The 118,028-nt window shown below is 40.5% G+C and overlaps 5 protein-coding genes, 2 long non-coding RNA genes and 1 pseudogene across 7 annotated transcripts; 4 read left to right on the top strand and 4 right to left on the bottom strand.

Annotated features, from left to right (window-relative positions):
* The first annotated feature begins 3,792 nt into the window (after nucleotides 1–3,792).
* On the top strand, nucleotides 3,793–27,569 carry LOC129777491 (sodium/hydrogen exchanger 8). Its single transcript, XM_055783780.1, has 3 exons — nucleotides 3,793–5,108; nucleotides 25,898–26,598; nucleotides 26,658–27,569. The coding sequence occupies exons 1-3, from the start codon at nucleotides 4,013–4,015 to the stop codon at nucleotides 26,892–26,894; spliced, it is 2,034 nt and encodes a 677-aa protein (XP_055639755.1). The 5' UTR covers nucleotides 3,793–4,012; the 3' UTR covers nucleotides 26,895–27,569.
* LOC129777492 (uncharacterized) lies at nucleotides 14,208–15,235 on the bottom strand. Its single transcript, XR_008743248.1, has 3 exons — nucleotides 15,145–15,235; nucleotides 14,659–15,090; nucleotides 14,208–14,602 (listed from the first exon to the last, which is right to left on the bottom strand). It is a non-coding gene; the product is annotated as an uncharacterized LOC129777492 (long non-coding RNA).
* A 9,598-nt stretch (nucleotides 27,570–37,167) lies between the features above and the next one.
* LOC129776748 (transmembrane protein 115) lies at nucleotides 37,168–39,125 on the bottom strand. The gene is made up of 4 exons (XM_055782575.1): nucleotides 38,502–39,125; nucleotides 38,370–38,445; nucleotides 37,949–38,308; nucleotides 37,168–37,892 (listed from the first exon to the last, which is right to left on the bottom strand). The coding sequence occupies exons 1-4, from the start codon at nucleotides 38,944–38,946 to the stop codon at nucleotides 37,523–37,525; spliced, it is 1,251 nt and encodes a 416-aa protein (XP_055638550.1). The 5' UTR covers nucleotides 38,947–39,125; the 3' UTR covers nucleotides 37,168–37,522.
* Nucleotides 39,126–42,807: 3,682 nt separating this feature from the next.
* On the top strand, nucleotides 42,808–43,273 carry LOC129776045 (uncharacterized). Its single transcript, XR_008743051.1, has 2 exons — nucleotides 42,808–42,941; nucleotides 43,012–43,273. It is a non-coding gene; the product is annotated as an uncharacterized LOC129776045 (long non-coding RNA).
* Nucleotides 43,274–49,185: 5,912 nt separating this feature from the next.
* LOC129776684 (chromobox protein homolog 1-like) lies at nucleotides 49,186–50,664 on the top strand. The gene is made up of 3 exons (XM_055782478.1): nucleotides 49,186–49,372; nucleotides 49,439–49,516; nucleotides 49,574–50,664. Exon 3 carries the CDS (start codon nucleotides 49,581–49,583, stop codon nucleotides 50,232–50,234), a length of 654 nt encoding a protein of 217 aa, XP_055638453.1. The 5' UTR covers nucleotides 49,186–49,372; nucleotides 49,439–49,516; nucleotides 49,574–49,580; the 3' UTR covers nucleotides 50,235–50,664.
* A 3,890-nt stretch (nucleotides 50,665–54,554) lies between these two features.
* Nucleotides 54,555–57,300, top strand: LOC129775781 (lipoma-preferred partner homolog). The gene has a single exon (XM_055780871.1). The coding sequence runs from the start codon at nucleotides 54,778–54,780 to the stop codon at nucleotides 56,650–56,652; it is 1,875 nt and encodes a 624-aa protein (XP_055636846.1). The 5' UTR covers nucleotides 54,555–54,777; the 3' UTR covers nucleotides 56,653–57,300.
* Nucleotides 57,301–79,396: 22,096 nt separating this feature from the next.
* On the bottom strand, nucleotides 79,397–81,313 carry LOC129772895 (uncharacterized). Its single transcript, XM_055776424.1, has 2 exons — nucleotides 79,672–81,313; nucleotides 79,397–79,449 (listed from the first exon to the last, which is right to left on the bottom strand). The coding sequence occupies exons 1-2, from the start codon at nucleotides 81,311–81,313 to the stop codon at nucleotides 79,397–79,399; spliced, it is 1,695 nt and encodes a 564-aa protein (XP_055632399.1).
* A 31,938-nt stretch (nucleotides 81,314–113,251) lies between these two features.
* On the bottom strand, nucleotides 113,252–113,400 carry LOC129780772 (U4 spliceosomal RNA; annotated as a pseudogene).
* Nucleotides 113,401–118,028: the final 4,628 nt, after the last annotated feature.

Below are 118,028 nucleotides of genomic sequence, written 5' to 3'. Positions count from 1 at the left end.
CAGGCGAGCATCTGTTTTGACTCAGCCTGGGTCTGTATGAGATAAGCGCAACAGGCGCAAATAAAAATCAATACCAGCGAAAAGGGACTGTTTCTCTTCCGTCTTTAGCTTCCAACAAGATTACCGTGCCAGATGTTTTTACATCCGAGCCTTATGAGTTTAGATAAGACCCAAGCGAGAGCACCGGGCCACCCAAGGGGTGCTAGTTTGATCAAGTGCGGCCCAGACCGGGAGCCAGACAAAAATAAATATTTAATGACGGCAATTAGCAAAGTTAGGTTTGTGCCTTATCGCATGAAATGTGCGAAGGGCCGAAAAAGGAAAAGGCGTGTAAACCACAGCGTTTATTTAGATTCCCATGTGGGAGTCAAAACCTAATTGCTAACCGCATGGTCTCGCGCCTTATCGCTTGAGAGCGAAGGACCGAAGACCAAATAGGACGCTAAACGCATGCGTTTAAGCGATAAGCGGCGTAAATTTATGACGCACGCAATTTAGGGCATATGTTTGTTTGGGACTCTACGCGGTGGCGTAGTGGAGGAAGAGAAACAGAAATTCTCACGCTGGTAGATTAGATTAGGACCGCACAGAACAGGCGGGAAAAATAATCAGGCATATGTTTTACGATAGGCGTAAACATGCGCGAAGCGCACTAATTTGTTTAGGACCCGTCCTCTTCGGCGCACCAGAGATAAGCGCGAATGACGGGAGAAGCATAGGGCCACAAACAAGTGGAAAAGGTTCCATGTGGTAAATACAGATAACCGATGTGTTTCGGCTATCTGAGTAGGAAACAGCTGGGAAAAATCCCACGCTGAGAAATTCGAGGGCAGATAACCACGTGGTTGGTTATCTGTGAGAATAGGAAAGGGAGATTGTTCTCTCCCTTAAAAATTGTATATATAGTCTAAGTCAGGACGGAATGAAGTCAGTCCAATTGTTGAGTCCATTTCAAAATTCAAATCAAACAGTTCAAATCAAACAGTTCAAATCAGAAGTCTAATTCGTTAGTTCAAAATCAAAGTTCGTAGTTCAAAGTTCAATTCGTGATCCGAAAATCCACCAAGCGTTGACAACCAGGCGTCACGCATCAGAATCCGGATACACCCAAGCGTTGGCAACCAGGCGCCACGCTATAAAAGGTATAACCAAAAGGAACAAATCCCAATCCGAAAAGCAGACCATTTGCTTCGCTTCACCGGACCGCACTGGAGCCGGAAGAGGTTGAAGTTTTGTGGCTGCCCTAGCCGGGATTTGTTCACGCAAAGGGGCTTAGCCCATAAGAGACCAACCAAGTCCAGGGAAATAGATCCCTGGCTTTAATAAATTTAAACCGTGATTCTCAGGCCTCAATTGCCGACATCTAGGGAAATAAGTTCCCTAGATTAATCACGAAGCGCTCGAGAGAGGACGAGCGAAAAGTCTTGCCTTCATAGCAAGCATCTAGGGAACTCCAGTTCCTTAGATTATAGTAATTATTTGTGGATCAAACAGGAAATGCATTGACAAATGGTTAAGTGAGTGTTAGAACTACATGTGTTAGTGAATCAAACAATATGAAGTAAAAATTTTCATTCAAACTTTTATATTTTTACACTGCACTTGGTCCTTCTGATCTGATAGAGAATAATTTACCTCCCAAGCACGAATATCGTCACCAGATGTCGACACTGTACATTTGTTGTAGCAAATATAAACAAATCAAACTATTCGTGAAACTGAAAACGTTTTTTTATTACAGAGTAGAGATGGGCAAAACAGTTCACTTTGATGAACACTCACTAACCGTTCATATAAGTGAATCAGTTCTTTTGAACCGTTCTTTCGCTCTTTCGTCCAGTTATATTAAGAAAAACATAGAATGTTAGCTGAAACCCAACATCAATAGACAGCTATTAATTGATATCGTTGAATTCATATTTTTGAAATTTAGTGGGGAAAGATGAGCTGCTTCTTCTTCAAAAGTCGCAAACTGTATGTGAAAACATGGTTATCGGCCGACATTTGATGCGCACAAAATATGTGCAATTTTTCATATTTTCTGTTTGGACAACACATAGGTTCCATGTAAGAACATTTTTCATAATGTTCATTCAGAGAAAAAAAATCAGCAGCGATCTTCACTCACAATCAATCGTACAAACAATTACGATAACTCGTACACGCAATAGGCCATGCAATGGATTGAAAGCAACGAAAAACCTTTTTGCTCAATTTGCCCTCACTAGAAGATTGCATGTTTACCTAAATCATGCATCGCCCCAGCTTCCCCCAGATTTTTTTTCTGATGATCAGGAAGTATATGACTGTTTCGCGGAATTGAAAAAAATACATGAAATTGAAAATATATTGCTTTGGTTTTGAAACTACGAAAATCTAATTCAATGTTTAACCCAAAATTGAGTATACATCAACAAAATAAACCCTGCGTTACATGAAATTTGCTCGTAAATAACAATATCGTTTTATTTTTCTTACAAGCATAATCGTTCTATTGATTTCGTCCAGCGCAAATCAGTTCAGCTGCACTCGTTCGTTCACAAACAATTTGCCCGCAAATACTTCGTTCTCAAACAGTTCACTCTCAATCAGTTCTTTCCCATACAGTTCATTCGCAAACGGTTCACTCACAAACATTTCTTTCGGAATCAGTTCGTTCCAGCCTGAGGGCATCCGTATACTAGCACATAGGATTTGACAGCGTCAAACATGTCCGGGTCGCAAATGCAATTTGCGACCACTGTCACTCGCGAGAACTGCCAAACTCTCAAGCTGGTGTAAAACAAGGCACTTAACATACTACCAGGTGGGTCAAAACGTGAAGTGGTTTTCTGCAGCCATTTAAAAAATACAGAAAAGTAAATTAAGACGATTGAGCACAATTTGTGGAATATACTGATACTTTATGAAATACTCATTGCTATATTCATTATATTCATTACGTTTTTACGTTCAAACCCTTTTATTTCACTTAAATTCTTTCAATTTCTTAAGTTGGTTTACATTATAATATAATACTACATTTCAAGTGATCAACCTAGGGTTCTACGTTTTATATTATCATTCAGACCCTTGTGATCATCATGATCATTACATTTCACATAAATTTTTTTTTCAAAAAACAATTCTTTTTTTAGTTAGCGAATGGGCGCACCTTGTTCCATAGATTTGCCTTGAGTTCGCCGAGTAATTTGATAGGTTTGGCAATGACAGCTAAATTTGTAGCACATCTTGACTCGCGGATCATATCCCCTTGCCCGGGGCTTGGTTCGTTCACAAACCGTTCGCTCGCAATCAGTTCATGGGGAGAACTACCGTTCTTTGAAAAAGAACGACCGTTCGTTCACTCTTTTCGGCGAACTAGTTCTTTCGTACCGTTCGTGAACGGAAGGAAGGTATTGAATTAGAGAGACTTTAAACTCTGAGAGTTCATTCGTCTCTTTTCGTGAACGGTTTGCCCATCTCTATTACAGAGTCAGTTTGGCGCTGACTCAGTTTTAAAAACGAATTCGCTAGTAGAGTTTCGAGCAAAGTATGACATTACGTAACATTGTGTTCGGGCATTTTTCAACTGGAAACGAGAACAAATGTCTCGACAAGAAATGATTCATAGTCGTATGGGAAAATGCTAGTGAAACGTTGATTTTAATGCTAAACCTTACATCAAAGAAAAATATAGAATTTTTACAGTGAAAAATATCGAGGGGTCAGCGAAAAAGTTGATCGATTTGGTTTGCTCGAGGTTCATTAGCTGTCAAATACTATTTTTACCTTTTTATGCCTAAAATCTAATTTGTATGCTTTGACTCGCGCAGTTCTCTCGTGATCTAGTCAAAACAAAGTTGTTTCGGTGTAATCAGATGGAACGGGCTGTTAGTTTCACGGCATTTACATGGTAAAGTTATAAAACAGTCACCCGCAATACACGACGCAGTGCAGTTCGATTCTGGAAAATGCATTAAAGCGGCCGAAGCGAAATATTGCATCACCCGCTGTAACCCTTTCGCGAGTTATGACTCAAAGTTTCAAGGACACAATGAAATCGAGACTCGTCTATTTAGCATTAATTGGTGGATTTCTATTCACTACCTTCTACTGTGTTGCTTCGGATGTTCAGCTACCTACGAGCGATGTCACTAGTGCAAATGTCTCCACGGGTTCCTCGAAAGCGCCGCCCGATGTTAATCTGACGACAACAATCGCAGATGACCACCGCCAGCAAAAAATAGAAACCGCTAAAAGCGAGAAAGTGCTGCCCAACAATGCGACCACCACAATGTCCCCGGAGAAGAATGCCGTCGAACAGGAGCATTACAGTTCCATGTCGATCTTCTTCGTGCTCTGCGTTATTGCGCTTGGAATTTTGCTTATCCACATGATGCTTCAAACCGGGTTCCAGTATCTGCCCGAAAGCATTGTGGTGGTGTTCCTGGGTGCCTTAATAGGGCTGGTTCTGAACAATTCCTCTGTTAAACATGTTGCAAACTGGGAGCGAGAGGAGGTTTTCTCCCCAACGGCGTTCTTTCTGGTATTGCTCCCACCGATAATATTCGAATCCGGCTACAATTTGCACAAGGGTAATTTCTTCCAAAACATCGGATCTATCCTGGTGTTTGCCATTATTGGGACGACAATATCGGCGCTCGTCATCGGATCGGGAGTGTATCTGCTTGGGCTGGCTGAAGTAGCCTACCGACTGAACTTTGTAGAATCGTTCGCATTCGGATCGTTGATTTCGGCCGTTGATCCGGTGGCGACGGTGGCAATTTTTCATGCGCTGGATGTGGACCCGATTCTGAACATGTTGGTTTTCGGCGAAAGCATTCTCAACGATGCCATTTCGATTGTGCTGACGACAACGGTAATGCCAATGGTGTCCGGAACGGATCTGAGTGGCAACGCGGGAACCGGCGAATCGATCATTTCCGCCCTCAATACATTCTGTTTGATGTTTTTCGCTTCTGCCGGAATTGGGGTCGTATTCGCGCTGATGAGTGCATTGCTGCTGAAGCACGTGGATCTCCGGAAGCACCCCTCGCTGGAGTTTGGACTGATGCTGGTGTTCACCTATGCGCCGTATGTACTCGCCGAGGGAATTCACCTATCCGGTAAGCGATTTGATGGGATTTGAAGGGGTTGTGAGCAATGTTGCCACACGTACAGATTTATTATTATTATTATTGGGCCTGATCACGAACATCACTGCCACGAACGCCTTCACGTCACTCACACCTCACTTAATTAAATTTAAAAAAAAAAAGACTATAGATGCCGTATTGAAAGTCACCTTATGTTTGAAGAATTTAATGTTTTTGAGTCACCCTGTACTTCAGTAGAGCTGTCGCATGTCAAAATATAAATATAAATACAAATTACTCTCTCGATAGCTATTCGGCCGTAGTTCTGTGCGCATGGTATCTAAGGAATTTCTCGTGAAATTTAGTTTATTCGACCTGATATCTAGAACAAATCATCAGTTTGGACAACTGTTCACATAGGGACTGATATTCAAATATTTGCGTTATCAGGATATCAATACTCTCTCGGTTGACTTCTTAGGTAACCCAGAGATATTTCCGTTGATCAAAATATAATAGATTTCAGGGGAACCTGACGCAAATGGTCAAAAGTATATCGCCGGATAATTGAATTAAAACGTTACGATACAGGACATTGTAGGTCACCGTTTCAGAAGACACATATGTTTTTTCAGCTGTATCACAAACATATTATTAAAGCTACATCGCATGATGAGTCAAAGAACAGGTCGCCAGCGTAATTTGGGCATCGAGTTGTGTAGGAGTTCTTATATCCCCCATGTATAATCTCCGCCGTCACATATTAAAATATACGAAACATCAAGAGAGCGACATGCCAGACGAGTCACTTTTATTTTTATATTAGCATCATTTATACAAGTCGATGCAAAATATTGCAGATCTCTTAATTGCTTCTTTAGTTGCCCAAGGATATCCTTCGCCGTCACATTACGATCACATCACTAACCGCAGTGATTCCTGATTCTTAACCCTTCCCACTAACAACTGTTCCTTCCATGATCATCGCAAGGGAACCACGCTATAGAGGCGACCCTTCTGGCAACGAATATTATTACGGAGACGTTCACGATTCGGACTCTCAAAAGCAAACTCGTGTGTTTGTTTGTAGTAAGCTTCAAGCTGAAATTAGTATTATTCAGAAATTCATAATTGCATGACATAGTTTTAGGTTTCTTACATTTTTAGTCTTCACGTAAACTGTCCGTATTGATTATTGATATAAATTGTAGGTAAAAAAACAATAGTTTGCCAAAGAAAATCTATAATGAATTCAGCGCGAGTACTTTATAAAGTTTTTATTTTGATACAATGTAACTGTCTAGCAAAGCTGACAGTTGACATGACAGTTACGCTACTCAGTGTAACGTGCTTATTTCGAGGGGGTTTCGAAGGTAGATGGATTAACAATTTCGCTACCGTTACTTGCTGACCGGTTGTCGATCGTAACAAATATGATGCTAACATTCCTTCCCTTCACCTGGTGACTGTAAAGACGTTGAACTGCAGGAAGAAGGGACACAGGCAACTAGAATGTAGAGAGTTTCATAGAAAAAATAACATGAGTGCTGGCGAAACGGAAAAGAACAAGAAGAAGGTTCCAAAAGTGTACAAAGTGTGCGAAGACAACGACTTCGCACCACAAAGGCTCTCTGGCTTCTAGTAACAACGATCTTTTCGCGCGTTGATGTGACACCCGCAGAGGATGTCTGGATGATCTGTAGAAGTCTGGAAGATTCCAGATATATCTAGAAGGCTGGCAACGGTACGGTAGCAAAAATCGTATTTAAGAAACAGTGATTACATCATTTGGTCGGTGTTAAGTCAGACCGGACCATGTGACATTTTTATCATTTCGAGAAAAACGAGCTTGAAGTTTGGTGCTATAGGGGGTTTCCATTGAGCATTCGAAACAATTGCGATACGTTATTCCTGCTGCACGTGTGATTTTCCAAGTCTGATTAGTCCGGTATGTAGCATACGAGATGCTTAACTTAATGCAATCAATAACCCGAAATTTAATGCAATCAATAAAAATCAATTTTGCGACTTGGTTCACTCTGACTTAACACCGACCATTTCGAGGAATGATGACAACGGAGAACCGGTCACTTTAAAATTAACGGGAGTAGTGTATGTACCTACAGTAGAAGGTAACATGATTTCTACATGCAAACTCGCGTCAAAAGATGTCCGCGCTGAGTTTGACACTATCGGTTGTAAGCTCGTGTGCAATAAATCGGTCGTCGCCGTGGATGATATGTTTTGGTTGCGAAAAACACCAGACCGTCTTATAATCCGCGGGATTGCAGAATCATTCCAATAACTATCATCATACCTGAATGCAGCATAAAAGGGAAAAGGCAACCAGCTCTACTCCGTATTCCGACAGATTTTCATTTCGTTCGAGTTTTAATTTCGCATTTTCTATTCCAAACGTTTTGCCCATCCAAGGTTCTAAAAGAAACAGATCGAACGAAGTGCAAAAACAACTCGAACGGAATACAGAATTGAGTTTTATCAAGTCTTTCGAAATATTTCGAATCGATCGAAATCAGGGGTACGACTAAAACGTCAAATCCCTCATATTGCCAGTGTACCCAATATTGCTGCGGTTTACTGACATTTTGGTTCAATCAATTACTGTTGTTTACAACTCGGTCCGGTTATATAGTCGAATAGTGGCTAACTTTAAACTCCATGTTAAATGTGAACACCTCCATGTGAAACCGAAATATGAAAATCGCTCATGCAGTTAGAATAAAGCAGCGCATTTTTCGATTTCAATCCTCGTAAATGATATGTTGACAAACAAATGACGCCATATTGATTTTGAATTTGGGTAGCCTATATTCAATTGATGTCTAACCCCTGATCGAAATACAGAATAGAGGTGAACGTATTTCCTTCCTGAAGATAGCAATGAAGACTTCATCAGACGTGCAAGATGGCGTCCACATAGATGTGTGCGGACCGATAATTTTTTAACGATGATCAACGAGTATCAATTTGGACGTAAACCGCGTATAATACGCTCGGATCAAGAAGGAGAGTATTCTAGTAAATCTTTGCGGAAGTTTTTGCGGAACAAGGCGTTTAAGCAGAATATATGACAACATACACGCCATAACAAAAGGGATTTCAGAAAGGAAAAATCGAACTCTTGGTGAAATGGTAAGATGTATGCTTTTGGATAGCGGAATGCCGAAAATGTTTTCGACTGAGGCGATAAATACTGTGTGTTACTTGCAAAACGACGATACTTTCCATTCATTTGGTACAAAATATTTTTCATACATTTATTCTTTTGATGCATAAAAGTTACTCACACATTCAATTAGTCTTTCGCGCAGTAAAATTCCGCGAAAAAGTTTTTGGCTAATAATTTAACCCTGAAAGATGAAACAATCTCAGTTTGAGACATCGTAAAAATGAGTATACACCATAAATTTCTCCAAACAAACAAACCTTGTAAAAAAGATCATTGCAAATTATCTTACTTTTTTCGCCAATGTGTAATGTTAACACCCGACCACTGCTTAGGCAGTGTTGGTTTTTGTTTTTTATTGATGTTTGAAATAGTTTTATACCAAAATGGCAAATAAGAGGAAAGATATAGATACTGTTAAGGCCCATTTATACGTTGCTAGTAGCTGACTTGAGAATTAGTAGCTACTGACCCGGTGAACTCGCTTGACAATTGGTTGACTCGCCTTGTCCGTTCACACAGTGTGAGATGCTGACGCGAAACTAGATACTGCAGCATTGGCTTACCAGGGATGCCAGATGATTTTTGAAATGTCCATCAAATAGTCAGAAACAGCAATCAGGTCCGAATTTGACAGATGATTGATCTGAATTCGACTTCTCTATAGGCAGTATTCGTCTCAGGTTTTCAGATGAATATATTTTATTTAGTTGCACAATTTTATAATAAAAATACTTTGTGCTGAATTTCTTCGAACTGAAGGTACTATCCGAAAAAGCAGAAAGGCGAAATGATTTGGGCCAGGAATTGAATGCAAGGAAAAGGAGCAATAAAAAAAATATGGAAGGAACTCTTTGATGATGATCCTCTGAAGTACAGAGCAGTGTTGAGAAAAACACCTGAATTAGAGGAAACACTGTTGGATTCCATTGGTCCAAAAATACAACGCCAAGATACACTCATGAGGGATGCTATACCTGCAAGAGTGAAATTAAAAAACGACATTGATGTGCCTTGCTTCTGGAATATCGTTCAGATTGTTGTCGATATTTTTTAGAATCTCGAAAGCATTCATAGCTAAGATAATTCCGGAAGTATGTGATGCTATAAATGACAACCTAAAAGATTTTTTTTAAATTTTATTTAGTTTGCCTTGCCAGCAGCTTCGTGTACCAATTTTTGAAATAAAAATGATGGTAGATTTGCAGGTGGAATAAATACGCGTCAAAATTGAAATAATGAATGAAAATGTACTTTTTAAAATCGGATGTGTATTATGTTTTTAGAACAATACTTTCTTTGCAAGTTGTGAGTAAATTTTGAATTAAAATTATGCCTGATAATGATTCTATATTAGAGATTCTCAAGAAAGCTATCTCAAAAAGAAAGCGTGCCCAGCCAGCGTGCATATCAAAATAACAACGATTTCGTTTAGAAACTATGAGGGTTTTATTTGTTTTTCCAATAATTTTCAAGTCTATAAATATCTTCGCATATTTTCAAATACCTTAAAAATAGAGACATGTCTTTACATTTGGCATCCCTGATTCGGAGGCTAAATTCTGTTTTTGACGTTTTAAGAGTTGCGAGTGCGAGTGAATTCAAAAAACTTTGAAGTAGCTCGCACGCCGGATTACACATGACACTAACTGGCATGATGTGTTCACACGGTGTGAGTAGCTGCACTGCAGTAACTGACTAGACCTACTCGTATGCTTACTCGCACCGTCTGAACCCGGCTTTAAACGTACAATGATAATAAGTAAGACATGTCGAGGAACGATATTGCGATAAATAGCAGCTTTTGTCGGAAGAACCCACTCTACAGTAAAGAAAATCATATACAAGGGGGATACGAAGGAAGCATGGAAAAGCTCCCGGGTAGAGGACATTTTTAAAATTGAAATTGAAGAAGGGTGGCTCGGCATGCTGCAGACCAAACTTTGATAGAGATCATCCGAAGAAAAGTATGAAAATTCATCAAAACTGTATCGGAATATTTTTTTCTGAAAAAAACATTACATCATATAGATTTGGATACATAAACATTGTTTGTATCTTGAACCAACATCGCGAATACACTTCACGGTGGAAACGGAGTTAGTGAATTATCGAAGATTATAATGAGTTTTCAGGCAGAATGAGCACTTTTCAAATAAAAATCATTAATGAAAATTAACTTCTTCGTATCCAACTGGTATTCAATGTGAGTGGAAAACTTTGTTTTCTTCATGTGATTTAATAATCTCATACAAAAATTTCATCTGAAGATAATTTGATATTATAATGATAAGTTTAGTGGGAAACTAATTTCGTATCCAGATGTCGACACCGTAACGTTGTCATCGCGGATACGTTTCATTCCGTTTCCACCGTGAAGTGTATTCGAGAATCAGGCCCATAGTCTCGGAGTGGTGAACAGATATTTTGTTTAATTCAGCGATTAATTAGCATTGAAATTACTTTGGTGTTTGGGGGCAAAGTGGTCATAGGTAAATAACGACTTACAATGTTCTGTTTACTAAAGCTGATATATCTCATCACATTCTGCTCTTGAAGAGGTTCCTTTTGTGGCTTTGACCCTGGAAAAATATGCCACTCCAACTAAACCAAGCCTCATTATGTGGAACGTTATGTGTTTCTCACAACGTTTTCGTATGCATGAGAAAATTTGAATTGAGAACCTAGTTGAATAGACCATGCTTATTTCATACATGTACATACTATATCGAATATGATTTGAACAAATTTGGACAAAAAAAACGCATAAATCTATCCAATTTAGCTTGATATGTGCGAGTGACCACTTTGCCCCCAAGCAAAAACAGTGCGATTTTTCATTTTTTGTAACGATGAAAAATATACTATTCTGATTTTTTATAGTAAAATCCGTTTGCAATCTTGAACAACAATGAGTTGAACTATACTATTCTTCGAAAAATGGGAATTGAAGCGGTATGTGGACGCTGGAAATGGACATATTCCTTAGGTTGACCACTATACCCCCACTTCCCCTACGTGTAAAAATGAACTCCGTGAAGTGAAAGTGTTCATTCCCATTTGTAAGAGACATGTCAGTTGCATGATTACGGACGTTTGAACGTTGTGTCGGTGGCATAATTTCGAACGTTTAAACGTTATGTAGCTAAAATTAATATAGTGTATGAGATAATATTCCATGAATGACAAGTTTGCGATTATAATTCGATGATTCGGTATTTCAATGCCAACTCTTCGGGTACATCTCATGATTCATTTGTTTGGAGCGTTAGGGCGATTACACATTATCCGGTTTCAGCCGGACCGGCTTCAAAAAGCGCCGCTGGGTTTGGACGGATAACCGGATAACAATGTTAAAGAGACCTCGCGCTACACAAAACCGTACATCTTTCACATACACATACATGTATTTGTTTATACAGTGGTTTGACAGGTAAATATTTCTGCTACATACAACTGATTGCTGTTGGGTGGCTGGCCCAATTCGCCCAATTGTTCTTGTTGGCTGTGGTATAGCTGCACCGAGCAGCTGATTAGGGCATTCACCCTCTCATGATGTGCCTTTTGAGGGTGATTTTGGGGATGGGTCATGAACAAGATTGCATATGGAATATCGTGGAACCACAGCTGCTGCGGCAACTACGAGCCTGCTCAAATTTGCGACCCTTGGAGAGTACATACGACCCATTTCAGAATACGTTCGCAAACCTTTTCCGTAATTCGCAGAGCACAAATTTTCATCTTAGGCGCATATGGTTCTACAACGGTTCCACAACGACGGCAATGTAAATTTGCAATGAACATGAAAAACTTATTGGACAAAAAAATTGGCCGTCATCAACAGTATTACAAAAACTAACTTTTGTCCAGTTACTGTGTATGATTTATTCCACACGCTCTGTTGCCACATATTTTTTCAACAGTCTCGAGAACACGGTTAGATAAAAGTGTACAATCTTATGAACCAATGATAATAACATTCCGTAATAAGCTAGGGGAACTACTTATTTATATGTATTATGTGTTTTCTTCCTGTAATTATCTTGAAATTTGCAAAAAAATCATTCTAGAGTGTTTTTTTTTTATTTCACCATTGCAGTAATTATCTTTGCGATTCAAATAACATCATACTTTTCCTTCAAATACTATCTCATTGCTGCTTCCGCAGATCCTTGTTCAGAAACACACTCAGCCGCAATTCATCGAGCATCAATGCACGGCTATTAATACGCGGATCCTGGGCGAAGAATGACCGAATCAGATATGCCAACAGCTGGGTGATTTCGTTCTGACAGAGCCGATGTTTCAGCGTCGGGCAGGGGAACATCTTGATCACCGAGCACAGATCGGACAGTTCGGGTTTAAGTTTTTCGAGCCGAGTCGCGGCCACCTTATCGTCGATCGTGTTCCGGGTCAGGTCGAACTGTATGGTATACCAAATGGGAACACTAGATGAGAGAACTATTTTGGTGTGTTCAAATTAACAAAAACTCACCTTCACATTCAGCTGGATGAAGTCACTCAAAATCTATCCCTTGATGAACCAGTTGAACATTTGTTTCACATCCTCGAACTCGTTCGGTAGCGATTTCAAATGAGGAAAGTTGCTGTGAGCTAAACAAAAACAGAAGTTAATTTAAGAGCTCGATTAAATTGTCAGAAGACACGACCTCGTGCGCCTGTGATCATTGCTTCGCTTTGAGCAGAAACTTTTATCACTGAAATTTTCCACTGCAGCTAAATAAAGAAGCGAAATAAAAATTTCATAAATCCATACCAATTGCAAATAGGGACCGCATAAAAAAAGTTTCCCCCAAGAAAATAACTCAAATCCACGCCGTTCACCATTCAATTTCCTTTTGTTTCCCTGCTTTGCGATGGGAGAGTTCACCTTTCCGGTTGCGCGTGGCAGAGTTGTGCTTTTAGTTGCATGCCGAAACGTGTTGCTGTTAGAAATCATGTCATGTAAAAACTAAGAGAAAGCTTGTCATGTAAAAAAATAGATTAATTGATGGAAGGATGGAAATGATTTCAAAAGTGGATAATTTAGACTCAAATATGCTTTTTTCGCACTGAAATGCATATAAACCATCGAAAAAAACTAAACTTCGTCAAATATGCTTCTTTTCATATATCGCACAAAAAAAACACAAAAAAACCGCACAAAAACAGGTTTTGCTGTATAAAATAAACATTTCGCATATTATTTTTCTTAGCTCTCTCTTACTCGTTTGAATAGTGGGATGCATTTAATACAGGTCAAAGTTAGAATCATTTAATAAGAACCATTTCTACAATTTTGTTGAATAATAATACCTTCTTTAACTCATAGAAAACCTGAATTTATCCATCTCACGATCAGTATAATCTAAGCTACTCCAATGTGGGACTCTGAATTTCAATCCTTTTATAACATCCCGCTTCACTTGCGATAATTTCGTGCTTATGTTCACAAAATCAGTTCGAATGTCTTCCAGGCCTCTATATGATTCATCTCGTAGCTCAGTACCCAATTGGCTGATTTGGTCCTGCGTAGCTTTGTTTTGCGCAGCCATCAATTTAGATAACTCGTTGTTCGAAATGTCCTGGTGAAGTGAATAGGACGAGATATCGGTTTTGTTTCGCTTGTCTGCGTTGGCCGAACCTTGCTTCATCGACATATTGATTGCTTTGCTCCGCAGATTAATCGACGAACCAACAATAGACAGCCCACATTCCGTTTTGCCTGCCAAGATCGGGTCGATGAAATGTCAACAATCGACCTCAAATGCTGCCACCTTGCAATCGATTTATCGACCTTTCATATGCATTCATCGAACAACTTGACGCCACTTTTTTGCCAACATATGCAAGGCGTCGACCTGCATGTAACGCTGCTTCCAACACTGATCGTCTCTTGTTTGTATTGGTTTGTTATGAAACATGAAAAGGAAAAACATTGATCGATTTTAATCATTTTATTCAAAAAAACACAAAATGCATATAAAATATAAACAAGATATATAATGCAATCGGTGCATTCGGGTTGTCTGGATTGACGATTCGAATCCAGCTCCTTTTTCTCCTTGACACACATATGTGGCTGAGGAGGTTTCTTCAATGTGCGTGAAGCACGGGATCTCCGATGGGGAAAATTGCTCGAAATACTATCGATGGCCAGGTCCTGCTGCTGTTACTGATGATGCTGTTCCCCGGAATAGCACCCTGGACTTAAAGGATACTGCTGCGGGAAAGCTGATGCTGTTGGCTGGCGTGACAGAAGTGGAAATAAGCAATGTGGTGATGAGGGAAATCATCTTTCTCACTCGCCGATTGATTGAGTCGGATGTATTCATAGCTGAAACAAAATAAAATGATTAGTAAGTGAAAAGCAGAAATGAATTCCCTACTCACCAGTTGTATGATCCGGATAAAAATGCGAACTATTAAAATATCATGCGATTACGTTCGCTTACCTCGCCTATTTTCATTCTACTATACAACGGAATCAGTGCATTCGGGTTCCTCCGGGTGGTAATTCAGCTGAGCAAGTTGATAAATACCTCCTTGTCGTTGAGTTTTCGTGTCTGAAGAGGATTTTGAATGTGCGCGAAGCACGGAACCTCTAATGGGGAAAGTTCTTCGCAATACCATACCATGGTCAAATTCTGCTGCTGCTGCTGTTGATGCTGTCCCCCGGCATTGCCAACAGGGGTTATAGGTTACTGCTGCAGGAAAACGGATGTTGTTGGCTGCTGTGATAGAAGTGGAAATCCGCACTGATGGGAGAAATCATCTTTCTCACTTACCGATTGATGGAAGCAAACGAGTCGAATGTATTCATAGCTGATAAGATAAAATAATTAATAATTAAAAAGCCGAAATATATTTCATACTCACCAGTTGTATGATCCATTTGTTTTTGTTTGAGATGACAGTTTAGCGGAGTGGAAAAAAGAACCACCAGTGATGCCATTTGGTTTGTTTAATTATTCAGTATTTTCGACTAACGAACTATCCGTGTTGACGATATTGGGTAATAGGCATGACAGTATGGATTTGCAGAAGGAATCAATACACTTTTAAAATGAAAATTATGAATGAACATGATTTTTCCTTAATCAAATTAGTACTCTATGTAAGTGAAAATCACCATTGCCTGCAAGTGGTGAAAAAACGTCATAAAAAATATGTTTTGAGATAATTTTATATTATAATGACAAGTTTTTTTGAGAATATCTGAACGTCTATAGAAAATAATTCAAATTAGGGTCATGACAACGTACTTTAAGTAGAAAAAATTATGCCAAGAAAAAAATTTCATACAAATTTTAGCAAATATAAACTGATTCGGGCCGACTAATATGATAGAGAATAGTTTGCCTCATACAAACTAATGCCGTATCCAGATGTCGATACCTAATCGTCGTCATCGTGAATAGGTAACAGCGTTACGGTCGTTGTTAGGTCGATGTTTTTTTCGTCGATTTGATTGTGGGAGAGTATATGACGGATAACGTGGATCAAGACGGGTCTATGGTACTAGGTGAGGCCGTTTCGTCACTAAGTTGGTTAGGGGAGCGGTATATGAAAACAGTATGGAAGAAAGCAGAAGGGGAATTATTTCCTTGAAGCGTGAAAGAGACAGACTGATCAGGAGCGAACTTCGGCACTAGCGTATTGTGTTTTGTTTACAAACAAAACACAGTATCTCTCTTTCCACGATTTTAATATAATACGCTTGGACCGCGATGACAGATACGGAGGGGTACTATTGGGGATTAATAAGTGCCACCCATTTTTTAGAATTGACCTTCCACCTTGTTCAGTCCGTCAAACGCACTGAAGAGAGAAAGAGAGAAGGGAAAACTTAAATCGTAAGTCCCCACCCCTTTTTCTATTCGGGTGCAACACTACACACAAAGATAGCTTCCCGACCGAGGGGAGTCGTTATTCAACCGTCGAGCAAGTAGCAAGTGCAAAGTGCAAATCCAGAGCAAATAGCAAGACTAGCAACTTATTGCAAAGGTAGCCATAACATCAGCAGCAGATTTTCTACAGGAGTGCAATTGTACCAGCAAGAGAATAATGGCGCATTCGCATGCGCATTAATCGCATAAGTGTAAATATAGTGTATATATTATTATTCAGTGATTATGATTATAATGAATAAAGTGTAAATAGTACTCAAACACCATGTGTTCATTCTGCACTGCTCAAACCCTTTCCGAAGCACATCCCAAAAGGTTAGGCCTTTCACAGCACGGAGCGGAGCCACAAGGGATCCCACCCGTCGAATAAAGCACGAGAAACACGAGGGTTTCTTCCACGCACCCGTTGTCTCCATGAGTGGAACAACATAACAAAAATACAGGCCACCCCACAGTTCCCAGCAGACGGAACACACCTATTGGAGGGATCGAAGCTGTTGCTTGTCATGCAAACATCAGAGGCAAAGACCTCTGTATTGTCAGTTTGTATTGGCCTCCGAGAGCTGCGGTTAGCCGCAAGCAACTTGTTGACATGTGCTCACTCCTTCCTGAGCCACGATTGATCTTGGGAGACTTCAACTCTCACGGAACTGCCTGGGGGGAACAGTACGACGACAATCGTTCATCGTTGATATATGACCTTTGTAACAGCTTCAATATGACCGTTTTGAATACCGGGGAAACAACACGTGTACCTAAACCTCCTGCTAACCCAAGTGCTCTTGACCTCTCGCTTTGCTCGAATTCACTATCGTTAGATTGCAAGTGGAATGTAATCCAGGACCCCAACGGTAGTGATCACTTGCCAATCAAAATTTCCATCACCATTGGGTCGAATTCTTCTGAATCTATTAACATGGCATATATCACAAGACACATTGACTGGAAAAAATATGCGGACGCGATTGCTCTAGCCATCAATTCCAGCGATGGTTTTCCTCCATTGGAGGAGTATAACTTCATTTCTCGTTTGATCTATGACAGCGCGGTTCGCGCTCAAACGAAACCCATCCCAGGCTCCACTATTCATCGAAGGCCTCCCAATTCATGGTGGGATAGCCAATGTTCCAAGCTTTATCAGGATAAATCGAACGCATTTAAAGCTTTTGGAAAACGTGGAACCATTGAGAATTTTCAAACGTATTTGGACCTTGAAAATCAATTTAAAAACTTGATCAATGGGAAAAAACGTGCTTATTGGCGAACTTTCGTGGGAGGTTTGTCACGAGAAACGTCAATGAAAAAATTATGGAAAGTGGCTCGAAACATGAGAAATCGCTCTTCATCGAATGAAAGCGAAGAATATTCACATCGATGGATTTTTAAATTTGCACGGAAAGTTTGTCCCGATTCCGTTCCTGTGCAAAAAATTGTTCGAGATATACCACAAGATAGGTGCGATCTTGATTCCGAGTTTTCGATGGTAGAATTCTCTCTTGCTCTCCTTTCTTGTAACAATTCGGCTCCAGGAACAGATAGAATTAAGTTCAACTTGTTGAAACACCTCCCTGATGTGGCGAAACATCGCTTGTTGAATTTATTCAATCGGTTTCTGGAGCATAATGTTGTTCCAGATGATTGGAGACAAGTGCGAATTATAGCTATTCAAAAACCCGGAAAACCCGCGTCCGACTTCAATTCGTACCGCCCAATAGCAATGCTGTCTTGTATACGGAAATTGTTGGAGAAAATGATCTTGTTTCGCCTTGATCGATGGGTTGAAACGAATGGCCTACTCTCAGATACACAATATGGGTTCCGCAGGGGCAAGGGGACGAATTGCTTTCTTCAGAAATTCAAATGGCTTACGCCGAAAAAAAAACAAATGGCTTCAGTATTCTTGGACATAAAGGGGGCCTTTGATTATGTTTCAATAGAGGTTTTGTCAGACAAATTACACTCTCGGGGTCTACCGCCTCTATTGAATAATATGTTATATAACTTGCTTTGTGAGAAACATTTGAATTTTTCTCACGGAGATTCGGCAGTAAGTCGGGTCTCTTACATGGGCCTCCCTCAGGGCTCATGTTTAAGCCCCCTTTTGTACAACTTCTATGTAAGCGACATTGACAATTGCCTTACACAAAATTGCAGCTTAAGACAACTTGCAGATGATGGAGTAGTGTCTGTCGTAGGATCAAAAGAATCCGACCTGCAAGAACCCTTACAAGATACTTTGAACAATTTTTCAACCTGGGCCATTGGGCTAGGGATCGAATTCTCCACGGAGAAAACAGAGATGGTGGTTTTTTCTAGGAAGCATAGACCAGCAAAACCAAAGCTTCAACTTTTGGGTAAACCGATCACTCATGCTATGTCATTCAAGTATCTTGGGGTCTGGTTCGACTCCAAATGTACTTGGGGGACCCATATTAGGTATCTGAGTAAAAAATGCCAACAAAGAATAAACTTTCTCCGTACAATTATCGGCACCTGGTGGGGAAGAACCATCCCGAAGATCTTATAATGTTGTATCGAACAACTATTCTCTCAGTGATGGAGTATGGCAGTTTCTGTTTTCAATCAGCTGCCAAAACACACCTCATTAAACTCGAGCGAATTCAGTATCTTTGTCTCCGTATCGCGTTGGGATGTATGCCCTCAACGCATACCATGAGTCTCGAGGTTTTGGCAGGCCTACTCCCACTAAAAGATCGCTTCAATTTATTATCTCTTCGGTTCTTCATCCGGTGTAAGGTCATGAACCCATTGGTGATCGGAAATTTTGAGCAGCTGATCGGGCTAAATTTTCATTCTGGATTCATGACTTCATATCATGAATTCATCACCATGCAGGTTGATCCTTCTTCGTATATTCACAACCGTGTTTGTTTTCCTGACTACATCAATTCCTCTGTACATTTTGATCTGTTCATGAAGGAGAAAATCCATGGAATTCCAGATTATCATCGATCGGGGATCGTTCCTACGATCTTCAATGCAAAATATGGTCGTATCAATTGTGATAATATGTACTTTACTGATGGGTCCTCTATGAATGAGTCCACAGGATTTGGAGTGTTCAACGAATTTTTTAGCACCTCCCACAGTCTTCAGAATCCTTGCTCAGTGTATATTGCTGAATTGGCAGCAATACACTGGGCGCTGGACAGCGTCGCCTCACGACCTGTTGAACACTATTACATTGTAACGGATAGTCTTAGCTCTGTCGAAGCTATCCGTTCAGTGAGGCCGGAAAAGCACTCGCCGTACTTCCTTGAGAGAATACGAGAAATTTTGAGTGCTTTAACCAGACGCTGTTATGTCATTACCTTTGTCTGGGTCCCCTCACATTGCTCAATTCCGGATAATGAGAGGGCTGACTCATTGGCAAAGGTAGGTGCAATTGAAGGCGATATTTATCAGCTTCAAATCGCCTTCAATGAATTTTATTCTTTAGTCCGTAAAAATACCATCGTTAACTGGCAACGTAAGTGGAACGAAGATGAATTGGGTCGGTGGCTTCACTCGATTATCCCTAAGGTTAGCCTCAAACCATGGTTCAAAAGTCTGGACTTGAGTCGGGACTTTATTCGCACCTTCTCTCGACTCATGTCCAATCACTGTTCGTTAGACGCGCTACTCTTTCGTTTTAATCTTGCCGATGGCAATATCTGTGCTTGTGGCCAAGGTTACCACGACATCGAACACGTTGTTTGGTCGTGCGAGGAGTATCTTGTTGCCAGATCGAATTTAGAAAACTCTCTTCGGGCTAGAGGAAGGCAGCCCAATGTGCCGGTGAGAGATGTGTTGGCTCGGTTAGACCTTGATTACATGTCCCAAATATATGTCTTCCTAAAAGCTATCGATCTTCGTGTGTGATTGTCCTTATATCCTTATATTCTCCTTTTCCTTTTCTTTCGCGAGAAATCAAATCCCTTCTTACTAACAATAGAATAAGGTGAAATGTAAATACATGTTAGATATAAGAGCTTAAGCTTAAGAATTGAGTATGATGAATGGGAGTGCGAATGTGAGTGTGAACATTGTCAACATATCCTTATATCCCTTCCTTTTCCTGAAAAAAATGTCACCCTTCTAAAATCGAGCAAACCGCGAGTAATCGGTTCTCTACTTCATTAACACTAGAATTAATGAAAAATGATTATATATACTTGTAACAATACAGATAGGAGTTCGGCTCCTTTAAACTTATGTAACTGAGCCTGTAAAAATAAACGATTTAATAAAAAAAAAAACACAGTAGACTTCCAAGATGGCTGAAGAGTGGATTTAGCAAGTTGGCCCACCTTAGGATACACTTCTACTCGCCTTGACGTGGATATTAGCAACCAAGGCGCGTAGAAGTATATCCTAAGGTGGGCCAACTTGCTAAAACCACTCTTCAGCCATCTTAGAAGTCTACTGTGTTTTGTTTGTAAACAAAACACATACGCTAGTGCCGAAGCTCGTTCCTGATCAGTCTGTCTCTTTCACGCTTTAAGCAAATAATTCCCCTTCTGCTTTCTTCCGTACTGTTTTCATATACCGCTCCCCTAACCAACTTAGTGACGAAACGGCCTCACCTAGTACCATAGACCCGTCTTGTTAGCAACTTGATGACTAATTGACGAATTTTCGTTAGAATTACAACCAGATGGCGCAGCGAGTAAAATGATGATGTTTTGTTTTTCTGGTATGAGATTGGTTTGATTTGTTTTGGAAAATCAGAAATTTTCTGCAAATTTCCCCGATTCGAGTTTTCCTTCTACGCTGAAAGGGTTAGGAAATCATCATTTCACATTGTTTCATTCATAACATATGACGAATGATTCGGTACAAGTATTATAATTTACATTTTTTTACTAGGTAAATGATGGGTGGCATTTGTTGTGCTTCAAATATTGCAGATCCTTCTCGTATCGGTCGAAAGGAATCCCCTGCATAATCAATTGATCAACCAACTTGGTATGATATCGATTGCACCGTCATTATTCACAGTTTGAGTTTCTGAAAAATGTCCGGAAGTTAGTACTCATAACCTATATTCACTATCAAACATAAACATTTCGAAGATTATCTATGACTTTGGTCACATCGCGTGTTGAGACCATTGTAAATAGACAAAAATATAATTTTCCTGCCATTTATTGAAGACATTTAATGGCTAAAATGATTGTAAATAGAAATTAATAAAAATAATCACGACCAAATCGCGCTTTTCAGTGCGTAAAATAAACAAACACCCTCACTTTTGTAGTTCTGAGCTCTAATGTAGGTGTCGCATGAGCTGATTCAGCTTTGCGTAAATTCGTCAATGAGGAAATACGTATTCTGTCGAACACATCGTGTCTCAATCGGTGGAATAACGAAAATTTTGGTAGAGCAGTTGATGATCTCACGGTTCGAACAGGATAAGAACTTTTTCCGAGCGAAAAACTGTGCTAGTTTTAGTTTTCAATGCACTTGACTGACAAATAACGTCCACTTCATTTCTACCACAATAAACACAGTTCTAGATTTATCTGGAAAGGTACAGAATTTTTCGTTATTTTTGGTACAGATTCTGTAGGGTACAGAGTAAAGATTTTCGTCGAAAAGTACAGATTGGTACAGACTTTTTCCGTGTGTGAAATTTCTTACTTTTGAACAATGCAACATTAAGGTACAGGACGACTTTTACGCCGCAGTATCGCATTCTGTCATCATCAGATACACGAATGACTTGCAAATGTAAATGTAGTGTTTGTAGTAAAGAAATATATATTTTTTCTTGCTAATAAAAGAGATTTTTCTCTATAACGAATTTTTTCGATGGTACATATTTTTGGTACAGATTTTTGGAAGAAAAAGTACATATGAGAAAGATTTTTTACCCAGAGCTATGGCAATCCAATCCCAACCAATGCAAATAGAGCGTAGGCAGCATAAAGCAGGACTCGCTCTAAGCAGGGGTTAGACATGAATCGAATATAGGCTACCCGAAATCAAAATCAATATGGCGTCATTTGTTTACCAACATATCATTTGCGAGGATTGAAATCGTTGAAATCACGGAGATAGTAAAAATATAGTAAAATGCGCTGCTTTATTTTTAACTGCATGAGCGATTTTCATATTTCGGTTCCACATGGAGGTGTTCACATTTAACATGGAGTTTAAAGTTAGCCACTATTCGACTATATAACCTGACCGACAACAGTAATTGACAGAACCAAAATGTCAGTGAACCGCAGCAATATTGGGTACACTGGCAATATGAGGGATTTGACGTTTTAGTCATACCCTTGGCTCTAAGGGGACTCACGTATTGTTTACTGTTTGGCTAAGATAAGGTCAGACAACTGGCTTCTTACTCTTCTTCGTCGTTCAAGCGAAGCCATGACATGAAGATACCAGAGTTGCCAAATATTATAAAATTGTCTGGAGTCTCTTTTCTCGTTGATTCGTGCAAAGCAACGGCACTCAACTCCATTGCAATTCAGCAACAACTTGAAAATTGTGACTCTTTCGCAATACATGACCGTAGTACCGAATGCTTCGTATACAGCCAGTGTTTGTATTTTGATCAAAATCGAATGATACACAATGTGTCATGCAAGTAAACTCTCACGAACATATAACCAAATATGAGAGGATCATTCAGATACTTGTATGAATGCCAGTAATCACTTGTGTAATATTTAGTGATTAAACTGAGAGAGGAACGAAGACTGTTGATTGCGTATCAGATCTGTATCAAACATCGCATACCATTTTCGAAGCCTGCATACCAGTTTGAACCGCATATATCGTCCCATTTTACTATAGCGAAACCCACTGCACAGACAAGTGCAAAGCAATAAATGATACAAGAAAAATTACGTCATCATTACGTCACCATTTGCGGAGAGCAGCGAATGGGAAGAGATAAAACGCGAGAGTTTTTGCTTCTCACTGGAGCGGTGTTGCTAGTAAAACTATGCGGTCTATATGAATATTCACATTTCAAGGGATAGAGGCGTTAAAAATGGAAAATATAATCTGACTACCCTTCCCTTAGCCTCTATCGAGCTAAATAGTCATATAGTTTGCACTCTCTGAGACTTAAAAATCAGGATCTGCTACATTAGCTGAATATGAATCTTTCGCTTTGCGTTGTCCGTACGATCCTGCTGTTTCATGATGCATGGAGAGGTCGGTATGCATATGTTAGAGGCAAAAAAGAAAATAAGCTTTCTGCACCGAAAGCGTATATGATAGCTTTGCTTGCATGCTGGTGTACAATGAAGTGCGAGCCGATGCAGAGTTGTCTCGTTCTCTTTTGTGTCGTGATTTACAGCACATAACAACAATAGAATACCCCTGGGGGAAATGTTTCCTGAAAGATCATGTTTGAACGGACGAAAGCGATTTTTTTCAATGAGTGGATCATTTGGCAAACACTGTATACAGCCGATACACAAGAACATCTTGTTGGATTGATGGACTTGCAATCAGCGGCAAGAAGAATGTTCATCCCAGAAGTTGATGGACAGTGAAGCAGCATCGACATCATATCGAATTTCAGCTTCATCTAATTTTAGTGATAATGTGGATAACATGAATATTGAATTCGTCTATGAGTACACCGTCGTTTACATCATCAGAATAAGTCAGCGGGAAAGAAAATGGTAGCAGTGTAACAAGAGATTGGTAGCCAGCAAAACACAACCTAGTTTGCATCAACCATCTCTTTTTCATATAGCTAGAGCTAACATCTCTCCGATTTGTATAGTGAATGATGGGACTTTCCATTTCTTCTCAGCAATGGAAATTATTTTCCGAAATAGGAAATCGCACTCGGGTCCTAACTAATTTGCCAAAGAAAATGGCAGGACAAATAAGTGTTTTGCTGTTCACTTTATTCCATTGTGAAAAAAAAAACATATACATAAAGTCGTATATAATTCCTTCACATTTCCTTTAAACTAAATATCGCAATATTCATTAAATTCACTTTTTTCAATTCGATACAAATCCAACGCTATTTATTTTTATGGACAACACTCAAAAAATCGACTTTGTTTACAAAATTTATCGAAATCAGCCAATGAGCGACTGACAGAAATTTGGTCCGTAAAAGACCCCCTATTGTCTAATCTTATCTTTTACTTATGACAGACATAGAGCTGTACTACCGTTGTACTTCGAAAATTTTATGTCTGTCACCATGTACAGCGCTAAAACCATGCAAGCAACTCGGTACAATCGTTGGACCTGTACCGAGCTATTTTACCGCTGTACATGGCTACAGCTGTACTGTGCGCAGCGCCATAGACGGTTAGTGGTGGGTAGCATGAACAAACCGAATCAAAACACTTAGTAAACGTTCTTTTCATTGACTTTCTCTTGAGTTATTAACTCAGATTTTAAACTTGTTTGTTATGTTTGATAGTTAGAACGCTAAATAAAAACCTTTTTCATTGAAATATCTGGTGAAAATCGAAAAAAAATTCTGAGTGTCAGTTTGACATGCGGTACAATGTACAACCAAAGTATGTCTGTCATGGTACGATGGTACCTGTACAACGCTGTACACGTACAGCACTAGTAGAGCTGTATGTCTGCCCATGATATTAGCTGTTTGGAGTCATATATGTTAATATTTGGTTGCGTTGGATAGTTTCCTTTGGCAAGCAAATCACTGCTACAGGATCGCGCGGAGCACTTCTTTAATTTCAGGTTATGATTTCTATGCTTATGAGTTTCTATGCTAGCTTTTTTACCAAAGGATTGCTAAGATGGCCGCCTTTCTGTAGCCTGCAGGCCCCGGCCAAGAGGATATGATCCGCGAGTCAAGATGTATTGCAAATTTATCTGTCATTGCCAAATTATCAAACTACTCGGTCAGCTCAAGGCAGATCTATGAAACAATGTGCGCCCATTCGCTAATCATAATTATCTCGAAACAATCGTCAAATTCGCTAAAATTTGAAGAAGACAGTTTTGCAATCTTAAAATTTGAATGGAGATTCTTAAGTTATTGGATTACTTAAAACACGACGCTTTCTTACCATTTGGCTATATATTTCACAACACACAACATTTACAAAAACTCGCCATTATGATATAAAATCATCATCAGACACAATTCCAGTTCAATAATACGTAATACTGTATTTCATAGAACACATAAGAGTAGGTTTTCATTCACTATTTTTGATTTTGGAAGTGTGTTAATGTCATCCTGTAAATTCATGGCTGTAGAGTGGTTTTCACGTTTTGACCCACAAGGCGGTATTTTAAGCGCATTGATTTACACCAGCTTGAGAGTTTGGCAGTTCTCGCAAGTGACAGTGGTCGCAAATTGTATTTGCGTCCCGGACATGTTTGACGCTGTCAAGGGATTGCTAAGATGGCCGCCTTTTAGTAGAAATCATAACCTAAAATTAAAAATGAAGTGCTCCGCGCGATTCTTCATTTGTGATTTTAATTGCAAATCGTCAAGAAAGCTTCCGGATGGGTATCCATACATCGCTTGCCAAAGGAAACTATCCAACGTAATCAAATATTAACATTTATGACTCCAAACATTAAACAATACGTGAGCCCCATGAGCGCGAGCTCTGTTTTATGCTGCCTACGCTCAATTTGCATTGGTTTGGGATAGGGTTGCCAGAGCCAGGTTTTTTTCCCCTCTGATACAGATTAAAATGTGGCAACACTGGTTGTGAGAGCTTATAATTTTTTATTCTTTCCAGGAATTATGGCTATACTGTTCTGTGGCATTGTGATGTCCCACTACACCCATTTCAATCTGTCCACGGTCACGCAGATCACGATGCAGCAAACGATGCGTACGCTCGCTTTCGTTGCCGAAACGTGTGTCTTTGCGTATCTCGGTCTCGCAATATTTTCCTTCAAGCATCGCTGCGAGATGTCGTTTGTGATATGGGCAATCATTCTGTGCCTAATCGGACGAGCATGTAACATTTTCCCCCTGGCCTGGCTGGTTAACAGATTCCGCGAGCACAAAATTACCAACAAAATGGCTTTCATCATGTGGTTCTCCGGGTTACGTGGCGCAATTTCCTACGCACTCTCACTGCATCTGCAGTTCTCGACCGAGGAAACGAGACACGTGGTGATTACCACAACTCTGATAATTGTGCTCTTTACGACGCTGTTCTTTGGCGGATCGACTATGCCACTGATGAAGTACCTATCCGGGGGGAAGAAAACACGCCGAGCAAGCAGAAGCAGTCGGCTGGGAAAGAAGAGGAAAGAGAAAGCTCTATCCCTGAGTAAGACTCGGGAATGGGGTCAAGCAATCGATTCGGAGCATCTTTCGGAGTTGACCGAGGAGGAGGAAGTGAGCTTCACTCAGTCGAAGCTGGTTGGCTTCGCCCGGTTGGACAGGAAATACTTTACACCATTCTTCACCAGAAGATTCACGCATCAGGTTTGAGAGCGAATTCCATCCGATAACATATTTAAGAAAAACATTTAATACCATTCCAGGAACTCCATGACTGCAAGAGCCAGATGGCCGATCTAACCAACAAGTGGTACCAAGCGATCCGAATATCGCCGGACGATGTGGACGGGGAGGACGATGACGGAGAAGACGAGGATGTGGTTTCGATTGCGACCTCGGAGCGCTCGACCAACATCCTTGTGGATAGCAGTCACGGCCGGAGCAAACATGGTTCCACGACGACTGCATCCGCCGCGGACACGAGCAGGGCAAAATCTTGATTTAGGCAGCCCAGGCACAGACAGCTCCCCGTGGAAGACGATTCCTCGCTGTATAACACCTCGCTGGACGTGGGAACGGAAGTGTTTTTGTGAGTGTGAGAAGAGATGTGAGCAGTTTTGTATTTATTGAAAATGGTTTTTGATCGGAGCGAATTGAGTCGGATTGCGTAAAAGTTTGAAGTTTAAACTAAAACACAAAATAGTCATTATGTGTTGTATATTGATGTTGTTTTAAACTTATTGCCAATGATAAATATATGAACGGGCAGATAGCACTATTTTTTATCGAGACCGCTTCATATACTTGTCTCAAATAGATAATTAATCGTAACTGATTCGATACGTTACCAGTTTACCTTCATATTCTTGTGATCAATAGATAAACTACACTTATAAGTGATAAAGATTTAAACAAAATGGAACTAGTCGAAAGGAACAAATCAATATTATATTGTATAACATAGCAGTGTGCAGGTGTTTGGCTATAGCCGATTTCTGATTTTTAAATAACTCGTTTTTAAACAATTCTTCAGCATCCACTTTTCAAACTTCATCGCTCAGCTTTTGTTGGAAATAATTCAAAGATTTAATAATCTGAGCCAAGTTTATCATAAGTCACTAGCCTCTGCGGATACGGTTAAACCGTGCTGTAAAATAATATTCTGGTGTATTATATCCTATGATTCATACTTTTTTTATCCGAAAAATCCTGCTTATAAAAGTATTACTTCTCATCTTTCTGGGAATTTTAAGTTCCCTGCCAAAAGAACTCTTCGTCGTTTTAGCCCTGTTCTGCAATGCAATGTTCTGCGATGTTTGCTCCAATTAGAACACCTAGGTTTGGGCTGAGGAATATTTTTCATCCACTATTTTCGAAACAGTTATTAGCCGATATTATTTATTTATTTATAATGATACTACATCCCATTGAGAGATTAGATCTTCTTCACAATTTTTCGCCAATAGTCCCGATCCATGGCTGCAGTTCTCCAACTCCCGGCTGCACCGATTCTTGCCAATTCCTGCTCCACCTGGTCCAACCACCTTGCTCGCTGGGCTCCTCTCCTTCTTGTTCCTACCGGATTCGATGCGAACACCATCTTTGCAGGGCTGCTGTCCGGCAATCTTGCAACATGCCCTGCCCATCGCACTCGTCCAGCCTTGGCGACTTTCTGAATGCTGGGTTCGCCGTAGAGTTGCGCCAGTTCGTGGTTCATTCTCCTTCTCCATACTCCGCTTTCCTGTACACCACCGTATATTGTTCTGAGCACTCGGCGTTCGAAAACTCCAAGCGCTTGTGACTCCTCTTCAAGCATCGTCCATGCTTCGTGCCCATAGAGAACAACCGGTCGAATTAGGGATTTGTACATGGTACACTTCGTACGGGGTCGGAGTTTGTTGGACCTCAAGGATTTGCGGAGCCCATAGTAGGCACGACTTCCATTGACAATGCGTCTTCGAATTTCACGGCTGTTGTTGTTGTCAGTTGTTATCAACGAGCCAAGGTAGACAAACTCCTCTACCACCTCGAGCTCGTCGCCGTCGATCACAACACTACTACCAAGAAGAACTCTGTTGCGATCAGTCCCTCCAGCTAGCAGGTATTTAGACTTAGACGCATTGATCCCAAGCCCAATCAGCCCTGCTTCGTGTTTCAGTCGGGTATACAAGTCGGCTACCGTCGCATGTGTTCTTCCGATTATGTCCACGTCGTCGGCGAAGCAGATAAACTGACTAGACTTGTTAAAAATCGTGCCCCGCATGTTGAAGCCCGCTCTCCGCATAACACCTTCCAGCGCTACGTTGAAGAGCAGACAGGAGATTCCATCGCCTTGTCGAAGTCCCCTGTGAGTCTCAAATGATTCCGACAGCTCACCTGAGATCCGCACACTGCACCGCACACCGTTCATCGTTGCCTGAATCAGTCTTGTCAGCTTTCGGAGAAAGCCGTGTTCGTCCATGATCCTCCATAGCTGTCGTCGGTCGATTGTATCATATGCGGCCTTGAAGTCGACGAAGATGTGGTGTGTAGGGACCTGATACTCGCGGCACTTTTGGAGGATCTGCCGCAGTGTAAAAATCTGGTCCGTCGTCGAGCAACCGGGCATGAATCCGGCCTGATAACTTCCCACAAATCTACTTACTATTGGCGATAGACGGCGGAAGAGGATCTGAGACAAAATTTTGTAGGCACCATTCAGGATTGTGATGGCACGATAGTTCCCACAATCCAACTTGTCGCCTTTTTTATAGATGGGCAGATTACCCCGTCCTTCCACTCTTCCGGTAGCTGTTCTGTGTCCCAGATCCTGACTATCAACCGGTGCATACACTCTACAAGTTTTCTCGGACCTCCCTTGAAGAGCTCCGCTACGAGGCCATCCTTACCAGCTGCTTTGTGGCTCTTGAGCTGATTAATGGCCTCTTTAACTTCACCCATTGTCGGGGGTGGTACGTCGTCGTTGTTCATTGCACCGGTGTAGTCCTCCTCAACGCCGTCTAGGTCTCCTGTCTGCGCGCTGTTCAGGTGTTCATCGTAGTGCTGCCTCCACCTTTCGATCACCTCGCGTTCGTTCGTCAAGATGCCTCCTTCCTTGTTTCTGCACATTTCGGCCCGCGGCGCAAAGCCTTTGTGCGAGGCGTTTAGTTTCTTGAAGAACTTCCGCGATTCTCGAGAACGATAAAGCAGCTCCATCTCCTCACACTCTTTCTCTTCCAGGCGGCGCTTTTTTTCCCGAAAGAGATGTGTTTGCTGCCTTCGTTTCAGTCTGTATCGTTCCACGTTTTGTCGAGTCGCTCGTTGCAGCATGGCTGCGCGTGCTGCGTCCTTCTCGTTCAGGAGCGTTCGGCACTCGTCGTCAAACCATTCGTTCCGTTGTCTCTGCTGTGCTGCTAATTGCTGATTTTAAGGAGTTCCAGCATTCATCGAGGGGAACAGCATCCAGTTCGTCTACCCTCGGTAACGCAGCTTCAAGACGCTGCGAGAATGTTGCAGCAACGTTCGGCTCCTGTAGTCGTCGTTGGTGGTACCGTGGTGAGCGCTGGTGTCTTATGTTATTGACGACTGACAGTTTAGAACGCAGTTTGACCATCACCAGGTAGTGGTCTAAATCGATGTTAGCGCCACGATAGGTTCAGACGTCGATGATATCCGAGAAGTGCCGACCGTCGATCAAAACGTGATCAATTTGTGTTTCTGTTTGCTGTGGTGATCTCCAGGTGTAACGGTATTGGAGGCTGTGCTGGAAGAAGGTGCTACGTATGGCCATGTTCTTGGAGGCAGCGAAGTCGATAAGTCTTAGGCCGTTTTCGTTGGTTCGCTGATGGGCGCTGAACCTACCAATTACCGGTCTGAATTCCTCCTCCTGGCCGACCTGAGCGTTCAAATCACCGATGACGATTTTGATGTCGTGTTTTGGGCAGCGATCGTATTCACGCTCTAGCTGCGCGTAGAATTCTTCTTTATCGTCATCGGTGCTAGCTAGATGGGGGCTGTGGACGTTGATAATGCTGATATTGAAGAAGTGGCCTCTCATCCTCAATCTGCACATTCTTTCATTGATCGGCCACCAACCAATCACCCGTTTTTGCTTCTCCCCCATCACGATGAAAGCTGTACCCAGCTCGTGTATGTTGCCGCAGCTCTGATAGATGGTATATCCACCATGGAACGATCGCACCATCGAACCTTTCCAGCACACCTCCTGCAGCGCTACGATGTTGAAATTGCGGGCTCTCAATATTCCCGAAAGAATTCGGGTACTCGCAAGAAAATTGAGAGACTTGCAGTTCCATGTTCCGAGTTTCCAATCTCTAGTCCGTGTTCTTTGCGTAGGTCTAGTCCGATTGTCCTGTCTCGAATTTCTTTGTGAATTTTCCTGTGCGTTTTATTTTTACGGATGGCTTGCAGGGCCTGCACCTACCCCCTGTCTCGCCGGAGGACCGTCGTGCACAGCTCTTTTTAGAGTCCCCGCTGGCACGAAGACAGTGATCAGCCGCCCCTAACATGGGGATCAGACGCTATTTTGAGCCGCACTTCCATGGTGAACAGACGCTCGGATAGGCCCCCTTCCCTGTCAGCATACGACCAAGATCCCACCGGGGTTGGTTACCCGATCTTCACTATGGTTACTCGTACCCCAGCCGGTACCACGGGGAGGTAGGGATAGGAGTTACTGGACAGGAAGCTAAGGACCACGAATGGGGTCTATTTTATGCCTGCAGGTACGCGAAGTACCGATGGTACGCTTAGTCCAGTCATTTATCAACTTATTAGCCGATATGCATTGTTTGGATTTCGATCAAAATCGAATGATACACAATGTGTCATGCAAGATACTTGTATGAATGACAGTAATCACTTGTGTAACATTACATGATTAAACCAAGAGAGGAACGAAGACTGTTTGCATATTCGAGCTGTATCAAACATCGCAAACCATTTTCGAAGCCTGCATACAAGTTTGAACCGCACATATCGTCCCGCTCTACTATAGCGAAACCAGCCGGGTGCTATGATTGATGCTGCAACTGCAAAGCAATAAATGATACAAGAAAAATTACGTCATCATTCGGTCACCATTTGCGGAGAGCAACGAATGGCAAAAGAGAGCGGTGTTGCTAGTAAAACAATGCGTTTTATATGAATATTCATATTTCAAGGGATAGCGGCGTTAAACATGGAAAATATGATCTGTCTACCCTTCCCTTAGCCTCTATCGAGCTAAATAATCATGTAGTTTGCACTCTCTGAGACTTAAAAATCAGGATCTGCTATATTAGCTGAATATGAATCATTCGCTTTGCGTAGTCCGTACGATCCTGCAGTTTCATGATGCATGGAGAGGTCGATATGCATATGTTAGAGGCAAAAAAGAAACTTTCTGCACCGAAAGCGTATATGATGGTATGGGAAATAAGCTGTCATAAAATAATATACAGCTATATACGACAGCTTTAATAATTAATTCCTTCAGTTTGCAATTAACCCATTTCTTGTACACTCAAAATAACAGTGTCGGAAAACACAGTTTCTAAACGTAAGATCTACCGGAAGGAGAGATGTTCGAAGAGAACGATGATTGCCGAAGAGAAGAGAATGATTCTCTTTACTCCGATGTGAGAACAGGAAGTTCAGATTTTTGGCGGACTTTCCCCATAGATGTTAAAAATATTGAAAATGATGGTTTCAGAGAGCTCCATTTATGTTTAGAAAGGAATTTTATTGGGTACGAAGATAAACGCATCAAGAAATAAAATCCCGAGCAATAAAAGGAAAAAACAATAATATTGAAGATGGTCTTCAAGTACCAGCTTCTACGATATACGGTCACATTTCGAATATTTACGAGTTGCCGTAAATCTGGCATCACTTCAGGAAAACGAGAGCCCAGAGAGATAATTATACTTATGACAGACATACAGCTGTACTTGCGTTGTACTTCGAAAATTGTATGTCTGTCACCATGTACAGCGCTAGAACCATGCAAGCAACTCGGTACAATCGCTGTACCTGTACCGACCTGTTTTACCGCTGTACATGGCTACAGTTGTACTGTGCGCAGCGCCATAGACGGTTAGTGGTGGGGAGCATGAACAAGCAGAATCAAATCACTTGATAAACGTTCTTTTCTTAGCCTTTTCTTAAGTTAATAACTCAGATTGGAAACTTGTTTGTTGTGTTTGATAGTTTAGACACTAAATAAAAACCTTTTTCATTGAAATATGTGGTGGAAATTGGAAAAATATCTGATTGTCAGTTTGACATACGGTACAATGTACAACCAAAGTATGTCTGTCATGGTACGATGGTACCTGTACAACGCTGTACACGTACAACGCAAGTACAGCTGTATGTCTGTCCCTGGTATTAAGCGCGAGAGAATTCCATTCTCGAGGTTGGATGATGCATTGCATCGAGTTGAGAATTCATTTTGTGTACGATTTTTGGTGTGGAAAGTGCCTTTCAGGTCGGAGCAACTTAAATTTGAAGATGGCGTCCAAATTGCGGGACCCTGGTCACGACAGATGGTTCTGCTTGCGTGTCGGTGTATCATGAAGTGCGAACCGATGTAGAGTTGTCTCGTTCTCTTTTGTGTCGTGATTTGCAGTACGTAACAACAAAAGAATGCCGCTGGGGGAAATGATTTGTGTATGATCATATTTGAACGAACGAAAGCGATTTTTTCAGTGAATGGATCATTAGGCAAACACTGACGATATGGCAACATGAGAGCGTGCGTTGTCGGGATGAACTGCGATATACATCGGGTTGGACAATTCCAGTCATTGCTCGCTTCAAACGAATCAGTTGTTGTCCACATAACTTCCTTACCCGTTTGGTCGCGTTGCGTTGAGTGCGTTGAGACGGCTGAAGTTCCACTGGGAACGTTAACGTCATTCAAGTGAACGTGCCACCTAGAAGACCCAGGGATTCTCAAAGTGGTCGATATCGACCTCTTAGGGTCGACATAAACGAAAACTGATTTTTAATTAACACAAGTTTTTACTTAAAACCTTAAAACCTCACTCAAAGATATCATTCTTATAACAAATTGGTTCACGTAAGTAGAAAGTATTATTATTGTTATTTATATTAATAATTATTAATTACTCTTGATATTCATTGAATTGTATGCCTATTGATGAGCAAATGATGTCAAGTTTTATTGTTGTTTTCAAGGTTTTCACGGTTGGTAAGTATTTTGTATGAATAAGATAAAGAAAAAAACATTGAAAGAAAATTTGCTATAGGTATAACTTCACTCTGGAAAAGAGGTACTAAAATTGCCCAAAATAGTTTGAGAGTCCCTGTTCCAACCCACAGAAGGCAGACTGTTGTATACGCACCTACCGTCAAAGGTTGTTGATCGAAGTTCAACACAGACCTTACCTGACCTCTTCGCGCTCCAGTATCTCTTACACATTCCCCTCGTGTCCCCATGCTTGATGAAATATCTACTGGAATTGGTACAAGCATGGGGACCTGGTGTTAGCGACTCATTCAAGCTCGATCCCTAATAGTGTAAAATATGGTAGCACACATCTCTGACGAGACAGATTGTTAGAATTGTACCGCTATTGTGCGATTCCAAATGAAATCGAACTAAAAATGCAGATTTTCAAAACTTGGATTTTTGGTTCGAACGAAAGTTTGTATTCCGTTTGGGTTGGAGGAAATATGAGTTTTCCACAGCATTTGGGATTTTTTTGACTCAAGTGTAACTTTTGAAATAGGGGCGTATCGATTCTAGTAAGAGAAATTTATATCTCAAAAACCATGAGTCCTACCAAAAGAATTATAAAAAGTTATAGAGTACTGATGTTAAAATGTAAAAAAAATATACACTGAGAAAACAAATTAGTACCCTTTTTTATCTACAAAAAAAAAACTTAATTTGCAATATCAAAAATATACATTTTTTAATTTTTCTTTTAATTTGTTCATATACAACGAACTTTGACGAACTTTGTAGAACATCGAATTTTTATGAATTTTCGAAACATGGAATTGTTGTATGTTAACTATCATTTTTAGACACAAATTATGAATCCTGATGTGATTCAAAACAAAAAAGCTCTTTATCAATCTCCTTCTAAATGCAGCTATTCTCGAGATATTTAAAAACAATATTTCAAATTTATTGTCTTTTTTATAGTAAATAGGCTCTTTTAATAAGTTTGAACTTCGTGTTATACCGTCATGTTCATGATATTTTATAAATTTGTTTAGGAGTTTTAACCAACATGTCTTCAAATGTTTTTCAACGTAACTCTTAAACATATATGCCTTCGACGACTAAACGGCTTCCACCCGCAGCGTAATCGAACACATCCGCAAACTCCACAGCCACGTAGCAGGTTTCATTTTCTCCGACTGATGGCTCCTGATAATGCATGAAACAAGGTCACAGAAAAACACTTATAAGTTAAATTCAGCTTAAGCTACGGCAAAGTTTTTTGCACTGCATAAGGAAAACTCATTTTCCAACCGTTTGGAAGATAAATTTTGCACACAATTATTAATTTTTATTAAAATTTAGTATCCTGAAAGTTTGTTTACTTTTTCACAAGTAAAGACAGTGTCCTTTGGATGCGGTAAGAAAACGTTTTCCCCTGCAGTAAATTTATGTGATTTAACTAAATAAGCATCCTAGAGGATAGTTCTTTCGATACATACTCACCATTACGAAAATTTCTGCAAAAAACGTTAAAAACGGTGCGTTTAAAAATCACATTCTTTTTGCAATTCTTTGTTGACATTCGCTTCACGCACACAAGCTGTCAAATTTAGCTTCGTAGTCGCGAATTAACATAGTCCAGGCCGACCAAACGCGCGCGAGGCTCAAACTCTCGTAGACAACGCTTATTACTTTTTTTTACAATATACATAAACAAAACAAAAAAAAATCATCATCATCAGTACGAACATGGCAGTTTAACCTGTAAATAAATTTTATTAATTTTTATCAACTGAAAACATGAATGAATGATTTAGGAAAAAAAAAATTATAAAACCATTTTCTTGAACTCTGCCATTGTTGCCGCACGTTTAATTTCTCTGGGCATCGAATTGAAGAAACTTATACCTTTATATAATAACGAGTTCTGCGACCTACTAAACATAAAGTTGGGTGTTCTTGCATCATTCGCGTTTCTTGTATTGTATCTATGAACATCACTTCCTCTTTCAATTCGATCACACAAATATCGAGGCAGCATATTGATCAAAATTTTGAAGATGAACACCATTGTCATGTAATAAATTCTCTGCTTCACAGATAGCCACTGTAGCGCGTCCAACATCAAACTAGAGGAAGTGTATCTACTACATCTTAAAATCAAACGCATTACTTTATTTTGTAAACGCTGCAATCTCGTTAATTGTGTATTATTTGCAAGGAATAGGATCGACGAGCCAAAATCTATGTGCGGCGAAATCAATGATCCCTTCAAAGTCTCGAAAAAGATAGTCCAGTCCAGCGGCGGCTGGTGGAGCAGGGGCTAGGCGGTAAAAGTCTTCGGAAGGCCCCGATGCTGACGCCGAAGCATCTGGAGGTGCGGCTAAATTTCGCGAAAGAACACTTCGATTGCATCGGTCCGGAGAAGGAAAAGCAGTGGCGAAATATATACCCCTTTATTCCACGCGGCGAATGAGGTAAGATGGCTCAAGTCACTGCATTTGTCACTAGGTGAGATTTGAAGCAGTTTGTCACTAGGTGAGATTTGAAGTCGCGTCCTCATATGTTATCGTCTCGGGTATCAAAAAGAAGTTAAAGAGTAAGGTAGCTTCCACAATGAAGCGAGAAACTTTGCTATCTCACGTCACTCGCCGCGTGGAATAAGAGAGATACTATGGTCGGGTGAGACGAAGGTAAACCTCATCGGTTAGGACGAAAAAACTTGGGTCCATCGCCTAATAGACTGCGCTTACTTGCCACAGTATACCACGAAGGCATTCAAGCATGGAGGAGGGAAAATTATGATGTGATGTTGCATCTCCTGGTACGGGTTGGGCCCCCTGTATAGGGTGGATAAGATCTAGTATCAGTACATCTATGCCCAAATCCTAAGGGATGTTACGCTGCCACACACCGAGTGGGAGATGCCCTTGAAATGGCAGTTCATGCAGCACACCGCCAAGACAGCAAGAAATGGTTCCAGGGTAACAAAGGTCGATGTACACGAAGAAGTTGAAAAATAAGCTGCAACTGTGGGATAGGATCCAAGCTTGTTGGTACGGTTTTTTATGAATTATTATGTAAGTAATTGTAGTCTACTATCGTTTGACGAAATGAATAAATAAACATTTCATTCTTCCCCTTCAAATAGATTGAAACACTGGCTTGAATTATTTTTCTCAAAGTTTTGTCACTTCCTTTTTTTTGCCTGAGCAGTGGTCTTTATGTTTTGTTCGACGGTGTATAAAATTTCATCAGGGCTCCAAGATCCAGATCACTAACCAGCGAAGCAAAAGCATTGCATAACACATATCTTCATTCGAATTTGATTTCATCCCATTACTTCGATTCCTGGAACTTTCCATGGTTTTCGATGGCAGTTTTCTTCGAATGGTAGCAAAGAACTGATGCTGACAGCAGGTACAACGATAGACATGTGAAATACTCCCAAAAACTATGCTGTAGTGTGATCCTTGTTTTATTGCTAGTTGAGAACGTGGCGCCAATTTCAAGGTTTGATTGACGAATTCAATGTATGTCGACAGTCAGAACCATTTGTTGGCAAATGCTGATTTCACATTAAAAACACATCATTCCAATAGATAGTACAGTTTATTAGAACATTGCGATAGTGCATTCTAAGTAATGTTTCCTATCTTGCAGAATTAATACTTTCAATCCTGTCAGTTTAGAAGCCTATCATCTTGACTAAAATCTAAAAAATAAACAAAGAGGGAGCAGCGCGAACCCTAATAGCTATTTAAAGCATCCTTTACACTCAAAAATATTACATTTTATCGTCCCTAACTGTCTCCTTGTCCTGCCAATTTACCGCCATCGGAGGTAATTTGCCGCCGCGGACAGTTTTTCGATCGTTTCTGCGATTCCCAATATCACGTTTCACTAGCCAAAATTTTGGGACGGCTTCCAACAGCTGCTGACGCTGGCTTAAGAATCCATCGTCGTTGATCCCACTTGCCGGTCGCTACTGCTACTTCCGACTTCCGCTGGCTGCTCGAAGCCGATCAAATCGACGCCATTTGTGCCGGTGCCGCTGGGCTGTGTCGAGTCGGGTTTGAGCGCGGGCTTCGACGGAGGAGGTGGAAGTGGAATCGCTGGTCGGTCGATTGTCATTGGAAACGGCAGAAGTCCGCTGCCGCCGCCGCCGTGGTGTCCCTGGTGATGATGATGGTGTTGATGGTGATGATGATGCTTACCGGAAGCAGACTGCTGGGGGAATGATTTGGGTAAAGTATGCTGACGACTAGAGTCAGTAGTTTTGGATAATCGCTCGCTGAGCGCTTTCAGTGCGATTTGTCTGAGAAAAATTTAAACGATTAGTTGACAAGTGAAAGAGAACAGTGACTACAATACCTTCTTCGTTCCATATCGTGAGGATCACCTCCGACTAACGAATGTACACTGACCGACTGCAGTGAGGAAGAGTTGCTCTGCTGAGGGGTGAGTCTTCTGACCATTCCGATTCGCAGACAGCCCTGATAAACAGGATTCGCGACCAGATTGATAAACGGTTGCAGCACATTTGGAAAAAAGCTAGCGAATCGGAAATTTTCCGCGCTGTCTCCCCGGGTTCCGTTGGAGTGTCGTTGATAAAATCGTAAATATACCCAGGAGACATACATTCCTGATGCAAACATTGCTGGGTAAGTTCCGTCTAATACTCCGACTGCCCATAGAATTATCGCTGCTATGACCACTGTAAGGGGAACATTCCTGAAAGGAACCAGTCACATCCTGCATTCAGAATCAAAAATATGTGTGGATTTGAAAATACCTGTTTGTGAATTTTCCCAAAGGGGTGCGAGCGATTAAATGGTCTGGCATAATCTGAGTTACTGCGACGCTTACAGCTAAAGGTTGGAACAAATAATGATAGCCACATAGAATATAAATTTCGGCAGCTTACCCGCATTCATTCCCGCTAAGCCATGAATGTGAACATCAAACAGAAGCTCTGCATCTTTGGTGATCATTGAGTAGAACAGATAGTAGAAACTAGTCAGAATCGCTACACCGGTGTTCGTAATCGCGAAATACTGTAACATCTCCATCTGTCCCCAGGATGGTTCGATGAGTTTCCCGCACAGACCCACAGTGATTAAATCGACCGCAACTTCCCAGAAGTACATCTCGATAAAACAGAACGTGAATATCGTCCATATCCAGAAAAACGGGGGCATCAGATAACCCGGGGTTACGCTCAGGATGACCGCCGCCCGATCCGAGAACGACAATGCGTACCCGACCAGGGTCGTAATGCAGATAAACTTGATCGAGGGTGATGTGTTCCCCAGCAGAGCAAAAAATTGCTGGCGCAGATACACTGCGTTATTGCTGTTGCTGCTCGCCATTGCACGTTTTGGTTTTCTTGCCGACGTTTATCACATGGAGGAGGGTTATTAACGCAGGATTTCCGTAACGAATTGGTCCAATTTGGAATTGATTTGGATGACTATTAGCAGGGGACCAATATTTTGCTGTTTTGAAAATGCGAATGAAAATAAAGATTCTAGTTCACGTTTGACAATCACGGTCAAGCAACTGTAGTTGTGCGAGGGGCGATACAATTGCCAGTGAGAAACGGAATGTAATTCTGCTTATCTTTTAAAATTTTATTCAATGAATTTTCATTTTTTTTTCTCATGCAAGATTTTGCGAACAAACAACTCAAAAAATCGTGGTGAATAGAATATTTTTGTTCACGTTCACGTTCATATTAAAAATTTGCCAGTAAACGTGAAATGAATAAACATCGAGCTTCAATAAAGTAATTCGGATAAAATATACAGTTGTTCGCGAATCAACCCGAAGCAACGAAGTTTTTCAGCCCGTGCAGAGATACGATTAAATGAAATTGCATTCATATGAAAACTTTCACTGAAAACTCGAGAGTTGCTTAACATATCCCATTACAGTTCAATGTGATATAATTTTTCAGAATGCCTTGTGACATTCGAACGTGAACATGAACTTGGAAATGTTTTCACGTCTATATTCACAACTGTTTTCACGTTCACGTTCACCCAAGTCGGTGAACTATGGTGAATTCACCAACATTTCGATTCAGGTGGAAATTCAGGATAGTAGTGATATATTGAATTTATCTATTTTTATCAATATGAATTGTGTTTAAATTTGTTTTTCAACAATAAAAATTTTCTTCCTATCGTTTCAAGACATCTTCCTCGCGTTTTATATATGAACTGATGAATTATTAACAAAAACCTGCCTTTACAGCCATTGCAGAGACAGGATGTGTTTGCGAATCCCGGGGCAAAGAAGCATACCCCACGGCGTCCGGTTATTCACAGTTGCCCGTCCAACTCCCTGACTGTTGATTACTTTGTGAAAAGCATCGCAATACGGTGTATCAGCCTTGTCCCTTTTTTGGTGGGCAACCAATACGGTGTCTCCGATTTCTATTCCCGTAGGTCGAGCTCTTCGAGTATTGTCCACTCTTGAATAACGATTAAATTTTACCTTCCGATCCCGATCCCATAACTCGTCATCAAACCATTGTTGCTGATCAGTTCGAAGGTTTGGTATCACACTCTACACAGTCCTGCCATACATCAACTCCACCGGTGGGACCTTAGTCACGTGGTGGGGTCAAGAGTTGTATGTCGCTACGTAATCCGAAAGAGCTTCCTTCCAATTTGGTAATCGCCGTGATTTTGCTAATGACTTGCATGCTTCGCTTCACAATCCCGTTTTTTTAAAGTTATTAAAATTAATTTATTTTTAATGTTTACTTATTTTATCTATTTTATTACATTTTATCTATTATCTGCTTGCTTTTATAATAAAAAAAAATCGACCACACTGATTCACTGATGGCCTTGGGCTTAACCTGACTCAACTGAAAATCTTTTTATTTTTGCAGCCTTCTCGTTGCTTCTATCTATTTCTCCGCCTAGTTCAAAAAACAATAAGTTTTAATGTTCTCTCTTTTCCACTTACCGGTCCAAAAATCTGAATAAATTCAATCTGCCATCCAGCGAATTGTGTATGGCAGGATCGCCAATATGATCTTCTTCTGTAGTAGCATTGTACCACTGCGATCATTAGTTTGATCTATTGTAGTGAAATCGTCAATCGGTAAATAATTATGCACAACACCATTAAATGTACAAATAACGACATTCATCTTTATTCATGTAGAATACCAACGCACCAGAACTATCAACTTACTACACGCCAAAATCTGGATACCACACTTCCTATAACTAAATCCATCCATATCCATCTAGTTTGGATAACTAAAGCAAATGATTAGTGATAAGTCCGTTGATTTATTTGCAATCAAAAAGATTACGAAAATGTGTGATAGGCTCCTCGAATTGACCATCTTCCATATAACTAATGATCATATATGTTGCTTCAGTTTGATATTAATCAAACGTCCTATTCAGTACATACTGACGACATAAATGATGCGAACTCTTCAATTTTTGTGGCCGATTTGTAACTTGAGGCTCCCCATACATTTGTAGTTCTACCGATCCAACGTTGATGCTCTGTGAGAGAACATTCGTTTTTCTTGGCTTTTCGATTGTAGCATCAACAGACCCTTCAAGTCAGAGAAAGAGTTTATGTTCTCAACACAAACAATCTGCCCGACTGCGTTTTGAGCAAGCTAGCTAAATCTAGTCTTTCAAACTTTGCCTTATTTTGAGACATTCCTTTCCACCTTTTCTGCAAATGCTATTCATCATTCGAGTTGTATTCCAAATACTGTTACCTACATCGAGAAGATTCTCAACAGCAGCATACATGAAGCGAACGGAAAAACAGAAAACAAAAGCCCAAACAGCTTTCTCTGTTGTTAAAATCACTTCATGGTCTTATTAACAGTGAAGTAAATGATGGCGTTGAGTTATTTTCGAAAATCTGAAACAGTCTGAACGAATCATGAGAAGACTGGACTAGACTAAGGATAGTTTGGATGTCTGGATATAATGCTGACTTTCAGATTAGGGAATTGTATGTTTGACATCGTTTTTCACTGATAATTATTAACTCTCGGCGGTTGTCAAGGAGTGAGGCATAAAATATAGAGGCATTATACACGAGATGCCCTAAAAACGGATCGTGACTAATTTCCAGGCATCGTGTCCACCAATCCTGTATATGTCTGTTTTATAAAACAGTGAGTTCCTTTCGGAGCAATTTTACTTTTATGGCACGGAGCTCTTGTAAATACTCATCCTGAAACACGGCAAATATTATATGATGGTTGTAGAACTGGAAAATTTTAGTTCTGTTTTGATTCATGCCAAGGAGGGCTGATTTTTACACTTAAAAAATTGTACCTATTTGTATTTTTTTGACAAATATCTGTAATCTGTATCGTACAGAATTTGAATAAAATGAATGAATGAAAAAAGAATAAAATAATGAAAAAAAATTTAGTTTCCTGTATGTACAGGGTTTTCCAACTTTAAATTCCGAAAGTAAATTGAAATAAAACACACTTAGAATTCGAATTTCGATGAAACTTTTATTTCAAATTAAAGTTTGGTTTATGCCATTATGTGTGAAATACAACATCATTCAAATGTCCCCCTAGGGCTTCCTCGCACACCTTGATCCGGAACAGGTGATTTTCGATGACTTTTCGGCACATATGGGGCGGTATCTCGGTCATAACTTCACGAATGTTGTCTTTCAAATGTTCTAGAGTTTGCGGAGAGTTGGCATAGACACGATCTTTCGCATAACCCCACAAAAAAGTCTAGCGGGCTCAAATCGCATGATCTGGACGGCCAATTGGCATCACCAAAACGCGAAATTATGCGTCCCTCAAATTTCGTTCGCAATATGGCCATGTTCGGTCGTGTTGTGTGGCACGTGGCGCCGTCCTGCTGAAACCACATGTCATCCGTATCCATATCTTCAATTTGTGGCAAAAAAATCGGTTAACATGCGGCCATAGCGCTCACCATTCACAGTTACCGTCTCGCCGTCCTCATTTTCAAAGAAATGCGGCCCGATGACCCCACCAGACCATAATGCGCAGCAAACAGTGACTTTTGGCGGATGCAATGGCCTCTCAACAATCACGTGTGGATTTTCTGAGCCCCATATACGGAAATTTTGGGTGTTTACATAGCCACCGAGCTCGAAATGTGCCTCTTCGCTGAAGAAAATTTGATGCGAAAATTCAGCATTTTGCCTTGCCTAAGGGCGATTACACATTATCCGGTTTCAGCCGGACCGGTTTCAAAAAGCGCCGCTGGGTTTGGACGGATAACCGGATAACAATGTGAAAGAGACCTCGCGCTACACAAAACCGTACATCTTTCACATACACATACATGCATTTGTTTATACAGTGGTTTGACAGGTAAATATTGCTGCAAATATTTCTGCTACATACAACTGATTGCTGTTGGGTGGCTGGCTCAATTCGACAGCCCACAATTTCCAGCTCCCAACATTGTATGGGGAAATCCTTTTCCGCACCACAAATTGCTGTCGGCGAACAAAAGTTCGAACTGCTATCCACGCAATGCCGACAGTAAATACAAAACGGAGAAACACCCGGCATCACATCAACAAACAAAATACAGTTCTGGTAGAACTACTTATATTCATATGAAAACACTAGTTATATAAAACATATATTCACAATGTACAGTTTCACAAAATTACAATCTGTATTTATTTAGCAAAACATCCGATATAATATTTAATTTATTGTTGATTCTATGGTGGACGATGTCGGACGTATCTGCTCCGCAGAATTTCCGCTTACGCTTTGTTGATCGCATCTCTGTGCGATGTTCCCGATCGCTATCGGCAGCGGTGAATTCCCCAATTCCCTTGCGCATCTTTTCCGATCGCATATGAGTGAGCGAAGATCAAGCATCTGTACCTTGTTCTTGGTATAGCTGCACCTAGCTGATCGAGCCCGTGTTTTTTGAATTTCCACTATTGTTTTTGAGCAGCTTAGGGCATTCACCCTCTCATGATATGCCTTTTGGGGTTGCAACGACGAACCTGCTCAAATTTGCGTTCCTTTGAGAGTACATACGGACGAATGTTAAAGTGTGGCACGCCATGAGCTCGGCCAAAGTGAGTGCAGGCCTCGCAGACATTACGCGCACATCAGGACGGTGTTCTTACCGATAAGTTCAACTTACCGATAAGTGCGATCAGAGCGGTCAGAGGTATAAACCTTTCCGCCCCATTTCAAAATACGTTCGCAAACCTTTTCGGTAATTCTCAGAGCGCACACGTTTATGTTAGGCGCATATGGTTCTACAAAAGTTCCTACAACGACGGCAACGTAAATTTGCAATGATAAATTAACATGAAAAACTTACTGGACAAAAAACATGGCTGTCATCAACAGTATTACAAAAACTAACTTTTGTCCAGTTGCTGTGTACTCATCCACTCACTAATTTATTTTATTTCTAAACACACAAACAGCATGATTTATTTCACACGCTCCGTTGCCACATATTTTTTAACAGTCCCAGAAACACGGTTAGATAAAAGTGTAAAATTTTATGAAGCAATAATAATAACAATTTCTAACAAGCTAGGGGCACTACTTATTTATGTGTATTGTCTGTTCACTTCCTGTGATCATCTTGAAATCTGCCTACAAGAGAATGTGTGCCTATTCATTCATTCTAGAGTGTTTTTGACGTAGGACTACGTCTAACCGGAAGATATAGGGGGTGAAATGGAAATCTAGGCACTGAACAAGTAGGGAAAAATGCAAGATTTGGAACGCTTATTACTCGAGCATTTCTCAATAGATCGCAAAGGTTTTTGCATCAATTGATAGGAAATATATCTACGCATCTATCATAACGAATAACATTTCATTTTTCTTGAGATAAATAATTAAATAATTGTGAAATATCAAGCATTGTCAAAATGCACTATGTGCCCATTTTTGATTGGTCCATTTTGTGCTCCTCAAATCGTACCGACCAAAACGGGCAACCAGAGCAGCAGCGAAATAGAATGAAGCACGATTGGAAAGGAAAAAGAAAAAAATGAACGAAACATTGGTCGCAGTCTCACACATGCGTAATTCTCGAGCCAGCCAGTCAGCTCAAAAATCCCCGCTCCGCTGCCGCAACGATCATTCTCATTCAAACCGTACACCACATCGGTTCGCATCACAACACATCAACAAACCAACCCAAGCAGCCATGTCTGGACATGGTAAAGGAGGAAAAGTGAAGGGAAAGGCAAAATCCCGCTCGAACCGTGTTGATCTGGAGTTCCCCGCAAGGATAGCTAGGCCGAGCGCGTTAGTACCAGTGCACCAGTCCACCTAGTCGGCGTTATATAGTTTCGGCCGCCGAAGTGATCGAGTTAGCTGGCAAAGCTGCTCGCGACGATAAGAAAACCCGCATTCGGAACAGAACACATTCGGTTCGGTGGACATCAAGACAACAGGCAGTTGCAGCGAGTGGCGAGTGGCAAACGCAATCGCAAAACGGCATCAGGTAGCAGAAGAAAAAAGTTTGTTCTTTATACAAACTGCTTTGGTGGCAAATCCAGAACAAGGCGGCATCGAGGGCGTTCGAAATGGTTTTTTTTCAAAACCACGAGTACAAAGTTTTCTAAATTGGAACCATTCCATAAAACAAGGCGCTTTTCAGGGCCATTAAACCTTCCAAAAAAGAGTTTAGGGAATACAGTTCAATGCTTTCTAAAACATTATCCAAAATAATAATAAAACACAAATTGATTTTTTCTTAATTTGTTTGCCAGGATCTGACGAGTATGTGAATTTGGCAGTTGTTCTGAGCTTATTGATAGTTGGGGACTTTCCTGATTATTCAATTTTCTCCAATTCTTAAATTGTTTCCAGATTGAAAGTACAGTAATTTACAATTAGTTCGACATTTAGCTAATTGGACGGACATGTAATGCGACTTATTTAGTTGGACATTTGTGTACATAGAGATCCAAATTATGACCCCACATTGAAAGTCGACACTGTCCACTGTCATCGCAAATGTTCCATTACAGGTTAAAATCGCCTCCAATGCGACACTGAGTGGCGCTTCGGCACGTCGCATTGAATGTAATTTACTGTACAACATGTCACAAAGCTGGATGGGAAGAAATTTTCCAACTGTGAAAGCTGTGGCGAGTGACAACAAATCGCTTAACAGGAAGGTTTAGCCGAACAAGATGGGGATATCGAGTGATAACAAAACAATAAACTCTTTAGATTGAAGATAATTTTGTGATCCTGAAAAGGACCCTTTTTAGCCTGCATGTGAATCCAACGAGCGAACAAATCGTAATAAATGTATTTTTTGCAATCGCTCCCTTTTAACGCTCATTCGTTCGTCTCGTTGGACTCGCCCCTCTGGCTGAGTCTGCCGATTTGTCTCTATCCTGTGAGTGTGTACCGCTAGAGTATAAAACACGCGGACCCCAAAAAAATATCTTATTTTCTTTCAAACCGTAAACCCGTGTGGTTGTACGGCATCGGCATCGTGGACGTAACAAAGGAGGACAAGTTAAGGAAAGGCAAAGTCTCACTCGAACCGTGCAGGTCTCCAGTTCCCTGTTGGTCGCATTCACTGATTGCTCCGCAAGGGTAACTAGGCCGAACGGATTGGTGCCGGAGCACCAGTATACCTAACAGCGATTAGAGAGTTTCGGTCGTCGGAGTGCTCGAGTTGGCTTGCAAAGCTGCTCACGACAATCAGAAAACCCGCATCAAGAACAGAGCAGCTTCGGTTCGGCGCTCATCAAGGCAACAATTAGTTTCAGTGAGTGGCAAAGTGTTTCTCCGGCACGTCGCATTAAATGTAATTTACTGAACAATATGTCACAAGCTGAATGGGAATAAATTTTCCAACTGTGAAAGCTGTGGCGAGTGGCAAACGCAATAGCTAAACAGGAAGGTTTAACCGAACAAGATGGGAATATCGAGTGATAACAAAAACACAACACCGAAGGTTCTTTTCAGAACCATCAACATATTCATAAAGAGTAAACAGTAAACTAATCCATTTTTCAGGTAGATAGGTAGGTATTCACGTAGGAGAAGGAAATAAAACAATATATTTAAAATATATATTTAACAAAAGCTGTCCCCTTTGTATAGTCCTACGTCACTCCGGTTATGTCCCCGACATTACCCACCCGACTTTTTTTTATTTCAGCATTGCAGTAATAATGCTTTGTGATTAAAATTACATCATACTTTTCTTTCAAACACTATCTAATTGCTGCTTCTGCAGATCCTCGTCCAGAAACGCACTCAGCCGTAATTTCTCGAGGACGTACTCCTGGGGCAGAAGCAGCTTCTTGAGCGCGTTTTGCATCAACGCACAGCGGATCCTGGGCGAAGAATGACCGATAGCTGGGTGATTGCGTTCTGACAGAGTCGGGCAGGGAAACATCTCGATCACCAAGCATTAATCGGACAGTTCGGTCTTGAATTCCTCGAGCCGAGCCTTAACCACCTCTTCGTCGATCACGTTCCGGGTCAGGTTGAACTGTATGAAATACCGAATAAGAATATTAGAAGATTTTGGTGTGTTCAAATTAACAAAAACTCACCTTCACATTCAGCTGGATGAAGTTTCTTGAAATCTGCCCCTTGATGAAACAGTTGAAAATTTGGTTGACATCCTAAAACTTGTTCAGTATCGATTTCAAATGAGGGAAATTTTCTGTAAGCAAAACAAAAACAAAAGTTAATTAATGAATTATGAATAATAACACTACCCACCGTTGAACACAATCCATGGCAAAACACTTCATGAAACCTCGTGCGCATGTGACCATTGGTTCGCTTTGAGCAGAAATTTGCATCACTTCACTTGTTCCACAGTAGCGAAATAAAATTTTCGGCATCCATATCATTTGCAGCTTATGGAATGATTTCAAAATCAACAAACAAACGTCAATAGCACACACATGCTAATACATGGGACGAAAAATTGCATGAATCGCACCAATACTAACAGACATGACAAACATCTGTCAATGCGCGTTGATGGCATTGGGCTTCGTGCTACGCTTTTGGGAAGTGATAGTAAAAATAAATTTTCAGGTGCAATTAACACATAATCAAAATAAAAATTATTAATGAAAATTAAATTTTTCTTAAGAAATATGTCTTTTGTGTAATAGAGTAACGCGTTCTTTTGCAAGTTGTGAAAAGTTCTTAAGCAAGAATTGTGTTTGATAATAATTTCATATTATAATGATGAGTCTTGGTGAAAATATCAGCAAAATTATACAAAAATGATTAATTAAGAGTCAGTATTACGTGTTTTGAACAATCACATAATATGAAGTAAAAATTTTCATTCAAAGTTTGAACAATTCGAAACTGTGTTAAGGTCTGATAATCTTATAGAGAATCATTTGCTTTCCCAAACTGGTATCTCCACAAGACGTCGACACAATACTACTGTCATCGCATTTAATGCTTGTCCGGTCACCGGACATTGTAGTCGCAGTAGACGGCTGCATCACGGCGCCGTAAATAGGTTGGTACGGTCGAAATTTGCCATTTGGGTTTCAAACCGGTCCGGCAGAAACCGGATAATGTGTAATCGCCCTAATGCTCGAAAAACATTAGTCAGTTTTTCATCATTTTTATAGTATACTTTAACAAAATTAACACGTTGTGCGATGCTAAAACGATCCATATTGTAAAATGGCAGACATTCAACTAACGATATGACGCTTTGGTTGACAGCTATGTCAAACGTTTGTCAGCGCAGGGCTGTATACTTTCGGAAGCCCGAAATGGAAAACCCTGTACATATGGTAATACTGATCAGAGAGTCAACTAAGAAGTTCACCTGGCCGAACCATTAATGAAGAATATAATCTCAGAGTTTTGAAGCATTTGGAGCAGAATCCAAATCGGTGGAGAAATAGTTCGCCATATCACAAGACACTGAACACGCCTAAATTTAAGGTTCTAAATCGCGTCTTTGTCTTAAACCACCGTGTTCGTCTAATGTGGCACACACTAATTTTTCTTTTCTTTTTTTAAAAATTGAAGCAAAATCTAAAAGGCATTAAGGCAAATCACTGTATAATATCATGGACAAACATACAGCTGTACCAGCGTTGTACATGTACCATCGTACCATGACAGACATACTTTGGTTGCACATTGTACCGTATGTCAAACTGACAATCAGAATTTTTTTCCAATTTTCACCACATATTTCAATGAAAAGAGTTTTTATGTCTATACTATCAAACACACAAACAAGTTTCCAATCTGAGTGATTAACTCCAGAGAAAGTCAATGAAAAGAACGTTTACCAAGTGTTCTGATTCGGTTTTTTTATGCCACTCACCACTGACCATCTATGGCGCTGCGCATAGTACAATTGTAGTCAAAACAGGTCGGTACAGATACAACGATTGCACCGAGTTGCTTGCATGGTTCTAGCGCTGTACATGGTGACAGACATATAATTTTCGAAGTACAGTTGTATGTCTGTCATAAGTATAATGAATGTTTCATTAAAGTGGACCCCCTGTCGAGAAATATTTTTATACCACTTCGCTCTTCAGCACTGGTCTAAAGCGGCATCGCCAATCCCGCCGGCATAAACTGTCAGAGCTATATCGCGCCTCGCATTTTAACCCGAGGAAGCCATCGCGCATTTTTTCTGTTTGCCGAACGAAATTATTTGGGCGCTGACATTGTGCAAAAAGCAGCAGGAGATTGGCCAATTTACGTGACAAAGGGTCTATTCCCTGGCTGGAAATTTGGATTCGCTATTATCGAGGAAATCCCGTGATTAATAGGTACATTTTGAGTGGATCCAAGATGAGCGGCATCATACATTCTTTTTTCTGTCTGCCTCTTTACAGACGTGTTTGTCGAGTCTAGCTTGCTTCGACTGGTGGTGTGTTTTCTGTTGCTCATCTTTACATTAGTGACGCTTTGAGGTGAGACTTTTTTTTTCATATGCAGTGCTAAATGAAAAAAAAATCTCTTTTTCTCAGGTGAAGAATGGGCAAAGTAAAGGATAACAAACCGGCTTCAGATAGCGAGTCGAGCGAGGAAGAATACGTAGTAGAGAAGATTGTTGACCGAAGGGAGCGCAAAGGAAAGATTGAGTATCTGCTCAAATGGAAAGGATATGATTCATCGGCTAACACTTGGGAACCGAAGGAGAATTTGGAATGCCCTGATTTGATCAAAGCATTTGAACAGACCCGAACGGAGGCCAAAAAGGAAGTGGTCAAAGAGAAAGAGAAGGATAAGGAGGAGAAGAAGAAGAAACCCAGCAAACCATCCACTACTACGAGCAGCACCAGTAGCTCGAAGAAGAAGACCGAATCCGATGCGGAAAATGATGCCTCAGAGGAAGAAGACAAGGATGATACCGCTTCCATAAAATCCAGCAAATCCAAAACAGTTGCTCCCGAAACAGAATTTGCTTCCAGTGATGATGGAATGAACGGCTTCGAGAAAGGCTACATTCCGGAGAAGATTCTAGGGGCTACCGAGGCAAATAACGAGCTTCTGTTTCTCATCCAGTGGAAGGACAAGGACAAGGCTCAGTTGGTGTCGTCTAAAGAAGCGCGCAAACACTGTCCTCAGCTGGTTATAGATTTTTACGAGGAACGTCTCATTTGGCAGTCACCCGATTCGACGGAATAAGCAGAGATGCGTCTCTTCCTTATTATTTTCTCTCGCGCAGCAAACCGAGCGAAGCTTAACGTTTTCATTGCAGGAGATAAGTTTAGATCATTTGTTTTAAGTATGCCACCTATTTACTGATATAACGGACACATGTATGTTTATTGTAAGTAATGTTTTAACACAACTGTCAGCCATTAGATTGGTTTTATGGATTTTCACTGATGGTTTTGAAATGAAACGAAATTTGATGCTTTCCAAAAACAAAAAAAAACGTACCGCGCTAGTTTGTAGAGCAGAAACTACTTGTCGAAATTTGAAGTGAAGGAAAAAATTAAAGCAAAAACCGATCTAAAAAAACGAATAACTATTACATTAGGGGATATTTTCGAGAATAAAGCATTTGGTAAAATATAAGATTAGAGAGTAAACAATTAGTTTTTTTCATTTGTTTTGAGTGCTGATCCAAACAGTGGACCTTGTTATGTAAATCGAATCGAGAAATCGACACGATCACTATCAGTATCACACCGAGCAAAATCTAGTATATCTAAATCTAGCTAATGAACTGAAAAGTTTAATTCCTCTTAAATTCAACATCATCATCGTACCGAGCTCGAATTTCGTGCGTTTGCATATATTTAGGCGTTTTGAAATGTTTTTCAAAGGAAACTATCAGGGACGCAAACCAAAACAATATAATTCTCTGAAAGTATACGACAAGCAAACCGAACAACTCGAAAAATTATTTTTTTTGCCATTCTTCTAGTTCCGATAGTGCTAAACAGTCTTCCATGTTTCACAAAAAACACCGTGTCCGGAATGAACATGTCCACGCTGCTGTTCACAGTTTTGTGTTTGAGTACAAACATGATTTTTACGTACCTATGTTAGAAAATGTGACATGTTTGTATTCGTGGTATGTTTGGACATACGATGTTTAATCCCAATGTTTCACATGATGTTCAAACATGGTGTACAGTTTCTCTTGCATTTTCACCCCAAGCACCGGCAGTGCGTAGAGTAGAAGAAGCGAATCGGACACCACACCACCACCACTCAACGCGTGGTGTGTTGGTATGTTGACATGGAATAAATGCTTTCCTTTCATGACAATGGGTGCTTCATCAAAAATATTGGGCAAATAAAATAAACCTCTTTTTCTGTTCTGAACAAAATAAACATCGATTGATATGAAAGTTTTTCACATTTGATATCATTATTTAGTGCACGCATCAATTTATATATTGAATTCATGTAACATTCGCTATTATTAGCTATTTGAACAAGTACTAAAATAGAATTATTCAGCAGTGACATGTTAGGCGTGACGCTAACCACTCGACCACGGGAGCAACAATTTTGGCTGGATCTTTGAATACAAATGACCAATACTGCTTGTTCGCGACGATCGCGACCCGAGCTATAAAACGAGCGGAGAAGAGGAGAAGAAAGGATGATGCAATCGCATGCACACATATCATATGTAGTGCAGTGTAAGTGTAGCTTTCAGTTTTTTCCTTCATTCAGTTTGTGATAACATCGAGAAATTAATGGTGTGTTTTAGCCGCTGAAGGTTGCATCTAAAACTAATTTTTGGGTATTTATTTTTCTGGTCAGCATTTGTACGACGTCGCCCGCTATGCAGTCGGCTCCCCAGACTTTAATTGCCAACATGCACGCAAAAAAAAAATAGAAAGCTTCTTTCTATTCAGAGAATGTTTTCTTTGAACGAAACCAAGGATTATTTAATCAGACTTGCAAAATGTGCATGAACGATCTATAAACTTTAATTAGTCGCGGCAATACATACACACACTCTTTACAGATGCACGGGCCGAAGGTTGTGCAGTCCACTGATGATTCAACAAGAGCCAAAGGTTGTACCGCTCATGACAACTCTACACGAGCTGATGATTGCGCCGGCTAGTGATCATTCTATCCTGGATTCCTCGAGTCGAAAAAGACGCACCACGCTAGATATGGGGTGCAGACTAGGGGGTCGTTGCTGATTAACGGTCAGCTGCATCCCAATAGGAAGTATCCCATGTCGGGCACACGTACAGAGCACTGAAGACTGCAACATCCCAATTATGAGAACACTCGAGCCAATCGCGAGTAATCGGTTACATATTACTAACATAGTTGTAAGCAAACATTGTCAAAATATTGAACTCCCGGCCCCGTTAGGCTGACGCCCTATGAGCCCTTATAAAAATATATATATTTTGGTGCATGAACTTATAGTCTCTTAGTTCGTGCAATTTTTGAAATGCGAACTAAATTTCAAGTTCGTTTCTGTGAAAAAGTATTCTACGTAGAAATGTTTTGGGATGAATAATTTCTTTCCGTGTATGAAAAAAAAACGAAACGAAAGCAATGAATAGCAACGACATCGGGTGATATGTTTGTACATGATGTTCTTGAATTATAAACATCGTGTTTGTTTTCACATGTCTATGTTTGTGTATCATTGTTCGTGTTGGGGATAGACACTCAACACTAGCGAGAATCATGTTCGAATTCAAACAAAAACATGGAATTTTCACATCGCGTGGACATGTGTAAGTGTTTTTCGGAAGACTGGTGCTAAACAATGTCAAATATCGAACATGAAAAAAATTCGAGGGGTTGTATCCGAGACACGACCGTTTAGGACGTAGGACTACGCAATCTTTTTTTTTTTTTAATTTTTTGGTTTATCATTTCGGATATTTTTTGCGAATACCTCGAAATTCTATAAATAACTCTTTAGTAAAACGTTTCGGGGACCCTGAAAAGGCTCTAGGGGAAACATAAAACACAAAACGAGCAGAATAAGCGTTTGTCGTTTCGGGCACAGGAAGATTTTGAGAATTTTCCTCAGAGGAGATACATTACTTATACGCTAGCGACAGCAGCTTACCTACTATGCAAGGTGGAGTTTACTTCGCACCAATATTCTCTTTTCCCCTTCGTTGTTTCTATTCTAGCGGCTGCATAAGTTGCCCGTTATAGACAGCTCTGTTCGGGAAAGCACACAAATGGACAGAACACATGTATGGGGAAATGGGAATGCTTTCAATTTTTATCCATTTAAACCATATACAGACTATGGGATTGTAATGTACAGCAAATAAAACAAATCTTAGAAAGTTTCCGATTCGATTGGTATGCAAATTGTTGAAATCCGTTCTCAGCAAAAATAGTTATGAACGTTAACTTTATTTCACAAAAACGTGACCTATTTTCTGATTTGGCACCCTTAATGTAAGACGTAGTCCTACGTCAAAAATTACTGAAATATTTGAATCAACCCAACCATGTACCGACAGGTTTGACGAAAAGACCGAAAACATATTTTGGACACCAATTAACGGAATATTTGTTTATCGTGTTTTGTGTCGAACATATTTGATCAGTACACGTTGATCAAATTTTATCTGTCAAAAAGAGCCAAATATTTGACTTTGGCTAAACCGTGTATGAGCATCCTAAGACAAGTAGACCCCGAAACAACAATAGTTCAGTATTTCTGTGATAGATGAGATTCGATTATTTGTATAGAAGGATTTTGTTATCGGATTTATTTTTTTTTTCAAAAAGTGATTTGATATATTCTGAATGTATTTTGATACATTTTCTTCATATTTTTCCATTTAAATTTCAATTTGAATTTTTAGCTTTAATCTAGTACTGCTTCATAACCTTGAATCACTTCGCCAGATGATATCGGGGGTTAGACATCAATTGAATATAGGCAATCCAAAATCAAAATCAATATGGCGTCATTTGTTTATCAACATATCATTTACGAGGATTGAAATCGAAAAAGGCGCTGCTTTATTCTAACTGCATGAGCGATTTTCATATTTCGGTTTCACATGGAGGTGTTCACATTTAACATGGAGTTTAAAGTTAGCCACTATTCGACTATATAACCGGACCGAGTTGTAAACAACAGTAATTGATTGAACCAAAATGTCAGTAAACCGCAGCAATATTGGGTACACCTGCAATATGAGGGATTTGACGTTTTAGTCGTACCCCTGGATAATATATCTGATCAAGGCGCCTAGAAGTATATCCTAAGGTGGGCCAACTTGCTAAAACGACTCTTCAGTCATCTTGGAAGTTTACTGTGTTTTGTTTGTAAACAATACACAATACGCTAGTGGCGAAGCTCACTCGTGATCAGTCTATCTCTTTCACGCTACAAGCAAATAATTCCCCTTCTACTTTCTTCCGTACTGTTTTCATATACCGCTCCTCTACCCAACTTAGTGACGAAATGGCCTCACCTAGTACCATAGATCCGTCTTGTATCTGATGTTCAGTCCCTCGGCGCATAGATAACATTTTTCTTCCTGAACGTCAGTATGATGTCACTTGCAGACAAAAAGAGAATCTAGAAAAGTGTATCATTGATAAATAAAGTCGCAAATATTTTTCTACCAATATTTGATAAGTGATTCATAGTTTTGCGAAATAGTGATTCAGAACTCCCATTGTCTGGTGTGTTCTTTCGAGTTAAGCACAAAGTTCGAGTATAAGTGGTTTTCCTTCGCACAAAACTTTCAAAACAATGGAAAACATAAATGCACAACCCGCCCATCATTCGCTAAGGTCATCGAATGACCCTCAGCAGACACAAAAACCGCAACAGTACGAAATGCTTCCGGATAGTGGATCCAATGGCGTAGCAAGGATGACACCCCAACAGTTCCCGGGGATACCTGGCCTCCAGGCGGCGCAGAAAGTGTATCACTCCCAGCAACATGTCATACTTCCGGACAGTGGCCCCGATGGGATCGTCATGCCCGGAATGATGATGATGGGCAAGAAGGGACCGGCGGTTCCGCCCAAACCGAAGAAACCATCCCCTTCGACGGTGCCCCCACAGGTTCCCAAGAGTTCCAACGTTAAAAAGTACTGCGAGCCCTCGTATTCTACGTTGCTCCAGGGCCAAACGGGTCCAACCGGACTGGATGAGCACCCTTACACGAATACGCAATTTGGGAACGCCCCGGGCAAGATGGGACTCAGAAAGGTAACGCTGGATAATGCGTTAGAGTTGCAGCAGCAGAAAGAAGCGCTGGAGCATCACAAACGAATGATGGACATAAAGATGCAACGGGGACAAGCGGATGGGGCAGTGTACGAAAATACGCCGGGACGGTTTTATGAGGGTGATTCCACCTATGCTAACATCCCGGGACATCGAAAGAATGGAGAAGGGCTGATTTACAGCAATATTGTCCATAATAACAACGAAAAGAAACCATTTACACAGAGGCAAATATCGGATGAACTTCCTCCGCCGCCAGCTCAGGATTTGCCGGTTCCGTTGTCGTTGAATGAGCTGACGCTGGAAGATAATGATGACGAGTTCCCACCGCCACCAAGTCCCGTAAGTTCGTCGTATAGCGAGTTGAGACGCGCAACAGATCCTCCGCCTATGGGTCGACAGCCACAGCCGACCTATAATATCGTTGGTCCCGGTGCAACTGGCCAGACGTATAGCAATTTGGCTTCGAACAATCAGATCTATGCGAACAATATGCATCATCAGTCCCTGTATGGAACATACGATATGAGTTCCCAAGGATCAACCACTTATGAATCCATTTACGAACCAATTAATCCCCGTCCAACCAGCCAAATGTCGGGAAGATCAAACTATTCTTTGTACACACCTTACGTTAATTCCCGAGGTATTAACAGCCCGAACGACAGTTTGATTACGAGCGCTTCGAATCAACATCATCGCAACCACGGTCAGAAGGAATCCGAGGTGGATGCTTTGACCGATTTGCTCGTTCAATCGATGGATAACGTTCAGGATCCGGACTCCTTCGGGACTTGTGTGAAATGTGGGGACCGGGTTGTGGGCGAAAACACTGGCTGCACGGCTATGGACCAAATCTATCACATCGCGTGCTTCACTTGCCAACAGTGTCAGATAAATTTGCAGGGGAAACCATTCTACGCTCTGGACGGGAAGCCCTACTGCGAGGAGGATTACCTCAACACGCTGGAGAAGTGCTCCGTCTGTTTGAAGCCAATTCTGGAGCGCATTCTTCGAGCCACCGGAAAGCCATACCATCCGCAGTGCTTCACTTGCATCATCTGTGGTAAATCGTTGGACGGAATTCCGTTCACGGTCGATGCCACCAATCAGATTCACTGCATCGAAGATTTCCACAAGAAGTTCGCCCCCCGATGCTGCGTTTGCAACATGCCAATCATGCCCGAGCCGGGTCAGGACGAAACGATCCGTGTGGTTGCGTTGGATCGTAGCTTCCACATCAATTGCTACAAATGTGAGGACTGCGGACTGCTGCTTTCATCGGAGGCGGAGGGTCGCGGCTGTTACCCGCTGGATGATCACATTCTCTGCAAGAGCTGCAACGCAAAGCGGGTCCAAGCGCTGACCAGTCACATGACCACGGAACTGTAAGTGGGTTTTCATTGTTTCATTCATAGAGAACAAATAGTCATTGGACAGCGAACAAAAAAAAAAGATGTGTCATCACTGCCGACTTCTAGAAGCTAGGAGGCAGCTTAAATCGTTTTGTGTAGCAATCGGTCATTCCGATTATTCCAGATTACAGAATAACGAAAACAAAAAAGATGTTTAGTATAGTAGAGACAAGTTGTAGCTGTGGCTGTTGAATTTAGCTCTTTAGGGAAGACGTAGTCAAATACGCGCTCAAATAAACTACAGATGCATCTCTAAATAAATCTATATATTATAAACGTATGTTGAACACGATGATACTAGTTGAAATTTTGGAGAAACTAACAAAAAAAAAACATTCCATTTTAATACCTGTCACGAAAAGTAGTTTAAAATTTTAACATATGCGATACCGTAATTCTAATGAAGAGAAGAGAATATTCGAAACATTGCCAATGTATATTTAGCCTTTAGGGATTTAATGTTAACGTGTTTTTCCGATTCACATTTGTATGATATCAACCGCATTTATTACCAAAACATTCGATGGCAAGCGATTATGGCAAAACTGCTTTATATGTTGCCGAGAAGCTGAACCGAAACTGTATGTAATTGAGAAGAGAAATAAACGAAAATTAATAAATGGGAGTTAGACTTGTTTGAATTTTACAAAGGGGACGAAATCATCAGCGATGGTATTTTGGTAAGAGCTCTCAAGCGATCGAGCATCGGATTCTCGATAACTTAATTCTATTGAATCGAAATGTTTTGGAGGACCGAATGCATATTAAAAAAAATATAGCGCCCTATTATGTAAATCGAATCGAGAAGTCGATACAGGCTCCTATTCTAGAAAACGTGTCGATAAGAATTTTGCTCGTTAGCTCTCTCTACTATTATACACCCAGAAGACAGATTACTAAAATAAGCTACCAAATCTTTGGTAAGCCAAACATTAGTAGAATGTACAAATTTTCTGTAAATATTACCGACCGTTAGTAAAATGAATGTCAGATGCAATACACATCCCTGTAGGGTTCATTATTATATACATTCTTTTTATATCCTCACAATTTATATGAATCTTGATAATCGATCAGATTCATACCTGCGAGTGTAGACCCTTGGTTGAATAGACTAGAGATTTGACAGATCAGAGATACGGGAAGGATGGAAAAAATTGGAGACAGAAGGAGAAGCCGTAAATAGTGGTGAGAACCAGAATTGATTGAGAAAGAGCTGCGATAAACTCTACAATCCCTACTAACGATTGGTATATTTTACTGTACGTTATCGGTAGCTTTGAACATACGTTTGTCATCCTTGGCAACCGCGAAAAACTATCTGTCATCAATTCAATTTTTCCGTGCTGATAACAACAATAAAGGTAAGTTCTTTTGAATAATTTTTAAACATTACATATTAACGTTTGTTCGATGGCTTATTATTTCATTTCTGCTGTATTGTAGGTTTTCACATATGGTCCACCTAATAGCGCAGAGCGCAGAGAAACCGATTCACAGTGGTGGTACTTTGCGAACCACTAGTGGTGGTGGACGTATCGTGCTAGGATTAACCGGCGAAGATGGTGATAATTTGGCCGATAAACACTCGCATGATTTGATGGACCATTCTTTTTCTAAGCTGATTAAATGTGATACGTGTCAGTAGTAGTTGCGGGGGCTGATACATCAGGGAAGGGACTTGAATCATGCGCTGCGGAAACTGGCAGTTGGACGGTAGAGTTAACCAACCGTAGTCAGCAGGTGTTTGGGCTTGGTCTTTGCTTTAACGTGGCCAAGCTGCCGGCGCCACAGATTGTCATAATACTTTGCAACGAGATCGAACAGAAAGCGATGTGTTACTTGGACCTGAATCTGTACAAGCTGTAGCGAACGACGCCGCCGAACTAAGAACTCAGATTTCTGCCCGGCGAGTGACTTTTACAAGTTTGGAAACAAAAGAAAAAAAAATGGGTGGGTTATATCTATGATATTAACGCAAGGTTGACGTGGGACTACCTTAGCTTAGAAATCATTTGTTTGTATTGATCAAATTTTGGATTGAATAAAACAATTTCCGAATTCGATTGAATTCAATATATTTGCGTTGTAAGAAAAAATTTTAACAAATGCAATGTCTCTAGTGTCTACACGATCTTACCAGGTACCTAAGTTTAGAAGACCGTGTTAGGGAAACGCATTCTAGTCTGTACAAAGGTAAGCGAGTACAAAAGTAGTCGCAGTTTGCATGTATTTTCAATGCCGATTTCCCCAGACACCTTGGTTTAGAAGTCTTTATATATAATCAGATTTCAGTCGGAACAAAAACACGTTCTCGTCAGCACACGCTCGTAAGTTGGCAGCGCATGTGGAGTGAAGATGAGTTCGGTCGTTGGTTACATACGATTATCCCTAAGGTCTCGACGAGTGCATGGTTCAAGGGATTGAATGTAGGTCGTGATTTCATTCGCGTGATATCTCGGCTTATGTCCAATCACTACAACCTAAAGGCGCATCTCTATCGCTTTGGGCTCGCAGCAAACAATCTTTGTGATTGTGGCGATGGCTACCACGACATCGAGCATGTTGTCTGGTCGTGCATCCGGTTCCATGCTGCTCGCTCTCAGCTCTCTAGAGCACTGAGAGCACAAGGCAGACAATCGGATATCCCCGTCCGGGATATCTTAGGTAGCCGTGATCCTGATCTTCTGCTTCATCTATACCTGTTCCTCAGAAACGCCGATGTCAACGTTTATTGATGTTTCCTTCGTTGTGTCCCCGTTTCATATCCCTCCTATCCGATCGATAAACTTTTACTTAGTCGCGGCAATACATACACACACTCTTTACAGATACACGGGCCAAAGGTTGTGCAGTCCACTGAACATTCAACAAGAGCCAAAGGTTGTACCGCTCATGACAACTCTACACGAACTGATGATTGCGCCGGCTAGTGACCATTCTATCCTGGATTCCTCGAGTCGAGAAAGATGCACCACATCGAAGGGGCTTTTGATAATGCTTCTTATCTATCAATGGCACAGGCAATGAGAAGAAGACACTTCGATAACTGTATAGTCGAATGGATCCATGGCATGCTCACACACAGACAAATCACCTCGGAGCTGGGCGGGTCGTCTAATTATGTGATTGCAACAAAGGGTTGCCCACAAGGAGGCGTTCTATCACGTCTCCTTTGGTCACTAGTAGTTGACGACCTTCTGACAAGTTTAGAGGCAAAAGGTTTTAAAATTGTGGGCTTCGCCGATGATCTAGTCATAATGATACGAGGCAAGTTCGACGACGTGATATCGAGCAGAATGCAGATGGCCTTAAACCTTACACAAATTTGGTGTACCACAGAAGGTCTGAGCATAAATCCCTCAAAAACAACAATTGTTCCATTCACCAAAAAGAAAAAAACAGCATCTGCAGTCTTTATATCTTGGGGGAGTGGAAATAAAATGCAGCGCTTCAGTGAAATATCTAGGTGTTATCCTAGATGCTAAACTCAACTGGAATGCGCACTTAGATGCAATAATCAGTAAGGCCAATACAGCCCTATGGGCATGTTCTAAAATGATAGGAAGAACATGGGGTCTTAAACCAAAAATGGTAATGTGGGTTTACACTGCCATTGTGCGGCCTAGAATAACCTATGCCTCATTAGTCTGGTGGCCAAAGACCAAGGAGACTGTAGCTACAAAAAAGCTAAACAAACTCCAACGACTAGCATGCATTGCAATTACTGGAGCAATGCGAAGCACACCCTCGAAGGCACTGGAGGCTATCCTTCACTTGCTACCTCTGAACCAACATGTTCAGCTAGAGGCTAAGAAAAGCGCTCTAAAGCTTGAACAATGGAAAAAAAATACTAGACGGAGACAAAATTGGTCACTTGAGCATCCTGAATCTCTTACCCGTAGGACCATCCTCAGAGATGAACAGTGATTGGATGGAACCTAGGACTAACTACGACATTCCATACAGTGTAATCGAACCTTCTCGTTCAATATGGGATGAAGGCGGTCCCAGTGTTCGTAATGGTTCAATCATGTTCTACACTGATGGGTCAAAAATGGGAATCAGAACAGGTGCTGGAGTGTATGGTCCCAGAACAAAAATCTCTGTAGCTATGGGAAACTGGCCAACAGTTTTTCAAGCAGAAATAGCACGCTAGATATGAGGTACAGACTAGGGGGGCGTTGCTGATTAATGGTCAGCTGCATCCCAATAGGAAGTATCCCGTGTCGGGCACACGTACAGAGCATTGGAGACAGCAACATCCCAATTACGAAAACACTTGTAATACTAACCTCGAGCCAACCGCGAGTAATCGGTTACATATTACTAACATAGATAATAAGAAAAATTGTCAAAGTATTGGGCTCCCGGCCCCGTGAGGCTAACGCCATATGAGCCTTGATAAAAATATATATTTTGGAAAAAAAATAGGCTTCCGATCCAAACACACGAAGATATCCGTACGAAGGTTTCTTCCTATACCACAGCTCGTACGGTGTAGATTCCACAGAAGATGTAGGCAAGCGATTCTGCAGATAGTTCGCAGTCGAAATCGCCTCCCCCCAGAACAGCTTATCCGTGCGACTATTTTTGCGATACTGACACCATCGGGCGATGAGGCTAAGTAATTATCGGACCGCCCTCGTCTATACATAAAAATAGATTTCTGTCTGTCTTTCTGTTTCTTATGGACTCGGAAATAATTGAACCGATTGACGTGAAAATTAGTATGTAGGGTTTTTGGGACCGGAGAAGGTTCCTATGATAGTTCGAGACCCCTCTCCCCTTCTCGAAGGGGAACTGCCATACAAATGATACCTACATTTCTGCATAACTTGAGAACTAATCAAGCAAATGGAACTAAATTTGGTATTTGAAGGTTTTAGGGGGCAATAAATGTTTCTATGGTGGTTTGACACTCCTCTTCTCTCTCTCTCTCTCTTAAGAGAGGGGAGGAGGTCGCTGAACAACTCGAGAACTGATCAAACAAATGGAATCAAACTTGACATATAGAGGTTTTAGGGATCGACAAACGTTTCTATGGTGGTTCGACACTCCTCCCCCTCTCTAAAGGGGGGCTCCCATACAAATGAAACACAAGTTTCTGCATAACTCGAGAACTAATCAAACAAATTGAACCATATTTGCCATGTGGAGGTTTTAGAGGACACGAAACGTTTCTATGATGGTTCGACACATCTACCCCCTCTCTAAGGGCATGGGGGCTACTGGACCCATGAATGTGTGCTTAGTAAGAGAACGTGGATGTGATCACGAAACATATATTTTGGGTGAGACGAAGTTTGCCGCGTCAGCTAGTAAAAAATAAGTACAGTCAAAAATTCCAAGAACAAAATCCAACTTTTTCGCAAGTGTAATATTTCCAAGTGTATTATTTTTTCAAAGAAGACTAGCTCATTGGCTTCAATATGTTAAAAAATTATTTTAAGGCTACGATGAATGAAATACAGTGCTGTGTGCGAATTTTGGGTGGATTATCTGATCCTTTCGAGTCCCGCAGGGGGCTTCGACAAGGTGATGGTCTCTCTTGCCTGCTGTTCAACATTGCGCTAGAGGGTGTTATATTGTCGGCAGAACATTTGAGACGGTAGTTGAACATTACACCAGACTCAAGCTCGAAGTAGAGAGAATTGGACTGAAAATCAATGCGTTTAAAACCAAATACATGCCGGCTTCCGGTTCCGAGCACGACAGGACCCGATTAGGTAGTAGTGTAATGATCGACGACGATGAGTTCGAGGTAGTGGACCAATTTGTCTACCTTGGCTTGGCGAGATCCGGAGATCGTACCTATTACGGTCTCTACAAACACAAGGTCAGACTTAGCAGTCCTGCCAAATGTTCCCTGTACAAAACGCTCATAAGATCGGTTGTCCTCTACGGGCACGCAACTTGTACGATATTCGAAGAGGACCTACGAGCTCTCGGAGTCTTTGAACGACGGGGGTTAAGAACCATCTTCGGCAAACCCAGTATCCAGAATGTGATCAAAGCTGGAAGGATACGCTGGGCAGGACATGTTGCAAGAATGCCGGACAACTATCCTGCAAAAATGGTACGAGACGACGAGGAGCGCAACGAGCAAGGTGGTTAGACCAAGTGCCATGGTGAGCAGGATTGCCAACTATAATTTTCAAAAATCAGGAAGAATGAAAATAAAAATCAGGAAGAAATCAGGATAGCTTATATTGGGAGGTCCGGAAAGTTCTTACCGATTTTTGGGAAAATAAAAGCATAATTTTGCAGGCAGACTTTGAATCTGACGAGCAAATGTTATAGAAAATCTTATTATATTGACTTCGAATTCAAAAAGTTTTTATTGAGTAAGATTTCTTCATCAAGAACTTTGCGACTTCTTGTACATACACATCATACAACGTAATGTCGTTCTTCAAACTTAATCCTGTTATTATTTTTCAAACTCGTCAGGTATTCTGGTTTCATGAAATTAACGAAAAACCTCGAAACGTTTGTGCGTATTGAAAATAATTCGGGATTTTCACTCTAGAAAAAGTTTTTCAAAGTTATTGTTAAAAAAGTTAGGTACAGCTTTGTATCAAGAGAATTTAATTTAAAGTAAGCATTATACATGTGCGGACCGGAGAGCTATTATGACAGTTCTCATATCCAAATAGTAAAACATTGAAAGGGTTCCCAGTATATTTTTACTGATAATTCTTATAAAGTAAAAAGTACAAAAATCACCCAGCAAACATTAAATCGTATAATTTTGCACGTGCCAAGTCTTACAAGAAATCCGAATAAATCATAATCGCATATAATATCAATCAAAGTATGTATCATGTATATATGAAATCGCATAAAAGGTGAAAACTCGATTTTATATACCATTATCAAATTAAGTCGCAATTCGGTATAATAAACATCAATTTTACGATGTACATTGTCGTAAAATATATTTAATCCGCATCATATGCGTATATTACGCTGATGCAGTTTGTGTATCGTATAAGCGTATAATTTAAATCGATTCAGTACTGTAGTAAATCGTGTTGCATGCTGAAGACAATCATGAAACAGTAAATCATATTAGATCCTAATAAAGAACATATTACATCATATTGAAATGTCAATGAAATGCTGATGCACTAGAAAGTTTTAACCGCTGTTGAATTAAATTTCAGATAGCCGCGCGAGATAGCTGGTGGATGATAATCCAGACGACCGGAGTTCGAACCCACATCGGAGCAGTTTTCACCAAACATCAATCTGTGCCATTTCAAACATTCATATTCCACTCCCAACACAAGTCAATCAAACAATTATTATTTCTACAAACATAAATACTCATATATAAAAATGGCGATTCGTGAGGCTATAATAAACATTTCACGAAAATATTTTGGGCCATTTGTTTTTTTTTTCTATGTCTGTAATAAATCGTATATGAGTATGGCAAAAGTCGTATTTGGTGCTTTGACAATTCATGAATGTATTCATATTAGATAGCAATTCAATTTCAACATAACCGCTATTATAGCCGGTCAAAGTTGCATATTCATCCAAACAAATTCGGTAAGCATTTGCCATGTATGTATATGGCCTCCACTTTTGCATGCATATGCCAGTTAGGCGCATTATATGTCAACCAAATTTTAGGGCATATAATGTTATATATACGCTTGTTATGCGATTTAATGTTTGCTGGGCAGGATCATTTCAGAAAAATCAGGCAAAATCAGGATATCAGAGAACGTCTCGAAAAGTCTGGGAAATCCTGAAAAATCAGGCAGGTTGGCGTCTCCGATGATGAGCACGAGGTGCCCGCGGAATTGAAGAGATATAGTCACGAACCGAGTTCATTGGAGAGAAGTTGTGAATCAGGCCATGTTGTGGAGACATTAAGCAAAAATAAATAAATAAATAAAATAGATCAATGTTACGGTGAGATAAAATCCGAAATTTTTCAGAAAACTCTGAACGAAAATGGTAAAACTCGGAAAATTAAATTCCCATATGTTCTACAATTACATAGTGATAAGAGTTGTTAGTTCATTCGATGTTTGCACTAACGAAATTGATCTTTGTTCGAAAGTAGAAATAGATTCTCAGGTGAAATAAAGTGCTTTCAAAATAAAATATTGGGGGTATCCGTAGCCACTTGGTTACGCGTTCGCTTAACAAGCGATCGATCGTGAGTTCAAACTCAGAAACAAAATGGAACAAAGGTCGATTCATCCATTCAACTGCTCTGCTCTTCAAGAAACATTAGGCTGCTGCTCTATAAATAACCCAACAATGATCAATATCAACTGTCTCCGCTGTCCGGTCTGCTGAACAGTGGAAGAACAGAAAGAATACCATTACGCCTAAAAATGGCTACTACTGTGTAATTTACCATAATGTAATGGAACAGAAAACTTAACGCTTAAATGGCTGCTACTAACTACTGTGTAATTTACAATTTATAGAAACATAAACATGTGTACATGTACACGATTAAAACCCGGCTCTGTTACAGCTAAAATGCTAATGAGCCTAATAAATAAATAAATGGGATAAAAAAAAATATCATAATGTCGAGTTTTGGTAGAAGTCCTAGGAAATTTATAGTAACAGGAAAATTAAAGAAAAACAATTACAATTGCTCTTGTAAAAATAAAGAATTCTGCTATTGAACCCACATACGTTCGCTTAGCAAGAAAACGTGAATGTGAAACTCGTTTCATTATACAACGCGCTAATCTTAATCTAAACGCATTTTCCGATAAACAGAACCGAGCTACGAATTGCTCATGTGAGACAGTTCCGTTGGTTTTGAAACTGTGAAAACTTTGCTTTCCCTCGAAGTATAGGCTCAAGCTCTCTTATGGGGTCCCTATACCGTGTCGGATAAAACATTAGGACCACTGTTCAAGCAAAAAACGAAAGCGGCAGAACTTTGAGAAAAAATAATCCAATCCAATGCTCCAATTCATTTATAATAAATTATTTGCATTGATCGAAGAAATTTATAACATCCATAGTTAAAACTATAGTCATTCATTAAAAAATGCGTTTTAGGCACACTTAACAACTAAAATGACGCGACAAAATTTAGGACCAGTTCCTCGTTTCGGCTGTTTTGACCGATTTTTATAGAAATTTTATTGTTTCTCGGTGGTATTTTGTTTTTCGGATCCTTGTAAGTATTCATCAAGTAAACAAGAAGTGTGTAAGGTTTTAATTCTCGAATTCTAGTTGCATTCAACGAAAAATGGGTCGCGCGCATAATTGCACGGAAACACAGCGGATGGTCATTCGCAAAATGTCCAAGGCAGGCAGCAGTCAACGCGAAATCGCAGAGTACTTAGGATGATCCACAGCCTTCAAGAAAGATCCTTTCAGGGCCTCGAAAAAGATCCGGGACGAGCTGAACTTGTTCGCGAGTTCCCGGACAGTGCAGCGACGTTGGAGCAAGGGCTGGTCCCCTGTACTGGGTGGACAAGATCATGGATCAGTACCTCTATGCCCAAATGGCCCTATGGCCAGCGCAGTCACCGGATCTGAACCCTACACTATGTCCAACTTCAATAAGACCACCATGATTCTATTTCGTTGCAACACAAACAGTTAGAATTTCAACAAGATACATTCATACATTGTTGAATGCTTAAAATAAAGTATATTTAAGGTCAATTTCGTTCAAAAGAGTTGTTTGTTTATTTATTGTGCTTAAATATGACAATTTCAGCTGTCCAGTTTCTATAAGACCATTTCAAAATTCTTAAGGACCGGTTGGTTTACATGTCAATAATTGGCAACCTTGCCATTTCGGCTAATAACCTGGAAAATTCGTGTTGGAATACTATTTTTTAAATTCTGCTGAACGGATTTCTCAATTTCCATGTTTGCGAAATTATGTTTTTGTTTTTGGTAACCTATTGCTTAGTTTCCTTGCTGGTATGAATAGTAGCTGGAATGTGAATTTTTTGTGACGACAACGGTAGGAGTTGCTGTGGAAGCTATTTTGAGCTCTCCGGTTGCACAGAATCCCGCCCAAACCATACACGAGCCTCCACCAAAATTCCTGGTTGAAAATACCATTCCTTCTTCCGTAAATCACGTCAGTACCCGTTAAAACCATCAAGAGCATCCAAATTGAACTTTTTTTCATCACTGAAGATAACCTATACATTGAAGAACTTTTCGTTATGCCATATAGCAAAATGTATTGTTTTGGGAACATTCTATGTCACAATATACCATGTCCCACTGTCGGTTCATGTGAGCTTTGGCAAAACTCAGACGTCTTCCGTTGTGAGATGGTGTAAGATGAGGAGCTTTAATCTTTTAAGCTCTCTTTGTGTGAGGATTTTCTACCGAAACTTGACGAATTGTCACCCGAGTAACATTGAAATTGGAATATTGCTTTATTTATGTGATAACCCGTCAAACAACCACACACAACACTCAATTCCTCAAAAATCGACATCCATCTCTCTCTGAATGTAGTAATCAACACACGCGAACTGTTACTGAACATTATCCTCGTCTACCGAATTGCTTGATTTCTAGATCCCATCTGTAAATAATCGAGGTGTCTACCATTCGTCTCAAACCGTTCAAGATCATTCTTAACTACATCGCTCATAATAAAGTTTCATCGCAATCTTCTATACAGAACGTTTGATCAGCGCTTGAATGAATTCTTCCTTTTGCTGCTCTGACTCCGGTTTGTGTATGTTTAGGGGCCAATTGTCTTCAAATGGCTTGAGCAGCCACGAGCCCGACGGCCATTTCGATACTGCTTTTTCCCGCTTAACCTCTACCACTTTTGTTACTTCCGCAACACTATGCGATGTATCGACTTCCACTAAAGTTGTTCCTGGCCTTTCTCCATTCTCAACGCTTTCCGGTTCCTCATTTGATACCTTCTTACCGTATCCTTGAGGATTCGACAAATAATCCGCGTTGACGGCATTGAGCTTCGTAAAGGGTGTGTCACATCAAATTGCATCACGGAAAAAACGCTGTAGAAATTCGCCCAGTAGACCGATCCTTTTGAAAATTTTAGACAGTAAAATAAAAACTATTAAACAACTTTTGGCATTTTCTTTTCATTCATACTTCGAGCCCAAGCCCGTATGCTCGCACCTTCCTCTTTACCCCGTCCATAAGGTTCTGTACAACGTCAGGTTGTAGTTTTTTTTTAACAGAAATCCATTTTCTCTTGAAGTCCGCCTCCGATTTGACAACTTTTGGGTTCTTCCGGAGGGCCTGCTTCATAATCGCCCAATATTTCTCTATTGGGCGAAGCTCCGGCGCGTTGGGCGGGTTCATTTCCTTTGGCTTCGTACCACTCCAACACGTCCTTTGAATAGTGGCACGAAGCGAGATCCGGCCAGAAGATGGTCGGGCCCTCGTGCTGCTTCAATAGTGTTAGTAAGCGCTTCTGTAGGCACTCCTTAAGGTAAACCTGCCCGTTTTCCGTGCCGGTCATCACGAAGGGGGCGCTCCGCTTTCCGCAAGAGCAGATCGCTTGCCACACCATGTACTTTTTGGCAAACTTGGATAGTTTCTGCTTGCGAATCTCCTCCGGAACGCTGAATTTGTCCTCTGCGGAGAAGAACAACAGGCCTGGCAGCTGACGAAAGTCCGCTTTGACGTAGGTTTCGTCGTCCATTACCAGGCAATGCGGCTTCGTCAGCATTTCGGTGTACAGCTTCCGGGCTTGCGTCTTCCCCACCATGTTTTGCCTTTCGTCGCGGTTAGGAGCCTTCTGAATCTTGTATGTACGCAGGCCCTCCCGCTGCTGGGTCGCTGGACGAATGAACTTGACAAATTCAGCTTATTGGCGACATCCCGGACCGAACTTCTCGGATCACGTCTAAACTGCTTAACTACGCGCTTATGATCTTTTTCACTGACGGAGCATCCATTTTTGCCGTTCTGCACCTTCCGGTCGATGGTTAGGTTCTCGAAGTATCGTTTTAGTACTCTGCTGACCGTGGATTGGACGATTCCCAGCATCTTACCGATGTCCCTATGTGACAACTCCGGATTCTCGAAATGAGTGCACAGGATTAATTCACGACGCTCTTTTTCATTCGACGACATTTTTCCAAATTTACGAAAAATTGACAGTGAAGCATGGCCAACGTGATCTATACACTCTTATCTGATTATAAGCGAAAGCTGAAGATATAATTCCTAAAAATTAAATTTCTACAGCGTTTTTTCCGTGATGCAATTTGATGTGACACACCCTTTATTACGGAATGTGGGAGTAGGCATGACAATAAGGGTTTGCAGAAGAAATGAACACACTTACAAAATAAATATTATGAATGAAAATAATTTTTCCCAAATCAAATTAGTACTCTATGTAAATGAAAATCACTTTTGCTTGCAAGTAGTGAAAAAATATCATACAAAAATAGTGTCTAAAGATAGTTTTATACTATAATGGTAAGTTTTGGTGAGAATATTTGATCATTCATAGAAAATAGTTCAAATTAGGGTCAGAATAACGTACTTGTAGTAGGTAAATAACGCCAAGAAAAAAATTTCATACACATATTAGCAATTTAAAACTGCCTTAGGGCCGACTAATCTGATAGAGAATAGTTGGCTTCATACAAACTAATGTCGTGTCCAGATGTTGACACCATTCCGCCGTCAACGCGAATTGAGCACTACTTAATAGGATCGTCCAATCCGACGAGCAATATCTCTGATACCAACATTTTCATTGCTGAATTGGCAGCAATACACTGGGCGCTGGACAGCGTCGCCTCACGACCTGTTGAACACTATTACATTGTAACGGATAGTCTTAGCTCTGTCGAAGCTATCCGTTCAGTGAGGCCGGAAAAGCACTCGCCGTACTTCCTTGAGAGAATACGAGAAATTTTGAGTGCTTTAACCAGACGCTGTTATGTCATTACCTTTGTCTGGGTCCCTTCACATTGCTCAATTCCGGGTAATGAGAGGGCTAACTCATTAGCAAAGGTAGGTGCAATTGAAGGCGAAATTTATCAGCGTCAAATCGCCTTCAATGAATTTTATTCTTTAGTTCGTAAAAATACCATCGTTAACTGGCAACGCAAATGGAACGAAGATGAATTGGGCCGGTGGCTCCACTCAATTATCCCTAAGGTTAGCCTCAATCCGTGGTTCAAAAGTCTGGAATTGAGTCGGGACTTTATTCGCACCTTCTCCCGACTCATGTCCAATCACTGTTCGTTAGACGCGCTGCTTTTTCGTTTTAATCTTGCCGACAGCAATCTCTGCGGTTGTGGCCGAGGTTACCACGACATCGAACACGTTGTTTGGTCGTGCGAGTTGTATCTTGTCGCCAGAACGAATTTAGAAAACTCCCTTCGGGCTGGAGGAAAGCAGTCCAATGTGCCGGTGAGAGGTGTGTTGGCTCGGTTAGACCTTGATTACATGTCCCAAATATATGTTTTCCTTAAAGCTATCGATCTTCGAGTGTGATTGTTCATACATCCTTTTCCCCTCCTTTTCGTCCTTCGCGAGCTATCAGTTCCCTTCCTACTAACATTAGAATAAGTTAAATTGTAAATACATATTAGATGTAAGGATAGTTTTAAGAATTGAGTGTGAAGTGTCAGTGTGAATGAGAATGTGAATGTGAATGTGAGTGCGAGTGTAAACACACATCTCCTTACATCCCATCCTTTTCCTAGTGAAAATATGTCACCCTTCTAAACTCGAGTCGACCGCGAGTAATCGGTTTCCTATTTCAATAACCATAGAATTAAGGAAACAACATGTTGATAAATGCTAGTTGAAATATAGTTAAGAGTTTGGCTCCTTTAAACTTATGTAACTGAGCCTGTAAAAATAAACGGATTAATAAAAAAAAAACATTTTCATGGTGAAATGCATCGATTTGTCTTTCTTCTCTCTCCGTGAGCACTTTTTCCTTTGGCATTTTCCAGATTTATAGATCAAAACAACTAAAACAACGGAAAATGTAACTGGTCTTATAGAAACTTGACACTTGAAAAATACAAAAACATTCGTCGCTTCCACACACACATATGAAAATCATGCAATGCATGGTAGTCACCAATGCCTTCACACTAGAATATAAATTGAAGCATTATTTGTTTACAATGACACAAAGCAGCAAGATCATCACCTGGTCGTATAGAAGTCGGACAGAGTGTCCGATCGTGAAAAGGATGTTGTATCCGGAGTCGAAGAATGAGCAGCACCTGTGGGATAGGATCCAAACTTGTTCATACGCCATCCCGGTCACCACGTGCCAGAAGCTGGTGAAATCCATGACGAACCGGGTGCGTGAAGTGATGCGTAACAAAGATTACATGACCAAGTACTAACCCTAGAAGCTTTTCACGGCATGAATTATCTTGTTTTTATTTTTTTTTACCATGAATTTCAAAACCGGTCTTAATTTTTGTCGCGTTATTTTAGTTGTTAAGTATGTAATTTTTGAATGAATGACTATTGTTTTAACTACAGATGTTATAAATTTCTTCAAACAATGCAAATAAATGATTATAAATGGATTGAAGCACTGAACTAGATTGAATAGTTTTGTCACTTTCTTTTTTCTGCTTGAGCAGTGGTCTCCTAGTTTTGTCCGACACTGTATCTCCACCACTGAGTATCAATATTATGCATTTCATTGTAAAACTCAAATATTTCTACACTAGCCTCATTTATTCAACCTGCCTATAAGCCGGTAATAATCATCAATGGGGTGGTGGGGTGTGTTACATGAAAATTGTGTTTTTGCATTTTTTAGTTTTTTCCAGGAATACGAGGCAAACCGTATAGTTTAAGGTACCAATGAAACCCCGATTTCCGGTGATTTTTCGGTTTTCAGAAAACTCAAATTTTAACGTCCACGACACTAGTAAATGAAGTCCGATTGAACTAATATTTTGCATAGGGTGTTTCTCCGAGTTGGTGAACATTTTTATGGGGTAACTTTTTGAAATTTTAAGGTTGATTTTTCCCCATAAACTCATTGGCACCCTAATCTTCCTACATCCCGTGAAAAACAATTCTGCCTAATGTAAATACCTTCAACGCACACTCATCAAGACCAGAAGTCGATCAGTCCTCAATAGATGTTCTAGGCTTGTCCATTCCTCTTCGCCACCATCCTGCTCCGCTCCGTGCGATGCTAATCCAATAATCTCTTAAAACATTTGCCGTGTCCAGTCGTCTCACGTAGACACATTTAAGGACTCACCGAAGTCGCCAACACCCGGCCCAGCTGCCCTCACTAGTCCTGCAGAGGGGTCCGATTCAGATGGCATAAAAATTGCTTCGCACTTTCCCTCCCATTCCCCTTCCGCATTCATCCCAACCGGTCCAGAGTGGAAGAAGAATGTTTTTTAACACCATCTCAGGGGATGAATATATTTTCATCATCTGTTTTTTATTCATTCCCTTTGCTCTCTCCCCCCCCCCCTTCTAGAGCGGACAGCGGACAGTTCCCGGAGTGGTTCCTGAAATGGGGAATATTCCTAGGCAGGGAAATAAATAAGATTGAAAGCATTATCCCTGCTTCCGGGAGTGAGGAGCAGGAGGACTGCTTTCCATGAATCTTCAATTTGGGGAAGGAGAAAAAGCCAGGTTTTCCCGAGCAGACAATACAAGCAGAATTGTATCTCAGCTTTTCGGGTTGTTCTGAATAGGGAAAAGAGGTGGAAGAAGTGGCCTGTCATATTTTTCTTGTTTACAATCCTCTTTGGTTAGGTTTGGTCACTGTCACTGTTCGGTCGGGTGCGGGTGGGGTAATGCTGGGCAAGATAAATAGATGGAGGAAGCTGCTGTGATGATAACGAAAAGTGAAAACGCTGTTTTTTGTTCTCGTGTGTGGGTGTTTGGATAAAAAAATGTTGGCTTGTAGCAGCATCTGTGGACCAATGTTTCCTTTTCAAAATTCCCCCGAGAGCTGAAGGCTTGCTCAGTGCGCGATTTGGAAGAAGATTTCAGAATTTTTTTCCTAAGAGGTTTAACATTGGCATTGTTTGTTTTGAGAAGGAACAAGCGATTGTTGAGCTCACGTGTATAGGGATACGTTACATAAAATAAATATTTGTTTTTTTTTCACAACAAAACATGACACAATTGAATGTTTCAAAATCAAATGCCGTGTGTTTTCCTCCAGGCATATACATTTTCGGAGCTCCACATTTTGTGATTCGATAACATTTAAAGGATATTTAATCACGAAAATAGCATGTCCTCGAGCATCTTCTTGTCTCCAAACGCTATACTCCCGAGTTGACCCTTCCCACCCTGTGACAAATGGTTGAAACTTCCAGCAAAGAATCGTCCCCTCGAGTGAGAAGAAAAGCCGATTTAAAGGTTATGCTGGATTACACTGCGTAATATTTTCGAACAAAAAATTACATAAAGAATGTTATTTTTCCCAAGACGACTCCCTTGATTCGCTGCGGGGACAATGTAGTCCAACAACGGCCACTGATATATTCAAAAAGAAGTCATGTGGCGAGGGGAATCAGGGGCCACTGTAAAGTCGTCAACTTTGGAAAAAGGACACGCGTGATGAACACAAGTCGTGGGAGTTAACTTCATTTTATCGAATCGTTTTTTTTTTGTTCACGCTTTAAAGAACTTTCCGGAGGGGTGGCGGCAATTTGATAAATGATTGCGTGTTGTTCGATCGAGTTCAAGGCTGGATGCTTCGTAGAATAAACACCGCAAGCGCCACATCGCCGTAATCTTTTTCGTCGTCCGAATTATGAAAGTTAAATCAATTCCCAATTGTCATGTCCCCGGATTTGGCCGCGCGCTACGTGCCTTGGCCAGAAAATGTCCTCCACAATGACAGCGCAAGGAGCCATAAAACACATAAAATCCCATCGAATAATCGAAATGTCACATTAAATTGTGAAATATATTCTTTCGCTTCGGTCACATTCCCGGCAGCGACGGCCGGACCTCGCAGCTGTAGGCTCTGTCCACTTGATAATTCCTTTTTTTCTCCGCCGCTGGGTTAAGGTGAGCGCAGGATAAACACAAACAGATAGCTTGGGTAGGCTTCTCGGACGACGGGCGGAAAATTCAAATGTATATTCGTTTGGCTTTGTGTCTGATTTATGTAATGCTCTCTTCTGTTGACCACACGGCAGAAGTCCTGGCTGTTTGCACAACCAACTGGAGCAGGGAAAAAACCAACCGAAATAAGAAACGTGCTAACTATAAACATATATTTTATGGGTTCGGTTTATGTTTCCTCTATTCTCTTTCCAGTCGGATGGACACCACCAATAGACGCACTTCATCGGCTTGTGGCGGATCGATCGAACCAGTATTGCAGGCCACCCGGTGGACAACCCTATTCGGCTGCAGTTTCGCATCCCCACATTCCACCGGTGGCCAGAACTAGGAATTATGCGCGTTCTCTCCCCCATCCCGGGTTGCAATCGAGTCTCGTGGGATAGCTTAGACGATTTTATGAGTGCTTGTTAGAGAAAGGGATTTTGCCGCTCCGGATAAATCATCGTTGTGATTTTGCAGGAGAAAAAGGCCGCATATGAAGGACAATTACACGAATGCGGCGGTAGAACTTGTTAGATTTTATAACTTTTTTGGGTCCGATCTGCAGGAAAGTGTCACGTACAAAATGCTTGGCCAAAACTGACCAGAAATGCTGATCGAAGCCAATCGAACGAGTGCTGAACTGACTGAACAAACTGAACGTTGCACAGCATCAACCACTCGCCATTTTGTGACACCTCTAGCGAACATTTCACGTAAATGTATGTAAATTTAAACAAATCAGCTTCTGGTTTGCTATGTAATACACGCAGATGCCGAGAGTTGATTGGTTCACCCCTAACTCTTCTAGCTGTTAGAGTTAGAGGGGTGAAACAATTACCCTTTTTTGCAGCCCGACGGTTTCCATTAGCTCGTGCTAGAGCAGATGGTTGGTTTTTTACCGCTGTCGTTGGTGCGCGTATCCGGGATGGGTTATGCTCACCCTTGCTGTTTTCCGAACGAGATTGAACACACAGCATCGTAGAGTGGCATTTTACGAGCTGGACGATGCGATAGGGTAGGTTTAATTTTTTGTACACAGACAGAGGGGTTTTATCTATTCAATTCAGCAACTTATTTTTCAAGGTGTATAATTCGATGGCACGCATGCGCTATTACCAAAGACACAGCGAATGGAGTGGAAACAATTTGAAAACAAGTTTTTGTTGAGTAAAATTAAACAAGTTCAAAACTGTATATCGGAAAAAAATTACGCATGAAAAGGACTTTTAACCGAGATAATTTTTAACAGTTGAGGATTCGACCTCCTGCTAAATAAGGTATACTCGGAATGGATCACCAACTTATTTGTAATAGAGCAACTCCACACCAAATCACCCAAAACTACAACTAGATGCCACTAAAATTTCCAACTGATTGATTATCCAACAACTTTGTGCAACATCAATTGTTGGATAATCAATGAACTTTTTGGAAAAATCACATTTGTAATATAATATAATATAATATAATAACTAATATGTTTTGTTATCAATACCTTCAAATAAACACTTGTAATACTAACCTCGAGCCAACCGCGAGTAATCGGTTACATATTACTAACATAGTTATAAGGCAAACATTGTCGAAATATTGAACTCCCGGCCCCGTCAGGTTGACGCCATATGAGCCTTAATAAAAATATATATTTTGGATAAAAAAAAAATACCTTCAAATATTCACATTTTCTTACTATGAGCAAGTTCATGAGTCCAATCGCAGAACTGTTCATTGATTGATCTTCTAATCGACACCGTTGAATTTAACTTTTACTATAAAATACCTAGTATTTCTAACAAAACTCATCATTATAATATCAGATTATTTTGAGACACAATTCTCGTTCAAGATTTTTCAACCACTTGCAAATAACATGTTTCTCCGTTACATGGAATAAATGTTTCATACAGAAAATATGATAGAATAAAGTTCTACTCCTATCAACACATCCGGCGATCCTTTTTTTTTCTATAGATTAAAGAAGATAGGTTTCATCACATTAAAATCCATTTCCAGTTTCGAACAAAGATCAATTTCGCTAGCTCGAGTAATGCAGAAATTTGTGTTTCATTTGTATGGCAGACCCCCCCACCCCTAAGAGAGGGGGGAGGAGTATCTAACCACCGTAGAAACATTTATTGCTTGAGCTTGGGTAGACTGTACAATTCGTAGTTGCTCTCCGTGATTGACCTGAACCAACCAAATTGCACAAAGAACACACAGAATGACGCTTGGGACTAGCAAATCATTCTCGTTGTGCAATTTTCGGCGATTCAAGCTTTAAATGGTCAATAACGACGCCGGCCACGTCCTTACAGTCACCAGAGGAAGGAAAGGAATGTTAGTATGATATTCGCCGCCCGAAGGCCAGAAGGGTCGCCTCTATAGCGTGGTTCCCTAGCGTTTATCATGGAAGGGATAGTTGTTAGTGGGAATGGTTAAGAGAAATCAGGATTCACTGCGGTAAGTGATGTGATTATCTAAGCGCGAACTCTTGACCACTCGATGAAATGGAATTCCGAAAATCATCCATTAATTTTGATTCATCCAACGCGCGCACTCACTATATAATTCCAATCGCGACAAAGGAGAGCCATTCTTGGGCAATCTGGGAAGGTCCGAGAGGGCTTCTCTAAAATGAATCGGAGCTACGCTCTTATTCAACGTGTGTACCCCTCGTATAACTCCAATCACGGCGAAAAAAGTCTATCTTTAGGCAACTTGAGAAGGTCACAGAGAGAACTCTCCTAAAATTTTTACCCAAAGACAGCCCTCCGCTCCCTCGACCAGACACATGCAAAGAGTACGCGCGCTAAGCAACAGGAAAACCATCGCCCCTACTTATCCAAGACGAGCTCCCTCAGCGACCCACCCCCTCCAGTTCACCCCGAAGACAACCACCCGTCGTCACAATTGGATTAGTTAAAGTTAATAATATATTCAAGAATTAAATGATTAATTTATCAAAGTATTAAAGAAAGGAAGCATTAAAAATTTAAAGAATTAAAGAATCACGACGGACATTATAATGACGTCACATATCTACACACAAACTACCTGTTCATAATCGAGAGGGCACTGCCTTCATTCGTCTCACTTATCTCGAATTCATTAAAAATTAATATGTCTTCACGAAATTACAAGAAAACTAATAAAGCCTCGTCATATTTTTCACCTATCTTTCTTATTGTATTTTTTAATGTTGGCATAAAAGAAGAAGAAGAGAATAGAAAACAATCCACTGGAGAGAATCGAGTACAAATAAAAATGTGAGAGATTATCAACTTAGCTTCCTTTTTTTGTTCCACTTGCGTAGCGCGTTCTCTCTCGGTGCTCGCTTACAAAACTGTGTAACACACACTCACATACATAGATATGCGTCCCGGGACGCGAAATAACGTTGAATGGGCACTTTTCTTCTTTTTCTGTTTTGCTGCAAGCACTTCGAGAGTTTTTCATGCCGACTGCAGGCACAGGACAGAATCTCATTCGAAAACAAAACTAGGGAAGGCATTTCAAACATAATGATGAAATACCACACAATTGTTTTATGTGATTAACACTGGATGTACAATATATTTTTCAACATACAGCGTATAAAAATAAGACTTTCTTTTTTCTCTACTGCTATTAGCATTTTTAATTGAAGATAACGGCGAACAAATCCTAAATGTAAACACCGGTCGAAAAGAGAAACCTCACATCGCGATACCGAGGCGCAGCGACCAAAAGGACCAAAAGCATTATGCGATACCGAGAGCGCGACGATTAGAAGCACACTGAGAGCGAGAGCACCAAGAGCACCATAATCGGAGAGAAGGCGAGCTAAAAAAAGATGGCTTCACCTGATTTGATGAGTCACATCAATGTATTTCATCACAAATTCACGACCACTTCAATTAATTCAACCAAATTCCACTGGTTTTCAATTTAGCTGAATAGATAGAACATTTTCATTAATTTCGCGAATTATAAAAAACTCAAACCACAGAAAATTCAAGCACCAAAAGGGCACAACACGGAGCGAAAAAGAACGCGTCCACTCCAGTGCGCTGCTCAACCCGCACTCCCACCGTAGAAACATTTATTGCACCCTAAAACCTCAATATACCTAATTTGGTTTCATTTTCTTGAATAATTCTCGAGTAATGCAGAAATTTGTGTTTCCTTTGAGATGGGAGGGGGAGGGGTCTCCCCGATTCATTTAGAATCCGGAATCACAGTTGTATTTCGGGATTGGTTAAAAGTACAAAAACATGTTTTAGTATCAAAATACAGATAATTTATTGTTCTTTCGGAAAAAAAATAATCAAAAAATTATTCCCATACACTTTGAAAATGTGTACGTTATTTCGAAGTTCCCCTGTATAATGTTTGATTCAGTTGGAATCCGGAATCACTGTTCTTTTTATAGCAGCGGTCGTAGTAGGCGTATCTGGAATCTTTTGATAGCATTTTTTTGAAGACCTGTCTCTTTTGACGATATTTTTTTGTTGATCCGTTTTGTTGTGCAGGATGGAGGCCGAGAGAAGAAATTTGATTTTAGACAGCCACACCCTACTATAATTGCGAAATCGCTCAAAGTGTCTACATCGACCGTGTATAAAGTGACCAGGTGGTCAGAGGTCTAACGCGGGACACCAAAAAAAAAACAAACAATGGTTTAGCGATTCTCATTTATTCGTGAAACTCTAAACATGTATTCATGTTTATGCATTCATGTATTTCAATTCAATTAAATGTAACAAATTGAAATCGAACATTGAAATCAAGACTGAACTGACCCACAAAAATGACCACCCTGTACAAACTGTTATACAAAGAACACAGATAAGGTAAACTCACAATACACTCAGAAAATTATAGCAATAGACACTGAGCACGAATGAAACTCAATAGTACACGTTAAAAAGGAGATAGATTAGATTATTTTTTAATTTTCCGATATTTATTCCTGTACGAATGTAGTGATCAGTATCACCACAATCGTACAGGAATAAATATCGGAAAATTAAAAAATATAGTATTTGTTAAACGGAAAGTGATTTCAATTTAGTTCTATATAACCAAAAAATAAAGTGTTTGGAGTTGTGAGTTGGTGAATTCATCTATGGAGGAAAAGGAAAGCAGATAATTGGATTCGTGAAGGATTTGGAAAGGATGGTATTCACTGGGAATGGAAGGAATTCAATTGGGACAAATTACAAATTACACAACGTAGGATCTAGGGTATGTTCCACTGCTAAAGGTGCATCCTTGGAGCGTTTTTGTAGGTAATACTCAACCCACGAACCTGAATCCCCCAACATATACCATGACCTTCCGGATTTTATGAAATGATAGCAAATTACTCAATTATCACATTGTTTTTTAAGCAAAAAGAGGAGTAAATGATTCTCTGAAATAAATTATTTATGTTTTCATCAAAAAATATCAAGCAAATTTTTGAAAAAAAATTATTGAAAAAAAATATTTTGAAAATTCAAATTCATTTCTCTCGAAAACTTTTTTTTTTAATTATGAAAAAATATATATAAATAGCTCATATAATTTCCAACAAGTCACCCATAAAATCGGAAGATGGGCAAATTTAAAGGGAAAAAGGTTTTCGAACAACAACTTTTCCATGTTTTTCTTTGAAAAAATACTATTAATGTTTAATTTGTAATATTTTTATGCATACACTAGCTGTACCCGGCCACGCTTTGCTGTGGCACATTGTGGTGGCATGGTTGAGCTGAATTTTTCATTTTTTTTTATGTTGTAACAACAATCCTAGATGTGTTTGGTTGTTTTGTATATTGTATCATAGTTTGATTCAATTGGATCAGTACTTTTCGAGTTTTTAACGCACACACAAACGAACAGAAAAAAAAAATATATATATATATATACATATATATTTTAGAAGCTCAATTTCAGAAACGCACTCTGGTCATATATAAAATCATTTTTGTACATGGAATGAACCCTGGCTTCTCCATTCGCCCACGCATGCGCATAACACCTTGTTCGTCGAGCATTGGCGTTAGCTTGTACAAAACACTTGAACATGCGATTTTCTCCAACGAAGCATCAGGCGCCTTCTCAAGGTTTTTATTCAGTACTCTCATCTCATCGTAGAAACCCTCGTTCTGGGCCATCTTCCACAATGTAGATTCTGCTTTCTGGAATTCGGCCATCTGAAGAGGTTGTTTGATTGCTCTCATTTTTGCCCATGTGATAATCAGCGACTGTTGCTTATTCGTCGCCTTCACTGTGTGGACAGCAAGTCCTTCCTTCTTACGCCTCAGGTTACTGATAAAACGTTCGACCTGGGCGACGATACGCACCAGTCGATTCCAATTCGAAATACGCTGTACATCGATCACGGGTTCCGTTACAACAACGTCATGATGCAGCACATGTGCTTTCCTTTCTTCATCTGTGTTGAGTGGTGGTAGATTTCTCGATGGCCAAGAGTTCTCTGTCTCATAGAGGAAGTTCGGACCTTTGAACCACTGGCTGTTGCTCTCCAAGGGCGGCCCTTGCCCCCACTTTGTTAAAGTATCAGCAACATTAATTTTCGATGGAATCCAAAACCAGTTTGCCAACTTCGTTAACTCCAATATCTCGCCCACTCTAAACGCCACAAACTGTTTATAATTGTGCTGATCGGAACGGATCCAGCTAAGCACAGTCTTAGAATCAGTCCAGAGAAATGTACGCTGCACTTTATAAGTATGGTTCGTGAGAATCGCTTGTTGCATCCGTGCCCCCAATACCGCAGCCATCAGCTCAAGGCGATGAATTGATTGTTTCTTCAATGGAGCCACCTTGCTGCGTGACATGACCAAACTGCATCGCACGACGCCATGAGTTACTACTCGGAAATAAGCAACGCTTCCGAAAGCAAATTCGCTAGCATCCACGAAAATATGTAAGTCCATGGATTCCACGGCCGACAACACGAAATCTCCAATGTAACATCGATGAATTCGAACTGCCTCAACATCGGCCAATAAACTCGTCCACTGCTTCCATTTTGTCCACGAATGGTCGTCGATTTCCTCGTCCCACTCGCAGCCAGTTCGCCAAAGGTTCTGAACCAAAATCCGGCCATGAATAGTAAAGATTCCCAGCAATCCCAAAGGATCGAAAAAACCCATTACTGCGCTGAGAGCAATTCGCTTGGTTGGTCTTACGGAACCATTGAGGTAGACTTCCAGGTTTTCTCGGTGTTTAGTAGAAAAGGAAAAAACGTCTTGCATCGGGTTCCAAATAATTCCCAATACTCGCTCAGATTCGGTCTCCTTATCACGATTAAAATGGATAGATTGAATGGCATTTCGTTCTCCCATGCAGCGCAGAACTTCTGGCGAATTAGAGACCCAGTTTCTCATTTCAAATCCACCCTTGGAGTGGATAAATTTCACCTGGTTAGCTCGTTCGACAGCCTCTTCGATAGTATCTGCGCTGTCGAAATAATCATCGACATAATGTTTGTCGATAATTGCTGAAGCTGCTTCTGGGTACAATGACGCGTATTCGTTTGCATTGCAATTTTTGACGAATTGCGCTGAACATGGAGAACTTGTTGCGCCAAAGGTTGCCACATCCATCACGAAGGTAGTTGGTGATTTTCGAAATACGAAACGTAACGCCTGCTTGTCAGCTTCCCGGATTAACAGTTGATGATACATTCCTTTATGTCTCCCCCGAAGCCAATCCTATGTTCCCGGAAAAGACTGAGAACTCCTACGAGCGATGTGAGCATGTCCGGTCCTTTCAGGAGCAGTGAGTTTAACGATATTCCATCGACTGTGGCTGCTGCGTCCCACACAAGTCGGATTTTTTCGGGTTTCTTCGGATGCAACACCACATTCAGAGGAAGATACCAGACCTTTTCCGGATTAGTAATGGTGAGTTCATTCATGGTAGCACGGTGAGCATATCCCTTCTGTTGATAATATTCAATTTGCTGACAGACATTCTGATGAAGCTCTGGATTTTTCGCTAGTCGTTTTTCCAAATGCTGCAATCGACGAAGCGCCATCGATTTGCTGTCCGGGAAACGGGGATTATCGACCCTCCACAGAAGGCCGGTTTCAAATCGATTGCCTACACGTCTTGTTGTTTGCTCGAGTATCTCTCGAACTTGTTTCTCCTCTTTCGACTCCCGCAAAACGGCTGCCACTGATTCTTCTACCGTGTACTGGTTTTTGAGCAGCTCATGAAGCTCCTGATTGGTTACCTCGTGATGACCGACATAACAAACGTTATTGGAAATACTGTTGTTCTTCGGGCCATACACCGACCATCCAAGGTGGCTACGTACTACGATTGGCTCCCCAGGGGCTCCTATCTTTGCCTCAATGGGGGCGAAGCAGTGAAGATTGTTAAGCCCAATGAGAACTCCCGGTCGCTCGTCCTTATATGAAGCAATAGGAAGACCTTGCATAAACCTGTACTTCTTCGTCAACTCCGCGGCGTCCAGGGACTGTTTTGGTAGCATTAACTCGGCAACGGAACGTACTGTTTTCAACAGGAACTTTTCTTCTTCCCCAGTTGCGGATATCCATACGTTCATCCGCTTTGAGTCCTTTTCGATTCGAGAAATATCACCAGTCCACTTAATAGTAAGACTCTCTTGGACTCCTACGGCACCAAGCTGCTCCACTAGCTGGGTTTCCACGAGAGTAACGGAAGCCCGTTCGTCCAGAAAGGCAAGGGTTTTAACGGAATTTTCGCCGTAATGTAAAGTTACCGGCAGCATTCTAAACATGACAGAATTATCCGTCCGAATGTGAGTGTTGATCGCTTCTTCATTTGGATGAAGGAGAGGGTGATGTCTTTCGTTGCATCGCTCGACGTCGCATTTGATCCTAAACTTACATGCTGCGTTTCCGTGGTCGTTGAGGCAAGTCTTGCATAATTTCCAACGGGTGACTACTTGTTGACGATCAGCCACAGGCAGATTCTTGAAGTCTTGACAATAGCGTAAACGGTGGTCCGTACGTTGACAGATCTTGCAAGGCTTCGGGTTCGTATACACTCCTTCTCGTGGTTTAGGAGAATTGACCGATACTGAATGGTTGTATACCACACCTTTTTCCTTAATATTTCCTCTGCTACTACTGCCGCCGCCCGATGATTTTAACTCAGGCTTAATTTCAAAACTAACATTTGCCTCGCAGGCTTCCGCCACTATTGCGGAAAGGAAATCTGTAAACGTTCGTAAAGTTATGATTTGATGCCTCTTCTTGAAGCGAACCCACACTCTCTTATCGTTTGCTGGTAGTTTGTCCACAAGACTCTGAATGAGTAGGGGGTTTAAAAGGTGTTGTTCTAACTCCGCTGCCTCTAGATGCTCACAAAGCTGTTCGACAGTGTTACCAAAGGGAATGTACGTGACTAATTTATCGGATTTCGGTGGGTCAAGACGTTGCACCCGCTCAAGATGACTTTGAAGGAGCTGCTCAGGCCGGCCGTAAAGCTGTCGCAGCTTTTCAATCATCCTCGGCACCGATTTCGGTAGCAACAGCTGTCCGCGTACAGTCTCCAATGCCGATCCTTTAAGACATTCTTGGAGCCGAACCAAGTTTTCTACATCCGAAAATCCACACGCTTGGTTGGACGCTTTATATGTGCCATAGAATAATGGCCATTCCTCGGGTCTTCCGGAGAAAATAGGAAGACGCTTAGCTACACTGCTTCTCGCGGCCAACTGACTCGTAGTAGGCCCCATCTGCTGCTGCTTCGCAACGGATCGGCCCTCTTCTAAAACGGGGTCTTGCTTCGGTTGATCTTCTGCTTCGTTATCAGTGTCATGCTCCGTCCATTCCGTTTCTGAATCGTTACCACCTTGTTTCTGCTTTTTTAGGTCACTCGATCCCGAAATCGTAACTGCGACTTTTCCACGAACATCTGGAACGCGTGGTGGCACCCGTGCATTCGTTCCGGATGGTCCTTCCATCGAATTGAAATCATCACCTATTGCTTGTTCCGGCTTACTAGGTCCAGTTTTTAGCGAGCTCAACTGTTTCTCCATATTTTCCATCATTCCTTTATACGAATCGCGCATCGACTTCATTCTCTCCAAATGGTGTTCCTTCTCTCGGAGAGCTTCTTCCAGCAGTTCTTTCTCTTGCTGAATTTCCCTTCTACGGATGTCCTCTTCCATCTGCATTCTCTTCTTTCTCATCGCCTTTTCAATCTCCATCATCTTCATCCTAACCAATCGTTCAACAGCCATTTCTTCTTCGAGCTTTCTTTGCTCTTCTTCCAGAGCCTTCAAAACGCCTTCCGGAATCGACACCGATGGTGGTTCAGATGTTACACTCGACTTATCAGGTTCATCTTCACCTTTTCTCTTCGTACTCTGCTTCTTCATGGTTTCTTGCCTTTTAAAATACTTCACTCCGCTTTCCTGGCAGGACTGTTCTGGACAGAACCATTTCTTCTCCTTTTGAACATCCGCTGTCACTCCAACGCATTTGAAGTGATACCATTGTTTACAGGAGTCGCATCCGACCATTCCGACATCTTCTTTCGAACTTAAAGCGCACAACCCACAGAGCGTTGCCGTATAATCCGATTGTGCCATCGTGCCAGACAAATCCGATAATCTTTTTTGAGATTGTTCGGGCACGGACAGAGAAAGGCACTAATTTCCTGTAGCAGAGTTTTATTTGCTCAGCTCAAAAAAGATTAGTTTCAGCTCTCTTTCTTCACTACACAATTCTGCCTCAGCGCTAGCTATTTATGGACTAGCTTATGAAGGACACGGTTTCTCGGACGGACGACAGCCGTACTCCTTTGGATGCTGCTAACCTCGAACGACATATATATATATATATATATATATATATATATATATATATATATATATATATATATATTTAAAAGCACGCCTAGCTAACCCGGCAAACTTCGTCCCGCCCATTTACTTGATTAATTCTCGAGTAATGCAGAAATTTGTGTTTTATTTGTATGGCAGCCACCCCTAAGAGAGGGGGGAGGGGTATCTAACCACCATAGAAACATTCATTGCACCCTAAAGTTTCCATATGCCTAATTTGGTTTAATTTGCTTGATTAATTCTCGGGTAATGCAAAAATTTGTGTTTCATTTGTACGGCAGCCCCCTCTAAGAAAGGGGGAAGGAGTATCTTATCACCATAGAAACATTTATTGCATCATAAAACCTCCACATGCCAAATTTGGTTTCCTTTGCTTGATTAATTCTCGAGTAATGCAGAAATTTGTGTTTAATTTGTATGGCAGCCCCCCCTTTGAGTGGGGGAAGGACTGTCTAACCATCATAGAAACATTTATTGCACCCTAAAACTTTCACATGCCAACTTTGGTTTCGTTTGCTTGGTTAATTTCCGAGTAATTCCAGTAATGCAGAAATTTGTGTTTCATTTGTATGGCAGCCCCCCTTAGAGAGGGGGGAGGGGTCTCAAAATATCACGAAAACCTTCCCCGGCCCCAAAAACCCCTACATACCAATTTTCATGTCGATCGGTTCAGTAGTTTCCGAGTCTATAAGAATCAGACAGACAGACAGACATATATATATATATATATATATATATATATATATATATATATATATATATATATAGAATTTATACACCAAAAAGTAACAAGTAAAACATCATTTTTTCAGGGGTCTCCATACAAAAATGGGTTCATATTTTGATAAGATCTAAAACTTTGTCGAACACAATATCGCTATGTTGACTTTAAACAAAGAAAACATGAAAAAATTGCTGTTAGAAAAACTTTCTTCTGATGCATGGACGACTTCTCGGAAATTGTAGGGGCTATTCATATAATTTTTTTGAAACTTTTTAAACAATACGTTTCCGAGACGAAAATGAAATTTAATTTTTAAAATAACTTTTTTTTCAGAGAATAAATTTTTGGGATATTTTAATTTTGGTTTTTTATGAAAATTTAAATAATTTTATACATTTTTTTTGTAAAAAATCAGGAAAAATTGTTTGGTCCTTTCCAAAAAGTAGTCTAATTCTTTTTTTAATATTTCAAGTATGCAAAGTGGCTTGAAAGACCCAAACTCCGCCTGCAAATGACGGATCTCTATAGTAGCATGTCCGAAAAAGAACCTGAAACTATTGAGAACCAGAGCAGAGAGTCCAAAGCCCCTAAGGAGGATGGTTGTAAAAGCTGTTATCCATGGTTATTATGGAAAAAAAGGGATGGATGAACTCCTAATCACATCACTCACCACAGTGAATCCTGATTCTTACCTCCCCCCACTAACAACTCTCCCTTCCTTGATAAACGCTAGGGAACCACGCTATAGAGGCGACCCTTCTGGCCTTCGGGCGGCGAATATCATACTAACATTCCTTCCCTTCCCCTGGGGTCTGTAAGGACGTGGCCGGCGTCGTTATTGACTATTTAAAGTTCAAATTACCGAAATTTGTACAATGAGAATGGCTTGCTACACCCAAGCATCATTCGGTGTTTTCTTTGTGCAATTTCGCTGGTTCAGGTCAATCACGGAGAGCAACTACGAAGTGTACAGTCTACCCAAGCTCAAGCTCAAGCAAAGTGGCTTGAAAGACCCATTTGCTTACACCCACAACGTTTCGCTGCTATATGAGATGGTGCTGCCAATTCCTAAGACGAGTTGGCATGAAATTCGTCTATTATGTATTATTACAATGAAACCGTTTAACTTAAAAAGTTTTTCCACTTATTTCATTCATATCTCGAACCATCAATTTATGGATACATAAATTGCTTTTGAAAACACCAGGTTTTCAGGATATAAATTAGTTCAAAGATTTTCTGTCTGAAGTTCGACGCCATCCAGACAAGTTTCACCAGAGAAAAAGTGATGGCACGGATCTGGACACTGGGACACTACGTGGTCGACTGCGTATCTTGTTCTAAGATGTTAAAACGCAATGAAGTAAGTTACACGACTCGTTTCACGATCCAATATCGGTCATTAAGTTACACCCACTAACGAATTCCACTGGCTAATTGGACTCACATGCTCCCGTGGCCGAGTGGTTAGCGTCCCACACTATCATGCCGGGGGTTCGGGTTCGATTCCCGTTTTGGTCGGGGGATTTTTCGTCAAAGAAAATTCTTCCGGCTTGCACTGTGGTCACGCGTATTCTACACTCAAACTAAAATTGGCAGAAAATACTTCATCTTTGGCAGAAATGATGCCATTTAGTAGTGTGCTGGAGAGTCAAATGCGCAAATAATGAGCTGTTTTAAAAGCTTAAAAATGGTTTGTATGTATGCGTACAGACATTTCTTTCTGTTTTCTTTTCTCATTTCATTTGGGATTGTGCCAAAAAAATCCTTACTACGTCAATGGGGATCGAACCAAGGCAGGCTGTAATGCAAAGCTATTTTACACGACCACGCTATTCACATAGCTAATGATGCTTCAGCTAATACGTGATAATATTGCACCTTATTATAAAAGGAAGTTAGGAAGTGTTTTCTAAGAATGAAAAAGTAGCGCATGAAGGAGAACAATATCTATTTCGGTCCGGGCCGTGTATGTGGCAAAGTATGCGGAAAGCTTATTTGTCTTTTGTTTCGCTCGCTCGTATTAATCTTATATTGCTGTACCATGTATATTATACAAATGTTTACCAGTATTTGTGAGTCATGACATTTTCTGTTATGTTATGCCTCATAAAACTGCGGCAGTTCGCAGCTCGTTCCATGATCCAATATCGGTCAGTACGTATTTTATTCAGTTTTACAACTCAACCGAACCGATAGGAGACGTAGTATCTTTCGGATTATGGAATATGTCAATCAAGAGTCTCGAATACAAACTAGATTCGACTTTTGACTGACACACCCTCGGTGCCTTTTTTATTTTTATTTTTCCCTAACTGGAAATTACGCCGAATACCAAAGGTCGAAATATACACTTCGAATCATTGTCATCATTCCCCCAATCAGCATACCATAATCGGGTGGATGCGCCATCAGCGGTACCAACCGTCACCAACTGTGAGCATTACGGAGGATACCCGGCATTTTCATCGCCGAATTTATCTATTCTATCGAATGTTTTGTTTTTATTTATTTTGCATGGCATTTATTATATATGTCTACCGCTTCTTTCCTCTCCCACACGCTGCAGCATCATGGGGTGACCAGATTCTATGCTTGGCAGTGGCGACGGTCAGCACTTTTCGAATCTTTCCAAAACAGAAAAAACGAGGGTTGTCGTTTTTTTTTCTTATCCAGCCGTTTCGGGGCAGTAGTTTTTTACGCTTCCACCACGTTGTATCCATCATACAATTCCTTAATCTTCGTAATGATATGGCAGTCACCCTCAACCGACCTCGGCCCATAAATAACTGTCACCCCCTGGGCTGGCCGACTGATCGGTTGGTTGGCTGGTCTGGCCACCGGAACGGAAAAGTGTCGCCGATATCCCCCCGGGACAATCAAAAAGAGGAAAATTCTGTTGGTTTTAGCATAACTTTATTCTTCGATTGCTCCCTTGGCTTATCCTCAACCGAACCTGACGGGGGGTCGACCTTATCGATTCGTGACGTGGGCACTTCTTACAATATTGCAACTCCGGCGAAAAGTTTGCCTTCCTCTGGTATACTCGATAATCAGCGTTGATACAAATGAAAAATAAAACAAATAATAATATTACACCGTTTTATGAATGGAAGCGAACAATGACCAATCGGGGAATCTTCGTTGCATGCATCTCTCGTTCGGGGCACTGTGTAGTAAACGGCAATTAAGGGAGCTTCTCACTCTGATAAACATTTCGATTTCCACGATCACATTTAACACATAACTCCTGGGGATCCAGGGTTGCAAAAAAAAAAAAAAAAAAAAAAGAAATGCACTCCCATTGTTTCGGGCCGCGCTCACAGAAGGCGCTGATTGCGTACGGGGGACCCACCGGCACATCGATTGCTGTGAAATATTGATTTTGCTCCGCTTGCTGCGATAGGTGTGAATGGAGCGAACTGTGAAAAGGAAACAAGAAACTAATTAAAGTTATTGCTGTCGCTATCCTGGTGCATTCGATGGCCATCCCTTTGCCGTGGCGAAGGATTTCGACACTGTGCGGTATGGCTTCAGCACATGCAAATGCTCGCGAGAACGCAGATCGAAACTGGAAGATGAACAATTATTTTGCACCGAATTGGAATCTTTGTTTTCACACGGCTGGTGTGAAAACATTTTATTGTTTTGAGACTTCTGTTAAATCGAGCTCTCGCCGTCGGTTGTTGACTCGGTAAAAAAATCGCCCTTTTGCAAAAAATCCATCCTCGGCACAGAATGTCGCATTTATCAATGCCTACTTGTGTGACAGTCATCAAAGCGGTGCTGTGTGACAGAAGCGCCGCAATTAGCAAATTTATTCGTTTTAATTTAACTTCCAACAGTGCGCCATTGTGCCGCTTCTTGAAGATTCTATCGATATGTACATATTCCGAGAAAATTTATGCACACTTTCAGATGGCTCTATTTAACGCTAAATGGGTCTGATGAATCGCCCGGGTACTTGTGGGACTTTGGACGCACGCCTTGGGCGTGAGAAAGGTTCGTCAGGAAATTGCACATGCAAGGGCGAAGGAATGAATTTAAATTTGAATTGATAGAATTCGTAAGATAAAGTCCCAACGAGTGGACGGGCCGCATAAGAATATTCCACTCGCTAATTGTTGTGTGAAATTTTGGGCCGGGAAACGATGTTATTATCAATGATGCGAAGAAACGGTGCCCGAAGACTTTCTTTTTGAATAAGAGCAAGACATTGTTGCACATTTATCAAATTATCGACATTATTCAAATGAATAATATTCATTTTTCATTTCAGTTGATGTTGTCGCCACAAATCGTAAATATTATATTTAGAAACATAAATAACAAGACGTTTAAAATAGTTGGAATAGTATTTTATTTTGGGTTATCCGAAAAGTTCGTGACGATTCTTAGCAGAAAATCAAAAGTATGATTTTAATAGGTATATAGGTTAATATTAAATTATTCAGTGATTTGATATTTGATATTCGATCCTCTAACTGGACATTTTAGTAAACATTTATATATAGATAGATATATAGATATATATAGATTTTTAGGAGTGTTTTCAACCATTTCCCAACCGTTTTACTGAATTATATATTTTGCATTATAGAGGCGAATGAACTGCAAAGTTTAAAGCCTCTTAAAAACAAAGAATCGAATCGAATATATTTTGCACATTTTTATTTGTTCTTTGTTCGATTTTTTCAATTTCCGGATTTTGGACACCCTCCCCCCACGTAACGCAATTTTCTATCTCTAATATTCAGAAAGTAACGCAAACTCGACCATCCCCCCCTTATCGCGATAAGTTATTTGTGCACGACGCCTTTCAATGATTTTCCTGTTTTAACTTGTTTTTCACATTGTGTTGTGGTTGTTGATATGTCCAATTATAGGTCACAATCGCCTCTTATGCGACACTGAATGGTATGTTCGGTATGTCCAATTAGAGGCAAATCACTGTACACGCACCGTTTGGTTTCTCGTCGAAATACTGGTTATGCTGTCGGAACAGAGAATTGGGCAGGAACGTTAACAAGTGATAATCTGGGGGTGTAAAGCTGATAAGTATAACGGATGGATTATCACATCCCAGCCAAACTATGAAAAAATATATCGTCAGATCGTTAAAGGTGGTGTCAGGGGTTGTCATGGGATAGGCATGTTCTTTTTGGTCAAATAATAAGCGTTTTTTCCATAATTAATTAATTAATTTAGATCTAAACAAAACAGTTAACAAATATCATGTTGTCAAGGAAAAAAATCAACAAATTAATAAAAAATTTCAAATACTCAACTTTTTTCTATCTGAAAACTACATAAAAGTCTTCAAAAATCTGTCTCGGTTTAGAATAGTAGCTTCCGGCCTTTTAATAGATAGCGTGGAGCTCCGTTGTTGAAAAGTTAGTCAGACAATCTTTTCCAGCCATTTCGTCTTTCTTTCATATATCTAGCATCAGAATCCGGAATTTTGCGGCGCACAGCTAGAGATGTCTACATTTTTCGTTTATTCGATTATCGATTAATCGTGGGGCCATTTCTGAATATTCGATTCATTCGAATAGTTGTCCCTCAGTATTCGATTAATCGAGCGAATATTGATTTCCTGTAACCAAAATGAACAGACATTGAACAAAAAATTATGATGTCATAATTTCAAATTTTTTGAAATAAACATGGTGCAGAATAATGGTTTTTGAATGAAATGGTATTTCAGTACATTGATAAATTTCATGATTTTTGGCGTACGATTGAGAAAAGAGCACATCATGAAAATAATACACAATATTTATATTGTAACAATACACAATTTTTTCTGTTCAAAAATACCAGTTTTGTTTGAATTCAAAAGGAGTAGAATCATTGATCACTAGTATGGTATATTTTCTTTGGCACTTTGAATTTGAATACAACAACTTTAGTATGGGAGCTTAGATCACCTCCTTCAATTCCGCTTTTTACTCCTAAAAATGCTTAATTCTTCTTCCCAGTCTCCTCCACCACCAGGGAATTATTTTTATGCTTCAACCGTAAATGGTTTAGTATATTCGATGAATCTCGGCAAAACACCATGGCGGTTAAACAAATTCTGCACTGTATGTTCTGAAATAATTGCCCCCTTTTTCATTAATGAAAATTTTACAGAAAAAAATATAAATATGAAAATTATATTGCAAGTGTTTTGTACGGTGGTTGGTATCATGTTGTTTCTATTCAAATACACAGGGTTTAGCAGTAGAACATACTAAACGCGGCTTACCTAGAAAGTTTATATACGTTGCTCTCAAACGAACAATTTGTACAACGATGCTATTCGTATGCCCTACTAGCCCCGCTGTTGTGTGACCAGCTAGCCCCTGTATATCGCAAATGGTACCAGAAGTAGAAAATCCAACGCAACAATAAGAACGAACGATTTGTAACTTTCGGTTTCATGCGTTTTTAGGTACGAGGATTGCAAGGAGTGATGATACTCATACGTATAAATACGCATTTCCACACATACACGCATTCCTCACCCACAAACTCATGAAGACGAAAGTTACGAATCGATCATTCTGAGAGTCACGTAGCATTTTGTACTTCTGGTACGATTTGCGATCGAATGCTCCTTTAATTTACACCAAACTTTGAAAAATCGGCGAGAAGAAACGGCTGAACGTATCAATATGAAACGTACACAGATGTTTGGGGAAACACTAGGCTAAACATTTGCCTGCAAACATTAGAACTTATCGTTGCAGAATTACAGAGAATGGTGTAAAACACTGTAAAATCCTGTTTTTGGAACATTTTTGAAATCAAATTTTTCGTCAAAATTGCTTTTCAATTTGAGATGCGATGGTTGTTTATTGAATAATTCATCATTAAAGACATAATTTTTCATTCAAACTGAAATATCTCTGTATGTATGGTCCAGGAACAGGAACAGGAACGTTCTAGGTACCAAATGAAAGGCTAATAAGGTTAATTGGATTTGCTGTTGAGTTGGTTAGCAAAAATTTTTGTTAGTCTTCAAAATCTTTGAAAAAACAAAGAAAAATCGATTTTTCATTTCTTCCCGATATTGTTGCCCACTACACCTATACAAACCAAGGTAAAACATGCTGAATGAAGGGGACTTGGTCCATTTTTGTGGCTGCGTCCTGCTGTTTACTTTCTTCTCTGAGCACCTGGACAAAGGTAATTTTTTCCTGTAGCGTTATTTTGACAATGCGTGGGCTTTGAACAGCATAACGTGTAAGTGTAGAATTATTTTCTGTGCTTGCGATGACAGATCAAGGTAGTGCAAAACTCACTCAACTGTCAAACGAGACTGCCCTGTGGTTCGGTAACAGGAAGGCTTTTGTCAGGAATTTGGGAGTAATTCTAGTTTTTTTTTCATACCTTTGAACAGCATGTGTCATATGTCGTCAGCAAACCATTTTCTCTGCTTGGATTCATGTTTAGAAACCCTGTATTGTTCAGTGGTCCGCTCACCATTGGAATACTGCTCAGTAGTTTGGAATTCTTTTTACAATAATACAGTTAATCGAATTGATTCCTTTTGCTCTTTGATAGTTATCCTGGATGGATCGCGTAAATTTTGTCGGCTATGAAAATCGATGCATTTTGTTGCGTCTGTAACTCATATGTGCGCGTCGTGACCTGTCTAAGGCAATGTTCATCGCTGATCTTTTACGATCGTTTTCCACCTGCCGGAATGTTATGCGAAGAAATTTACCAGCTGAAATTGCCAGCTTCAAGTGTCTCTTTTAGTAACTGAGCCTGTAAAAATAAACGAATTTATATAAAAAAAAGTGTCTGTTTTATAGCGTTTTATCATCCTGAATATTGAAATGTTTTCTTGGATGGCACTCACGTTCCCAGTAGAACTTTTGCCTTCTCGAAGTAGGTACACCCAAACTACCGTTGGCAGAAAACATTTCATCTTTGGCAGAAAAGATGCCATTTCCTGTGCATGAGAGTCAAATGCGCAAATAATCAGCTATTTTGGAAGCTTAAAAATGGTTTATATGTATGCGTACAGACATCTATTTCTGTTTTCTTTTCTCATTTCATTTTAGGATTGTGCCAAAAAAAGTCCATGCGACGTTAATGGGGATCGAACCTAGGCCGGCTGTAATGCAAAGCTAATTTACACGACCACGCTATCCACATGGCTAATGGGGCTTAAGAAGTTGTTCAGCAAATACGTGATAGTATTGCATCTGATTATATAATAAAGTTGGAAATTGTTTTCCAAGAGTAAAAAAGGAGCGCATGAAGGAGAACAATATCTATCTCGGTCTGGGCCGTGTATGTGCAAGGTATGCGGTAAGCTTATTTGTCTTTTGTTTCGCTCGCTCGTATTAATCTTATATTAACGTATATTATACAAATGCTTACCAGTATTTGTGAGTTATGACATTTTCTGTTATGTTATGCACCATTTAATGTCATAAATTGGGATGACAAAACATGAGCTAAAATCAATTTTGGGTGTAGTTGAGATTTCTATGCCGGATATAACGCCTTGAATGTATTCTGTAGTGGCAAGCTCTAGATTACGCGCGATCACAGTGCTAGTCGGAAGAAATTTCTTTGACGAGAAATCTCCCGGCCAGAATGGGAATCGAACCCCAACTCCCGGCATAATAATGTGGGACGCTAACCCCTCGGCCACGGGAGCACTATTGAAATGTATTTCTTGATTAATTGTGATTAAGGGAGTGTCATGAACAAGTTAGTTTAAGACAATTTGTATCCGTTATGCGATTTCTTTGAGTATCATATGAACACAAAATACTCATATGATCTTCTTCTTCTTCTTCAATGGCACTAACGTTCCTAGAGGAACTTCGCCGTCTCAACGTAGTATTACTTGCGTCATTTTTATTAGTACTTAGTTGAGATTTCTATGCCAAATAACACGCCTTGAATGCATTCTGAGTGGCAAGCTCTAGAATACGCGTGAACACAGTGCAAGTCGGAGGAAATTTTTTTGACGAAAAATTCCCCCGACCAGAACGGGAATCGAACCCGAACACCCGGCATGTTAGTTATGACGCTAACCACTCGGCCAAGGGAGCACACTCATATGATACTCTCATTAAAATAATACACAAATATTAAAGGTTCCAGCTTCAAACCGCTGTAGGCAATGATCCGCAGATGTCTTCGCAAGGATGGTTCCAACATGAAGAACCCAATAAATTTGTCAGTGACAAAGCTTCCCATTCTACAGTCTAAAGCATTGCATCCCGTCACTGTTGGTAACCTTGGCCCATGGTCCACCAGTGAAAAGGTGTAAAGTAATCTCACTTTTTCCGCAATTTTTACACTAAATAAGGCATTTTCCCACCACATAAGTTCTGCCACAATTACCCTTATCGCGAACGCAAAATCTCTCCGCCTGCCACAGTCTGAAATAAAAGCGTAAGTATTTGCATGCAACGGAAGAATATAGCCACACGGCCGATCGCACGGAAAGCAATGTTTGTAAATATCTTTAATTAGTTTCCTGTTTCCTTGTTTTTGTTTCTCTATCTGTCTCGCTTCAGTTTCACAGTTGCTCCCGGTCAGTGGACACTATCGGCTTTTCGATCTTGTGGGCATAACTGCCACCAGGAAGGACCACAGGAACTCGTGATCGCACCCAGAACAACATCTTGTGAGAGGTTGTACGAAACGCAAGAGAAGAAGAGAGTATCCGATAAAGCTTGCACGCTGTGCGGCACGGCGCGATCCTCCAGGTGGCAAGATGCGAACGATCGTCAATGATCGCAAAAACAGCGAAAAAATGGGCAGCCCAAGAAACGCACCATTAAACGCTATTACGGGCCAGAACGCTATTAGCACGCGAGACTGCACTTGTGGAGTGCTTTTGTTGAGTGACAATTGCATTTATTGCATCTTTCCGTTGGGTGATCTTTAATTGACCATTATTACCTCGTTGGAGGTTATGTTGGGTGCGGGTCTGCTGTGGTAGCATTTTTATTTTGAGGATTTCGATGGCACTGGGTTATAGGGTTCGCGTTAGCTTCATTCAATTTAGTCGTCGCGTTTCCAACATACGCACCGAGATCATTAGTATTCATCAGTCCGAGCCACATCCAACTCTCTTCCGAAAAAGATTCCCGCGATCTGCGATCGCGCAATGGGAAGGTGAGACGAGGACGGTGTCTTTACAAGCTGTAAACTTTTTTTGCCCCATTCAAGCCCCCCAATTTATGCGCATTCAATGCGAACGTATTACCACTTTGCATGTCATTTTCGTCATTATTCATGATCAGCGCACCGTGACAAATATTAACACTGCAGCGAAACGCATAATTACCGCTCGTTTCTTTTTTTTCTTGCCTCTCTTGATAATGATCTTGCGATGTCACATGTGTGGACCGCTGTTTTGATGTCCGCTCTGTTTACAGACGAAACAAATTTGATTACGACAGTCTGCGCCCCTTGGAACGTATAATTATCGATTGTGTGAGTACAAACTTGACAAATTTGGACACGCGAAATGATTCGTGCCGGAGTTGCGGGCTTGAATTTGCGTATCCGACATATTTTTTTCGGGAATTTCTAATGAGTTTTGAATGGAGATTCCGAAACAATGCCACAGGAGATTGATGGGCATCGGATTGCCTGCTGCTGATGTCTTCATTTGATTAATTTTCTCTGTGGATTTGGGTAAGGTAATTAGGCTCACAGACCCCCGAGTGACCGAGTGATCGGCGAACATGTCTTTAATTATCTTGAAATTTGTTAATCTATTCATGGCGGCTCTTCAGAACTGGTGTCGTGATTTTTTTCTTTCTGTGGGATTTTCCGAAGAGATGAAGAAAAAATGAATAATTTACATTATATTGATTAATCTCCGATGGGAGTAAAAATTAAACAATAATTTATCAAAACACATTGAGCTGATGGTGGTAATTGAGACCGTGTATTGCGTTCTTTCGCGGGCGTTACACTTGGCTGCATTCATGCGTCACGCGCTTGCGTTAACATCGCAGTAGGCGATGTGTGTATCGTGTAGAAAACATATCTCGCGAACAGTATTGCCAATTATATTTTTCAATAAACTGGAAAAGCATTTTTTCGTAAGGGGATCGGCTTTGATTTATCTAAAATATTTTTTTTTTTATCTATTCCAATGCTTGAGAATTAGTACACTCTGTGCAACTTCTATAAGACCACCCTGATTCTATGTCGTTGTAACACAAACAGTTAGAATTTCAACAAGACACATTCATACATTGTTGAATGCTTAGAATAAACTATATTCAATGTCAATTTCATTTCGTGGGAGGTTTATCACGAGAAACGTCAATGAAAAAATTATGGAAAGTGGCTCGAAACATGAGAAATCGCTCTTCATCCAATGAAAGCGAGGAATATTCACATCGATGGATTTTTAATTTTGCACGAAAGGTTTGTCCCGATTCCGCTCCAGTGCAAAGAATTATTCGAGATATACCACAAGATAGGAGCGATCTTGATTCCGAGTTTTCGATGGTAGAATTCTCTCTTGCTCTCCTTTCATGTAACAATTCTGCTCCGGGATCGGATAGAATTAAGTTCAACTTGCTGAAAAATCTCCCTGATGTGGCGAAACATCGCTTGTTGAACTTATTCAATCGGTTTCTGGAGCATAATATTGTGCCAGATGATTGGAGACAAGTACGAGTTATAGCTATTCAAAAACCCGGAAAACCCGCGTCCGACTTCAATTCGTACCGCCCAATAGCAATGCTGTCTTGTATACGGAAATTGTTGGAGAAAATTATCTTGTTTCGCCTTGATCGATGGGTTGAAACGAATGGCCTACTCTCAGATACACAATATGGGTTCCGCAGGGGCAAGGGGACGAATGATTGTCTTGCGTTGCTTTCTTCAGAAATTCAAATGGCTTACGCCGAAAAAAAAACAAATGGCTTCAGTATTCTTGGACATAAAGGGGGCCTTTGATTCTGTTTCAATAGAGGTTTTGTCAGACAAATTACAATCTCGGGGTCTGCCGCCTCTATTGAATAATATGTTATATAACTTGCTTTGTGAGAAACATTTGAACTTTTCTCACGGAGATTCGGCAGTAAGTCGGGTCTCTTACATGGGCCTCCCCCAGGGCTCATGTTTAAGCCCCCTTTTGTACAACTTCTATGTAAGCGACATCGACAATTGCCTTACACAAAATTGCAGCCTAAGACAACTTGCAGATGATGGAGTGGTGTCTGTCGTAGGATCAAACGAATCCGACCTGCAAGAATCCTTACAAGATACTTTGAACAATTTTTCAACCTGGGCCATTGGGCTAGGGATCGAATTCTCCACGGAGAAAACAGAGATGGTGGTTTTTTCTAGGAAGCATAAACCAGCAAAACCAAAGCTTCAACTTTTGGGTAAACCGATCACTCATGCTATGTCATTCAAGTATCTTGGGGTCTGGTTCGACTCTAAATGTACTTGGGGGGCCCATATTAGGTATCTGAGTAAAAAATGTCAACAAAGAATAAACTTTCTCCGTACAATTACCGGCACCTGGTGGGGAGCCCATCCCGAAGATCTTATTATGTTGTATCGAACAACTATTCTCTCAGTGATGGAGTATGGCAGTTTCTGTTTTCAATCAGCTACCAAAACACACCTCATTAAACTCGAGCGAATTCAGTATCTTTGTCTCCGTATTGCGTTGGGATGTATGCCCTCAACGCATACCATGAGTCTCGAGGTTTTGGCAGGCGTACTCCCACTAAAAGATCGCTTCAATTTATTATCTCTTCGGTTCCTCATCCGGTGTAAGGTTATGAACCCATTGGTGATCGGAAATTTTGAGCAGCTGATCGAGCTAAATTTTCATTCTGGATTCATGAGCTCATATCATGAATTCATCTCCATGCAGGTTGATCCTTCTTCGTATATTCCCAACCGTGTTTGTTTTCCTGACTACATCAATTCCTCTGTGCATTTTGATCTGTCCATGAAGCAGGATATCCATGGAACATCAGATTATCTTCGATCGAGGATCGTTCCAACAATCGCCTTCAATGAATTTTATTCTTTAGTCCGCAAAAATACCATAGTTAACTGGCAACGCAAATGGAACGAAGATGAATTGGGCCGGTGGCTCCACTCGATTATCCCTAAGGTTAGCCTCAAACCATGGTTCAAAAGTCTGGACTTGAGTCGGGACTTTATTCGCACCTTCTCCCGACTCATGTCCAATCACTGTTCGTTAGATGCGCTACTCTTTCGTATTAATCTTGCCGACAACAATCTTTGTGTTTGTGGCCAAGGTTACCACGACATCGAGCACGTTGTTTGGTCGTGCGAGCTGTATCTTGTCGCCAGATCGAATTTAGTAGTCACCCTTCGGGCCCGAGGAAGGCAGCCCATGATGCCGGTGAGAGACGTGTTGGCTCGGTTAGACGTTGATTACATATCCCAAATATATGTATTCCTTAAAGCTATCGATCTTCGTGTGTGATTGTCCTTATACCCTTAGTTTTTCCTTTTCCTTTTCCTTTGTGAGAGATCGGATCCCTTCTTAAGAATAAGATGAAATGTAAATACATATTAGATATAAGATAGGTTTAAGAATTGAGTGTGATGAGTGTGATTGAGAGTGTGAGTGTGATCATTGTCAACATATCCTCATATCCCCTCCTTTTACTGAAGAAAATATGTCACCCTTCTAAACTCGAGTTGACCGCGAGTAATCGGTTTCCTATATTATTAACATTAGAATTAAGGAAAAAGGTATATATACTAGTAACAATACAGTAAGGAGTTCGGCTCCTTTAAACCTATGTAACTGAGCCTGTAAAAATAAACGATTTAAATAAAAAAAATGTGAATTTCGTTCAAAAGAGTTGTTTGTTTATTTATTGTGCTTAAATATGATAATTTCAGCTGTCCAGTTTCTATAAGACCATTTCAAAATTCATAAGTATTATCAACGAAAAATTCAAAACGATGGCTGATTTACATGTCAATAATTGGCAACCTTGCCATTTCGACTAATAACCTGGAAAATTCATGTTGGAATACTATATACCAAATGCTGCTGAACAAATTTCTCGATATTTTTCCATGTTTCTGAAATTTCGACATTGAGCTCTTCAATCGTGGTGCATCGTTTAGTATCAGTGTAGATTTTGCGTACAAGTGTCCCCCAAGTCCAAAAAATTAAGTTTTTGGTTCTTAATCCATTGCTTAGTTTCCTTGCTAATATGAATAGTAGCATTGTTTTGCTGGAATGTGAATTTTTTGCGACGATATCCACACAAAAACGGTAGAAGAGAGGATTCCAGAACATGTATGTAATCCTTGGATGATGTGAAAGCTATCATGAGATTTTCGGTTGCACAGAATCCCTCCCAAACCATGCACGAATCTCCACCAAAATTCCTACATGAAAAATACTGTTCCTCCTATACTGTTCCTACCTATACATTGAAGAACTGTTCGTAGCAAAATGTATTCTTTTAGAAATATTCTTTGTCACAACATACCATGTCCCACAGTCGGTTTATGTGAGCTTTGGCAAAATTCAGACATCTTCCGATGTGAGATGGTGTAAGATGAGGAGCTTTTGGTGTAAGATGAGGAGTTTAAATAACTATTTTTGCTGCGAACGGATGTTAACGATTTGCATACCAATCGAATCGTAAAGATCGAAGATTTGTTTGATATGCTATACATTATAATCCCAAAGTCTGTATATGGTTTAAATTGATGAAAATTGGAAGCATTCCCTTTTCCTCACACATTTGTTCTGTCCATTTTTGTTCTTTCCCGAACAGAGCTGTCTATAACGGGCAACTTATGCAGCCGCTAGAATAGAAACAACGAAGGGGGATAGTGAAAAGAGAATATTTGCGAAGTAAAACTCCACCCTTGCATAGTAAGTAAGCTGTCGCTAGCGTATAAATATTGCATCTCCTTTGAGGAAAATTCTCAGAATCTTTCTGTGCCCGAAACAACATAGGTCGCTTATTCTGCTCGTTTTGTGTTTTATGTTTCCTCTCGAGCTGTGAACGCTAGCGAATATTTCAATTGAAGTGCATCTGGCATTGCAATTAACTATCCGAGTCATGGCAAAGCAAGCAAAAAAAGAGAAGAGTGCAAATGATTAGTCGCTTCTAGCCATCGATGTTAGCCATCCGCCTGGATGATCGTCCATTGTGATCGCTCGGATCAGCTTCGGTATTTGTCGCTGCTGCTGTCGCTGCCTAAGGCAGACTGATTCGAAGCCCAATTAGATTCGCTACCGCTGAAGGAGACCGATGCGACGCTCAGCTCAACTGCTTGTTGCTCGGGTCGGTGGCAATCTTCGTTGTTGTTGCTGCTGCTAGCTCTGCTAGGTGTTGCTCGTTTTACATTCGTTGTAAGAATAACCGCAGCGCCATTTTTAATTATTTTTTTTTTCATTAAAGTGTATTATATTTGTCAATTTGTTTTGGGATACATATACATTTTTAAGTGATACATTTCAATTTTCAACCTTCATTACAAAATTTACATATTTTTCAAATATGGAATTGATTTTTTTCAATGTTATTTTGATTTTGATATTCCTATATCAATGATATTTTAATTTTTTTTATCCTACTTAACCTAACTTTAAATTTCAATAAGCCTAATTTTTCAACGCTCGCATGAGCGGATATTCCGAGATTGTAGAGCTCATGACAAGGTTTTCAACTGAAGCTTCAATACGTTCCTCGATTGTTTTGTAGTTGGCAACTTTATGCAGTTCTCTTATGGGGCGTCGAGGATCATTCTTAGAAGACGATTCAGAATCACCTGCAGCTTTTTCTCGTGGGTGGAAGCACACGCACCCCACACAGGCATCGCGTAGCTAATCACTGGAGCAATAATCGCCTTGAAGACTGCCAGTTTATTATGTATAGACAGTCGTGAACGTCTGGACATCAGCGGATAAAGGGCCTGAGTAAGCCTCGTGCATCTCACTACTAAATTGTCCGTGTGGGATCTATATAGCTGCTTGTCGTCGATGGTGACACCAAGGTAGAACACTTCCTTCGACCAATCAACTGGACGGTCATTTACTTTGACGAAGCAGTTGGCAGGCGGAAGCAGTTTCGGTGATTGCCGGTGTCGGAATAAAATGGCTTGGCTTTTCGACTCATTGACTTTAATTTTCCAGTCATTCAAATATGACACGTACGCAGTTATGCTTCTCTGGAGTCTGGATCTGTAAACCATGGGAAGGCGACCATTTGCCATGATGACACTGTCGTCCGCATACAGTGTCAGGTGGCAGCCATCTGGAAGTGGCGGGACGTCCGAGGTGTATATTATATACAAGATTGGACCAAGAAGGCTGCCTTGTGGTACTCCAGCCGTAACCAATTTTAGCTCTAAAGAGGCTCCTGGAAGATTGACTCTAAAAGCTCATATTATTTATGATTATTAATTTATCTGGACCAACTTGTGAATGAGCCCGTTGTGCCACACGTTGTCGAACGCTTTCTTGACGTCTAGAAGGACCATAGCGGTGTTGTTGGAGAGCGCTCCGTTTCGCCGAATGATGTTTTCAACACGAACCAACTGATGAACCGTTGAATGCCCCTTTCGAAAGCCAAATTGCTACAATGATATTTCTTTCTTCGACGTGGAACATCAGTCGCTGGAGAATTAGTTGCTCGAAAACTTTACTCACTGCCGATAGCAGTGTGATGGGCCTGTAACTTCTGGAGTTGCATGGATCCTTACCAGGTTTCAGGATAGGGATTACTTTCCCCGTCTTCCACCTATTCGGGAAATGTTTCAGCTGGAAATGTATGTGAATGGTGTATATTTTTACCGCGTTTTACGGCATCACGTACTTCATTCTCTGTCACTCGACCCTCAAACGCAGCGTCGTCAATCTGCTCATCAAGTTGCAAAATGGTGTGCAGCACAGCTGGTTCATGACAGCTAACCATGCCAGCGCCGATGTTATGTGCCTCGACTAGGGTAAATGATCTTGGTTTGTCCAATTTGGGGTGTTTTTACGCAACTAGTAAATGCAAATCGATTTTTCTTCATGAAAATCACACATAATCGATACGAGTTTGGGTTTGTTGAAAAGCCCCAATTCTCTAGTTGCTAATACTACCATAAGGTGTTGAAATTATTCAAATTTTTATGTTTTTTAACGATTTTCCTTACAGAAGAATTATGATCATGGTTTGACCAAAAAATGATCATGGTTTGTCCGGTTTTAGAAATCTCCATTTTTGAATGAAAACATTCGAATTTACAATTAGATGTTGCATTTATCATTGCTTGAGTTTACTGTCATCATATTGATTCATTCATAATTTAGGCTTTTTTCAGAATATTGCCTTTTCTTGGGCATTTTAGAAGTGTTCACCTCAACACAATCAACACAGAAAAACCATACTTCTGCTATGCGCGAAGCACACCATAAACAAACATAAACAAACTGCAGCGCGCCAAGCGGTTGCCATAGAAATCATGTTTACAAAACAACATTATTGAATTGGACAACTCATGACGAATCATTAAAATGCGTTAATTAAAAAAAGCTATGTAAATCCGATACAAATGGTGAGCAAGCTGTAGAGGATGGGAATTGGATGTATAAAAAAAAAAATGAGTGGGTTATATCTATGATATAACCGCAAGGTTCACGTGGAACTACCTTAGCTTAGCAATCATTCGTTTGTATTGATTAAATTCTTGATTGAATGAAACAGTTTCCAAATTCAATTGAGTTCAATATATTTGCTCTGTGAGTGAAAAAAATGAACAAATGCCGTGTAAAGTCAATTCATTTATTGTGATTGATTGTTCTTCGTTACAAGGAAATTTAATGACGGACCTTTTACGTTTGGTATGATGACTAGAACAAAATATATGTGTAAAATATATGTCATTCGCTTCTAGTGGCTGCACGATTTTCCCAGGTTCCTAAGTTTAGAAGATCATGTTAGGACAGACATATTCCACTCTGCACAAAGGCAAGCGAGGAAAAAGTACTCGCAGTTTGCATTTATTTGCAGAGCCGATTTCCCCAGAAACCTCGGTTTTGAAGTCTGTGTTAGGGAAACACATTTCAATCGGAACAAAAATACCCCCGATTTGTATAAATTCGCAATGCCGATTTCCCCACGCTTCATGGATTTGAAGTCTGTGTTAGGGAAACACATTCCAGTCGGAACAAAAATACCCCCGACTTGCATGAATTTGAAATACCGATTTCTCCAGGCACCTTGGTTTAGAAATCTCTATTAGGGAACACATTTCGGTGGGAACAAAAGCTCCCCCTACTTTCGTGTTTTCTTTTTCTTCTTTTTGGCTTTAAGAGGGTTTAAACTTTTCAGTTTACTCGCCTCTAGGCTCTTTCGTGTGTTTGCAATGCCGATTTCGCTGCTTGGTTTTAAAATCTGTGTTAGGGAACATTTTTCGATGAGAACAAAAGTCCCCCTACTTTCATGTATTGGCAATGCCGATTTCAAGGCTACTTTCAAGGCGGATTGACGTGCATCGAGGAGATGCTCAGAGAAGAAATGGACGGATACGACACAAGCATGATGTTTACAATATTTATTAGTGTTGTAATCCAGAAAAGGTCTGAATACGTGCCAAATAATCATCTGGTGATCGATTAAAAGTTAGTTCGAATGAGGGGCGCATTGACACAAATAGAAGGTGTATTTTATAATCCTTTAAGACATGTTATTTCGTAAAAATATACTATCAAACTACTATAAATCATGTAAAAGGCAATTTCATTTATGTGTTTCGAAACATTCGAAGGCCTTATTTGACAGGAGCGCTGAATTAGAGCATTCAAAAAAGTGGGCAAACCATGATCATATTTTCGACTGGACAAACCAAGATCATTTACCCTAATCTATCTGCAATTTCATTCGCCTTCTCAGCAGGCGGGATGACAGAAGGCCGCTGATTTAAAATTTTGGCCACTTTCCAGAACGGCTTCGAGTAGTATATAGTATATATGTGGATGACAAGCTGTTTTCTCTGAAGGCAGCCAGTGCGCTGGAATTGCCTCCTGACGGTGTTACGTTGCTGAATGAGTCGTCTTGTGTCACTTGGACCCGGCGAATACATGTTTCTTCTGCAACGTGTATGGCATCCTCGAAGATGCCCAACTGGTGGTCTATGGCTTCAACGGATGAAAGGTCCGGTTCGTCGGATAAGCTTCTATCCACTAGACGACTGAATCGCTATCCAGTTGACATGATGAAAATCTCGTGTCATCGCTGGCGGACCTAGAGCAGGACAGAAATCAATTTCGCACGTAATCGGATAGTGATCCGAACTCAGATCATTATGCGTGACCGGTTTGGATAGTTCCAGATCGGACAGATATATATCCAACGTAGAGGTTATTCCAGCTGGCGATAAGAATGTTGGTTCATCCGGGAAGTGTACAACGCTGGTTCCTGAGCTGAGAGAAATTCCCCATTTTTATTGTTCCTGTGATTACGCCATAATATGTGGCGCGCGTTCAGATCACCGGCCACCACGAAGTTGGTTTGCATATCTGTGAGCTTGCGTAGGTTATCCACGAAGAGTTGAGAAGTGCCGTTACTGTCCACACACTGCCTTGGTAGGTAGACGGCAAAGAGGGTGAAGTTTCCACTGGAAGTGTGTATCGGATGTGGGACAATTTCATAGCGAATGCCCTGTCTGATGATGATCGCCACACCTCCACCTCTTGAGTTGGGGCGGTCCAACCGGATAACTATATGTGCTGGAAGTGAGAAGCTCGTCGACGGGTTAAGCCGGGTTTCGGTGATCACTCCTACATCGACGTGGTGACGAGATAAAAAGCAATTTAGCTCAATCCTTCTCGCCCGAACAGAACGGGCGTTCCAATTTAAAAATTTTGATGCGGGGCTCAATTGACCCCATATTTGCACGTCATGTATCCTAGGACCTTGAATTGTTCCGGACGAGATTTGCACTGATTCAATCTTCCACAGAGCTTATTAAAGATGGTCCACAGCTCGGAAGATCTGAAGAGCGATTGTTCATTTTGCATCGAGGCGGTACTGGCTGGTTGCTCTTGCATCCTAGCGAGGATACGGGGATCGAGAACTCGTCCGTAGCTTACGGTATTGCTTGGAAATTGGAAACCATCTGAATTGGTTGGTGTAGCTTGTTCCGAAACGTTTGCAATCGGGGGGAACTCGTTGTTGTTTAATTCAGGAACTACTGGCCTTTTCGTTGGCCTCACGTTTGTTCTATTCATATCCGTTGCTTGCTGCCTAATGCGGATATAATCGGTACGTTTGTGGCTGGGTGAGCCCCACCACCGTTTAGTTGTATCGGTGCTCGTGGGACATATTTCAGTTGTATGGGCGGCCCCACAATTATTACATCTGCTTTTTAGGTGGCAATTTCGTGTGCAATGGCCGCGATGAAGAAAGTTCAAGCACTGTGTTACGTCTGCACGCTTATTTCGATACGCTTGCCAACGGACAACAAGATTCGCAACGTATTTTACCTCTTGCAACTTCTTAAGGGTTGTATATCCTTTCACAAATTGGATCAGGTATAGCGCATCGTCTTGATTCACTCCAGCTTTGCGATTTATCTGATGTACAGATAGAGTCTCGAGATTGCACTCGGTTTTCAAAATACCTTGCAGCTCCTTTCAGTCAACAAGTGGGAGACCGCGAATAACTACACGATAGGGCCTCTCCCCAGGTTTATCGTGAGTATAATATTCGAAATTGCATTTCTGCAAATAGTTTTCGATTATGTTGAAGTCTTCAGCAGAATCGCAGAAAAGTTTTATTCCAAAACGTGTGATCTTGAAATTAGGAGTTACTCCATTTTTCGGAATCGACTCCATTAGAGATGATATCTGTACATTTTTATCTACCAGCGGTGGAAGCTTCTTTTTCCTAGATGAGTTTTCCGGTTGTGCAATAGTTGGACTATCCGACTCCATATTAGAAAAGTCCGATAGCGATGCATATGGATTCTCCTTGAGCATCTGTTTTTCCATGTTGTCAGTTGGGTGAGCCAGCTTTTTCCTTTTCAACGTTTTTAATGTGTGATCACATGAGCCATGAGCCACATCCGAAGACGATTTCAATCACGCGGGTTATTGTATCGAAGAAAGACGCCGATTTGCCTTGAGAAAGGCAGCTGTAACAACATTTTTAGAAAATCGACAAAGCACTTGTTTACGCGACGACGGTCAAAACACCGATGATAACCGCAGCGCCGAAATGCGCGCGCTTTTATAGCATGGCTTACCTGCTTTCCTTCATCTGGATGATCTGTTGTTCTCATGGCTATCAATCGCAGTACAAGCGTATATATAACATCATATGCCCTAAAATTTGGTTGGCATATAATGCGCCTAACTGGCATATGCATGCAAAAGTGGAGGCCATATACATACATGGCAAATGCTTACCGAATTTGTTTGGATGAATATGCAACTTTGACCGGCTATAATAGCGATTATGTTGAAATTGAATTGCGATCTAATATGAATATATTCATGAATTGTCAGAGCACCAAATACGACTTTTGCCATATCCATATACGATTTATTACATACATAGAAAAAAAACAAATGGCGCAAAATATCTTCGTGAAATGTTTATTATAGACTCATGAATCGCCATTTTTATCTATGAGTATTTATGTTTGTAGAAATAATAATTGATTGATTGACTTGTGTTGGGAGTGGAATATGAATGTTTGGAATGGCACAGATTGTTGTTTGGTGAAAACTGCTCCGATGTGGGTTCGAACTCCGGTCGTCTGGATTATCATCCACCAGCTATCTCGCGCGGCTATCTGAAATTTAGTTCAACAGCGGTTAAAACTTTCGAGTGTATCAGCATTTCATTGACATTTCAATATGATGCAATATGTTCTTTATTAGGTTCTAATACGATTCACTGTTTCATGATTTTCTTCAGCATGCAACACGATTCACTACAGTACTGAATCGATTTAAATTATACGCTTATACAACACACAAACTGCATCAGCGTAATATACGCATATGATGCGGATTAAATATATTTTACGACAATATACATAATAAAATTGATGTTTATTATACCGAATTGCGACTTAATTTGATAATGGTATTTAAAATCGAGTTTTTACATTTCATGCGAGTCCAAATATACACGATACATACTTTGATTGATATTATATGCGATTATGATTTATTCGGATTTCTTGTAAGACTTGGCACGTGCAAAATTATACGATTTAATGTTTGCTGGGATGCCTCTCGTTAAATATTCAGTGCGATGCGTGCATTGATATAAAGAAACAGATTGCAACATATGACCTATTAGTGTATTGTTCTCGCAAAGGCAAGAAAGAATCGTTGCTTCTCGAATTGATTCTACAAAACCACGCAAGCCATTAAACCTTTCCAGAGTCCCCGGATCTTTTTACTGAAGAGTTGTTTATGAAATTTCGACGTATTCGAAAATAATATCCGAAATGATAACCCAAAAAATTTCAAACAAAAATATTGTGTAGTCCTACATCCTAAGCGGTCGTGTCTCGTATACAACCCCTCGGATTTTTTTTTCAAAACTTGGCGAATTGTCACCCGAGTAACATTTCAATTGAAATGTTACTTTATTTACATAAGCGATTTTGAGGTATTTGAAGCTGTTCTAGCTATTTCCCGCTTGTCCCGGTGAGAGAGCTTCGACTTACGTGGAGCTCTCTCCTTCTTACCGTATCCTTGAGGATTCGCCAAACAATTGAGCACTACTTGATGGGTTCGTCCAATCCGACGAGCAATTTCTCTGATACCAACATTTGTTGTTGTTGAAATGCATCGATTTGTCTTTCTTCTCTCTCTGTGAGCACTTTTCCCTTGGGAATTTGCCAGATTTATTGATCAAAACAACAAAACAACGGAAAATGTAACTGGTCTTATAGAAACTTGACACTTGAAAAATACAAAAACATTCGTTTACGCTCAGCGCTTGCACACATACACATATGAAAGTCATGCAGTGTGTGATAGTCACCAATACCTACACACTAGAATATAAATTGAAGCATTGTTTGTTTACAATGACACAAATCAGCAAGATAATCAACTGGTCTTATAGAAGCTGGGCAGAGTGTATAATCAGCCTGCAACAAATAATACACGGGCTCTATGAACTATTGTGGGTATGTTTTGTTGCTATGAACATTGCACCAGTTGTGGATGAAATGGTAGGTCAATTGGTCAGAACCTCAGAATGTTTTGAAGGCCCCAGGATCTAACATCTGATATTTATAAAAATTTCAGAGACAGTGTAGGACGTTGCTGCTCGGGTAGGTTGTTAAATAAGATAACGGATGAGCGATATCTTGTTTTTGAAGTAGTTTATTAAGTTTTCAGCATTCGTGAAATTCGAACATCGAGAAATGAGAAGAATTACAGCCTTGTCTGTCGCATAAGTGCATGAGGTTGATGGAACACGACTGACAAACAGTATGTGTTCACTAAATGCACTGCGCACTAACCGTATCGAGTTCGGATGTGTAAACAGGAGAAAGATAACACTGCGTTGAGTGTTTTAGAAACTAAAATATTGCTCCAAGGTAAATACACCTTGGGACGATCGAACGATAAATGGCAAAAAGGTCATGGGATAGGAAGGTGGAGGGAGGGATTATATTTATACATTGTAAACTCATTTTTCTTAAAGTGGGTGAAACTGTAGCTCATATATTAAAAACCGGAAAAAATGGATAATAATAAAAAAAACTGCATGATTTGTGGATTCAAATGGTTGACTGGATCGAAAAAACAGGAAGTGGGTTATATCTATGGTATAACCGCAAGGGTGACGTAGGACTGTCGTTGATTTAGAGATCATTTGTTTGAAGTTGAATCTGAATTCATTCTGAATGAATGAATATTTGGAGAACATCGAAAACGAGAGCGTTACGTTGGAGCCACAAGGTTTTATGCATCCAATATTGGATACGGAAATATCCTACTGATGGGGAAGAATAATCTTCAGAAGCTATCCTGTTAATTGCGATTGATTGAAAAATCACAAAACCAAATGTATTTGGTCACAGTGTTTCATGGATAGAAAACATTAAAATAAACTCTTTCACATGAATGTAATTTTAAATTCCCAGAGGAACTGGCAGATTATTTTCAGTAACGATTAGATATTTCCACATTTTCCTCGATACTGGAAGCCCACCAGTGGTTAATGCCAACTCGATAACCACCTGTTAATAGCACTTGATTGAAATATATTTGGTCACAGTGTTACATGGATAGAAAACATTGAATTAAACTCTTTCACATGAATATATTTTGAAAATTCCCAGAGGAACTGGCAGATTATTTTCCAGCAATGATTAGATCTTTCCGGAACTTTCCCGATGCTGAATGGCATCCTAACGGAAAGAGTTCTGCGCGTGTATGTGTCGATCCTTCGCCGTCCACCTCCTCCAGCACGTTAGGCAACGATGTTGTCTTGTCGATGTCCTCACGAAAAATGAATGTGTCTCACCACCAGAATATCGCTTAAGTATGCTTTTTGTGTGTGATTGAATCGAGAGAAGGTGTGGTTTACGATGGCAATTTGGAAGGCAAACTAGAGGGGAATGAACTCTCTGAGCTCGGAACTTTCGGCGACTGAGCAATAATCGATTGCGGGCGCATACAATATTGGATACGGAAATATCCTACTGATGGGGAAGAATAATCTTCTGAAGCTATCCTGTTAATTGCGATTGATTGAAAAACCACAAAACCAAATGTATTTGGTCACAGTGTTACATGGATAGAAAACATTCAATTAAACTCTTTCACATGAATATATTTTGAAAATTCCCAAAGGAACTGGCAGATTATTTTCAGTAACGATTAGATATTTCCACATTTTCCTCGATACTGGAAGCCCACCAGTGGTTAATGCCAACTCGATAACCACCTGTTAATAGCCGCGCGTGTATGTGTGTGTAGCGATGTCTTCCCAGGGAACCGTTTGTGACATCACTCTCCTCCTGATAGATTCCCTTCTGGCCTAGGGTGCACAAACAGGCTCTTGGTGACACCGTTCATCCGCGCTTTCATGATAAATAAAGAGCTTCACCGCAACAGCGACAACATGCTCCAATCGCTGTTCAATTAGAAGTGAGTGGATTTCCGAGCGCCGCTCGCTTATGTACCGATTGGTGATTTCAATAGCCTGTTTTGAAAGCAATTTTAAGACTATTGAAACAAGTTTTTGGATCAAAAAGTAACAAGTATATAACGCGTAGACATTTTATCTTTCGAATGAAGTGTTTATCATACCATTTCGTTCAGTTGTTTAGGAGCTATTAACGCTCAAAATCTCGGTCTCCGGCGTAACGCTTTCGTTTTCGAAACTTTGATTTTACACCCCGGTATAGAAATGAAAGACGTAGTCCTACGTCAAAAAATATGAAAGAATCCTGTTTAGAATGGAACATTGGCAACCCTGCCCGCGATAGTATGCAAATAAACCGCGTCGCGAACAAGGCGCGTGCGCCAGACGGTAAAAAGTGGAGTGACCGATCGCGGTTATTGAAAGCGTAAATGTTCCGCTGGTAGCTGCGCCCCGCATTTTCCATAATTTCGTTAACTAACTTGCAACTTGGAAATTTGCATGAAGATGTTGGTTGTTGGAGTGAGCGCCTACAGAAGCGCCACTGAATTTTCGCGGGACTTTTTATGTCATGTTCCGGTGAGTGATCGGGTGAAAGGGGGTCCCGGCCGATGAAAATGCTATTAACTTTGTTGTGTAATTGTTTTCGTGTTCAGCTATAGACTATTGGTTCCATAAGCCGAATGGACAACGGTTGGCTGGTAGAATTAATAAGTATAATGAGAGTGGAAGTATGTCGGGAATGTGCGTATAAATGTATAAATTTCCCATTGAAAAATTGCAAATCAAATCGATCTTAACATATACCTCTTTTTGCATCGAACAAACGGAACACAACTGCAGTCAGCTGCGCGTCTCTTCGATCGGTGCACCGGTCGTTAATTAGCGATTCAACAGGTTTTGTTTTTTTCTCCCGCGCCGAGTGCTCTCAATTTGCCTGTCCGCGATCAACCATCGAGCTCTCAGAGTCCCGTCCCATTCCGAGTGGTGGCTCCATACTTCTTCCTCAGACGAGTGTGTGGATGCCGGGGACACTGGATGCTGCGCATTCCACCTTACTGTTTGACCGTTTGTCACAGCGATTCGCGCACACAGAAGGGACAATCGTCCTCGATCGGGTTGTTCCATCCTCTCCCCTGGCGTGGCATGAAATTAAAATATGTACGCGACAAATAATTTCATATGAAATGTTTGGAATAAATTTGTATAATTATGCTTTAATGCACTTGTTTGGCGGGAAAGTGTTCGCGAAGGAACGGATCTCCCCGCGAATGCAAACGCTACCCATGCGGCTTAGAGGAGCCGCATCTATGTGAGAGCACACACAGATCTGCTTCCCTCGGGATGCGAGGAACGTGGGAAACGGAAACGGTGATGAGAACCAGAGAACAAACCAGTTCATCAGGTCGGCACAAATCACTCGCTGCTTCGTCTCGTCATCGCTTCGCGCGCGTATCAAATCCACCCAATCGGTGCCTTTGAAATGGAGTCCACTTAAGTATAAGGTATTCTTCGGTTTGGTTTCTCCGTATGCAAAGTGTTATGTTGGTCTGACAGAGGCGTGGTCTGTTCATATTTCAATCCGTCAATATTGTTCCCACTGATGCTGCGCGGCTCGCTCCGATAGCTTGATAGTTAGTTCAATCTCGCGGTCAATCCATTCTTCTTCTTCTTCTTCTTCCATATCCCATTGTCAGGAAGGCAGTGTGCATTCTCAGATCGTATCACGACTTTCATTATGCTCGTTATCGCTTGACCCGCACTTTTGTGCATTGTAAGCTGCACTTTGCATGCGGATCAAAGCGCTGCGCACGATTTTCATGTATAATTAGCTTTATTGCAAAATGTTGAAGATTGGGATATTGTGATAACTGCAGCCCGAACCGGGATGGAATTTTACGGGTTCATATTTGCAGGCATAATTATGTACTGCAAGCGACACAGCAATGAAGCGTTGGAGGAATGCTAAAGTAAGTGATCATTTTAGAGGGCAGGAGGTTGGTACTTTGGGAGTCAAAATTGATTCAGACTGATTCTCATTGGAATTGATCAAAATAGTCCAACAGAGAAATATTGGAAATAAAATGAGTAAAAAAACTTTTTAAGTTAAACGGCTTCTTTGTGATTCAACATAATAATTAGAAATGAAACGGTAACTATCCGGCCGGACACCGGATATTTGAAAAAATAATTTCTTACTAACATTAGATAAATTATAACACAATGGCATATAAACATCATTCACACGTGATTAAAAATAAGGTGTGATTACTGACATGTCAAAATGTTATTGAAATTGAAATATTATCAACTCACATCATCAATTTTTTATTCAGCTCCATCGCTTTCGTTTCGGTTAACATTTCGTTGGAGACGGCAATGAGCTGTTCGTCTCTAGATATTTTTGTAAGATGATTTTGGTTTTAATGATTTTTTGTCTGTTTGTTTACGTTTCGAGAACACCTAAATGATCTGACCTGAGCTTCGGCTCTAAAAAGGTTGCAATCAGATAATTTTGAACTTCTTCTAAGAAATTAAAACGACGTCTCGTTGAAAGATGTTCTCATACGAAGTGAGTTCGGTGTTCTTTGTGCAGTCTCGTCCTTTTTCAAATACTTTTTTCATGCGGGAACATGTGAAATTACCTCGAATTGTTGAGTCTTCAAATTAGTGAATTTGTCGCCGATCATAATAATTTCGATTTGTAGTGAAGTAAGTGTATCCCCTCTCAGACTACCATCCCCGAAGACAGTTGCAAGTATGCTCTCAATCTCAATGAAAATAATTGCTTGTAACTCTTGCTCTCACTTGGCCAGTATTCGAATTATCTCAATACACTCACAAAAAATCAATTTATAATAATATAAAACCATTATCAGGATGAAACTCTTCTAAATTCCTTGTAGAAAACATGATACACTATTAAATAGGATTTTTTTTAATTAGCAATAATCGCACCTCGGTATAACCTCATTGTTTACGATATCGCCACTGCGCAAAGCTAAATTGGACACTTATTCTAAACGAAAAATTTATCATTCGTTCAAAATTTTCCTTCAAAAATGTGTTTATTTCTTTCTTACATTTAACACTTTGTTTGTACATGTCAAATGCCGTTTCTCACAATTTTGTATTTGCTAATAAAGAGTCGAATATCTGGCCTCGAAGTTGGCTGGATATCCGGTATCCAGTATCCGGCCAAACCACTATCCATTTCATCACTAATAATAATAATAATAATAATAATACAGATAATGTACTAAAAGCTAGAAAATAATTAGGTAAGTAGCAGTTAGCAGTTATCATACCTTTTCCTTCATCAATCAAGGACATTGATGAGACTAAAGGGTGTGTCACATCAAATTGTATCACGGAAAAAACGCTGTAGAAATTTAATTTTTAGGAATTATATCTTCAGCTTTCGCTTATAATCAGATAAGAGTGTATAGATCACGTTGGCCATGCTTCACTGTCAATTTTTCGTAAATTTGGAAAAATGTCGTCGAACGAAAAAGAGCGTCGTGAATTAATCCTGTGCACTCATTTCGAGAATCCGGAGTTGTCACATCGGGACATCGGTAAGATGCTGGGAATCGTCCAATCCACGGTCAGCAGAGTACTAAAACGATACTTCGAGAACCTAACCATCGACCGGAAGGTGAAGAACGGCAAAAATGGATGCTCCGTCAGTGAAAAAGATCACAAGCGCGTAGTTAAGCAGTTTAGACGTGATCCGAGAAGTTCGGTCCGGGATGTCGCCAATAAGCTGAATTTGTCAAGTTCATTCGTCCAGCGGACCAAGCAGCGGGAGGGCCTGCGTACATACAAGGTTCAGAAGGCTCCTAACCGCGACGAAAGGCAAAACATGGTGGGGAAGACGCGAGCCCGGAAGCTGTACACCGAAATGCTGACAAAGCCGCATTGCCTGGTAATGGACGACGAAACCTACGTCAAAGCGGACTTTCGTCAACTGCCGGGCCTGTTGTTCTTCTCCGCAGAGGACAAATTCAGCGTTCCGGAGGAGATTCGCAAGCAGAAACTATCCAAGTTTGCCAAAAAGTACATGGTGTGGCAAGCGATCTGCTCTTGCGGAAAGCGGAGCGCCCCCTTCGTGATGACCGGCACGGTAAACGGGCAGGTTTACCTTAAGGAGTGCCTACAGAAGCGCTTACTACCACTATTGAAGCAGCACGAGGGCCCGACCATCTTCTGGCCGGATCTCGCTTCGTGCCACTATTCAAAGGACGTGTTGGAGTGATACGAAGCCAACGGGGTCACCTTCGTGCCAAAGTAAATGAACCCGCCCAACGCGCCGGAGCTTCGCCCAATAGAGAAATATTGGGCGATTATGAAGCAGGCCCTCCGGAAGAACCTAAAAGTTGTCAAATCGGAGGCGGACTTCAAGAGAAAATGGATTTCTGTTCAAAAAAAACTACAACCTGACGTTGTACAGAACCTTATGGACGTGGTAAAGAGGAAGGTACGGGCATACGGGCTTGGGCTCGAAGTATGAATAAAAAGAAAAAGCCAAAAGTTGTTTAATAGTTTTTATTTAACTGTCTAAAATTTTCAAAAGGATCGGTCTACTGGGCGAATTTCTACAGCGTTTTTTCCGTGATGCAATTTGATGTGACACACCCTTCAAAATAGAATCGCGGGGCTTATGATGAAACTATTAAATGCGGATAATGGAAATTCAACATGCCCTTCGATTTTATTCAGTCTTATTTATGGTACCACAGACATTCAAATATAATTTTTTTTTTTGATTTTCAACTGATTTTCAACTCATTGGACTGGTTCGTCACTTTTTACTTCCATTTTTGGAAGAATGTCGGGAGTGAGATTTGAACTCGTGACCTTTAGCGTGAGAGGCATGGATGTTACCACTACGCCAGATCGCCTCCATTCAAATATTCACACAAACAGGTCAAGCTGGATGAAACCATTTAAAAAAGTAATTGGTTATTTGGGGACTGTGGCTATCTTGTATTTGGATTTTTCATGATCTACTACGTTCTAATAGCACTTTCATTTGATAACCATATAGATGGGGTATTGGAAAAAAACCACTGTTTCACCGTTTTGTAGTGGGGGTCATTTTGGATTTGAATTTTTTATAAATAACTTTGTTCTACCAGTCAAACCCTTTTATTTGATACCCATATTGATGAGGTTTTAAAAAAAATATTAAAAAAATATTTTTTGTGGTGGCAGCCATTTTGGATTTGCATTTTTAATAAATAAATGTGATCTACTAATCAAGTCCTTTTATTTGATACCCATATTGATGGGGAATTCGCAGTTTTATAATGACTGCAAAGATAAAGCTGTGTTCCAAAATTCTGATCAACCTGTCAACAGGGAGGGGGTCAAATTTGTATTAATGTGGGAAAGCGCTACAGACAAAAGTTACAAAGTTAGAAAAGCTACAAAGCTACAAACGTAGGGGAGGTGGGGGTAATACGGACATGTTAAGAAGAATTTCAATTATATCTTTGGAAACTCATGTTTCCCAAGACATTGATGCAGTTTCTTGCAATTCAATGTACTGTTTTTCTACCTAATTGCTCAAATATTTTACAAAAAAGTGTTTTCAATGTTTTTTACTGAAATTAAAACAGACCGAAAAGTAGAATATTTTTTTCGATGCGGGTAATATGGACAGGTTTGTAATATATGAAGCGTATAGGTTTATCAATCGCGAAAGGAATAATATTATTTAACCAAGGTCATGAATGTCCGTTAAATGATTAAAAAATAGAATTAATCCACCTAGAAGTGATATCGTGCTTTTCAGCAGTATAAACGGACAGACCCTCAACTATTTTGCTTTTGGTTCCAGGCAGCTTCTGAACAGTCCACATTTGGCGATTTGATTTCCATTTATAGACGCAGGGCATTCCTTAGGAATGGATTAAACAGGCTTTTCACAGTCTATCTCACTCCCACTGGCAACTGTCCATTTTACCCCACCTGTACAATTATTTCAATAATTTAAATTTACCACTCAAAAATGAATTTACTTTTCCGTACATACCTAATATCGCTTCTCTGTTAACTCACAAACCGAAAAATAACCATTAGCGAATTGAATTTTGATAATAAACCACGAAGCAGCTAAAATTACATCCACACGCAGAACCAAGCATGATTTTCGGTTTTCGTTTCCCTTTTCCACTTTTGATCAATATTCATTGGCTTAGGGTGGCTTAAATATTATGGAATAACATGTAGAAGGTGTTCTCATTAACAGAAATCTGAAATTCAAAATGTAACTGTACAACTCAATTACCTATCCATATTACCCCCACTGTCCGTATTACCCGCGGTTCCCCTACATACAAACGGGTGAAGGTAAATAAAACCGTTTAGTAAAAAGTATACAAAAGAGAGAAAACTGAAGATGAAGAGTCACCAGCGACATTGGTAAGATGAAGAAATGATGGCACCAGCAAGATCGTAACCAAAACGTAATCTGTTGACCGTTTATAGCATTTGTTTCAGTCGCTCTTTCAATGCTTCATTGCCTAAAAACTAAAAACAGGTCGGACTCGTTTATATACAGTTTGAAAACATTTTTTTTTTGTATTTCAAATATGACTCAATTTAAGAAAAACTGTAATATTTCAACGTTAAGGTGAAATTTAATTAGGTATTATAAGTACAGTGGGGTAAAAATCGTGATTTTTGTTGATTTTGATTGAATTCTTACCAGGAAATGTTTATAACGATATTGCAGTGTAAATGAGAAATATACAAGATAGGTGTCAAAAAACAAAAAGTTTTAGGACATCAATTTGGTTTATAGAAACAATCACGTTTATTATGAAATTTTGGGTAAACATAGTTAATAACATATTCAAAACTACTATCTTTTGAGTATTTCACTTCCAAAATGTTATTTAAATCTACAAATTTAGATGTTTCACTACTATATCCTGTACTATTTTTCTCTATCTTTCAAATGGAAGTAACGTTCTACGTAGCGTAATTTTTGGAGTAGAGGCAATTTAAGCCAATCAAATCTCGGAACAATATGAAAGTTCAATAACTCTGTCATTGTTCGAATTCGACCATATAGAAGAAGTTGAAGGATTTTTTGACGTAGGACTACGTCTTACATTGAGGGTGCCAAATAAGAAAACAGGTCACGTTTTTATGAAATAAAGTTAGCGTTAATAACTATTTTTGCTGCGAACGCATTTTAACGATTTGTATATCATTCGAATTGGAAATTTAGATTTGTTTGATTTGCTATACATTACAATCCCATAGTCTGTATATGGTTTAAATTGATGAAAATTGGAAGCATTCCCTTTTCCCCATACATTTGCTCTGTCCATTTGTGTGCTTTCCCGAACAGAGCTGTCATTAACAGGCAACTTATGCATCCGCTAGAATAGAAACAACTAAGGGGGATAGCGAAAAGAGAATATTTTCGAAGTAAACTCCAACCTTGCATAGTAAGTAAGCTGTCGCTAGCGTATAAGTATTGCATCTGCTCTAAGGAAATTCTCAGAATCTTTCTGTACCCGAAGCAACGAAGGTCGCTTATTCTGCTCGATTTGTGTATGAAACCCCCTTTGTGTTTCCCCTCGAATTTGTGTATGTGTTTCCCCTCGAGCGAA

The sequence above is a fragment of the Toxorhynchites rutilus genome, chromosome 3 (assembly GCF_029784135.1).
Source record: "Toxorhynchites rutilus septentrionalis strain SRP chromosome 3, ASM2978413v1, whole genome shotgun sequence".
Lineage (NCBI taxonomy): Eukaryota > Metazoa > Arthropoda > Insecta > Diptera > Culicidae > Toxorhynchites > Toxorhynchites rutilus.
The sequence above is the reverse complement of the archived record's forward strand: the minus strand, read 5'-3'. Positions and strand labels throughout refer to the sequence as shown.

Excerpts from the sequence above, each read along its gene's own strand:
- LOC129777491 (XM_055783780.1), top strand. The coding sequence starts at position 4,013 with ATGACTCAAAGTTTCAAGGACACAATGAAATCGAGACTCGTCTATTTA. Across the intron at positions 5,109-25,897 it reads CGAGGGAATTCACCTATCCG|GAATTATGGCTATACTGTTC; the intron begins GTAAGCGATTTG and ends TATTCTTTCCAG. Across the intron at positions 26,599-26,657 it reads CCAGAAGATTCACGCATCAG|GAACTCCATGACTGCAAGAG; the intron begins GTTTGAGAGCGA and ends ATACCATTCCAG.
- LOC129776748 (XM_055782575.1), bottom strand. The coding sequence starts at position 38,946 with ATGGCGAGCAGCAACAGCAATAACGCAGTGTATCTGCGCCAGCAATTT. Across the intron at positions 38,446-38,501 it reads CTTAGCGGGAATGAATGCGG|CTGTAAGCGTCGCAGTAACT; the intron begins GTAAGCTGCCGA and ends TCCAACCTTTAG. Across the intron at positions 37,893-37,948 it reads CACGATATGGAACGAAGAAG|ACAAATCGCACTGAAAGCGC; the intron begins GTATTGTAGTCA and ends AATTTTTCTCAG.
- LOC129776684 (XM_055782478.1), top strand. The coding sequence starts at position 49,581 with ATGGGCAAAGTAAAGGATAACAAACCGGCTTCAGATAGCGAGTCGAGC.
- LOC129775781 (XM_055780871.1), top strand. The coding sequence starts at position 54,778 with ATGGAAAACATAAATGCACAACCCGCCCATCATTCGCTAAGGTCATCG.
- LOC129772895 (XM_055776424.1), bottom strand. The coding sequence starts at position 81,313 with ATGGATGTGGCAACCTTTGGCGCAACAAGTTCTCCATGTTCAGCGCAA. Across the intron at positions 79,450-79,671 it reads GAAGCCAGGGTTCATTCCAT|CTCAACCATGCCACCACAAT; the intron begins GTACAAAAATGA and ends TGAAAAATTCAG.